General features: G+C 43.4%; 2 protein-coding genes across 11 annotated transcripts; one reads left to right on the top strand and one right to left on the bottom strand.

The window, feature by feature from the left end:
- Positions 1-26,128: 26,128 nt before the first annotated feature.
- On the bottom strand, positions 26,129-69,492 carry TTI1 (TELO2 interacting protein 1). 9 transcript variants are annotated; one of them, XM_060078639.1, is made up of 10 exons: positions 69,450-69,492; positions 61,131-61,189; positions 57,684-57,797; positions 52,909-55,251; positions 48,314-48,523; positions 45,259-45,407; positions 42,181-42,321; positions 39,546-39,750; positions 39,166-39,253; positions 26,129-27,521 (listed from the first exon to the last, which is right to left on the bottom strand). In XM_060078639.1, exons 4-10 carry the CDS (start codon positions 55,208-55,210, stop codon positions 27,338-27,340), a joined length of 3,279 nt encoding a protein of 1,092 aa, XP_059934622.1. In that variant the 5' UTR covers positions 55,211-55,251; positions 57,684-57,797; positions 61,131-61,189; positions 69,450-69,492; the 3' UTR covers positions 26,129-27,337. The 9 variants fall into 9 exon arrangements, with proteins under 9 accessions (XP_059934622.1, XP_059934621.1, XP_059934623.1 ...); XM_060078638.1 differs by having other exon boundaries at positions 69,298-69,483; XM_060078640.1 differs by lacking the exon at positions 57,684-57,797.
- A 79-nt stretch (positions 69,493-69,571) lies between these two features.
- Positions 69,572-124,293, top strand: RPRD1B (regulation of nuclear pre-mRNA domain containing 1B). 2 transcript variants are annotated; one of them, XM_060078922.1, is made up of 7 exons: positions 69,572-70,138; positions 76,153-76,282; positions 83,531-83,664; positions 92,909-93,021; positions 94,583-94,709; positions 101,332-101,507; positions 123,445-124,293. In XM_060078922.1, the coding sequence occupies exons 1-7, from the start codon at positions 69,988-69,990 to the stop codon at positions 123,592-123,594; spliced, it is 981 nt and encodes a 326-aa protein (XP_059934905.1). In that variant the 5' UTR covers positions 69,572-69,987; the 3' UTR covers positions 123,595-124,293. The 2 variants fall into 2 exon arrangements, with proteins under 2 accessions (XP_059934905.1, XP_059934906.1); XM_060078923.1 differs by lacking the exons at positions 76,153-76,282; positions 83,531-83,664.
- The last annotated feature ends 19,886 nt before the right edge of the window (positions 124,294-144,179 follow it).

The raw sequence follows: 144,179 nt of genomic DNA, 5'->3' as shown, positions 1-144,179 counted from the left end.
CCCTGCTCTGCCAAGCTGAGCCCCTGCTCCCACTATGCCCTGGGCTCTGGACTCCCCCTGGCTCATCCCAGCCTAGAGTCCCACCTGCCATGGTCCTGCTGAGAATCTGCCTGAGGGCATGTCAGTCAAGACTTGGTAGCCACTACGGCTAGCTGGCACCTCCTTTGTGCGTCTACAGAAATCACGAGCATCACCCACACTGAGCCTGGGGCATCTACCTGTCCCTGAGCTCCCCTGCCAGCCAGACTGAGCGAGCCTCCTTCAAGGGCAGGGACTGGGAACTGTTGAAATGATGACTGACATTGGCTGAGCACTAAGTGTGTCCCAGGCACTGTGCTGACCGCCATAGCAGCCCCAAAGGGAGGCATGTATCCTCAGTTTTGAGATGAAGAAACTGAAGTTCAGAGAAGAGTGGGTTGGAGGCTGGCTGGATGGCTGGATGAGGACATGGATAAACCAGGCTATGAAGCAGGCAGGGCTCTGGACCAGTTGCAGAATCCTTGGGCTGGATGGTCTATGACCTGTGGTCCTTTCAGGCCAGCAGCCAGTCTTTATTCCATGAACATGATCCCTTCTAGAAATGCTCAAGTGCAAGGCAGACCCTGAAAAACCCAGGTCCCTCTGGGAAGGTCTGGAGGGTACAGGCTCATGCTAGAGTGATAATAATACTTACAGGTCTTGAGCACCTCCTATGAACTAGTGAAAGACTTTCCACAGGAAATCCGGAGGCTCCACAGGATCTCATTTCACCCTCCCAAGGTCTTGTGTCTCATCTCCGATCCCCTCCCCCTTTAGAGGGGTCCCCACCTCCTTGGAGGGATTTTTCTTGCTCTATTGGGAATGCAGCTCAGGGGAAAGAACAGTGTCTGGGTTAGAATCCTGCCTCTGCCCACCCTTGTTTCAGGACCCCGGGCAAAGCTCTTCATCTCTCTGAGCCTCAGTTTCCTTTTCTGTAAAATGGGAATGCTCCCAGGGAAATGCAAATCAAAATCATAAAGAAATACTACTTTGCACACACTGAGATGGCAAGAATCAAAAAGACAGAGAATAACAAGTGTTGGCAAAGATGTGGAGAAATTGGAACCCTCATACACTGCTGGTAGGATTATAAAATGATGCAGCCTCTTGGGAAAACAGTCTGGCAGTTTCTCAGAATGTTAAACAAGAGTTACCATATGACCTAGCAATTCTGCTCCTAGGTATATACCCAAGAGAACTGAAAACATATGTCCACACAAAAACTTGGACATGAATACTCACTCATAGCAGTGTTATTCATAAATAACAGCCCCAAAGTGGAACCAACCCAAATATCCATCAACTGATGAATGGATGAATAAAATGTGGTGTGTCCAGACAATGGAATATTATTTGGCAATAAAAAAGAATGAGGTACTGATAACATGCTATACCGTGGATTATTCTAAGTGATAATCAAAACATTATTCTACGTGAAAGAAGCCAGATGCAAAAGATTATGTATTGTAGGATTCTATTTATATGAAATGTCTAGAAGAGAAAAAAATCTATAGAAACAGAAAGCACGGGATTTCCCTGGTGGCACAGTGGTTAAGAATCTACCTGTCAAGGCAGGGGACATGGGTTCGAGCCCTGGTCCAGGAAGATCCCACGTGCCACGGAGCAACTAAGCCTGTGTGCCACAACTACTGAGCCCGCGTGCCGCAACTACTGAAGCCCGCATGCCTAGAGCCTGTGCTCCGCAACAAGGGAAGCCACCGCAATGAGAAGACTGCACACCACAACGAAGAGTAGCAGCCAAAAATAAATAAAAATTTTTAAAAAGACCCCTCCCCCTTTAAAAAAAAAAAAAAGAAAGAAAGCAGACTGGTGGTTGCCAGGGCTAGGGGAAAGGAAAATGGGGAGTGACTACTAGCGGGTATGGGGTTCTTTTTGGGGTGATGGAAATGTTCTAAAGTTGATCGGGGGTATTCTAAAATTGATTTACACAGCCTGTAAATAAACAAAAACCAATGAAATGTTAATACAGTACATTTTACATGGGTGAATTTAATGGGATGTGAATTATATCTCAGTAAAGCTGTTGAGGGAAATGGGCCCCTCTTAACGACAGCCCAGTGCCCACGTGCCCACAGCAGGCACATGGGAGGCACTTGGAAAATTCTGGCCGCTATTAATATTGCTGTGATTTTTATGTGGAAGCCAAAGCCAAGGTGTGCTGACCTCAGAGCAGAGCTGGAGGTGGCAGCCTGGGGGGTGGGACCAGGGGGCAGCAGAGGAACAGGAGACCTGGGAGAGGGAAGTTCGTAAAAGGGGTCCCCAGGCCCTGCCCTGAAAGCTCAGAAAACCCCCCTCATGCCCCCAGGTTAGTCGTCCCCCAGTATAAGAATAACCCAGGGGAGGTGTTTGTTCTAAATTCAGATGTCCAGGCCTCCTCTTGGCTTTCATACCCACACGGAACCACATCTACAGCTAGTGCCCCTGGCAGTTCTCATGCTTCTGAGTGACTCCAGCCCCCCAGCTCCCTTGGTCTCCAAGGCCTTGAATTCTGGCCCAAACCCTACCCACGCTGCCTGCCCAGCTGCCCTCAGGTGTGGACCCTCACAGGGCTCCCCTTTCAACTTTACCCCAGAACCTCCCTTTCTAACCCCTGCTGGGTGAGAATGGGGGAAACTGACAGCAAGGATCAGGCCTCTGGCCCCTCATTCTCTTTTTAATTAAAATTTATTTATTTATTTATTTATTTAATTGGCTGCACCGGGTCTCACGCGGGATCTTCGTTGTGACATGTGGGATATTTAGTTGCGGCATGTGGAATCTAGTTCCCTGACCAGGGATTGAACCCAGGCCCCCTGCACTGGCAGCATGGAGTTTTAACCACTGGACCACCAGGGAAGTCCCATCTACCCCACCCCCTATTCTTGATCCTTCATCCTAGGATTCAGAATGTGAGGCAGGGACGCCCCATTTCAGAAGGTGAGAGAGGGTCCAGTAAGTTTCAACCCAGGGACTGGACCCTCCTAGCACAGGGCAGGACTGACTGTGCTCCGAGTCGCTAGTAAGCGCTAGCTGTACGATTAGTTAACTAGAAGGGCAGGGACCGTGCAGAATCATCCCAGCAGTTCAGTAAGAAGCCAGCTTGGGGCAGGGGATAACGGAGGCCTGGTCCAGGGAGAGGGGGAAGGAACTCAGGAGCCCCATCAGGATCCCTGGAAATAGGTGAGGCCCGCTGCCCTCTTGGGGCCCACACATCACCTAATCCTGGGGCCATCTGAGTCATGGCAGCTTGTGAGCAACCCAGGTTTGGGGCTCTATCCCCAGAGATTCTGACCCAGTAATTCTAAAGTGGAGCCCAGGAATCTATATGTCCAACTGGATTCTGATGGAGGTGGCCAGTGCAGTATAGTTGGAGAAATACTGTACTATATGATTCTTTAAAGAAAAAGACACAGATAACTTAAAAAAAAATAATACTTTTTATAAAAGTGGGTGTTTGTTTCACTTAACCACGTGCCACATATAGACCTATCTCATTTTTGCTGCTAACTGGAGAGCATTTCAGCAGAGGATGCACCACAATTACCCTCCCCATTTGCCTCCTGATGGACATCTAAGTTATTTCTAATGATTTGCTATTACAGGTAATGATTATCTGAGTATGGCTCTATGAACAGCGTGGCACTCTTGGGGTATTTCAGAGTGTGTGGGAAATCCTTAAACATGGAATTGCTAGCACCAGATATTCTATCAAACTGCTCTCCTCAGGCAACCTTGACTATCTTAAAAAAAATTTTTTTTCGAATAAGTTAATGTTAAAAGTTCAAAAGGGTATTTATAGAGAATTACATTCTGTTCCCACCCATCCACCATTTCCCAGTTCTTCCAGGAGGCAATTACCATTAGGAAGTTCTTAACTCTCCTTCCCGTTATAGTGTGTGTGTGTGTGTGTGTTTGTATGTGTTTAAATACCCAGATGACAGTGTGATATACACAGTTCTGCATCTTGCTTTTTCCACCTAACAATCTACCTTGGCGATGGTTCCAATTTTTATTGGCTGTAGAATAGCCCGTTATATGGATGAACCATGATTTATGTAGCCAGTCCCCTAGTGATGAACACTGAGGCTGTTTTCAATCTTCGCTATCATAAACAATGTTTATTGTGAATTTCCTAGAGTATAAATCTGCACGTACATGTGCAAATATGTCTGTAGGATAAATATTTAGAAGTTAGAATTGCTGAGTCAAAGAGTTTGTGCATTTTTAATTTTGGTAAATATTGCGAAATTGATCTCCACAGAAGTTGGACCAACTTACACTCCTGCAAGCTGTGTTTGTGAGAGAGCGACCTGTTTCCTGATTCCCCCACTCTCATGTTTTGATCCTGGTCAAACTGTTGGCTAAAATGGGATCTCATGGTGGTTTCAATTTGCACTTTTCTTATGAGTGAAACTGAGCATCGTTTTTGCTTATTTAAGAACTATTTGGGGGGGCTTCCCTGGTGGCACAGTGGTTGAGCATCCACCTGCCGATGCAGGGGACACGGGTTCGTTCCCTGGTCTGGGAAGATCCTACATGCCGTGGAGCAGCTGGGCCCGTGAGCCATGGCCGCTGAGCCTGCGCGTTCGGAGCCTATGCTCCGCAACTGGAGAGGCCACAACAGTGAGAGGCCCGCTTACCGCAAAAAAAAAAAAAAAAAAACTATTTGGGGACTTCCCTGGTGGCACAGTGGTCGAGCATCCGCCTGCCAATGCAGGGGACACGGGTTCGAACCCTGATCTGGGAAGATCCCACATGCCACGGAGCAACTAAGCCCGTGTGCCACAACTACTGAGCCTGTGCTCTAGAGCCTGCGAGCCACAACTACTGAAGCCTGCGCACCACAACTACTGAAGCCCGTGTGCCTAGAGCCCAAGCTCCACAACAAGAGAAGCCACCACAGTGAGAAGCCCGTGCACTGCAAGATGAAGAGTAGCCCCCGCTCACTGCAAATAGAGAAAGCCCACATGCAGCAACAAAGGCCCAATGCAGCCTAAATAAATAAACAAACAAAACAAAACAAGAAAAAGAACTATCTGTACTCCCTTTTCTGTGAACTGACAGCTCATAACCTTTGCCCATTTTTCTACTGGTTTGTTGGTTGTCATCTTATTGATTTGTAGGAGCTCTTTGTGAGATGAATTGAAATATTTTTCTCAGTCTTTTGTTTGTCATTTGACTTTGTTTTTGGTGTGTTTTTTTTCTCCCAAGTAAATTTAAAAAAACTGTTAAGTACTTTATATCTATTAATCTTTTATTTTATCATTTCCATATTATGTTTCATTTCTATAAATGTAAATTTTACTCTTCAGGGATTTAAATTGCTTCAAAGTATGAGATAAGGTTCCCATTTTATTTTTTTCTAGATGGCTATTGCTTATCTCAACATTATTTTTCCTCCACTGATTTGAAATGTCATCATTATCATATTGCAAACTCCCACATATATATGGACCTCTTCTCAACTTTCTTTTCTACCCCCCCCATTCATGGGTCAGTACTATACTGTTTCAATTGTTATGGCTTTATAACATATTTTAGCATATTCTAAGGCTGTTTTCTACTTCCCTTTCTGTTTAATTTTTGTTTCTAGAACTTGCCTGGATTCTTCTTTGCTTTTCCATGTGAACTTTAGAGTCAACTTCTCTAGTTAAAAAGAATTTGATTGTTATTGTAGTTGGGATCAGTAAAACTCATAAATTAACATAGCCAGAACTTACATTTTATGACAATGCCTTCCTATTGTATCTCAACACTCCCCTCCCCGGTAATGCCCTCTCATTTTGTCTGAGACTTATTTTGTGTGCTTCTAAAAAGAGTACTTAAAAAATAACGGATTGTTGAATGAATAGAAGGATTATATATGGACTGATATGTGTAATACATGTGAAATACAAAAGATGTTAATTGGAGAATCTAGGTGGTGGGTATATGGGTGTTCTCCGTATAATTATTTAAACTTTTATGTATGTTTTAAAATTTTTATAATAAGATGTTGAGGGAGAAGAGAGCATTTAGATGTTTCCTTCCTATAGACTTTGCATTTAAAAAAATTAATTCCAAAGCACTTGTGTTGCTGCTATTGTGATGTAATCTTTTCTTCTGTATGTCTTCTAACTAGATGCAGCTTGCATAAACATGAGTACTAATAGTTTCTGTATTTTAACTTTTGTATCCAGCCACCTTATTGAATTTTTATTGCTTATAATAGTTTTTCATCTGATTAATTATCTCCCCAAGTAAGATTATCTTTCTCATTTCTTTCCAATCTATATAAGCTTTATTTTTTTTTCTCTTGTCTAACAGCATTGGCCAGTTCCTCCAAGATAATGTTAAATTACGGAACACATAGAGGACATCTTTACCTTGCTTTTTAGCTTTAATGTGAATGCTTCTCATGTTTCCAATGCTGCCTTTTGAATATACATCTGGAGTCTCCTGTGAATGATTTAGGAGACTCAAGTCTTATTGATGAGACACCCAAACACTTCAATGTGAATGCCCATTTCAAGTTGGCACCATCCAAGCCAGGTTCCAGGAATATGCCCACCCCACTTCATAAAAAAAAAAAGGGAAAAAATGACTGGACCATCAGGTACAGCTCTGCAAACCAACAAGTATGGCATTTAGAGCATGGACTTGGGGGTCTGATAGACATGGGTTTAAATCTCAGCTCTGCCACTTCTGAGTTATGTGGTGTGAGGGCCACCTCCCCTCCCTGAACCTCAAGTGTCTTTGGGGAATTGAAGGGGACACTGTGAACTCAGCATCTAGCACACTGAGGCTGTTCTCATTCACCAGCATGGGGGAGGGCAGGGCCTGGGACTCTGCATTGCCAACACAAGAAAGTTTGTAAGCTGGTGGGATATCACATGGGCATAGCAAGTAGTCTGAAAAGACATCCATTAAGCTGAGAGCTGTGGTCACTTCTAAGGAGTGGGATAGAAGGGATATATTCCAGTAGGCTGAATATTTGTAAAAGGCAAGTTTTATATCTGTACCTTGAAATGCATACAAAGGTTTAAAGAAAACCAACCAAGAAACAGAAGTAAATAAAACGGGGATGAGGGCGGTATGTAAGATGCCAAGGTTGGCAGGAATCCTAGTATGTCTGAGTCCCCTTGACAAGGTCTCTTCCTCCAGTGATGAGAAGTGTTCTCCCTCTGAAGGAAGCCCTTGCTGACCCTACACAGAGCAGACCCTGGAGGCAAGTTCACCCCACTCCTCCTCCACCATACTCTCCCACCCTCTTCACACTCTTACTTCATTTTTGCTTGAGTTAGTCCTGATTTAGTTTAGATATCCACACTCCTTTGAAGCCACTTGTCTCAGTAAAGACCTGCCCACTCCCAGACTCAGTATGTGAATCTCAGTTAATCTAAGCTAGGGGCTTTTAATGAAGTCCACAGACCACCCCTACCAAGGGTCTGTGGATGGAATGCATGGGATTCACAATCTTGCATTGGGAAAAAAGAAAAAAAAAAAAACTATGTCTTTCTTTTCATTAAACTCCAACTGAAATTTATCATTTCCTTCTATTATGAATGTAAGCAACAAACCACAGTATCATTAGCAGTAACTTGTGACTTTGTCACCAATGGAAATCACAAATATTTTCATATCACAAAACAGTTATTACAGGTATCTCAGAACATTGTTTACCTTTATCACTACTTAAAAATTATGGTTGTTATTAGATCTGCTGCTAGATTTTGCTATTTAGTGCACTAATAAAGAAGCGAGTTTATTCCTATATCGCTTAAAAAATATATTTTTTGATATAGTTGGTTTCTTTTGTAATCCGGTCATTTTATTCTATGCAATTAAATAGAGTACTTACTCTGGGAAGGGGTCCCTAGGTTTCACCAGACTGCCAAAGGGGCCCATGGCACAGAAAAGGTGAATAAACTCTGGTCTAAGCCAATGCTGGCAATTCCATTATCCGAGCTGGAGACTACTTAGGAAGTGTCATGTGACCTAGAGTGTCACATTCACAATGAGATTCAATGGGACATCTGTTGGAGGGAGAGTGGAGTCCCTCTTGGGAAAAGTGTCTTAAGAGGAGATACAAGGAAGTCATACTTTCTTCCTCTGCTTCTTAGTGTCTGAGCATGTGAGCTGGGAATTTCTTCCACCATTGGGCAGCCATGTGAAGAGCAGCTGATCCACTTGAGATGCAGAAAAGATTGATGGGAGATGCCTGGGTTTTTGAGGATGTGGTTGAACTGGTGAATTAGCCAGATAGGAACCTCCCTACTTCTAGACTCCTGTTATCAATCAATAAATTCCTTAAGATTTAGGCCATTAGGTCAGTTTTCTTCTACTTGCAGACAAGAGCACTTTCTCTAATCCACCATGCTATTTTTGTTCCCCCATGTTTTCCACACTTGGTCCTAACAAATCAGTGGGGTGACGTGGAAAAGAAGTCAGCTCCTTGTTCCATCTGAGTCTTATGATTGGTCAGATCTTCTTTCCTTGAGGTTGAACATCTTCAGGTCCTTTAACTGGACTCATGTGAGATGGTTTTGAGAAATTTTTCTACCACTAACACATATATCTATACAGATCACTGGTTCTCAAACTTTAGCATGCATCTTTATAAATTTATTTATTTTATTTTTTAATTTATTTTTGGCTGCGTTGGGTCTTTGTTGCTGCATGTGGTCTTCCTCTAGTTGTGGCGAGTGGGGCTACTCTTCGTTGCAGTGTATGGGTTTCTCATTGCGGTGGCTTCTCTTGTTGCGGAGCACGGGCTCTAGGCACGCAAGCTTCAGTAGTTGTGGCAGGTGGGCTCAGTAGTTGTGGCTCGCGGGCTCTAGAGCGCAGGCTCAGTAGTTTTGGCGCATGGGCTTAGTTGCTCCGTGGCATGTGGGATCTTCCCAGACCAGGGCTTGAACCCGTGTCCCCTGCATTGGCAGGCGGATTCTTAACCACTGCGCCACCAGGGAAGTCCCAGCATTAGGCTGTTAAAACACAGATTTCTAGGTCCCACTCCTGGAGTTTCAGATTCAGTGGGGCTGGAGTGGAGCCCAATAATTTGCATTTTCTAACAAATTCCCAGATGATGCTGATGCTGCTGCACTTGGACACCACAGTTTGAGAACCACTGGTCTAGGTCCGTATAAAAACATGGCTTTCGGGGCTTCCCTGGTGGCGCAGTGGTTGAGAGTCCGCCTGCCGATGCAGGGGGCATGGGTTCGTGCCCCGGTCTGGGAAGATCCCACATGCTGCAGAGCGGCTGGGCCCGTAAGCCATGGCCGCTGAGCCTGCGCATCCGGAGCCTGTGCTCCTCAATGGGAGAGGCCACAACAGTGAGAGGCCCGCGTACCGCAAAAAAAACCCACAAAAAAACCCCCATGGCTTTCAAAAATGAAATCACTACTCAAGGGGGGAGGGTCTGGCTAGTGCTAAGCAGAGCAGAACTATTACCTCCCTCAATACCAATAGCATGCTCTTATTATTGCAGCCCAAATTACAAACTGCTTTTTCATACTGTTGAACTCTATGTCACCAAGACTCTGAAACCTGTATCACACATCTGGCTCCCAAACTCTCTCCCTGTTCTTTGTTGAGGGCCTATTGTGTGCCAAGTGCTTTAAGGAATTATCACATTTAATTCTCATGACAACCCTTGAAATGCGCAGCTATTTCTTTGGGGGAGGCTAATGCCCAGAGAAATAAAGAAAAACAATTCCCAGGTAAATAAGTGAGGGACCCAGGATTTGAGCCTGGGTTATAGAACTCTACAATTAAGAACTCTCCTCCATCTTAACAGCATCAATTAATCAGCTGCCCTTTGGGGCCCAAGACAAATTTACCTAATTGTGCCTCATCTAGCTCATTTCTCTCTCTTGTCTACAAGGTCATCTAATGTGATTTTTGTCAAATGCCCCAGGTTTCTTGAGTATCTCCTTCACCCACAACTCAACCCTTTCACTGCCCTCACTGCTGCCCTAAAGAGAAGGAGGTTAAGTTTGCTGAGTTGCATTTAGAGCCATATGAGTTTAGTCTCTGAAAGTGTTAACTGTGGGCACATTTTAATAAAGGCCATTTTCTATGGCTACAGCTACATAAATGTCCCAATTTAATATGCAAATGTACCACAAGTTATTTAGGATGTGCTGGGCCTTTATTGTTCTAGTTGCCATTATGTTGATTTAGCCCAGAGCTTTATAGTTAATAATTTAGTAGGCAACCTTATTATTATTTTTTTTTAATTTTATTTATTTATTTATTTTACGTTTGGCTGTGTTGGGTCTTCGTTTCTGTGCGAGGGTTTTCTCTAGTGGTGGGGAGCGGGGGCCACTCTTCATCGCGGTGCGCGGGCCTCTCACTATCGCGGCCTCTCTTGTTGCAGAGCACAGGCTCCAGACGCGCAGACTCAGTAGTGTGGCTCACGGGTCTAGTTGCTCTGCGGCATGTGGGATCTTCCCAGACCAGGGCTCGAACCCGTGTGGCCTGCATTAGGCAGGCAGATTCTCAACCACTGCGCCACCAGGGAAGCCCGACAACCTTATTTTTAAATCTCCCTTTGTCCTCATGCCTCACCTTTTTTTACATTAAGGGACTTAGGCCTGTATGAAGATTCAGTTTAATGAACGATCAATCCTTGAATAAGTGTAGTGGCAAAAGGACTCCCTTGAAATCTAGGAAAAGCTTTAGGTTCATGAGTTTTCACCTTCTTGATGGGATTCTTGGTCTCATCATAAATATCATGACTCAGTTTATCCCTAGTAGTTCTTTTTGTATTATATTCTGCTTTGCCCAATATTAACATCATTAGTTGAGTTTTCTTTGGTTAGTATTTGCCTGGTATATCTTTTTCTATTTTCATCATTTCTGTGTCATTGTCTTAGGTATATCTCTTATACACAGCTTATACTGAATTTTGATTTTTTTAAAATCTTATAGTCTCTGTCTTTTTTTTTTTTTTTAAAGCATGGATCATTCTTTTTTTTTTTAATTTTATTTGTTTATTTATTTATGGCTGTGTTGGGTCTTCGTTTCTGTGAGAGGGCTTTCTCTAGCTGCGGCAAGTGGGGGCCACTCTTCATCACGGTGCGCGGGCCTCTCACTATCGTGGCCTCTCTTGTTGCGGAGCACAGGCTCCAGACGCGCAGGCTCAGTAATTGTGGCTCACAGGCCCAGTTGCTCCGCGGCATGTGGGATCGTCCCAAACCAGGGCTCGAACCCGTGTCCCCTGCATTGGCAGGCAGATTCTCAACCACTGCGCCACCAGAGAAGTCCTAGTCTCTGTCTTTAAAAGGTACGTTTAATCCACTTACATTTCTGTGATCACTGATTTATTTGGACTTATTTTCTACCATCTTATTTTGAGTGTATGTTTGTGTGTGTTTTCTATTATCATGAGATTTTTTGGCGGGGGGAGCACATATGGTTACTTTAATTTTTTCCTTCTTTTTTTGACTTTTGATGGATAGCATTCTTTAGCACCCCATCCTTTTTCCTCCCCACTGATTTAAAAGCTGTGTATCACATTTCTTTTAGTGTTTTCATTTTAATTTTTAACATACTTACTTAAGTATATATTTTCCTAACAGCATAAAGTTTTTCAGTATCTATTTTCCTCTTAACAAGACAATCCCTCTAACACCATGTAACTACCAACTGAATTGCCCCCCTCCCCATTATTCTTGTTATTGTCTAGAATCTTAGTTCCACTGTTTATCACAGAAATTAATGTTTATATTATCAGAAATTATTTAGATTCACCAATATATTTGACTAATTTCTGTACTTAATGTCTTCCTTCTTTCACTTTCCCTTTTGCTCAAGTACTTGCTTTAGTAATCCTTTCAGTGAGGGTATCGCTGGTAAACTCTCTTAATCTATGAAAGTCTGAAAATACGTGTAATTTGATTTCCTTTTTCAGGGTCCATCTAGCTGTGTATTGAGGTAGGCTGATCATATTTTACCCTCTGCATGATCAAGATATTATTTCTCTGTCTCTGTCATCCATTGCTGTTGATGAGACATCTGCTGTCAGCTCAACTGAATTTCCTTCCCTTTGTAGGCAATTTGTCTTTATTCTCTGTAAATCTTAAGATTTTTCTCTTTATCTTTGATATTCTACTCTACCATTACAATGTTTCTGGTTGAGAGTTTATTTATTTATTTTAAATTTTATATTTTTGGCCACAATGCGTGGCTTGCAGGATCTTAGTTTCCCAACCAGGGATCGAACCCAGGCCCCAGGAGTGAAAGCATCAAGCCCTAACCCACTGGACCACCAGGGAATTCCTGAGATTTATTTTTAACCATTCTATCAATATTTCGCACACGGTATGTGTTTTTCATCTGAGGACTTTCATTTTGATTCTGAAATATTCTCAGTCACCATCTCTTAAATATTGTATCTCCATTACATCCTTTATTCTATCCTTCTGGAATTCCTATTACACATATGTTGGACTCTTTCCATATGTTCACTATGTCTTAACTGCTCTTTCATATTTTCCATTTCTTTATCTCTCTGTGCTGGATGGACGACCTAAATAGACATTTCACCAAGGAAGACATACAGATAGCCAAGAGGCACATGAAAAGATGGTCAACATCACTAATTATTAGAGAAATGCAAATCAAAACTACAATGAGGTATCACCACACACCAGTTAGAATGGGCATCATCAGAAAATCTACAAACAACAAATGCTGGAGAGGATATGGAGAAAAGGGAACACTCTTGCACTGTTGGTGGGAATGTAAGTTGATACAACCACTATGGAAAACAGTATGGAGGTTCCTTAAAAAACTAAAAATAGAACTACCATATGACCCAGCAATCCCACTACTGGGCATATACCCTGAGAAAACCATAATTCAAAAAGAGACATGTACCACAATGTTCATTGCAGCACTATTTACAATAGTCAGGACATGGAAGCAACCTAAGGGTCCATCAACAGAGGAATGGATAAAGAAGATGTGGCACATATATACAATGGACTATTACTCAGCCATAAAAAGAAATGAAATTGAGTTATTTGTAGTGAGGTGGATGGACCTAGAATCTGTCATACAGAGTGAAGTAAGTCAGAAGAGAAAAACAAATACCGTACGCTAACACATATATATGGAATCTAAAAAAAAAAAAAAATGGTACTGATGAACTTCGTTGTAGGGCAGAAATAAAGAGATAGACATAAATTTTAAAAAACACTTGAAAAATTATTGAATAAAAATATTTCAAGCTAAAAAATAAAAAGAGATAGACAGAAAATGGACTTGAGGACCTGGGGTGGGAGGGCGAAGCTGGGGCGAAGGGAGAGTAGCATCGACATACATACACTACCGAATGTAAGATAGTTGGCTGGTGGGAAGCAGCAGCGTAGCAGGGAGACTGGCTCGGTGCTTTGTGATGACCTAGAGGGTGGGATAGGGAGGGTGGGAGGGAGGCTCAAGAGGGAGGGGATATGGGGACATGTGTATGCATATGGCTGATTTGCTTTCTTGTCCAACAGAAACTAACACAGTATTGTGAAGTAATTATACTCCAATAAAGATGTATTAAAAAATTTTTTTGATGAAAAAAATAATTTATCTATTGTTGCAGTGTATAAACGGAGGTTATTTTTCCTCACTAATTCATGGATGGTGTGGCTAAATATTCTTACCTCATTTTTATTGAGGTATATATGATTAATACACAATAAAAGCATCCATTTAAAGTGTATAACTTGATATAGTCATACAATCACCATTATGTGATAAACATATACAGTCATATAATCACATTACAATCAAGAAAAGAACACTTTCATCAACCCCCAAACTTCCTCTGTACCCCTTTGCTATTAATCCCCTTCCCCAAACCCCAGCCCCAGGTAACCAGTGATCTACTTTTATAGATTAGTTTTGCCTTTCCTAGAATTTCATATAAATTGAATCAGACAGTATATACTCTTTTGTGGTTGGCTTCTCTCACCAAGAGAGTGATTTTGAGATTTATCCATGTTGTGTATACCAGTACTTCATTCATTTGTACTGTTGAGTAGTATTCTGTTGTATGAATATACACAATTTGTTTATCCATCCTTCTATTGATGGACATTGGGGTTGTTTCTAGTTGGGGCTATTATGTATCACTCTGCCATGAACATTCATACACAAATCTTTGTGTGGACATGTTTTCATTTCTCTTGGGTAAATATCTAAGAGTGGGATTTCTGGACAGTATGGTAAATGATGTTTAACTTCGTAAGAAACTTCCAAACTGTTTTTCAAAGTGGCTACACCATTTTGCATTCCCATCTGCAATGTATGAGATTCTGGTTGAGAAGCAGGTTATTTTTAAAGTAGGAGCTCAATGCCATATTCACTGAGGGTGACTGTAAAAACACTTAGAAGGTACACTGAGCTATACAATGTCAGGAATGGTAATGAAGGCTCTGCGAGGGCACAGACTTTTAGTGTCCTGTGTACTGCTGAGTCCCCAGTGCCTCGCACAGGTCTTGGCTCGTGGCATGCACTCAATAAATGAATCAATGAATAAAGATTTGTCCCTGACAGACATTAACAGCTTTTAAAATTTGGACCTACTGCATCCTATTTGAGCAAAGGAAGTTTTGGGGAGTCCTGTTTTCTCCTTCCCTAAATTTCACAAGACCCTTGTTTTGAACTAGTTGGCATTTCTACCCCATTTCTATGAGATCTACCATCCCTTTAGCCAGGCTTCTCTTCAAAGCCCAAGATGACCACTCTACCCCCAGCGCTGCGTCTGCATCGCAGCCAGGAGGAAGGAGAAGGGAGAGGAGGGCACACACCCTCTCTTTAAGGATACTTGCTTGAAGTTGAAGATCATTTCTGCTTATCTATCATGGGCCAGAACTTAAGCCACATGGCCACATGGCAAGGGAGATTGGAAAGCGTGACCTTTATTCTGACCAGCTGTGTGCCTAGATAAATAGCGGTTCTCTTACTTAGGAGAAGAGGAGGTTATGTACTGATGACTTCTAGCAGGGCCTACCCTGCGCCTGCCTTTGTCCTGAATGCTAGGCACTAGTTCAATACACTGTATTAGTCAAAAAATATGTTTATTCCTCAACTCCAAGGAGAACTTTTTTTTTTTTTTTTGCGGTATGCGGGCCTCTCACTGTTGTGGCCTCTCCCGTTGCGGAGCACAGGCTCCGGACGCGCAGGCTCAGCGGCCATGGCTCACGGGCCCAGCCGCTCCGCGGCATGTGGGATCTTCCCGGACCCGGGCACGAACCCGTGTCCCCTGCATCGGCAGGCGGACTCTCAACCACTGCGCCCCCAGGGAAGCCCCAGGGAGAACTTTTTGATTCACTACACAAAAGGATGCCACGCTGGTAGGTAAGGAGGTGTCTCAGTCAGCACTTCCAGGCCTCATCCCCTGCCACCAGACCAGCCACCGTGGCTTCTCCCTCAAGGTTTTCTGATCCAGCTACAGGGGGTAAGGAGCAGTTGATGGATGGTGCATTCAGAGAAGGGGGAGTTAATAATGGAATCTGTCGACAGGCCCACATTGTTGACCACCCTGGGACCCAAGTGTCTGCCTTCTGGTGACCTACCTGAGGAAGCTTTGATGGGCCCAGTGGCTGAGCTGGGTGCAGAGAGCTGGGTCCACTCAGCTGCCCTTCCCACGGTCCATCAGGCTTGGTGTCCAGGAAACTTAGCAGCCTACAGAGGGTAGGGTATATCCCAGAGCTGTGTGTCCAATACAGCAGCCATTAGCCCCATGTATTTATCTCAATCTAAACTAATAAAATAAATATTCAGTTTCCTAGTTGTACCAGCCACATTTCAATTGCTTAGTAGACACCTGTGGCTAGTGGCCACCATAATGGATAGCGCAGACATAAAACACTTCCATCCCTGAAGAAAGTTCTATTGGACAGTGCTGCCCCAGAGGAGAGACATCTCAGCTTGAATTATAGAGGCAGAGTACTAAGAAAGAGGCAGGTGATGGGTCTGACCTACACTGTGCCAGGCGGACCCAAGCTGGGCCACCAGGGTCCATGGGCCCCACACTCTGTGAGGGAAGCAAATGAGAGAGAGGAAGGTGTCCAGGCAAGGGTGCAGAGGGGGCTGGAAACGTATCTGTGTCTTGTTTAAAGGATGTTTTAGTATGGGTTCCTCCAGAAGCAGATGCTGGGACAAAGGTTTAATGGCAAGTAGTTTTCTGGGGAGATGATTCCAGAAAGTACCAGAAGGGGAGTGAGGAAATGAGACAGGGAAAGTGTGAGTGGTCTGGCAAGCATCCACTGTGAGCAAGTGGGGCTCCATCCTACCAGGGAGCTCTGGGAGCCAGTGTACAGCACGTACCTCAAAGTCATCCCAAGGGCTTGGGGAGCTGTGGTTTTTATGCATTAACTTCTACTAGTCATTGGCTGAAGGCTGCTCCCAGGGTGTTAATTTGCTAAGACTTCTGGTCTGCTAAGCATGGAGACAGAAGGCCTTCCTTACCTGTGGAAAGTCCTCAGGCAAAGAGATGCAAACATGGGGCAGCTGGAAGTTGGCTGGAGCAGACTGAGGGGTAAGACCTGAAGGATATGGGCTGGACACCTGGAGAAGACCAACATCCTTAACCCCCAGCTTCATCTCTCTCTCTCTCTCTCTCTCTCTCTCTCTCTCACACACACACACACACACACACACACTCCTTGCATATCTCTCATCATGCTGGCCTCTTCCTTTTCCTCAGACTCTCCCTGCTCCCTCCCACCACAGGACCTTTGCATATGCTGTTCTGGGAATGTCTGAAGCACTCTTCTACTCTTTCCCATCCCTTTTCATCTAGTCAGGTCCTACTTATTCTTCAGATCTTGGCTCAAATGTCCCTTTCTCTAGGTAGCCTTCTCTGAGGGACACCCCACCCCCACCCCAGGACAAGAACAAGTCCTACTGCACACCATCCCAGCTCCCTGTCCTATAAATGCATCATTATATATTCACGAGGTTAGTTGATTACCACTGTCTTCCAGTCAGACTGTAACAAAGGGATCTTGCTTGTCTTATTCACAGTGACACATAGTAGGTCCTCAAGAAATATATGCGGGGTGAATGAACGAATGATTGAATTCCAGTCCGAATGACTAGGACTCCCAGTATCCAGAGAGAATTTACTAGCTTAAGACCTCAGGAAGAGGAAGAGGCTAATTAGCAATTCATTAGGATCTGTTCTCACTTCTGTAGTCAATGCTAATCACTTGTTTGTTTAAAACAGGAAGTTCTGCACTCATTAAATCCATTAGTAAATGAAAACGTTTCTCAGGGAAGTCTGGCCTCCCACACTGGAGTGTAAATTCTAGGGCCGCACCCCCCACCACCACCCCGACTTTGTATAGGCTTCACAGAAGTCAGGAAAGCGGGTGCTCGCAAGCTGTCATTACCCTGGGAGAGGACTTGAGTCTTCCTTCACAGTGGGACCTTAGGAACCTGCTTCTTCAGCCCTCTGAGCTCAGCTTCTGCCCCTGTACAACGGGCACGTTGTATCTCATGGCTAATTGTGAAGATTAGAGGGAGCTGTGGTGCCTGGAGTATCAGCTCACACCTTGGTGTTATCCTCCCTGATGGCCGGTAGAGGGTCTATTTTGAGAACATAGCTACCCGGCTGTCCTGAACTCTCCGGCTAGTTAACAGCCAGGCGCCTCTCTCCTCCTAAGCAGCCCAGCTTAGAGGCTCACAGGCCATGGTGTGCTCACCCTGGCCTTGCATTAGCTCATTTAGTTTGCACAGCAAATCCATTATTAGCTGCATTGGCAGATGTGAAAACTGAGGCTTGCAGAGCAGAGGCACGGGCACATGGACTTGTCTCCTCCCCACGCTTGGCTGTCTCCTCCTTGGCTGTCCAGGAAGACGCCTCTGCCTCGAGGCAGACTGGGCTCTCCCCAGTCTGTTCTTCATCAGGTGTGTCTGCTGGTCCTGGGTCTTACTCATCCTCCTGCTCCCAAGGACCTGATGCTCTGCAGAAATGGAACATCTACCTGGGTCCGGGCATTAACTACATACTAGCCTCAGTGCTGCTTTTCCTGCATTAGATCACTGAGTCCTCACCAAAATTCTACAGGCTGAGCTACTGTTATTACCCCCATCTTCCAGATGAGGAAACTGACGTGTCAGAGGTCACAGGGCTGGAAAGTGCATAAATGGCCAAGGCAGGCTGCCTTCAGAGCCCGTGCACTTCACCCCACAGGGGACTGTTCTGCCCTCACAACAGGCCTCAGGAACGGTGGAGAGGAGGGCTGGGGGGTAGCCTGGCAAGGGCGAGCTCAGCCCTCCATCCAGTCAGAGCCCTGCAGAAAAGCCACAGAGAACAACTTCCCTGGTGCAATGCTACCAACCCATTCCTTAGGCGCCTACTGAGTACCCACTGGTAGTAGAGTTGTGTCTGCCTTTGGGTATCGATCAGCCTCCCTTCCCGAAGTTTCATCCTTTTGTTCAGCCTTATTGTTTACTGTTCCCACCTCCCATTCGCATGAGCCAAACACCATACATGCTGTTCCCTCTTCCCAGAGGGGATCCTTCCCTTTGCATCTGAGGGGCAAATACTACAAAGCCAGTTGGGACAGCCTCTCTTCCATGAAGCCTCCCAGTTTCCTTTCAGTTCTACCTCTGGGCTGCCACTCATACCTCTAAGGTATCATCATCATCATGACGACCAGCTCCTACTGAGCACTGCCCAGGGGCTAGGCCCTGAGTTTAGCACTTTATTCTCACCATGCTCTCAGGGAGGTATTATTTTTATTCCCATTTTGTCAAAGCTCGGAGCAATGAAGAGACTTGCCCAAGGCAGCAGGGTCAGAAGTCAAACCCAGGCCGTCTGTGTCCAGAGGCCATGCTCTTAACCGCTGCTCCCAACCTCCTCCCAATCCAAACTTTATTGCTGCCTTCTCATGATGATTGTTTTGTTTAGCTCTCCTCTGAGCCTGGCTCCTAGGAGACAGAATTTATGTCTTTTTGTCTCTGGGCCTGGCACATAAAAGGCCTCGGAAAATGCTTGTTGAACTGAAGTTTCCAACCTGAAGATTTTGAATTCTGTTGCATAAACCTGATGTAACGGATCATGTAACTCATCATTTGATGTTGGCAGCCTCAGGTTTGAATCCTATCTTTGTCCTTTATTTGGTGCCTTTGGGCCCGTCACTGGGCAGCTGTCATCCTAACAAGGAGAGGAAGACACAAGCCACAGCCCTGTCCAAGGTGCTGAAGATGCAGTCATGAATGCAACCCCTCCACGAGGGAAAAGGCTGCAAGCTGGACAGAGCCTCACTGGGGTTTGGGGCAGAGGGCACTGTGCAATGCCCTGAGAGCACTGAGTGTGAGTCCTAAATTCTGTCTGGGCAGTCAGGAGAGCCTCTGAGGCTCGACCTGCTTCTCTTGGGGTTCTGAGGGCTCAGATGAGCTGGGGCATGGATGGGAGATGGTTTTTCTGCATGCACACAGGGGCTGTGGGGTACAGCTGTCTGTACAGCACACAACCCATCCCCTGAAGGGATCCTCTCTAAGATCCCTTTTCTTATTTGGCTTAAGCAATACCTCCTCTCCCCCAAGCCTGGTGCCCCTTGAGAAATGCACAGCACAGGAGAGGGACCCCAGATGATGTTAGACTCCTATCACCAAAATGTGAGTTTACCATAGAATTATAGACTCACAAATGTCTTATATTTTAATAATAACTTTTTTGTGAGTGAATAAGTTACACATGTATATGATTTAAAAATGTGAAGAGTAAAGGGAATTCCCTGGTAGTCCAGTGGTTGGGACTCAGCGCTTTCACTGCTGAGGGCCTGGGTTTGATCCCTGGTTGGGGAGCTAAGATCCCACAAGCCATGTGGCATGGCCAAAAAAAAATAAAATAAAATAAAAAAATGTGAAGAGTATAAAGGGTACAATGTGAAAAGATCTCTCATCACTAATCCTGTTACCCTTCCTAGAGGCTGCCACTTGAGTGTTCTTTAAGAAAATTCCACACATAAAGTACCCCTGTCCCTCATAAATAGTATCATTGTTCTGCTTGCCTTCTTCTTTAATAATGTATCTTGGAGATATACACAGAGAACCAGCTGTTTCTTTTTAAAGGCTACTTGGCACATTACACGTTAGTAAGACACTTATTTAGCCAAGACTCTCTGGATGGACTTCTAGGTTGTTTCCAAACTTTGATTAATGCGAACACTGCTTCAATGAACTCTTTGTTCCTTATCTTTGCATGTGGACAAGGAAATTCCTAAAAGCGGGACTGCCGAGTCAAAGAGTACGTGCATTTAAAATTCTGATAGCCATTGTTGGTTTATTCATTTTATTATATGGATGGACCATAGTTCATTTAACCAGTCCATCCCTCCCTCCCTCCCTCCCTCCCTCCCCAACCTGTTCTCCTGCTTTCTAATTCCATATTTACTTTTAGGAAATAGTTAACATTTCATGACTTTTGATGTATCATTTGTTCAGTATTGTTCACTACAATTTCTCTTTTGGGGGAGAGCAAGGGGGTGTTTCAGTTTCTTCTGGATGGATGTTTAAGTCCTATGATTAGGTTACTTCCTATCTTTTGCTTCCAGTCTCTTGAGATATTCATGTAAAGCATTAAGCATAATGCCTGATACATTGGGCATTTAGTATTTGTGAGTTCCTGTAAATCAGGAACAACCTCGCAGTGACTTGCCTGTGCATGTACTCCTTTGTGCACGTGTGAGTTTTAAATTCTTAGAGGCAGAATTGCTGGTCAAAAGGTGTATACATTTAAATTTAGGAGATATGGCCAAACTGACCTCCAGGGAGCTTGTACCAACTTACATACCCGTTTCCCCCAATACTTGCCAACACTTTATTATCCAATCACAGTTTAGGAGGTGGGGCAATTTTGGAGACCGACAGTTTCAAATCCTAACAGACAGGGAAACTGAGACCCTGGGGAGGAGGAGGGACTGCCCAAGGTCACCTGTGAACTGTGGCACAGTTAGATTCCCATTTCTGGAGGACGGAGCAGTGTCTAGGGTGGAATGTGTGAGAGCACCAGGTGGGGTCCATGAGGTAAGAAAGGATGTGAAAATGGGGTGGAGGGGAGGTGGGGTGCACCAAGGTCTGGGTCCACTGCACACCTCTGCCTTGGGGAATGTAACATGTTTTATTTCTTGTTATTTTACTATTATTATTTTTTGGCTGCGCCATGAGGCATGCGGGATCTTAGTTCCCTGACCCCGGATCGAACCCGTGCCCCCTGTGGTGGAAGCACGGAGTCTTAACCACCAGACCACCAGGGAAGTCCCATGTTTTATCTCTTGAAGAAACTTCTGACTCTTCTCCGTTACTTCTCCCTATCTCCACCCCCACCCTACCCCCCAGCATCTTTCCCCTTGGAAACAGCCTCAGAGATTCTGAAAGGAGTTTTCCTTACTTCAGAGCCTGCCTGTGTGGGAGGAAGCTGAGGACGTGAGGGTACTGACTGAGAGAGCCGGTTGAGACCCAGGAGCCATTGTGCGAAAAGAATGGAAAATTATATGAGGGAAAACGGAAGGGGGTGGTGGAGGCAGCCATTCATCAGTGCTTTTTAACCTTTTCCTGCTGCAAAAGCGGGCAGCCCCAGATGCTGGGAGATGGCTGCAACGAGAGACGTTTTCATAAATGGCTTGTGCCTAAGGCTTTGAAGGGTGGTGGGCACCACTCCCTCCTTGCCTTTTGCAGGCGGGCTTTGTACTCTGGGTAGAAGTGTCAGAAAAGGTAGAACAGCTCCTAATCTAGGAGATGATTCCTCTGGGAAATCAGGCTGCTTTTCAAGTGTAATTTGAAAAGTCGCTGCCTCCAAACTTCATTGGCGGGGGGCGGGGGGTAAGGCAGGGGGGCAGAGGGAAGAATGCCATTTATAAAGCAATCAATGCTTCCACAGAGGCAGCCATCACTCAGAATTATTTTCTGAAATTTGGCCTCTCTTCCTTACTCTGGAGGAAAGGCAACGTGGGCACTTTGCTTCCAGTCAAGCCCGACACAGAGGCTGGGGTAAGTCACACAAAGGGAGAGGAACCCTGCCCTGTTCATCGCAGCTGGAGCTGCGGAAAATCATTTCTAGGGCTTCTCAACTCTTCCGAATGAGCTGGAGGAAGCCTCATCAGAGGTTCCATTCATCTCACTTCTTACTTTTAAACTTTAAAGCACATATTTACGTGCCTTAAGTTGCCCACGAACCATGGCGTGTCAAACAGTTTGGGGTTGATGGAAGAGGTACATTTTCTCGTCCTGGGACTTTCAGAAACACAATTTCATCACCAGGCTCTCTCCCTTCCAATTTCTGCTGTATGCTGCCACGAGATGCATATTCTGAAAACGCTTTCAGTGCTTTACTCACCCGTTCAAGAACCGTCCAAGACCTCCCCTCTTGATCTCTTAAGTCTGGGAACCCCAGGTCGACAGTCAAGGCCCTTCATACATGTGGCCTCAGTGACCACAACCTTCTCACACCCACCATCCCTAGACCACCAAGCCACCCTTGTCACCTGCCACAAATATGGGGTGGTGAATGCCTGTCATTTTGGCCCTTCTGCACCCTGCAACTCTTCTCCTGGTAACCGAATGCAGGGCTTCCTTTTGGGGGAAAGCACCGCACCCCCATTCCCTCTACATATGGTTTGGGTAAGCTGACCTGACACCTGCCTCCAGGCCTGCTCATGAGAATGTAGATCCGGGCTTGGCAAACTAAGGTCCCAGGGCCAAAAAAAAAAAAAAAAAAGACCCCCAGCCTCTTTTGAAAGACTCCTGAGCTAATAATTTTTACATCTGTAAAAGGCTGTAAAAAAAAATCAAAGAAGATGCCATAGAGAACCTATGCCCACAAAACCTAAAATATTTGCCATCTGGCCCTTTACAGAGGAAGTTTGCCGACACCTGCCTGAATGCACAATGCTTGGTTTGGGGCGGGGCGATGGAGGGGCTGAGCTCAGGAGAGCAAGTCCTAGGACTTGAGCTGGAGCCGTCAGAGGGACGTGCACACTCTCCTAACTTTGTTCAGCAGAAAGAACATAAGTCTGGAACTACTGGTGGCCATCTTTGACACTTTACAGAAAGAGGTTGCTGGAGAAGAAAGGCAACACTGGGGGAAGCAGAATCAAAAGACAGACTGGCTGTGGGACCTGGAGCCAGCTGGGCCGGTTGGTCGTGCGAGCCCAGACATTTCTTTCAACTCAAGCCAGTTTGAGTTGGGTCTCCTGTCAGCTGCAAGGGAAGGAGTTATGATGAGCACAGATACTGGCAGGTATGGCCGATGCATTGGGCGTGTTATTACCTTGTCTGGAATTGCCCTTTATCCTCTCTGCCTGCCAAAGAGCCTGCTTGTCTTGCCAGGATCTTTTCTTTTTTTTTTTAGTTTATTTATTTTATTTTATTTTTGGCTGCGTTGAGTCTTCATTGCTGCGTGCAGGCTTTTCTCTGGTTGCAGTGAGTGCAGGCTACTCTTCGTTGCGGTGCACGGGCTTCTCATTGCGGTGGGTTCTCTTGTTGTGGAGCACGGACTCTAGGCACGCGGGTTTCAGTCGCTGTGGCACGTGGCCTCAGTAGTTGTGGCTCACAGGTTCTAGAGCGCAGGCTCAGTAGCTGTGGCACACGGGCTTAGTTGCTCCGGGGCATGTGGGATCTTCCCGGACCAGGGCTTGAACCCGTGTCCCCTGCATTAGCAGGCGGATTCTTCACCACTGCGCCACCAGGGAAGCCCTTTTGCCAGGATTTTATCCCCCGCTCGGCCCTCCCCTCCCCTCCTGCGCCCCCCCCACCCCGCCGCCACACACCGGCTGTGGTCCTCTGTAGTTCCTGGGTAGTTCGTTCTGAGACATAACCATCTACTTCCTCAGCTATAATTGTCTTGGAAGAGTAGGTATTGCATCCCTAACAAAGCCATGAGCAATGGGGTGGGGATAGGGGGAAGGAAAGCATGTCGTCGAGCCCCGGGCATTAGCTAAACACCATAAACACTACAGCACTTATTCCCCCTGAAGCAGCCGTCAAAAGAGGGGGGGCAGCAGCTCCATTTTAGAGATGGGAAAATGAAGTCGAGTGACTCACCGAGCTCACGCAGTCACTAAGAGGCAGAGTCAGGAATCAGCCCCAGCTCTGATGAACTCTACACCCATGTTCTCTTCACAGTATGGTGCCCCCTGAGGGCCACATCCAGCTCTGCTCGGGATCCCCTGGATCCAGCTCTACACTTCCCTGAATCCTCCAGGAGCCTCCACTGCCTGCAAATCAGACCTCAAACATCTCAACCCGAAATGCAAGGCCTTTCAGTATCTGCCGGTTAATCCCTCCCCCACCCGTCTCCAGCCACACTGATATCAGAGTACTCAGGGTGCACCCCGAATGAGAGAAGAAACCCTCACGGCACCAGCAAGTTTTAACAGGGGAAACGATCACTTTGCAAAGCCTGCATTAACAAAGACTAGATTGAGTCAGCTGGACAGCTTCAAAATTAAAGTTGCCTGAATATAATAATAACCGGAGAGGCATTCTAATTAGTTGTTTTTTTTTTTAATCAAGTGCAACAATCTTCCTGCAGGAATCTGAGAGCGACTCAGGATGTCTTAACTCTTTGAGGAAGAGGTGGGTTTTTGGAACATCACGGCAAGTCCTCCCATGCAGATGATCTCCTGGAGGGCTTCCCCAGAGCGAGAGTTTTGTTACAGCACAGGGTGGGTGTGCATGTTCCCCCCCAACTTCTCAGCACACCATCATGGCCTGCCACACCCAGGAACCTGGGGGAGGAAGGCAGGCTGCTTTAATCTCCCTGGGAGCTAGGTCATGCTCGACAAGTCACGCCACCTCTTTGACCCGTTCTTTCATTCGTCAGGACCTAGAGGTTGAATTAGTCTATCACTTTGTGTCCCCAGTGGAATTAGGAACAATTCTGTGACTGCTTCTACAATCCCCTCAATTAGAGGGCATTTCCTCCCTTTCCCAAAGGAAATCATCCCAGAATTTTAAAGCTGGAAGAGAGTTAAGTGATTCTCTCTCTCAGGACTTCTTAACCTGGAGTTCCTCTGGGGTCATAGGTGAAGTCTCTGAAATTATACCCAGAATTTTGGGAGGTCGGCTAAGCAGACCCAGCGGGAGGTGGAGATGGTGCATGACTGTAGGCTGTAGGAGGATGCAGCGCCCTCCTGGGAGTGACTGGAGGAGGAATGTTTCGGGGGAGTGGGTCCTCAGATCTCATCTGGTTCCTGGAAGAGCGCAGAATCCTCAAAGCTTAAGAACTCTCTCTTTGGCCCATTCCCTCCACTTTACAGGTGGGAGAACTGAAGGCCAAAGGTGGGTGGTGATGACTCACTGACAGAGCCAGACCAGAAGCCAGCTGGACATCTCATTGCCCTTGCAGGGAAGGTCCTAAAAGGAAAGGAGTGGGGCCCCTCTGGAACTGGCTGGGACCCTTGCTCCAGTAAGTCCCCATGCCAACCATCTTGTTTTGTTTTGTTTTTTTAGAGCTTAGGGATTATCTATGTCACTGGAGGAGTTATGTAGATGGTGCCTCACCATGCATCTGGGGAGGAAGCATTCATCACTCTCGAATGTGCATCTTTCAGCATGGGTGAGTGTGTGCATGTGGCTGAGTACCTGAATTTACATCATCTGTGGGTTTTCAATCTCCCAGCTAGAAGAATCAAGTGTTTATCCTGCCTTTTCTACACAAACTCCCTCAAGGTTACCACATGGTTGATGAAGGGACCAAGGCTCTAACTACAAGCAAGCCGGCATGGCGGGGCTGGAACAGCACTGCTCTGTAATCCCTAATGAACCGGAGGGTCCAGGTGAGGCTCACCAATGGCTGCCAACTTCACAAGAAGAGATCAGACGTCATGTACCTCCTGATGGAAGTAAATAATACCACCCATGGAGGCGTGCAGCCAAAAAGCAAAACCAAAAAAATCAAACCCGATCAAGCCTCTTGTTCTGCCTCCTCATTTATAGGAAACACAAGTGACAGGAGCAGCCCGTGAAATGACCCCCCACGGGGATGCAATCAGTAAAGCCAGACTGTGGGAAACGCTGCAGAATAAATGACCTTGTTTCCTCAACAAAAAACTTCCCGGGAAAAGAAAAGAGAGGTGGAGGGAGAATCTATAAATTAAAAGAGATTTATTAAGGGACATATAGATAATGGCAATGTACATACCTTATTTGCATCCTGATTGAAACACACAGGACCACTGTTAAATTTTTTAGGTGTGATAATGCTATTCTGGCTGTACATTTATTTTTTTAAAAAAAGAAGTCTGGATATGACATCTGGAGTTTGCTTAAAAATAATCCAGGGGCCGGGTGTGGTGTGCAGGTAACTGGGAAGGGACGGGATGAAGCAGGGCTGGCCACGTGCTGGTGACTGGGTGCAGCTGGGTTATGGGCACGTGGGGCTTCAGAGGACCGTTATCCCCGATGGAAAGTTAAAAAGTACTTAAAAGGTATCCAGAAAAACTGTCATGAGTGTTTGCCTTTGGAGAGGGAAACTAGATGTCTGGGGAACGAGGATGGGGAGACTGACTTTTCATTATTTTGTACTGCTTGGATTTTATACCTTGACTTTGTATTACCCATTCATGAACATAAACTCAGTTTTTTTTCTTTTTTTTTTTTTCTGGCCTTCCCTCGCGGCACGCGGGATCTTAGTTCCCTGACCAGGGATCAGACCCAGGCTCTCAGCAGTGACAGCGCAGAGTCTTCACCACTGGACCACCAGGGAATTCCCCATAAACTCATTTTAAAAAAATCACCCAATTTAAATAACAAGCTTCAAAGTGAGTTCTTGATCGTACCTTTCATTCAAGAAGTGCCTTTATTTCATTTTCTTCCAAAGAACAGGTTAGGTTCTTATCTCCTTCCTTGAGGAGGAGGAGGTGTGTGAGTCCATGCTGCAGGCCGGTGATCTGAAAACTCTCCAACGTGTAATACTTCCACGTGGTCCTCAGGCGGCCGAGGTCACACACGATGGGTAGTACAGGCCTCCGCCCGACGTGTCCTCAAGCTCTTGGATGTGGGTGGGTGCGTGGGGCGGCCTGAGAGGCAGCTAGGGCCGCAGAGATGGTAAGCTAAGGAGTTAAGCCCTTAGAGCTGCCAGACAATGTCACTTGAAAATACCAGGTATGAAAGAGAAGTAACAGTCAGCTACTTTCCTTCAATCCAATTTCTAAGCAGTGTGATCGATCAATTTATAAATCGATTGGCTGTCTAATCCACCTTGGCAGTCTTCTCTGAGGCCAACGCCACCGCCCTCGGCCAGGGTGGGGTGGGCCCCACGTCCTCGGCAAGCTCCGCAGGGGACCTCCTCTGGCGCCTGCCGGACTCGGGGGCGGGCGGGGCGGGGTCACTGCAGCTCCTGGAGCAGGCGGAGAACGTTGGCTGCGTACGGGTTCTGCTGCCCAGTGGCCCCCCGCAGCTGCACCGGGTGCAGGCTGGGGTGGGGAGGTGTGAACTCCTGCGGGCAGTAAAGTTCGTTCAGGAGGAGCCAGGTGGAGTCCGGGTCTACCTTCATCAGGTAGAGGAAAAGGCTGTGGAGAGATGGAGAAGAGAGTGAGGGCACGAGGGAGGGCTGCTGCCGCCCCACCCCAGAGGCTGCTTAGCCGGCTCTTGGAGAAAAAGATGATAACCGCGTCACTCTGCGCAGCAGAACAAAGCCCACTTTTGTGCCTAATACAGGGCCATTAGGACGGTCCCGAAGCCTAACAGAAAGAGAGGTAAAGAGCTTCATATCCATTGACATAGAGAAAAGGAAAGTAGTTAGTCTGAGCAGAACAATCTTGACATCAAACAAGCTCTGGGCAAAGAAACTGGTTAAATTCTGGGCTATAAAACAGTTCTCAGAAGGAAGAAAATGGATAGGGCCCACCCCTTATTACAGAGTCCACTTCGCTCACAGGACCAGCCCCAGTGCAGGGACTCCCGCTCCTGCTTGGGGAGCCTGGGCAAACCCTCAACCTCTGAGTCTCAGGTCCTTATCTCTGACCCTCCAGCACGCTGCTGAACTCAGTAGTTGGCCCATTTCTGGCCCCTGAGAGCCATGGATTCTTGGTGGCCTGGATCCCATAGAGGGATCAGATGCAGTTAATCTCCCATGGCAGGATCGGCTGAGCCTGGCTCTGGGACCTTTAGCAGAGGCAGAACACTGGTGCCCTATACACGACATGAACACAGCTGAAGGGCCGGGGCCACGCAGCACCAGACACCCACCACGGGTGAGGTTCTTTATCTTGGTCTGAGCCGTGGGGTCACAACCCTTTGCCTCGTATCTGCTCACATCCCATTTTTGAACGATGCCCAGGCCACTGTGCCGGGTAATCCAAGTGTAGACTTCCTATGCCTGGCTGACTCAGCGATTCGGAGTCTGGCTTTTCAATCTCGGGAAGGATGAGGCCCTCCCCTAGCCGGGCGGCTCTCTCTCAGCCACCCTGCCCATCTCAGCTCACGTATCACCCGTGCAGAGAGGGTGGCCTTCTTGACCACGTCGCCTAGGTGGTTGCCCCTTATTTTTCTCTCTCAGGACACCCTCCCCAGCATTTATCAATTGCCTGTTTATTGACCATCTCCCATCTCCCTTCCTCACAGCACAAGCCCCTGAGGGCAGGGACCATGTCTGTTTGGTTCACTGTTGTATCTCAGGCACATCGTTAGCACTCAACCAATACTTGATCGAGCAGGTTTCATGTTTAATAAGGGACTTACTATGCTGCACACTAATGTCTTCAGATGGCATCCTTCTTTGAAATAGTTATATTCTGTAAAATGATCTAAAGGAGAGGTCAACTGCTCACTACCAAGGAAGGAGCATGGATGTTACTAACAGGAGTCACGTTACCGCAGATGTCACTAGCTGTATGGTTTGCCTCCGTCTCAGTTTCCTCATTTCTAAAACTGGGGATGTACTTCACCCAGGGTTCTGCTGGGGTTGAAATGAGAAAACACAGACCCAGCCCTACACAGGGCCTCCCACATGCGATCCCTGTCTACCAACTAACAGCGGATAGAATCTATTTCATGGATCACATTTCATTTTTGATGACCATTCCTAGGAGCCTCTCCGGTACTGCTGGGCATCAGATAGGAATGTAAATCCTTGCTAAACAGAGCTAAGTTCTGGTTTTTAATTTCGTTATCTAAAAATCTAAACCTAAAAAGCCTGTGCCGTCAGGGGATTTGGGTTTTACTTCGGTGAAGCCACTTTTGCTTTCTTCCTTGGGTTTCACAGACATATGCGAAGGAGGCAAGGGAGACAGGTGGAGGGGGCACTTTGACACATTTTCTGGCCCGTTTTGTGCCCGAACAATTTAAGTTTTCTTTACTTAGGATCATCTTGAGTTTATAAGCTCAGCGGTGGTTGCTGGAGAAGTGATTAGAACATTCTAATTCATCGCTTCCACTTCACCGCAGAAAGGAGATGGGGCCTGCGTGGGAGACAATTTTTGTTTAAAAACAAAAATATCTTTGATAATTAGAGTGGCAAGGGAAATTATGAAAAAAAGGCACCAAGAATGGGAAGCAGATTTCTATTGACACGTGATACAGCTGACAGGTTGCCCTGGTGCCAAAGACTGTTAGAACGCAAATGGTTCCATTTGATTGTTTTCTCCCCCTTCAAGAACTGGAACAAGCTACAGCATGGGCGCACTCTCAGCTTCAAGGAGTATTTTGATCTGGGCGACACCCAGCAAAGTGGTGCCGTGGCCCAGTTCAGTCACAGCTCTGCTCTGACCTACACGGCATGGCAACGTTGCAGTGTTCATTTTTGGTCTCCTTTTTAACTTACTAAATGCGGGTGTTGTACTCGTTGGCAGGAAAGGAAAAGGAAGGAAGCCACTCTCTTTGCCCTTCGAGATCCTTAAATAAAATGCCAACAGGGAGGCAAAGGAAAAATCGTGTGCGAAGCTCATCTTCTTTTAGTTAGCTAGAGCCATACTCTTGGAAGAATTATTTGGGGTCTCACTTCTGAGCTCTTAAAGAGGTAGAATCCCCAGAATGGCAGGTGGCAATGCAGGTTTCTTCCCCACCTCTGTGGCTGGGAGCAAATTATCTTGCCTTTGTGAACCTGCTTCCTCCTTCTCCAAAGGAAAATAATCACATCTGCCCCACCGTCCTCACAGGTTTGTTCTGAGGCTCTAAGGAGATGAGGTGCAGGAAAACACTCTGAAGTGTATAATGAAAACACTGTTCCTTCCAGAAAGAGAGCGTGTGTGTCTAAGGGATAATTATCACTACCCACCCTGGCAGCACTGCCATACCATGGAAAATTCTCAGACGCTCTGAAAAGGGCAGAACGTTTGTCTTTTGTTTCAGTCATAATTTCCTTCATACTGACTCGGTAGGGGTCCCAATTCTCAGCCACTGGGGTTGTAGTTTTGTCCACTACTTTCAGGAAGAAACGAATGTAATATTCTTTGCCCTCCGCATGCCTGAGGTCGGAAGCAGATGCCGTGCCATGCAACCAGGTGGCTGGCAGGCATAGCCACGCGCTTGCTTGGCAAAAGGCATGCAACCCGCTGAACTCTAAACGCTGACAAATTCTGAACCTGGACCCCTGTTCACTTTTGAGGCCCTGGGAGCTGAGCCTGAGACCCAGGAGGTCTTGTCTGAGTACTCAGCAGCCCAGCTTTTCCCCAAACTCCAGTATTGCTTCGTCCTGGGACAAGTTCCTGCCCTTCCTGAGCTGGGGAGAGGGGCTCCCAGACAATGAAGGGAAGAAGGCTGAAGACCTCGAAAGCATCCTTTTGCATAATCAAAAGACAAAGAGGAGACCTCTGCTTTGGAGTGATAGGAGTACCTGCCTGGAAAATGTTCCTAACACGTCTTGAGACATGGCCGAGATGGCTGTTGAACATGCCAAGTGGCCTGTAGACTCCATCTATTTTCAAACCCAAAGGGAAACACTTAAAAAAAATATATGTACACCATTTAACTCCTGAACAAAAATTTCTTTCTCTTTCCCACAGGCCCGAATCAGTGGCTCCAGGGAGCACAGTTATCAAGAGATTATCTGGTCCCCAGAGTTTCGGGAGGCACTCAGCTGTGCCTCCTGCCTCGAGTGTCCTGAGGCGAGTGATTATCTCTCAATAACCTGTAGGGCCGTGTAGCTTAAATGATAACTTGACTTTAAAAAATTTAGAACTCACCGTTAGGCAGTTTCTAAGCAACCTCTGTTTCCATGGCAAAGAAGCCTGGTGTTTATACTGATTTTTCACTTTAAATGCGGTTTTATTGAATTTCACTTCATGCAGGCAGCCATTTCTCTGCACTTCAGCCCTATCTACAATTGACGGGTAGCAGTAAGTACCTAATAAACTCCAGACACCAAACCAATAGAAGCGACTCATTCCTTTATGATCAATATCAGGTGCTCCGAGTGACAAAGCTGGGGGTGAGGTCGCCTGGGGAGCTGGGAAATGTGCTGCTAGAATCTGGCTGGCCAGGTCTGGTTCCCTCTCTGCGTGGTTCACCAAAGGTTTACTAGCACCTGGTCCAGCCCAGGCACTGCGTCAGGGGCGTGGGACACAAAGACGGATGGACAAAGGCTCTGGCCTCAGGGCTCCCTGTCTGGTGGGGAGGACAGACTGACCACAGAAGCCCATGATGCAATGTGAAGAGGGTGGGCCGGAGCCGGGGAAGGATTCCTGAGGTGGGGACATGGCAAGTCACTTCTCTGTACATCAATCAGATCGGTTCTAACCCCCTTCCAGCTCCAACACTCCCAGCAGTTCTCAAGCATAGGGGCTGGATCATGGGCCCTTTCACCCCAAATGCAGCAAAAAGACACCCCTCTGTTGAAGATGCAAATATTACAGAGTATGTCCTCACCATCTTGGGTTAGACAACACCTGCTCAAGGGGAGCTCTAGAAAACCGCTAGCCAATCGAGGCCCAGCAAAGCTAAATAAACTTAACTGAAATTCGGAGCTCCCAGCTCTCCTGGGTGACAGGCTATTCTTTCTCTGTCAATTACTTGCTTGAGGGATCTGCTGTTCCTTGTCTCTTTCTGGGTTTATAAAATGCTCTCATGAGCTGTCTGCGTAAATGCCGGTGGTAAAGGACTTGCGGCTTTGTGATGTTTATTTATTTATTTATTGGGGGGGCATCTAAAGAAGTTATTCAGGGTGTCTCCTTAGGGATACGATACAAGCTATCTCTACGTGGGCACGACTAAATGCAGTCAGAGGGTAAAGTCACTTGTTGGAAAGCAGGCACACCTGCAAAGTTATTTTGGCTTCCCTGTTATTCCCTTTCTGGCAGAACAGCCTCCACACTCTTTTTTTCTGTGGCCATCTCTTCTCCCGTGACTCCGTACATGATGATGCTACAAATGAGGCTGTGTGTTTCCTTTTAAATAAACGGATGCTCAAGGTGTCGACGTGTCCGAGCCAGCAAGCAATGGGGCGATGCTTCCATACTCAGTAATTTACTCTAATGGGTCTCGGTTCATCGGTTAACCAGTATTTCAAGCCTGTCCTTTCTTGCTCTTCAATTTAGCTATCTTCCCCTGCACGCGGGCCGTTTTTTGTTTCTAAATGTTGGAAATGGAGGATTATGACTTGAAGCAACAATTTACTCTCCAAATAAATACTAGCAATGACCTCTGCAGCTATACATACTCATTCGACTTAACTCTATTTACCTGTTCAGAGTCATTCGTCTATTGACCGTCAACCCACACACTCACACAGAGGCCGATATTAAAAATATTGAAATGCAACGGGGACAGGATTTAAAACCATAAACACCAGTGGAAGCTTATGATGATCATCGAGTCCCTAAAGTACCACAAGACAAAGTACCATAGATGCTGTGGAATGACTCCACTGCTTTGTGCATATTTAAAAAGATATGGCACTGAGAGGCCCAATCTGTTACTGACAATTCAAAAATAAGCCAGAACCAAGAAGGGTTTAAATCCCACTGGGGCAGAATCTAAAAGCAGCCCTTTCCATCTGGCCAGCTCTCCCCGCTCCAGGCCCCACCGTCGGCCTAGATCCCATGATGACAACGCTGCTGGGCGCAGATTTAAAAGTGGCCCCGGCCGTCTGCACTCTCAGGCTGCATGCAGTGTTTCCTGGTCCTCCCTGGAAGATTCACACCCTTGCAGATAAAGACATCTTCATGGCAGCCTACCTGTTTTGTACCCCCCTGCCCGCCACCCCCGAACTGTTTTCCTGTAACCCACGCTCTGGCACTAAGCCAGCAGCCTCCACTGATGGAGCCATCAGAAACAGCTCTAGGAAATGTACTTCTGTATTTACTGCAAGGACATTAGAAATAATCAGTCACAATGGTACCTAGTGTTCTTCTAAGATGACCCACGGGGAAATTTTCTCAGGGTTCAGCACCAAGGGAATTCCAGAGCTGTGCATCCTTCTAAAGGCTTTCTTTTCTTATTTCAGTAATGACTGGAATTTGCGCAGCAGATGCGTTTACCTCTTTGCCTTGTCTGTTAGGAGGCCCAGAGCCACGTTGCAGGCTCATCTCTAGCGGAGGTGAAGAGTTCAAAGCCTGCGTTTTATATATTAACTTCAACCCTGGCTTCACCTTGTTCTCCCTCTTATTATTTTTCCCTTAAAAAATGTCTTCACTTCTTATTTACCTTGCTGCATACACTTAAGTTTATAAGATGCTTTAGGTCTTTTTTGGAATAAGGAGGAAGTTTAAATACTGATAACAAGTATTATTGATTGACTTTTTAACTCTGGGCTGACATTTTGTGCTAAAGACTAATATACATGACTTTACTGAATCTTTGTCATAATTTTATTAGGTGGAAAAAATAGATATGCTTATTCTAGTCTTGTAGATGAGGAAACTGAGACTTCGAGAAGGAAATTAATTTGCCCAAGGGTATACCACTACTGAACAGCGATGTGGGGCCAACTCTACCTTGGTCTTCACCTTAGAACTCTCAACACAGTATGTGGCTAATAAGAGACTCTAAAGCATCTTTTAAATAAATACACATATAATAAGACAATTGAGGCCATGTCCTTGGCTACTTTAGTTGGTACTGAGATCATCAACATTCACTCCTGCCTCCCCTGCAAAGGGATGAAATGACCACCCTGTGGTCGGCCAAGACTTCTGATATTTGAAATCTACTTTGTGCATGCGGTCCACCTACCAGGCTCGATCTCCCGTCAAGAGCATCGTGGTTCCTGACCCAGTATGGCATATACAAGTGCATGTACGCCCCACACTGGGCTTTCCAACGGGGTGGTGAAATGGATGACCCTGGCAGATTATCAATCACATGACAACACCAAGGAAGCAGGGGAAGGACTGGCTGCATTTGATTTAAGGAGCACAGAGGTCCCTGCCTTCAGATCTGAAACCCAGCAACCCACTTTGTTTGTAATCTGCATGGCAGATGTCTCTTATCTTTGACACCAGGAAATCATGCCTATATATGCACAGTGAACAGCTTCAGATCTGAGTGTATTTTTAGAACAGTGAGCCTTGAAAAGAAAAGCAGCAATGCCTGTCAAAAGATGGATAATGGGAAAGCTAACTACTTGGGTCTGGATTTGTCAACTATTAATCGAATGTCAAAAGGGAAAACATTAGGAGTGCCCTCATTTCCATAGGAAACAGCTTTGCAGCCCAAGCTCGAACAAACTGCCCACACCATTTAAGGGGATGAGCTACTAATTTCAAGCTCAGCTGAACTACTGGATCACCTCTGTGGCTCCTGATCCATTCAAATATAATAGGTCCATGTGTGAGAGGAGTTGGGGCTCTGACGGGGATGAAATGAAAGAGCCTCTGCCAGTCTGAGTTCCTCCAGGGTTTGAAGGCAGCGGCTGCATTTTTGATGGGCTGGGATCCTACTGCTAGAAAGAAAGCGGGGAAGTCAGTCAGTAAATGAACCTTCAAACTCTTGGTCCTGGCTTCTCATGCAAAAGGCGGTAGGGGGAGGTAGAACAATTAACATGAAAAAGACCCTTCTGAGATGAAAACCCCAGTTTAGATTTCAGTCAGGATGAAGCAGGCTTCCAACAAGAAATACCATGCCCAAGTGTATATGTGTACATGTAACATATACACAACACATTATATATTTGGCAAATTTATATATCTCCCATAAGGGTGTGTATACACGCATAAATAAAACTCCAGAACGTAAGCACCATGAGGGCAGAGGCCTCCTCTCTCCTGCTCCCCTCTATTTTCAGTGCCTAGAACAGTGCCGGGCACACAGCAGCTCCTCAGTCAATCAGCAGAATGGATGAACGCCGAGCGTACTCTCTTACATATTAATGCTATTCATCCGCATGATGGTTCTGGAGGAAGGTGTTATAACCAAACCCAGTTTACAGAGGAAGGAAATGAGGTGCAAGGAAATGAAGTCATTTGCTCAAGGTCACAGAGCCAGTAAGATGTGAACCTAGGTTTGTCCACCTCTAAGACTGGTGCCCTTTGCCCGTACATACAATGGCTAAGCGAGGAAGATGGGAGGGCCCTCTCCCTTCCCCACCACACACATCAAGAACCACAGCATCAAGCACCTGTACAACCAGGAGGTGCAGCAGGCTACTTGCTGGCACCCTACGTCCCCACCTGGGTTCTGGGGTTGACAGGTGGAGGTAGGACTTGGGGGTGGAAACCACGTGGCCTAAGAGCATTGTTGGGCATGGACTTCAACTTTTAAAAAATAGATATTGCCTAGTTTTGTTCCATTTAGCCCCAGGGTGGAAGACTGACTGATTTATGCACAAGAGAGGGAGCCTCAGAGGCTGCTCAGAAAGAGGCCCAAGGAGTGTGGTTTTAATGGAGTTGAGTTGAACCAGGCTGAGACCATGTACTGGTTGGAAGGAAAAACACAGAAATTTGGGGAACGTGCTCTCATCTCAAATTCCTTTCATATGCAGGAAGGAAGAGCTCCGTGGCCAGGAAGGCACAGAACTGTGGAGGCCCACTGCATGCTGGGAGGTATCTCAGAGGCTTCTAGGGCCACTGGAGAATTTATATCGGTTAAGTCGGCCAAGGCTGAGATGCGGGCGTGGCTGATATAACCTGTTATTTTGTAATCCAGTGCTTATTCTCAGGGACTCGGCCTTATTTACAGCTCATGATATGCTGACCCCTCTTCCCATACCCCAAATATGGTTTTATCATTTGTTATCCACTGAAGTCATTTAACTAGGTGGACTTTGGGGGAGTCGGTATTTTTTCTTGCATGGCCAGTTCACAGTGACACCTGGTGGTAACAAATGGCAAGGTTATACCCTGCTCTTACCCCCGCCCCCACCCCCCACCAACCAAGCTGCAAGATTTATGTCCCTCCTTACAAGGCACATTTGCTAGATAAAAGCATTAAACTGGAATGGCATCTCCGTTCTTAGCATTTACAGCCTTGGTTATATCAACCACCCCCTGATCAATTTCCATTTCTAGAGTTTACAGCCTGGATGTAAAAGCCTGCCACAAAGGCTCTATTTAATACGACAAATTAAAAAAGCAAACACAGGCTTGGTCATTCTTTGGAGCCAGGAGAAGCAAACAGGAGTGAGGAAAAATCCAACTGTAATGCACACAAAGAGGAACTTTCACGGCGCTGCCGAGTTCACCTCCATTCCAACGTGAGGGACGCTGCCCTGCAGAGGTCCCCACCGCCACCTGCCAGACCTACAGACACAGCTGCTCATCCACCTCTCTGAGAATGCAGGAGGCCTCAGAGCAGCCACCTGCCCTCACAGGTTTCCTCACCAGCCCCGCCCGATCCAAAGCCAGCTGGTCAGCTGCCCAGTGTCGGAAAGTCACTACTTCTGAGGGAGCTGGGGCGTCTCTGGCTTTCACTAGTTCTTTTGGATACGGAGCTGAAGCTTGAGTTTTTGTAACCCTCTGGCTACAGATCTCCCCCTTGGGCCCTGGTAAAGAACACACAGCCTTCTCTTCTCCCCTGAGTTGGTGGAGGTGTCACTGACAGCTGTGTGGGGAACACTGAAGGGCACGTGCGGAAGCCGGGGGCTGGAGTGGAGGCTCCTGCAGGGGATCAGGTAAGAGATGAGGGTGACCTGGCCTGCCCTGGCAGCTTGGAGGTGAAGAGAAGCAGTTTGAAGAGAGATTTCGCAAGTTAGGTAGACAGCCTTCACTTCTGGAATGGATGTGGGGTGTGGTGGAAAGAGAAGAATTCAGGACAAACAACCAGATGGATGTGCGGCCATTTGTGGAGCTGGGAACTCTGTCTCAGTCAGGGGACCTCGTTCATTTGTTCCCGGAGATCTGACTGTTTTCATACTAATCGGCCCACCCATCTCCCTCTCTTGGCTCTGTAATGAGACTTGCAAAGAGACCAGATTTCCTTATTGTCTCAGACGGCTTCTCCCATTTAGAGAGCTTGTTAATTTCTGAATCAAGATGCCGAGTCAGCTCCTGATCAAATACACAGATATTTTTTCCCCTGACTTCAAAATAAGTTTGCAGATGACGTGTACGTAAAGCAGGCAACCTTGCACTTCCTCCCCGCCCGGCCCGTCAGAGGGAGGTCATCTGACTCAACCTCAAGTGGAACAAAGAGGCGCCGCATTCAGGCCTCTGGCTGCAATCTCCTCCCAGCAAGGCCCCTGGAATTCCAACTCAAGAGTCAGTAAGGTCCAATTCGGGTTTAACTGCTTTCAGTAGCAAATAAAGAAAATTAGAAATGAAAAGATAATGAATTGTGAATATTAGCTTGTTTGATGGGTCTAAACTTGAAGGATGGGTATGGGGCGGGTGTAGGAAGAGTAGAATGGGACAGGAAATGAGAAAACCAGATCTTTGGGACTCTTGGCTGTAACAGGCACCCAGAAGAATTTGCTTCAAGACGGATTCATCATGTTTGTGAGTTGTGCTTTAAATCACAGCACAATTCGCTTCAGGAACACTGCCTGGAGGAGGACTATTTTCATCCTAAGTTGGTTCTTATTAAGGAATAAGAAGGTCCGGTGACAAGAGGCTCTTTGGGATGCACCTCTGTGCTTGAGAAACCATGATGGATTCTGGGCCTAGGGAATGTGACAGGAAAGGGGCAGAAAGAACAAACGGAACTAGGGAAATCAAGAGCAGAAAACTGCAAAGGATAATAAGTCAATTCAAAAAGATATTTCCATCGCTCCAAGAGAGTGCAAGGTTTATAAGGGAGCAAGTTGGCTTTCCTCATTTCACAGACAGAGCAGCCTTTCAGCCCTTCAGGGAGTAAGATGACGCCTACCCCACCAAGGAAGATCAGGGACACGTTCCCAGAAGCTGATGAAGTGGGAAGGACTGTTTCTTTGCCCGGGGAGGTGGAGCTGCAGTGCCCAGAGTGGCAGGCAGTGCCAGGCCAGACAGACCGGCTTTCGCCCCAGCTGCAGATGTCCAGGGTTAGCAGTTCCAGGGCACAGGCTGATCCTGGCTAGAAGGAGAGCTGGGGAAAGGGGGTCAGGGTACATTTTGGGTCTCAAGTCTGGGGAATGCTCCTGTGCTCAGAGTTTTAGCTTTTGATAAATAGCCTTTAGGACTCTAGGAACCAGACATGGCTTCTCCTGTTAGAGGTGGTACAGCTACTCTCTAATAAGCAAAACTCTTAGAAATTAGAATCACATAATTTCAGAGTTGAAAAGGCCCTTTAAATCATTAGTCCAGTGGTTTTGAACGTTTCTTGGTTCACAGACTCCTATTATAATCGGATGAATGATGTGGAATCTGTCTAGAAACAGATACATACATGTCTGCTTGCACACACACAATTCTGCATACAATTTGTGAGGGTTCACGGCACCTGACACCCATTAAGACGCTCTGTGGAGCCAACGTTTGCTAGATCAATAATCCAATGCTTTCGCCTTGTGGATGAGGAAGCTGAGAGAGAGGTGCCAGGGTCACCTGGTCACCAGAAGAGTAGGGCCTAGAAGCCAATCACCCTCTGACCAGGAGAGTGCTTTGTCCCCTCTAAGACATCACCTTTCTGCTTTTTGCCCCTTTGGAATTGTTGCTGATGCTGCAGCAGCGGAAAAGGTTACTTTCAAAGAGAAACGTGTCTAGTAAAAATACCATCTCTAGATGTTGGCACAGTTAAAGAAATCATCTTAACCTGGCAAGAAGAGAGAGAAGAGAAAAGAACAGAGATGCCTCAACTCTGTTCCCCATTAGCAAATCATCTATAATTTAGGAGAAACGTAAAGAGATGCGGGTGATCAAGCAGACGTACCTCCTGGCAGCCTCTTGTAATTTCACGGGCTGTTTGGCACTGAGGTAAATCAAGCAGGCATCAGCTACTTTATTCAGGTCACCCTCACCTGCAGAGAGGAAAAACAAAACAAGCGTTGGCCCTCAGGCTTCAGTGGGGATGAGCAGGCACCAACCGCTGTCTGATGAAACGGGAACAGCTAGGCAAGATGCTGTGGGCTCTGTACTGCACCCTTAAGTCAAAAAACACAGCGAGGTAAATGGATAAATGAGGCCAAAGTGAGATGGAAGGATGTGCACAGGACAGGAGATGACAGGAGCATGGCTAAGTGAGGAGGGCAAGGGTGGGGGTGAGACAGAGTGTACAGTGTGTGTGCCCAGGTGAGACTGGCTGGTACCTACCTAGGTCCAGTCTCTCACAGAGGGGGCCCAGGCCCTGCAAGATGGCCAGCTGTAACTTGAAGGCCAGCGAGTGGAAGTAAACTGGTCCAGCCCTGGCACTGATGGGAGCCTGGCTGACTAAAGAGCCAGCCAGCTTTGGCAGGACGTCTTTGCAGAACCGGTTCCTTAGAAAATCGCCACACTTGCCTCCCAGGGTACGCAAAACCTGTGGAAACAGACCCCAACCCGGTGACTGAACGTTGCCAAGGCAGCGAGAGCGCTAAAAGAATGTTTGCTAATTCAATTTCATCTAGGTCTCTGCTTGAAAAAGAAAAATAGAATTATTGCTGTTAATTCCTTGCCCACGGTTTGTGATTCTGACAATTATGAATTTGGAGGTCTCTGCTCCCGAGGCATGGCTGCTTCTATCCATAAATACAGATTACATGGAGAATAATTCAAAGGAATCTTGGGTTGGATGAATAGTATGGTTAATACCTGGATTTCCCTCCCTTTTTTGTTTTTTTTTTTTAAAAAAAAGAGCTTAAAGCAGTTCACATAGATCATCTCTTGAATCTTCCTAACATCCCTTGAGGAAAGACTTGTGCTTTTAACTCTAGCTAGCTGAACAAACATAAACAGGCCCAGTAGCTGAGGCCCAGCTCAGCTGCTGCCATGTGCAGGCATCGAAAAGGGCAGTGGCTGGCTGAGGTCCCTGGCTGGGTGAGGGCAGGGTCCCCAGTGGGCAGAGCTGAGTCAGAGTTCCTTCTGTTCCGTGGCACAATCTCTTATGTACATCACCCTCATTCCATCTTTCACGACAGGCAGTCTCTTTGCATGTCTTGTTTTAAACCTTCTCAAGCAGAACATATTGAAACGTTTTGCCCTGCTGCACAAGACTGAGTATACAGGATAATAAGAATTTCTTTAAAAATTGGTAAGCAAGGGACTTCCCTGGTGGCGCGGTGGTTAAGAATCCGCCTGCCAATGCAGGGGACACGGGTTCGATCTCTGGTCCGGGAAGATCCCACATGCCACGGAGTGACTAAGCCTGTGTGCCACAACTACCGAGCCTGCGCTCTAGAGCCTGTGAGCCACAACTACTGAGCCCGTGTGCAACTACTGAAGCCCACGTGCCTAGAGTCTGTGCTCCTCAACGAGAGGCCACAGCAATGAGTTGCTCCCGCTCGCTACAACTAAAGAAAGCCCGTGCACAGCAATGAAGACCCAACACAGCCAAAAATAAATAAGTTAAATAAATAAATTAACAAAAAAAATTGGTAAGCAAGGCATATCCAGGACAGAGAACATTTACCGACTTTGTAGAGAACAAGGCACTTATTTTAGGGCCCTCAGCAGGACTGCACAAGGCCTTACGGACCTCAAGGGTCACTAATGGGTCTGGGAGTAGAAAAGCAGCCTCAGTTACATCTTTATATTTTTTCATTTTTCTATACTTGCTGTCATTTCAGATAAACTATTAATTTTCATAAAGGAAAACGGCACATCTGAGTGACTCAGCAAGACCTCCTTCCTCCTCCCCTCCCCAACCTCCCTCCTCCTCCCCTCCCCAACCTCCCTCCTCCTCCTCTCCCCAACCTCCCTCATCTTCCTCTCCCCAACCTCCCTCATCCTCCTCTCCCCAACCTCCCTCCTTCTCCTGTCCCCCCACCACCCACATGTGCGTGCGTGTGTGTGTGTGTGTGTGTGTCATTTTGTGTATTTTGCTTTGGAAAAAAATATTAACGATTTTTTAATATGTTTTAAATGTGAGCTTGCATTTTGGTCCAGTATATGCTGAAGAATCTTACAAAATACTTTAGCCAAGTATATTAGTTGCATTCCTGGCTTCATTCTATATCCTACGCATCTTTTTTCTTTGCCTCATCTTGCTCACCCACTTCTAATTTATGTTAGCTTGCTATGGTAAATGTATCTCTGTAACTTGCCTTAAGTGCTTTTTAGAACAAGGAAGGATATAAATAAATAAGCCAAAATGTGTGTGCTAATATAAGCCAAACTAAGTCAGGGAGAATAATACCTTACATACACAGAGGGCTTTTAACTTTTCAAAGCATTTCACCAAATAGTCCCACTTTATCCTTGACGACAACAACTATGAGAAAGGTGGGATAGGTGGTCATGGGCTTGTCCAGAGTCGCTCAGCTGGACAGAGGACGCCCATTGCTAGAACCTAGTCAGTCTTCATCTTGACTCTTGTGCCGTGCACAGAACATGGGCATGAACTCAGATTCACGTACTATCACTTCCTAGCTGTGTGATCTTGAGAAAGTTCCTTAACGTTCTGGGCTTGTTTCCTCCTCTGTCAAAAATGGGGATACCAGGATTCTTCCTTATAAGGTTGTTGTACGGAGATGAGCTCATGTGTGAAGTGCCAAGCATGTTGCCCGGCACAGAGGAGGTGCTCAGTGAATACTGGTGGCCCTTTTCATCTACTAGTTCTCTCTGCTTCAAATTCAAAAGGAAACTGACTTTATTTTCTTCTTTGTGCTTTTCTTATTTGCCTATACTTTCTTCAAGGTATAGTAGGTCACAATCGGATAAAAAGAGAACTACCCCCAAAAGACACCACTGAGCTCTGTGCTCACTTCCCGCCATCCCCATGACTGATGGCGGTGGGGCATCGGTGCAGTACCTTGAAGGCTCTGAGCACTGCCAGGGGGTCATCATTTGTGAGTCGGTGCACGAGCGAGGGCCACGCCCGATGAGCCAAGGGAAGGAGCTGGTTCTTGTGGGACTGCAGAACAACCACACACAGATCCAGCACATCCAAAACCTGCAAGAAAAGAGGACAGTATTTTGGCAGATAGTAAAGGCTTGAAACCAAATACCTGGGATCGAGTCACCATTTTAAAAGAGTAAAACTTAGAAACTCATGAGTCAAGGAAATATTTACGAGTCCTGACTACATGCCAAGCACTGGCTAGGTACTGGGTGGGGGGCACACAGGGACAAAATACTTATGTTTCCTTTCCTTGGCTTATGGTCAACTGGGGAAAGACTTCAGATAACACCGAAATAACAGGATGAATGATTACTAATTGTGACAAGTACAAGGAAGGAAAGTAAAGGGGAAAATGCAAGATAAAGGGAGGGATCTACACCATACCAACTGTCGGGAGGGCTTCTCTGAGGAAGTACCTTCTATAAGGAGGCACACTGGAAACAGTAACGAGGAAGACCCAGAGGAGGGAGAGCTTGCAGTGCTTAGAAAACTAAAGCAGGGCAGCGTGAAGTGTGACAGAGGAGGGGTAAGATGGGGCTGGACCTCGAAGATGTCACATTAAGACTTTTAAATTTTGTTCTAAATGTGGTGGGGGAGCCGTGGAAATGTTCAGGCACGTGCTATGATACAATTCATGTTTTTAAAAGGTCACTCTGGCTGCTGAGTGGAGAAGGGACTTGAAGTGGGAGTGAGAAGAAGTGAGGAGGCCCTTGAGGGAGCCACGGCGCATGTCCACATGGGAGGCGGGGAGTTATGCGGCTACATGGTCGTGGCCGAGGCAGAGAAGTGAAGGGTTTGAGACCTGTTTTGGAGATGCAATGGCTTAATTTGCTGAAGGACTCACTCTTGGGGAGATGAAGAGAGGTATCAAAAAGAGCTGCTTGGGTTCAGGCTTAGCCACTGAATAGATGCAGGTGCAGCTTAATGAGATAGAAACAAAGGAGGAGGAGGAAACCGGGAGGGTGGGTGAGATCAAGTTCTGTTACCTCTAAATGGAGAGGTCAGGTAGGCAGCTGGGACACAGGTCAATCTCAGAAGAAAGGTCTGGGGTAGACTAGATGTAAATTGGGGTTTTTACCTTCCCTGAGAATATGTTTCCTGATCTCTCATGTCTCAAAGCTCACTGAAGACAGACGACCTGCTCAGTGTCACAGGCAGTGGTCACCACGATGACCAAGTGCAGGCTTCCCTCCAGCACAGACGGGCCAGCCTTCCCAGAGCAGGGGAGGGTACACGTCTGAGTCAGGAAGACAGAGTGAGGTCTGCAGTAAACCCTTATTGGATGACTACTGTGTGCTGGTCACACGGAGACTGGAACAGAAACAAAAACAAAACAGGCCCTGCCCTTGAGGGCTGAATAGTTAGGAATAAGAGAAACCTCAGGAGAGCAGAGTAGTACAGTGGCAATGGCTTTGGTATCACTGACTGCCTTTGGATTTGAGTTCTGTCACTAACTGGGTAAGTTACATCATACTTGAGTGAATCATTCCCCTTCTGCTTGGAATGTTCTTCCCCCTCCGTTGCCCCCTGCAGGGCTGGCTCCTTCTCAGCCTTTAAGTCTCGACTTAAACGTTATCACCCGACAACTGGTCTAAATCAGAACGTAGCTCCCTCTTATTCAACAGGGTTTGGTAGAGTAGGTTCCCAAAATGTGTTTACTACATGGGTGCATTTTCTATCATAGAACCTTCTTATTACCTTCATAGCATTTCCTCCACGTATATGTGTTTGTGTATTACCCCTTTCCCCTCGAGAGCTAGGAAGTTCCATGAAGACAGGGATCACGTCTGCTTCGTTTCCTTCTATATACCCTCTGCCTGACCTGTAGCAGTCCTCAATAAGCATTTAGTGAATAAGCGAATAAGTGAATGAGTGTATATGCCACGTCTGATGCTAACTGTTTTATATTTATAGTCAATGACCCAGTGAGGTAGGTACCATCATTTTCATTTTACAGATAAAGAAGGTGATGCTCACAAAGGTGAACTGACCTACTGCAGGTGGCATGGCTAGTGAAGGGCAGAGCCAGGATGGGAACTCGGGTGTGCAGACCTGACTCCAGGGCTGATGCTCTCAATAGCTACAGTGTGTATACGCTGCTACAAAGCCTCCAGAAGAGGGAAGACACTTTACTAATGTTATCAACCAGACACCACCAACAAAAGGCTCCTGAAGAATGCCTCCGGAGTGGAAAACCCATCAATGCTAAGAAGTATCTCTGGGAAGACTAAGCAAATTCCGCAAAACCCAGATGCTGAGTGAGGTAATCTGTGGGTCAGGGTTTCCCAGCCCCCCACCCATGACCAGGGCAAAGTGCTCTCATCACTATCAGTAATGCACGGAGGCGGCTGTTTCTCACTCCTGTTTGGGGGTAGGGAGGACTGGGTCAGGCTGTGCTTTCCTTTGGGTGTAAGATCTGCCCCCCAGGTGATTCTGAAAGCTGTGTCCCCCATGCCCACCCTGCCCCACTGTCCTGTTATCGGAGTCACTACTGTATAGTTTAAGTCTTTGCTGATGGGGAGGCTGCTTGGGAAACTGCTAGCAAACAAGGATGTAAGATTAAGAAAAGTGTGGGTGCCAGGCCTAGGATGAAAATGGAAACAGAAACAGAGACAAGGGCTAGCGTCAGGCTTGGACGAATGACCACTTCAAAATATTAAAACCTGTGTCCCACACTAAGTCAGCTCAGAAAGTGATATCCTTTCCAAATCATATGACTTTTTACCCCTTGGAGATGCAATAACGCTCCAAAACTTTGTGGTTTTTAATTCTACCAAGGGGACTCAGATCCCTTTTGGCCTCTGGACTGACACAGAAAGACGTAAGACAGGCATCCCACAGATAAATTCCTCCTGATGCCTTCTCTTGGCCACTGCACACGCACTGGGAGATAAGGGGGGCCTCCTTGCTCATCCATGTAGTCATTGCCAATAGACCAAACCTCAGTCCCGCAGCTCTGTAAATGCAGGGAAAGGGCCGCACACTGACCTTCAAGCGGATTTTCAGATTTTTGTCTGACATCAAGTGGATGCAGCGCTCCATCACGTCCGTGGCTATTTGGATCTGCACTGGCAGTGGTGGCTGCACACTGGGATCAGTGTCCTTCTCATCCACTTCAGGAGGGTCTGACTGCTCCTCTGGAAAAAGAGCATAACTGGGGGCAGTGTTTTACGAGAGATGCCCCACCCCAACTTGATCTCCCAACTTCAGATCAGGAGTAAGACTTACAAGGGAAAATGTCTAGGAACTGATCCCAAGGAAACCATGTAAAATTTGGGTCAAGCTACGAGTCAAGATATTCACCGAAGCATTACCTGTAACAGCTAAAAACTGGGGGAAAACCTTCCACGTCCACTCAAGGGGGTACGGTTATATAAACCATGGTATATCCATACAATGAATGGCACATTATGAGGGCCTGAAAATTTGCGTTTACCAAGGGCTTTAATGACAAGGGAAAATGCTTATGAAATAACATTGTGTTAAAAAGAGAAAAGCAGGATACAAAACAGTGTGAGCACTATTATATAAAGTTTTATATAAAGACCAGAGGAAGTTCAAAATATTAACAGAGACGGGGTCATGAGTTAATGGATGATTTTTATTTTTTCCCTATATCCTTGGTCTTTTCTAAGTTGCCATTAATAAATATTTAAAATAAAAACATAAGAGGGCAAGATTCTAATTTGGAGCCCCGAGGCTGGCAGCTCCCTGGCTGGCCTCTGGGCCTTTACTCTCTTTCCTTTCCTTTTGGTTCATCTTTTGACTAAAGGGGGTACATGTCTGTCTTCTCTACCAGCCTGTAAGATCTTCTGAGGGCCAAGATGAAGCCTTACACATCTTGGTATGAGGGACAACACCAGGGCAGCCTGGTGCAATATACAGGGATGGGGTTTGGTCAGAGGACTAAAGTCTTGCCTCCACATCCTATTAGCAACTCCTCTCATCCCACGTCACCTCATTTGAAAAAAAGGGATAAAGCATGTATACCTCATCTGCTTGCTGAGAGAGTTAAATGAGATGAATGTCACCAGCTATTATCATTTTTTTCATTGCCTGGAGTGCTGCATTGCATGAGATAGGTGTAAGTTTGTAAATTAAAACAACAAAAAGACTTGAGAGTTGCATGAAACCCTGGCCAAAATTCCTCCCCTGAAGGTTTTCCTCTAGCTGCTTATAACCTCCAGTCTCCCCACACCCTCAATACCAGCTGTGCTCATTTACACTGAGCTAAGCATTGCTCCCCTAACTTTCTGCTATTTCAGTTTCCTCTGCTGGAAAAACAGAACCTTACAGTAGAGTCCACACCTGTCTCTAACAGACGCTGAAAAGATAAATGAAAATGCGTTTGTAGAATGCTTGGATTTCTTGGAGGAAGGGACCTCAGATATACAAGGTGCTCTTACTGTGGTTAAAACAAAAAACCCATGTCAAACCAACATCAATCCAAACATTCTTTATAATGCCAAGTGTGTGGTGTGTACTTGATGAAGGATAATTATAAGAATGATAAGGCTGTGCTTTTCTTTCTAGAGGAGGATTTGTTGTTTGAAATTCACCTACTGTGAAATGTTATCTGAGGGATGTGGATTTTGCTATCGGAAGAAAGATTTGATTCATTCGGTCTGCTCCTAGCCAACATCAACTAGAACCAGAAGATCCTAATCATGAAAGAATGGATTCAGTGACAATGCTAGAATGTCAAACAAGAATGGCAAATCTGGATTACGAGGGATCAAGATGCCTCTTCTTCATGGTTTCTAGGCTTGAGCAAGGGGTGCAGTTTACAAGAAGGATTGGGTTGGCTCAAGAAACAAAACTGAGAAGAAAAAGCCTGATAGATTTCTGATTAGAAAATTCTGTTCTTGGGGAGAATAACAACTCAACTCTGCATAAATCATTATTTGGGCCTTGTGATGCTTCCCTGCTATTTAGAAGGAACTTGTTGTAGTTAGTTGCATTGAACTACTATTTCCTGTTATCCTGGAGGTACTGGCTTCAGTTCACCAGAGTAGAGTGCCAAAAAAAAAAAAAAAAAAAAGAAAAAGAAAAAGAAATCTGCTCTCTTCCGACCTAACAAACTAATTTGGGACTCAGTTTGATTTAGGATAGTTCTGAGACCACCAAGCTCATTATGACTTGGCATTTTATATTTGCAGAGGAGATTCTAATAATTTATTAATCCTTTCGTGACCTGAAACTCCAGATTGAGCTTGTGAATAAAACAATAGGCCAGAGCTTCAACTAGCCTGAACTCCCTTCTCCTTTATCATATAAATTGGTAAGAAAAACACTGGAATCTACTCCTACCAATAAATAAAATAAATGGACAAAGCATATGAAAAGATAATGGGCATAAGAAAAAATTGTTAGGAAAGATGCATACAGAAAGATGCTCAACCTTTCTAGCAATCAAAGAAATGCAAAGTAAAATAACGAGAACCATTTTAATTTAGCAAGAAGTAAAACTGGTTAATAGTCAATGTTGGCAAGCTTGTGGTGAAACCAGTATTAATCCTGAACTGCAGAAGAGAAGGTGTACATTGCCACAACCTTTCTGAAAGACAATTTGGCAAGCATAACATGATGTTCATATCCCTGACCTAGAAATCTCACTTCTGAGATTTATACAGAAATATGCAAAAAGAAGAAAAAGGTCACGTGCATAGAATCATGCACTGCAGCACTGTTTATTAGAGTGAAAAGCTAGAAACTTCCCACAGGGGAATGTATACTTAGTGGCAGCTATTAAAACATTAGTTATGAAAACTCCATAGCAACATGAAGAGTTCCTTATTATATAATGAAATGCAAAAAGGGTATAATGCATTTAAACTGTGGCTGCAACCAAACAAAAACAGGTTTGCAATAGAAAAGGATGGAAAAAGACGACACACAAAGTGAGAATGCTTACGTCTGCATGGCGGGGGTTATTTGTGACCTTTCTTATTTCCAGACTTTCTATCATGATGTTTCATTGTTTTTATAATAATCTGCTCCCAAAAAGTAAAAAACAGCTGAGGCCAAAATAAATAATAGTTACCTTTTTCATTATCAAAATCCGAGACATTTCCATCTGCTACATCCTTTTCCTTGAGGTAGTTCAGCACAAACCGTTCAATGTCTTCGGCTGTTGTGGTATTCTCACGTCCTTTCTCAAGACTTGCTGGTCTTTGGCTCAAATGACTTCCCTCTTTCCCTACACTTTGCTCTTGGAGTTGCCCGAGATGACCTGTGTCTGGGAACCACTGGGCTATAAATAAAGTGTTATAATGATCACCTTGGTCATTGACAACAGGCATTAGTACTTTCTAAGTAGAATAAGCTCTCTGCCATGGCCTGCATGGTGCCCACAGGATCCAGTCCCTACCTGTCTCTCCAACCTCTTCTAACCACTCCTGGCTGCCCAATGTGCCAGGTATCCTCCTGCCTTAGAACCTCTGCACATGCTGTTCTTACTATCTGGAATACTTTAACCTCCTATGTAACATCTGGTTAATTCCAACTCACTTTTCATGTTTCAATACAAATATACGTTGCCTAGTAAAGCCATCCCTTGACGCACCCCCCCCCACCCCGCCAATCTAACTTAGGTCTTTTATACGCTTATACAGCACCATGTTCTTTTCTTTCAACTCATCACAATTTGTAATTACTGTATTTACTTCGTATGTATTGTTTAGTGTCTGAAATCTCCCATTAGACACTGTGTTCCATTGATCACCACTGGAAAGCTAACATGCCCAGCATGGAGTGGGTGCTCAAAATATATGCTGAATGAATAAATACGCTAGACTGGAGGAAAGCTACCAGTGACAAAATTCTGAGTGCAGGATACACTGCTCATTAGCGGAAGAGAGGCTCTGCAGAGCCTTGAGAGCGGACACAGTCTCACATAGGTATTTGATATAAAATGCTTCAGAAGGCTGGCATTTTCTCTCCAAACCTTTTCCTTTTTTAGTGATGCTCCAATACTTCTGATGTGTCACCGCAGAATAAGCCTTAAACATTACAGAACCAGTGGTTTTCAAACTTTGTCTTGAGGAGCCCTAGGGCTCTGCAGAAATGTCTCAGGGTCACAACAGGGAGGGCACCCAGAGACAGCAGGTTAAAGGATGGGAACAGGGTTTCTATGCCTTCTTTCACCAGCCCTGCTCCAATTTGAACTCTTTTTGTATACTGGGGTCCCCTAGGGCTTCATTTCAAATAAGGGTCTTAATACTTAAAGAATGAATCAACAAGAAACCCCTATGGCCTGAATTTTCGCCCTCCTTTTGCAGAGAGCAGGGGAGAAGTCTCTGATGACCTTTAGCACCTGCTAATCTCTTTTCTATCAAGGAGCATCTGCACAGACCACAGCAACAGCAGATGGGCTACGCCAGGGCCAGGCCACTGGGAGCAGCAGAGAGCAAATGCTAGATGGGAGAGCATTCGGTCCAGTACCTGGAGGTTCCTACATGGAGGAACCTCGATTATGCCATTTCTTCAGTGCCCAGACATAAATCTGTCCTTAATGTACTCTGAGGGACTGCATCCCCAATGGGTTAAAGCCAGGGCCCAGCATTTACACTGCTAAAAGTAGACATGCTGCAAAGATTATTTTCTAGATTTAAGGCAAAGCAGCTCGACCTCACTCTTAATGCAAATTAAACTATAATAAGGTGCACTTTTTCTCCTACTGGATTAGCAAAGATCACAAAGCTAGGTAATATACAGTGTGGGTGACGGGGTGGCAAAATTGGCGCTCTCTTACATTGCTGATGGGAGTTTAAATTGGTGCAACCTTTTCACGGAGCAATTTGAAACTCTTTACCTATCACAGATTTAAATGTAATACCCTCTAAGCCAGCAACTGTCTTAGGAATATACTCTACTGGTATACTCAGACATGTCCAAAATGACCTACAGAGAGTACACTGCAGCATTTTGGGGGTGGAGAGGGCGAAAGACTGGAAACCACCAAAATGTCCACCAAGAAAGGGCTGCTTAAATTATGGTGCAGCCACACAATAGAACATTGTGTCCAGAAAAACACGGCCTTGCATGTGTGGATGTGGCACAATCTCTGAGTGCTGAGGTATGTGGTATGGATGCTTTCTCATTTTCAAATCTACCCAATTTTTTTGTTGTTATGAATAATCATTGAATCAGTAGTTGGTGCTAAGCAGTAATTTAACTGATGCTTCTTGCCTTCACTGTGGAACCTAATGCTTTTTTAGTCAATGCCTGTGAAACACTGTGTATGTGGTAACTCAATTTCCTAAAAGAAATACTGGGTTCTTTTAAAACCTTTTGGAAGTTCTCTGAGACCACACTTTCACTCCCATCTTAAAAGAGTGACCATCAGTTAGACAATGCGAATGACAAGAGGACACGCCAGCAGACAGTGCTATTTTGATTTGGGTGAGACTGATCCACTCCCCAGTACTGCTTACCATTCAAAATGCAAGTGTAGTCGGGGTTATCTCAAAACTTTCAGAAAAGCTATCCCCACTTTCGCTGCTTTTCCTAGGATGCTCTCAAGTCAAGCTTAACCATCCTCATTTTCCTCTCTGCAATTTAGAGAAAAGGTGCTACACAGGATTCCTCTTTAGAGATGACCAAAGACACTGGCAATCTAAGGCAATTCAATTTTCATGGCCCAAATGGAGATATCTCCTGAGAGGATATATTTAATAGGCCTTTTGTTAATATATTTTTTAAAACTCAAACTGACATGTAGTAGTTACTCAAAACGCTAAGCGTGGAAGCCTGGGGTATATTTGGGCCATGGAAGCCACTCAGAGTCTAAAATCTATAAGCAGTAAGCCAGTCTTAGGAGTGTTTCCATGTTCTTCTTGGTCACCAGTGCCATCCCAGTGACTAGTCCAGCACACAGGCTTCTGAGTGGTTGCAAAATACAACCCCCACTCCTTCCCTTGGCCTACAAGGCCCCGTGGGATTCATCCTCACCCAGCCTTCCAATTTCATCTTGTGTCACTGTCTCCACAATGATCTCTTCTCCATTCTCCAAAGACTCCAAGCCCTTTCTTCCCTCCAGGCCTTTGCACCTGCTGTTCCCTTTGCCTGAATGTTCTTAAAAACCAGAAGAAGGATGTGACAGCTCCATATGTACTGATGGGCCCTTCTCAGCCTCCAGGTCTCAGCTCTAATGCTGTTTCCTCAGAAAGGAAGTGCCATGATCAAGTCCCCTGACCACTCTGCTACTGTCCTGTTACTCTCTTGCAGTAGCAGGAAAGCTCCTTGAGTTTAGTCATCTTGTTCACTGCTGAATCCTGACGACTTAGCACAGTGTCTAACATACTGCAGGGAATCTTTACTGAATGAATAAGAGAATACGTACACTGCATGTGAACGCTCATGAATGAATGAATGAACACTGGGAGTGGTATCAGCTACAGGGCAGAGGACTGTCCCTGTTCAGTCACCTTCCTTGAGAAACTTTCTTACATGGTCTTAGCTTTTTCAGCTGACAAAATGAGGTCAGTGACCTTTCCACCTACTTTGGCGGCTATTAGAAGTACTGAAATAAATACTGGAGGTATGCTCTTTGGATAAAAGGAACTCATGTATATAGCTCATATATATATATATATATATATATATATATATATTTTTTTTTTTTTTTTTTTTTCATTCGAAGATTGACTATCCAGTGAAGGGATTCTCTTTCTTATAGTCCAAAACTTTGCTTTTTTTTTTTTTTTGCAGTACGCGGGCCTCTCACTGTTGTGGCCTCTCCCGTTGTGGAGCACAGGCTCCGGACGTGCAGGCTCAGCGGCCATGGCTCACGGGCCCAGCCGCTAAACGGCATGTGGGATCTTCCCGGACCGGGGCACGAATCTGTGTCCCCTGCATCGGCAGGCGGACTCTCAACCACTGCGCCACCAAGGAAGCCCAAAACTTTGCCATTTTAATGGTGGGTAACACCTCCAACAGACACCCAACAGGGTGAAAGGGAAGTAGAGAAATTCAAACCACCTCATACAATTAAAAGGTTAAAAGAAAGTTTCTAGACCTGCTCTGTCCAACATGGCAGTCACTAGCTAGCTACATGTGGCTATTTAAGTAAAAGTTAAAAATTCAGTTCCTCAGCTGCACTAGCCACATGTAGTTATTGTATTGGACAGAATAGATATCGAACAGTTCCATCATCACAGAAAGGTCTATTGGACAGTACTGTTCTAGATTACCTGTGGACTGAATAATTTACATTAGTCCTGTTCGCCATTAGCATAGATACTGCTAACTCTAAATATTGTCAGAAGCAGTCTGGTATATTGAAAAGAACAAAGTTGTCATAAATCCTGACATGCCTCCTTATTAATTGTGTGACCTTGGCTAAGTAGGAGCTCACTGAGCCTTAGTCTTCCTTACCTGCAAAATAAAAATAATGTTTACATTTAGTCTGCAGGGTTTATGTCCCTGGGACAGAGCAGGGGTTCAATAGATGGTAGAGATTATTAAAAGTATAAAAACATAAGCAATGGAACTCTACCGTAACATGTGGGACCAGACAGACACCTATTCAAATAACATCCTCCATAGCATAACCCCAAACAAAGAAAAAAACAGTTAGGCGAACAAGGATACTATTCCTTCCCTCCAATCAGCATTAAAAAAGGGCTCTCAATGTACCTAATGCTGCCAGCAGGGCATGCAGTACACTGACAAAGGAAGTTGTTCTCTTATCATAAAATTGGTCCAGGGTAGCCAAGACATCTTGAACCACATCTGCCACCAACGGGAGCAGGCTAGCATCTGAGTTCTGTAGCATGACTTCCAAGACCTTCGGGGTATGCGGGTGGAGAGATAGATGACGCAGATTTAAAGAGATCCCATTTACCAAATAGTCTGAATTCTCATTGATCAGCTGCTGCAGGGAGTCGTAGCCACAAGCCTGGCAAATGTCCATCATGGTACTGATGGCCGCCTGACTGATAAGCAGGGTTTGGTCTCCAGCTTTCTCCAGGACTGGATAGAGGGCTGACATCAAGAGCAAACGGAAGTCTTTCCCTAGTGCGTGTGCAAAGTGGCCAATCCCTTCCAACTGGATGCATATTTGCCAGATGTTACTGTTCATGGAGCAGATCGTGGGACTTGGCTTTGAGAAGGTGGGAGAAGAGGTAGCCTGGTAGGTGTGTGCACCAGATGTGAGGGCCTGAATGCCTGACTGCATCATCATCAGCTCCTCTCCCACTTCTTCAGCTTCCAGGCAAGTGACCAAATACCAGTTTTCTTGGCTTGTGTATTCTTCAAGTATTGATGTCACGATCTCCCTCAGTTCCTCTGGGTTTGTTTTAATGTGTTTTTCATGAAGATTCTCTACCCCTAACCCAGAAGCCCCTACAACCAGTTCATTAAGGATCATGGCGGCCTGCTTCCGGTAAACCACAGACTCGTGGTACAGTTCCATAAAGGAATCCACGAGCAAGTAGAGGTTCCCATAGAAACCAAGAAGCTGACAAACCTGCCTCAAGAGCAGGAAAACCCTCTCGTCAGTGAAGAAGCGGAAATATCTCCTCTGCATTTGAGCCCATGGCCGCGAGGCTGAAGTCTCTGGAGAAGTGCTCAGATGCTCAGAGTTCCAATGCCGCTCTTCAACGATTTTGATGTCGGTCACGTCTAATTCCAGAACTTGGATAAGCGCTTTGGAAAGGCGCTGGAGATGGGCCACAGAGTTGAGGACAAAGTTCACTTTGGGGCCCAAGAGTTTCAGGTACCCGAGTAACAAGGAGAGAGTAGAGAATCTGCCCTGATCATCTTGGGAGTTCATCAGGCGGGGAAGGGACGTGGCAAGGGAGTGCAGGTTTTCTGACAAGATGTCAGCAAAGGCTCTGCTGCCCACCACGACTTTCTCATCTGCAAAACATCTCAGAATTTTATTGCACTGGGCTTGGACGTCAGGACTCTCATCATTTACCAGACTCACCAGAGCCTTCAGAAGGGGACCAGCTGATTCGACCAGTGACTGACTGCACTTCAAGAGAAGGGCCTCGACAAAGTCTATCAGTTCCAGCCTCACCTTCCAGTGTGGGTGAACTGAAACGCACTCAATTATCTTTTTAATAAGGACAGTCAACCTGTCGCCGGTATTTTTTACCCAACTGGCTTCCCTGTGAACCAACAGCTCCGCTACTCTGTGCTCCACAGCAGGCTTTGCTCGGACCTCTGAGACCCTTCTGAGCTGTTCATCAGCCATAATGAAGCTCACTGTCTTGTAAAAGACCTTTAGGGAAGACATGACAATGCTGTGCCCTTGTTTAAAGTCTCCTGTGATGACCCTGGTCAGTGTAGTTGAGAGGCCAGGTAAAAAAGAAGCAAACAAATCCCCCAGCTGCTTTTGCTCAAGTTCATCCAAGGACCTTGGATGGTCTTGACACTCACATTGAAAGAGTAGAACCTGTAAACATTTTAAGGCAGCCATTTTAATTTGTTTTGATTTCTCCTGTTCTGCTAGGCCTAACAATAAAGATACAGCAAATCCTAAGCGAGGCAGAATGGAGGGCTCATAAATAGTCAGAATGATGTCCCCATAAGCCGAGTGCATTAATGCACTGAGGCCCTGGATCACAGCCAATTTCAACTCCTCTGACACAGCTGCAGGTTTCTGGGAGTTGGGTGAATACAGGCAAGCAGAGAGTTCTGAAAAGAGTTCCTGGAGAAGTTCTTGTTCCTTCACACACGTTGAAGAGAGGACAAGGGTGATGCATTCCACCACACTCTGGATCAAGCGCTCTCTTTTGGGGCCCAGGGTCTTCAGGGTAAATCGCAAAGGGAAGAGGATGTACTGCTGAAGTTCCTGAAGGGCAGAGTCACTCACGACTTGTAACTGTGCCTGCAGACGCTCCACATTCTCCACTGTCTGGGTCTTTGTGAGCTGAACACAGATGGGACGCAAGACGCCAAAGGCCTCCTCTGGAGTATCAAAAACCGCCATTGTGCAACAGGCTTCCTCTCACTGAGGAAACACCCTGCAGGCTGGAGGGAGAAGACTTTTCAGTAAAGAAGGCCAAGCTCAAAGCAAATACAAAGTGAACTTGCACTCATTCATTCAACAGACATTCAGTGGGGGCTTATGTACCAGTCACTCCACACGGTGCTAGGCGAGCAGTGGAACGGAAAAGAGCCGGTTCCTAGTCTTAGGGAGCTCCCAGTCCAGGGAGGGAAGCAGATGTACAGTTACAACACAGTCTCTTAAGAATTAGGCTAGGCCTGTGCTTATGGTCCTACATGAGTGTAGAAGACGTATGCGTCATAACACTCAGAAAGCCAGGGTGGGTTTCACAGGAGGAAGATGCTTGAGCCAAGACTCAAGGGAGGAGTGAATTGGAACCTGTGGGCTATTCTAAGGAGTATGGATTTTAACCTGTGGTAGTGATGGAAAGCCACTGAAGGTTTTGTCTTTTTTAACTTGAGGTATAATATACATAGAGCGAAAGGCACTAGTCTTAACATAACAGCTCAGTGAATTTTAATGTACGCAGAGACTCATAGAACCACTACCCAAAATAAGATATATAGTATTTCCAGCACCCTGGAAGGCTCCCTCATGCCCCTTTGCAATCAACTCCTATTTCTCCTGCCCAGAGGTAACCATTACTCTGACTTTTATCAGCCTGGACTAATTTTACCTGTTCTTGTCATGGAGAGGTTTCAAGCAGAGGGTGATAGGAACAATTTTATGCACTGAAAAGACCCCCCTGGCAGCCAGTAATACAGGAGAAGACTCAGAGCTGGGTGAGACTGAAAGCAAAACAAAATGAAAGGGAGTGGCCAGAGAAATGGGAAAACCAGGAGCGCACACTATCACAGAGACCACGGGAGAAGAGAGATTTGAGCAGGATGGAGAGGTGGATGGCACGCAGGCAGTGAAAGGAGACAGGTTTATAGGTAAGTGAAGGAGCTGTGCGACTTTACACATGGGCTATCAGCCCATGACTTTGCATTTCCCCTCACAGAGAACAGGCTCTTTTCTCTGTGAGGGGAAATGCAAAGTCATGGACTGATAGCGAATAAGAAGGCGGGTAAACAGAGGGCTTGAGGAGAGAAATAAAATTCTCAAATATTCCCTTTGGGGAAGCAGAGCATGCTGGGAAGACACAAAAGTGTGGCCCAAGGGTACTGAGGACTGAGTTGAAGCTGGAGACCATTAAACATGCACAACTGTAAAACGCTGATACTGGATGGAGGCTTAGAGATCACCTAGTCTGGTGGTGTCTCCCTCTCTCTCTCTCTTTCTCTCTCTCTGTCTCAGATCTATTTGCCGGGGGCTTCTGAACAGATGATGACAAGAAAGTGTCCGCTGCTTCTCGCTGTCCCCAGTAGTGCTGGCAGGCAAGTGGTGCCTGGTGGGTGTGGGCAAGACCTGCTCAGCCCAGAGAGAGAGCTGGTGCTGGATCTCCTCCATGGGTCGGGAGAGGGCTCCAGGGCAACAATCAGGCTCTCATACCCTGGACAGAGTCTGGTCCACAGAACTCCATGAGAGGAAAGGCAATGCTGGTCTGTGAGGTTCCTTGGGGGGATATCTCCTGGTCTGTGACCCTCAAGAAGCCAGGGAAGGGAAGAAGCTCAAATCTTCCCTATTCCAGACTAGCAAAATGCCAGGTGTGGAGGCCAGAAAGCTGGGCCAGGGACTACTGACACCCTATCAGCACCAGCTCACACACTGATGACCCTGAGGCTACTGTGCCACGCCTTACCCAAGGTACTAGTAGTTAGAACAACAGAAGCAAAGGAAGTAACCACTTAATGGGACCCAACAGTCAGGAGCAGGAAATGCAAATAGAGCACCCTTGAGGTAGTGAACCTTAGTTTAACAGAAATGCTAAAGGAGACAGACAAGACTATGAAAAATAATTAAGACCAACAAGGAAATTCAATTACAAGACAAAAGATATTTCTTAGAATTTAAAAACATGTCTTTCCACACTAAAAAAGCTCAATTGATTAAAAAAAAAAAGGCGGTTAATTGCTGAGATCCAATTAGTGGCTGGGAAGATCAAGCAGAGCTATCTTAAAACTGAGCAAAAATACAAAGAGATGGAAAATGTGAGACTTGGAGCACAGATCTGGGAGAACCCACATATAAATAGCTGAGAATTCTGGAAGGAAAAAAAGGAACAGATGGAGGTGCTAAAACAAATAAATAACTGAAACATTTCTCTGAGCTGCAAAAGGATTTATCTGGAGATTGAAAAGACTGAAGGATACACATCTAGTCAAATTGTGGTAAAATTCCTGTACACTAAAAGATAAACGGAAAAAAAAAATCACATATGCCTTCAGGAAGAAACAACAAATAACTTATAAAGGAAAAAGACCGTCTTTGGACTTCTCATTTGCAATAGAAGACAGTGGAAGAGCATCTACTGACTGCAAATAAAGGATTGTGGCCCCCAAACCCTACTTACAGCGAAGATATTCAGCTGTCAGGGTGAAAGAGCCGTATGCAAGGATTCAGAGAGGGTAGCACCACGTGCCCTACCAGAGGACTCCATTCAAACAAGAAGTGACTCGAAACAGACCTAAAATGGGAAGATGAATGAAGAAGGAAACGTTGCTGGGTAACTTTTTTTTCTTTTAGTATGGAAAACTTTCTTCCAATAAAACGTTTAAGTGGAAGCCCAGCACGTAAAACAGATAAAATCAGAGGGTCTGGTTAAAGCTGGGGTGAAGGCGATGGCCGGGGGCTCTGCATCTCTCTTATTTATCTCAGGAGTTTCAAGACAGTAACCTGGGGTCCCCTGAACTATGTTCTCAGATTATATGACAAAAACTGTAATAGAGCAAGTGAAGTGAGAACACAACCTGTCCCAAACTGAACTTATCCGTTTTCTTCTGTATTCCCTTTGTGACTTATGGTCCTCACCGGGGCTAGACGCCTTAGCCTCTCTGCTTTCGTTCACCTCCCTCTTAATTCCACTGTTCCCTTAAATTTCATCAGTTCTACCCCTTCAACATCTTTCAAAGTTGTTGATGATGATAATCATCTATTTGATATTGGACTGACCGTAATGGTTTCTTCTCTGGCCACCCTTGCCTTGTGTGCTTGCCCTTCTTGAATCCGTATTTCACACTGACATGTAAGTAATTTTTTTAAAACAAAAATCTGGATCACTCTTTTCCATGTTTAAAATCCTTCACCTGCTCTTTGTAGCCTGCCTAAAGCACAGACACCTTTTTTACCATGGCATACAGGGCCCTGCACCATCAGGCCCCTGCCTGTCTCATCAACCTCATTTCGCACTGCTTCACCCCTTGAACTTGAAACTGCAACCATGTGAAATTATAAAACTTGCAATTTCCTAAACAGGTAGTGCTATTTCATATTTTCCTCCTTTCTCCTACCACTGTACGTACTGCTATTACAGTATTTAGCATGCTGAATTATTTTGTATATGCCTGTTTTACCTACTTTAGACTGGGCAATCCTACACCTAGAACCTACAAGGGCATCTGGCATATGATAAGCACTCAGAAACATCTGTACAGATTCTCCTTTCAAGTAGGATATAGTAAGGTATGGCAGGCCAATACTCCTGGTGACAACTAGAGAAACCAGATAAATTATAAAAATCGTTTCTTAAAGCATCAAATAATTGCAGAAGCAACAAAGACCAGATGAACTAATACTCTAGTGAAGGATGAAAGTTCACAGTAAGTCAACAATCAATAGTTGGGTTTTTTTGTTTGTTTGTTTGTTTTCCATTTGCTGATCCTGGACATGGCTCAGGATTACGAAGAGGCCCAGGCTGAGGGCTGTCACTGAGGAAAAAGAAACCATGATGCTTTTAATGTGGTCATATAGGAATGGAGTCCTATATGCAAAACCGTAGTCTTCAGGGATCTCAAAATACATGACTTCTGAGAGAAGGCTGCTGCTGGGGGACAAATGGCTGAGAAACGTCCAAACAAATGAAAGAGATCAACCCACAGATTCAAGAAGCTCAGCAAAGCCCAAGTTGACAATACAAAGAGAAACACACACAGACACATCATAGTCAAACTGCTGAAAAACCAAAAGTATGGAGAAAAATCTTAAAAGTAATGCAGCAACAGAAGTGACAGGCAACTTCTCTAAAGAAATGATGAAATCCAGAAAAAAACAGAATGACATCTTTAAAGTGTGAGAAGAAAGTAACTACCAACCTTGAATTTTACACCCTCTAAAACTATTTTTCACAACTGAAGGTAAAATGCAAGACAATAATGCACAAAAGGTGCATGGATAGTATAAAAGGAGTTACGTGTATTAAGAGTCTAGCAGTATCAGGAAGTGATTAAAAAAATCTGTATTAGACTGTCAAGCATGCATGCCAAGAATGCATGTTGAAATCTATAGGGTAAACTCCAAAAGAGCTATAAAAGTTCAGACAGTAGTAAAAATGGGATAATAAGTACTTTTGATTGATCCAAAAGGTGAAAAATGAGAAAAAGGAAAGCAAAACTGGTGGGTCAAACAGAAAACAAATACTTAATAAGATGGTGGACAGAAGCCCAACTGAAACACTGATTACAGGAATTCAGAGCTTCTCAACAGTGGTACTACTGACATTTTGACTGGATAATTTGTTGGTGGAGAGCTCTTCTGTGCACTGTCAGATATTTAGCAGCATCTTTGGCCTCCGTCCCCAACATGCCAGTAGCACTCCCCCAAGAGTACCAACCAAAAATGTCTCCGGATACTGCCAAATGTCCTGTGTAGCACAAAAATCGCCCTGGATAAGAACCGCTGGTATAGAATCAACTTCATCCCAATCAAAACCCCAGCAGCATTTTTATAGAAAGTTATAAGACGACTCTAAAATTGATATGGGAATGCAAACAACCTAGAATAGCAAAGACAATCTTGAAGAAGAGGAATTAAATTGGTAAATTTTGGTGGTATCATTTTTAAGACACCACTGATTTTAAGATTTACTGTAAAGATACAATAATTAAAGGGCAAAAAGAAAGACAAACAGATTAGTGGAACTGAATAGAGTCCAGAAATAGCCCCCACATATACAACAGAGAGTCCATATGTAGACTCACATACCTGACAAAGTTGACACTGAAATCAACTGGGAAAGAATGGTCTTTTCAATTAAAGGTACTGTGCCACCTGGCTATCCACATGAAAAAATATATAGGTCTTGATTACATCTCATACTAGACTTAAACATGAAATGTCAAATAACAAAGCTGTCTGAAGAAAACAAAGAACGTCTTTGTAATCTTGGAGTAGCCAAAGATTTCTTAAACAGGACACAGAAAAGAGCTAACCATACAAAAAAATGATAAATTGGACTACACTGAAGTTAATATAAAAGATTTTCTATAAATCATTAAGAAAGACAATCCAACAGAAACATGGAAAAGAACTTGAACAAGCATACCACAATAGGGGATATCCAAATGGCCAATAAACATATGAAAAGATATTAACATCACTGCTCCAGAAAATGCAATATAAAACCACAACAAAATACCGTTACACACCCACCAGAAGGGCTAAGCTGAAAAAAAGGGGAAAAAAAGAAAAAGGAAAAGAAAATCCTAGGCGTTGGCAAGGATATAAAACAACCAAAACTCTCATTCAATGCTGGTAAGAGTGTAATTGATACAACTACTTTGGAAAATCCTTAGGCAATATCTATTATTCTAAAGGTAAACATACATATGCTCTATGATCTAGTAATCACATTCTTTGATATATACCTAACAGAAATACATACATAAATTTACCAATAGATGTGTTCTGGAATACACTAGCCACAACTGTCCCCACAAAGAAACTACCCAAATGCACATCTATAGTAGAATGGATAAACTGTGGTATATTCTCCCAATGGGATACTATACAGATGAAGACTTACCACAATTGGAGATCTTCAAAAGAATGGGTTACGGGCTCAGAAATACATAAAACAGCTTTCTGTAAGGAAGAGAGTATAACAAATTGCTAGTATAGCATGACTATAAAAGGCAATCATATACCTTTATGGGATGGTCATGAAATCACACCTGTGTGACAATATGTCAATTACAGAAGGAACTGCTCAGAGATTTAGAAGCTTAGGAGTCCTAGATTCTAGTCCGATAAAATGCAACACTGATTAAAGTGGCACTGCAAAGTTTGATGTTTATATAACTGACAGCAACTGGGGTATTCTGGCCCAGAAAGTGATACTGGGGTGAGGCATTCAGAACAAGCTGATTCTCAGGGTGAGCCGAGAAAACAACCCAGAGTTCAACTGTGGCAGACAGTGACTATATAAACCAGTTCTTGACTCTAACCCTTTCTGAGTTCAGTGTACCCCTTCCGTGGTCATAGAAAGCAGTCACTGGGGAGGTGGGGGAAGAGATCTGCAATCGGAGTGCTTGAGTGAACCCATTCCCCTGGCAGCTTCTTCCCCTCCTTCCCATCTCTTTCTGCCTTTTCACAGGAATGGGCTGTGTAAGATCCCTGGGCCATGGCATCCAGGTGGTGCAAACGGGACAATCTGTAGGTGCTATACTTTACAGACACTTAAAAGATAAGATACTAGACCACAAGGTATTTATTGTATTATATAGTTAAAAAGTGAAAAAGGGAGGAAAAAACCCCAGGGAAGTACAAAAGGAACTCAGAAGAAGAATGAACACCAAAAGGGAAGGGTTCATGGAGGGAGGAGGATTTATGTTGGGGTGGGGGGACTACACACTTGGGGCTGCATGGGAAGGCTGTTCAAGGAACAATACCTCACAAGCAAAGGCCAGAAAGCAGAAAAGTTGTAGCCCCTAATAAAGGCAGAGACGAGAGGGAGACACCATCATGGCAAGTGAGCCATGCCTCACACAGGGGTGATGTTCTGATGAAACCGCCTGCTCGGGGCCTTTGTAACTTGCTGTTCCACGATATATCCTCACGGCTTGCTCTCTCACCTTTCAGGGCTTTACTCAAATGTGAATTCTGAGGGAGGCCTTCTCTGATCACCCCAACTTAAAACTGCAACCCACCCTCACTCCTCCCCTGCCTTGCACTCCCAATCTCCTTCCCCTGCCTTTGAAATTTTCCTCCATAGCATTTAGTACCATCTGTCAAACCAAGTTATCCACCTATTTATTTGTTTATTGTCTCTCTCTTCCCGCTAAAATATAAGCTCTATGAGGGCAGTAATAGTTGACAGTTTTGTTTATTGCTTCCGGCAAAGAGGAGGCATTCAATAAATGCTTGTTGAATCCATCACCATAGACCAAGGTCTGGCTCTCTCTTTGGTGGATCTTTGATATCAGATATGTGTGAACTGGAGTCTGGGAAAAACCCACCATCCTCTTCTTCTCCTGGGGTGAGTTATTCCTACAGGTAGTTGATCTCATCCATTACAGGAGGATCGTACTAGATTGACTCTCAGGTGGCATTCATAGTTCTAGATTTTGACTGTATGCCAGCCCATTTTTTAGGGTGTTTCCAGACAGAATGAGTATGAGAACAGGAATCTGACAATCTGGGTGATAGTCCTGGCTCTGACAGTACCTGAAGTGTGGTTTCCATGAATTTTAGTTTCTTCAACATAAAATAAACTCGGTGGATAAGATGATCTCTAAAACTTCTAACTTTGAATTAACTAGCACATGGTAGAAAGACTGGGTTTAGATCCCAGAAATAGGAGTTTAAATAAAAGAATTGCCAACACAAGTTCTTGACTACAAAGAAGAGAATTAATATTTGTTGAAAAAACCCACCATATGCTAGGCAATGTACACAAATAAATTCCTCGTCTATAAGCTGAGTAACGCAAGGTTCAGAGAGATTAAGTGATGCCCAAGGTTACACAGCAAGCAGTGGGATTCACCTCAAGCCTGTGTGACTCCAAAGGCTGTATGCATTCTTTTCACTACACCAGAGGTTTCCAACCCAACTGTTTATCAGAACCAAGGGGAAACAATGTAAGTACAGATTCCTGGGCCTCACACCAGATCTACTGAATCAGAATCTATGTTGGGGGTGGGGTGGAGCAGGTATGTTTTGGGAATCTATTATAAAAGTTTGCAAGGTCAGTCTGATGATCCATGAAGTTGCTAAGACAGTAGAGTAGATCTCAAATGTTCTTACCACACACACAAAAGGGTAATTGTGTGAGGTGATGGAGGTGTTAACTAACCTTATTGTGGTAACCATTCTCAATATATATACACTGATACGTGTATCAAATCATTACATGGTACATCTTAAACTTTTACAATGTTGTATGTCAATTCCATCTCAATAAAGATGGGGGGAAAAAGAAAAAGAAGGCTAAGTAGGAGTGGGGAGACAGGACTCCCACTTCTACCTAACAGTAATTAGGAGCCCTCCCTCATGGGTGTCAAAGGAGGCTGAGTGAGGAATCTGGACTTCTACCTACACTTGGAAGTAACAAGGTTGGTCCCCCCACCCCTGCCTTATCCTGCCAGAGTGGTTTCAGAGGAAGCCAACTAAAAAGAAGACTTCTATAAGGTCCAGAGTCTTAGAACATAATACAAAAATGTCCAGTCAAAAATCATTCACCATACCCAAGAACCAGGAAGATCTCCAAATGAATAAAAAAAGAAAAATCAATCAACATACGTTAACACTAAGATGACAGAGACATTAGAATTATCTGACAAAGTTATTAAAGCAGCTGTGATGAAAATGCTTCAATAACCGATTATGAACTTGTTTAAAACAAAAGAACAGAAAACCTCAGGAAAGAAATAGAAGATACAAAGAAGAAATAAACAGAAATTTTAGAACTGAAAAATTCAATAACAAATAAAAAGCTCAGCAGATGGGCTCAACAGGAGAATGGAGGGGACAAAGGAAAGAATCTGTAACATGGAAGACAGAAAAAGAGAAACTACTCAATCTGAACAACAAAGAGAAAACAGACTGAAAAGAGGCTCAAGGACCTATGGGACTATAACAAATGATTTAAACATCCCAGAATGAGAGAAGAAAAAGGGCAGGGTTGAAAAAGGACTCAAAGCACTGAAAGCTCCCCCAATTTGGCAAGAGACATAAATCTATATACTCAAGAAGCTGAGTGAACCCTAAACAGGATTACCCCAAAGAAATGTGCACCAATTATAATTAAAATTAAAATTTATGAAAACAAATGACAAAAAATCTTGAAAGCAGCCAGAGAAAAATGATACCTTGCCTATACGGGAAAAACTATCTGAATGACACTGGATTTTTCCTCAGAAGCCATGCAGGCCAGAAGGAAGCAACACAATAATTTTCAGGTGCTGAAAAAAAAAAAAAAAAAAAAAAAAGAACTGTCAATACAGAATCCTATACCCAGCAAAAATGTCCATCAGGAAAAAAAAAAAAAAAGAGGAATGAACTGGAAAGATATCCCCAGATGAAGGAAAACTAAGAGAATTTGTCACCAGCAGGCCTACTCTACAAGAATGGCTAAAGGAAATTCTCTAAACAGAAAGGAAATGTTAAAAAAAAAAAAAAAAAAAAGAATCTTGGAACATCAAAGAGGAAGAAAGAACATGGTAAATAAAAATATGTACAAATACAATAGGTTTTTCTTATTCTTTTAAATTTTCTAAATTGTGTTTGATAGTTAAAGCAAAAAATGTAACACTGACTGATGTAGTTCTAAATGTATCTAGAGGTAATATTTCAGATAAATATAAACAGGAAAGGGTAAAGAGACATAAAGGAAGTAAGGTACATATACTTCACCAGACCTGTCAAAAATAAGTTACATACACATAATATGATACCTAGAAGAACCACTAAAATGGTTATACAAAGAGATATACTCAGAAACACTATAGATAAATTGAATGGAATTCTAAAAAATGTTCAAGTAAAGGAAGTCTGGAGAAAAACAGAAAATGGAGAAACAAAAAAAACAGAACAAACAGAAAACAAAAGAATTAAATTTCAGACTTAACCTCTAACATATCAATAATTATATTAAATGTAAAATGTCTAAATACACCAATAAAAAATGACTGTCAGAGTTGGTTAAAAAATATGACTTAACTACATGCTGTTTACAAGAAACTCACTTCAAACATAATGATATAGTCAGGGTGAAAGTAAAAAGATGGAAAAAGATATTATCATGTAAACATTAATCAAAGGAAAGCAAGACTAGCTATATTAATATCAGATAAAGTAGACTTCAGAGCAAAAAAAATTACCAGAGACAATAAAGGACATTATATGATGATTAAAGGGTAAATCTATGAAGAAGACATAGTAATCTTAAGTGTGTATGCACAAAACAGAGATGCAAAATGTGTGAAGCAAAAATGGATAAAACTGAAAGGAATAGTACAGGTGGTCACAAGTATAGGTGGTGACTTCAACATTCCTCTCTCAACAACTGATAGAACAATAGCAATTATAACACAAGAGCTCAACTGCACCAACCAACATTTACATAATTGACATTTACAGAATATTATGACAGTAGGATATACATTCTTTTCAAGTGTCCACAGAACACACACCAAGATAGACCATATCCTGGACCACAAAATAAACCTCAACAAATTTAAAAGAACTAAAATCATACAGTGTGTTCCCCAACCACGATGGAATCAAACTAGAAATTACTAATAGAGAGAGAACAGGAAAATCTTCACACACCTGGAAATTAAGCAACACATTTCTAAATAATTCATGGATCAAGGAGGAAATGTCATGGGAAATTTTTACAAAATACATAGAAATGAGTGAAAATAAAAGTTCAACATATCAAAATTTGTAAGACATAAGTACAGCCATGCTGAAAGGGAAATTTATAGTACTAAATGTATATATTAGAAAAGAGAAGAGCTCTTAAATGAATATCAATAATCTAAACTCCCACAGCAAGAACCTAGAAAAAGACAAATAAAATAAAATAAAATAAATCAAAATAAATCCAAAGCAAGCAGAAGGAAGAAATAATAAAAATCAGAGCAGGAATTGAAGTTTAAAACAAAAAACAATAGAGAAAATCAATGAACCAAAGAAATGGTTCTTTAGAGAGATCAATAAAATTGACTTCTGACTGATGGGGGTAGGGGGAGGGAGAGGGAGAGAGAGAGGGAGAGAGGGAAGGAGGGAGGGAGGGAGGGAGAGAAGGAGAGAGGGAAGGAGGGAGGGAGGGAAGGAGGGAGAGAGAGAGGAATTACCAATACCAGTACTACAGACTGCAGGTATCAAAGGATAATACAGGAATACCACAAATAATTTTATACACATAAATTTGACAGATGAAATGGCAAATTTCTCAAAAAACACAAACTACCACAGTTCATACAATCTGAAATAGATTACTGAACAGCCTTATAAGGAAACTGAATTTATTGTTTAAAAACTCCCAAAATCAAAGAAAAAAGAAACAAGAAATCTTCAGGCTCAGATGGTTTCACTGCAGGCTTCTACCAAGCACTTAAGGAAAATTAACACCAGTTCTACACAATCTTCTAGAAATGGAAGAAGAAACACTTTCCAATCCATTTTATGAAGCTAGTATTACCCTGATACCAAAACTCAATAAAGATAATATAAAAAATTTTTTAAACTGCAGACCAATTTCCCTCATGAATATAGATGCCAAAATCCCAAACAAAATATGAGGAAATATAATTTAGCAGTATGTAAAAACAATTACACACCATGACAAAGTAGGACTAAATTCCAGGCATGTAAGGCTGGCTCAATATTTGAAAATCAGTCACTGTTATTAATATTAACAGGCTAAAGAAGATAAGTCACATGATTATATCATCCTCATCTTTCTGACCTCTAAATGTTGAAGTGTCCTAGGACTTAGTCACTGGGCCCCTTTTCTTTCTATATCTATTCCTCCTTATGACTCCCACATTTATATCTCTACCCGAGATCTCTCCCTTGAACTCCAGACCCATAAACCCAATTGCCTATGAGATACCTCTACTTGGACAGGCATTTCCAATTAGACACATACAAATCTAAACTCCTGCTCTTACCACCCAAACCAGCTCTTCCCACAATTCAGTACATACATGCAAACTCCATTCTTATGGGTGCTTAGGCTAAAACCTTAGGGCCATATAAGCTCTTGCTTCTTTTATACCTCATACCTATGCTGTCAGTAAATCCTGTGATCTCTTCCTCTAAAATATCCCCAGAATCTGACCCTTTCTCACTACCTCCACCCTGGTCTGAGTCTTCCTTTCACCTGGGTTATCACAACAGCAGCTGAACTCGTCCTCCTGCTCCTACCCTTGCACCCTTACTGTCTATTTTCTACTTAATAGCCACATGCTCCTCTTTTGCTCAAAATGGTCCAATGGACTCTTGTTTCATTCTGAGTAATATCCAAAGTCCTTACTATTGCCTATAGTCCCCCACATGATATGGTCCCTGGCAACTTCTCTAAGCTCATTTCTAGCCTTCTGGTTCACATCACTTGAGCTCTCCTCCTTGCTGGTCCTTGAAAATGCCAACAATGGTCTGACCTCAGGACTCTGCACTTGGTTTTCCCTCTGCCTGGAACATTCACCACATAGCATAGGGCTAGTTCTCTCATTTGTTTGAAGGCTGTGATCAAATGTCACCATATCAGTGAGGCCTTCTCTGACCAGTATATATAATACACGCCTATCTGCCCATACGGGCAGTCCTCATACCTCTTACCCTCCTTTATTTTTATTCGAGGCATTTATAACTTTCGGGCTCATTTTACACACGTTTATCTTCCCCTGCAGAAGGTAAGCTTCCCAGGACATGGATTCTGTCTGTTTGCCTAGAATAGTGCTTCAGACATAGGTTCTCAAAAATTATTGGCTGAATGAATAAATAAAAACCACTGGCTCAGGAGTGAAGAATTTGGGATAAGATAACCTTGATTTGATTCATGGTTCTGTCATTTCTTGTGTCCAAGTGACACTGATTACTCAACCATATTTAATGTTTTCTCATCTGTCAAATAGTGATAATAACCCATACCCCACAGGACTGTTGTAAGGATTAAATAAAAGAATATTCGTAATTTGCTTAATACATAGTGACTTGGTATAAAAGTGCTCAGTATATGACACTGTTACTTAATACAGAAAGATGGCCTAGATTTGGACTCAAAGGCCCTAGGTTATAATTGTGACTAGATATTGACTGTGATTTTAAGCTATTCACCTATTTTATATTAATTCACTCAGTCAGCTACGAATAAGGTGCTGGGGTAAAAAAGATAGATAAAGTAGAGTCCCTTCCCTCTAACCTTAGTTATGTGATCTTGGGTAGGTCACCCAAGCTCCCTCAGCCCCATTTGCCAAATGGGAATAACATAATACCTATTGCATAGCTTTGTTTATTAAATGAGTCACTATGTGAAAACACAGTGTCTAGCCCATAGCAGCAGCTCGTTATGTTGGCTATGATTATGATGACTCCATTCTGAAGGAGGAGTAAAAGCACCTAAGCAAAGAACAGCGCAGTATGAGCAAAAGCAGGCATCAACTAGTACAGTGCCTCCTAACTGGAATCTGCCCACAACTGGTCAGTCCCACTATGATCAGGACATTTAAAAATTCTACTACGTCTACAATAACCTAACTCCCTACCACCACCCCACAGCAGTTACAAGAACAAATTTCTCTGCTGATGTGATATTGGAATTTAAAACTTTTTAAAAATAGTTAAAGGATAAAGTCTCAAATAGTGTTTCTTAAAGGTCAACGAACCCACTGACTTCCTTACCCTACTCCCCCACAAAGTTAACATGTATTACTTAAATTTGAGCAATAGTCAAATGAACCCCCAGAAGGTAGCCTGTAATTCCCTGAATACAACAACCAACTAAGAGCCGGGAGCACAAGGGTGTGTTTGACGGCGGTCCTGTCACAGACTAAACATCGGAACTGGCCACTAAAGGTGGTCCCGGAGGCCTAGTGGGAGCCCACCGCGTGAGAAGGGGGGCGTCACCTTTGGAAAAAGAACAGCAAGAGCCAAGGCGTGGAGGCGTGAAAAGTGCACGTGGGTGGCTTGGCAGAACCAAAAAAAGCTTTTTGTGGGGGGCGGCCAGAGAGCAGGACACGTACGGAGGAAGAGTGCTGCTGGGGCCTGCCAGGTGACGGAGAAAGGTCCCGTTCCAATCCCAGGTCATGGTCTCTCAGCCTCAGCATCCCCTCCGGATCCCCCTCTAAGGGCTCGCGGTTGCTGTCTCCCTCTCGTTCGCGCCACTCTCCCTTACCTCGTCTTCCAGCCTTTCCCTCACTCTCGCACCTCCTCCGCCGCGCCGGAAGTGACGCGTAACGCGCGCGCCGCACCGCGCCAGAAAGGTTCTGCGGGAGCGGGAGAAAGGGTTCCGGTGACACTCACTGCGCCGGCGTGCGGGCGCGAGCGGTCAAAGCGCCTTCCGGAGGCCGCCGAAGTGCGCCCTTTTCCCTGCCTGTCGCTTTCGGAGTGCTCCGAGCGAGATTCAAAGAGGTCTTCGCCACCGGAGGGGTGTTTTTCTACACTCTGACTCCCCTCGGTGCCCCGCTTCTCCGGCTCTTGCCCTTTGACCCTGCTCTCGCGGCGGGGTGAGAGGTCGGTGGCCATCTTGTGGCGGCGGCGCGGGCGGCTGTTACTGCGGAGACCCATCCCCTCCCCCTCCTGGCTGCCCCGGCCGTCTGTCAGTCATAAAGAGTCCCGCAGGCCGCCAGGTGAGGTCCCGGCGTCGTGCCGTCGCTCTCCCCGCCGCACTGGGCGGCCCAGGCCGATCCCTGCCGGGCCTCGCCGCCGCCACCATGTCCTCCTTCTCCGAGTCGGCGCTGGAGAAGAAGCTCTCAGAGCTGAGCAACTCTCAGCAGAGCGTGCAGACCCTCTCCCTGTGGCTCATCCACCACCGCAAGCACGCGGGACCCATCGTCTCGGTGTGGCACCGCGAGCTCCGCAAAGGTAAACACTCCCTCTACCCCCATGGGTCCTCCTCCCGGGTAGCCCTCTCCCGCACCCCCTCCCGAGGCCCCTCTAGCTTCTTAGCTGAGCCTGGCTTTCCAGGCCTGGGCCTCTGATTGATTGCGCTTCTGAGGTTGGAGACAGTGTTATCCCCATTTCTCGGAGAAGGAAACCGAGGCCTGGGAAGGTTTAAGGTACTTGTCTGAGGTTTCACCGACCGGGGCTCAGGACTCCCAGTTAACCCAGCCGCTTTCCTCTCCGGCTTCTCCTGACACTTGTGACCATTATTCTCTCGGCAGCGTTGAGCGCCTGGTGGAGGGTACAGGCCTTAGCCTGTTGTGTGCCAGGCGGTTGCTGGGCATTCGGAGTAAGATTACCTAGATCGAGCCCTGGCTCAGCCACTTACTAGCTGAGTGATACCGGGCAAGTTTTTTCTCTCTAAGCCTGTTTTCTCATCTGTCAAAAGAGGACAAGGGTAACTGCCACTTCCAGAGCCTTTATTCTGTGCCAGTCACTGTGCTAGGACCTTATGTATGGCCTCGCACTTAGTCCTCAGCACTGCCCTGGGAAGTGGGTGCAGTCACTGCCATTGCAGAGAAGTCAAGGGGCCACACCACCTAGACCTTGCCTCTCAGGTTCCTCTTCTCATGCAGCTCTCCTTGGTTCTAGACCCTGCTCAGCATCTGGCAGCCATTGATTGAGCTCAGCCTGTTGCGTGCCAGGCACTGGGTTGGGAGCTTGATAGCATGTTGGCTCCAGAGGCCAAGTGCCTCTGGAGCCTGACTTTGCCATTTACTGAGCCCCCGCCGCTTCCCCTCTCTTTCCTTCAGTTTCCTGATCTGTAAAATAGAGATAATGATAACTGATATTTACTGTGCCTTTGTTCTGTGCCAAGTACAGTACTGATATTACATACATTGTCATTTTTTACAGTCTCAGAGTTCTGTGAAGTAGGAACTCAGCAGATGAGAAAAAAACGGAGGCTCAAACAACTTGGGGTGAAGAGTAAACAGGATAATCCACGTGAACATCTAGCATGGTGTCAGGCAGAGTGTAGGCATTGGATAAATAATGGTGAGGTGGAATACTGATGACTCAGTGTGGGGCATGTTCTTTGCCTCAGATTGCTTACAGTCTGCTGGGGAAAGAATGGGCACCTACACAGCTATCTGATACCCCAGTGAGCTTCATAGCAGAAAGCTGAGCAAATGAAGCTTAGCGCTGTTTTGGACAGCCTGTATGTGGTAGGCCCTTTATAGCATAGGAAGTAACTCTTCATGTGTTCTCTGCTATCTGTGAGGTCAGGATGTCACTCTGTTTTACAGATGAGGAAACTGAAGTGGCTAAGTGGTATTTTCAAGGCCTTAGAACCAGTGAGGCTCAGACTACATCAGACTGTCAGACACCAAAATCCAGGATTCTTTCAGAAGACCCAGTTCTAGTCCTCTGGCAGAGATCCCCCACCCCCCAAATATCATGTGCTGTACTGAGATGGGGGTCCCCTCAGCCCTCAGGGTAGTTGGGGGATAGAGCCTGGGCCTCCCAGAGCGCCATTCATGTACCCCACTGTGCCATTCAGATATTATTTCTGTCATCTGAGATGTGGCGGAAAAATTCGAATTGCTTTCTACAGGATCCTATCTGGTAGGATCTCAGAGGCACGTCAGAATCCACCTCAGATGTCACTTTTGTGAAGCCATCTTGATTCCCCACCTCACCCTATTTGAGATACAGAAAATAAAGAGTACTTTCGTTTATGAAGCTCCTTTAACCCTAATCTCATATGATGAAACCTTAAGTTGTAAGTAGGTCAGCATTATTATCCCCATTTTATAGATGAGAAGATACAGATATGAAGAGATGAAGTGCTTTGTTAATGAGTGTACAGCTGGGACATTAGTCCAGAGCTCCAAGACGCCGAAACTTGTTTTCAGGTACCTAGTGCATCAGTGCACTTAATAAGTGAAGGTGATCATCTTACTCCAGCCAAACCCCTAGTGCTTTTATTTATTAGAATTAATCTGCATTTATTTCATTCTTACTAGTTATGTCTCTTTCACTGGATTATGTTTTGAGGGAGAAACTAGCTCTTCCAGTTGTCAGTAATGTACACCACGTTTAGCATGGTGCCTGTTAACACAGTTAAAAAATAGTTTAGGATTAGTTTAGTTTAGTTTAAATTGTGGTCTCTTGACATCATTTTCATGGCTGAGTAAAGGATCAAGCGGCACTGTCTAATAGAGCTTTCTGTGATGACAGAAATGTTTTATATCTGCTGTGCAACAAGGTAGCCTCTTGCCATGAGCACTTGAAGTGTGTGACTAGGGAAGTAAACTTTCAAATAAATACAATTGAAAATTCAGTTCCTGAGTTTTGTTAGCTACAAATTAAGTGTTCAGTAGCCACATGTGGCTAGTGGCTATCATACTGGACAGTGCAGAACTAGAGGATGCTCTTCCAAGCATCAGTGTACAGTTTCCTAATACCTAGCCTTCCTTCATGAATTGAAAATGCCCCCGCACTGAAGTGGAAAAATATTGTGTGCCCTAATGTTAGAATTGACTAGCCCTTTAGTTTCTAGCCCACCCTGAATCTTTAAAAATGGACATTTCTATCTATAGTCAAGTCATTTCCTTAAGACATTCACAAACCATCTCTGTTTTGGCTCCAAATATTTATGAGACTTTAAAAGTTTTCTTTTTCCTGCTTAAGTACTACTTCTCTTCATGATGTGTTATTTTCTTTCCATTCCCTAGGAATAATTCTTAATTTATCCCTTTGGGCTCTGTTCTAGGTAGAACTTCTCTCTTTCTTTTTGGAGCAGTTTGGTGTAAAATACCCTAAGATGAACATTTTTTAGTAGTGCTTTTGTACCTTACATTTGTACTACTACTACCTTTAGTAGTGCAGGTAAATAGGCCTTTTTTTTTTTAATTACTTTCTCTAGATGTCAAAACCAGCCAAACAAGTGAAAAATTTTGGTCAGCCAGTTATTTAAACTTTGCTCAATAACTATTTCAACCAATTTGGAATGGGCCTCAGTGGGGAGTGAAAGAATCCATACTGACATATTGGAAAGACATTTGAACAAGTGAGTTATCACCCAGGGCTGGAGTAGAGGGTGTGTGTGTCGTGTGTATTATGACCGTGTGTGTTCAAGTGCTCTAGAGCTTTGTGGGTTTTTGTTGTTGTTTGTTTGTTTTGGCCGCACTGCCCGACTTGTGGGATCTTAGTTCCCTGACCAGGGATCGAACCTCGGCCCCTCGGAAGTGAGAGCAAGGAGTCCTAACCACTGGACCTCCAGGGAATTCCCTTTAGGGCTTTGTTATATTACCTTTACACACATGGTGCTCAAGTTGATTATTCAGGATGCTGGATGTGGAGGGATAAAGTTTTATCCTAAATTCCCATTGCTAAGTTTGAGGGTGATGAGAATTAATTGGCATTGTAGATAGTGAAAACCCTGGCTATCTTAGCTATCATATTTGTAATACTGCAAAATGTATCAGGTCTTGAATGGCCAAATTGCCATTTTACAATATGGATTCTGGGTTTTTTGTCTTGTTTTGTTTTTTGTGGTATGCAGGCCTCTCACTGTTGTAGCCTCTCCGCTGCGGAGCACGGGCTCCGGACGCGCAGGCCCAGCAGCCATGGCTCACGGGCCCAGCTGGTCCGCGGCATGCGGGATCCTGCCGGACTGGGGCACGAACCTGTGTGCCCTGCATCGGCGGGCGGACTCTCAACCACTGCGCCACCAGGGAAGCCCTGGATTCTGGGTTTTTTAACATGAAGTATATTAGTCCAATTTGCTCTCTAGAAGTTCTGTTTTACTTACTTTCTTACTTACTTACATATTTGCTTATTTATTTATCTTTGGCTGCGTTAGGTCTTTGTTGCTGCGTGCGGGCTTTTCTCTAGTTGTGGTGAGTGGGGACTACTCTCCATTGCGGTGCACGTGCTTCTTACTGTGGTGGCTTCCCTTGTTGCGGAGCACAGGCTCTAGGTGCATGGGCTTCAGTAGTTGTGGCTCGCAGGCTCAGTAGTTGTGGCTCGCGGGCTCTAGAGCGCATGCTCAGTAGTCCTGGTGCACGGGCTTAGTTGCTCTGCGGCATGTGGGATCTTCCTGGACCAGGCTTCCAACCCGTGTCCCCTGCATTGGCAGGCGGATTCTTAACCACTGCGTCACCAGGGAAGCCCTGTTTTACTTTTAAATCTAACTTTCATGGCGTTATAAACTTGGTAGTTTAACTTGCTGCAACATCCTAGAACAAGGTTTGCTTTAAAAAAGAAAAAGAAAAAGCTTTTTGCTGTAATCATACCTTTGTAGCAACAGTGGGATATTGAAACTATTCACACTTTTGTTCTGTTTTTGAATAATAATTAGAACAGTTAAAGACAGTTCCAGGTTTTCAATATTCTCATCAGTTGGCCATCTAAACTAGGTTATTATCAGAAGGTTAGTACATTTCAGGATATCCATATTTAATTTTATGAGCACTTTAAGTCATCAGTTTCAACTATAACATGCTTTAAAAATCTTGTTTTTAACTTGAGTTATTCTCCTGTAGCTACATTTTAAAATGTCAGATCTTGAGCCTGCTGTGTCAGAATTTATACATGCTGTGTGCATTTCAAAAGAAACAAATGGGGCCTCCCTGGTGGCGCAGTGGTTGAGAGTCCGCCTGCCGATGCAGGGGATACGGGTTCGTGCCCCTGTCTGGGAGGATCCCATATGCCGCGGAGCGGCTGGGCCCATGAGCCATGGCCGCTGAGCCTGCGCGTCCGGAGCCTGTGCTCCGCAACGGGAGAGGCCACAACAGTGAGAGGCCCGCATACCGCAAAAAGAAAAAAAAAAAAAAAAAAAGAAACAAATGGTTTCTGAGAGCAGTGGAGTAAGGACTAGTAATTCAGGTGTAAAGGTTGACATAGGGCTTGCTTGAGTCTTTTGGGCACTTTGGCATTGGAGAAAACTTAATGTTTTGAACTATCTGATTGTGTTATTATTTATTTCTTTTAAAAGAAAACTGGGACCAAAAATGGTAGTGATGTAACTTTACGGTTGAAGAGTTATGTGCACAGAAGCCAGGAAATTCAGTAATGTTCCCCCAAGCAACTGTAACTCAGACATATTGTGTGAGGTTTTTATGGTTTAATGCATGCTACCATATAGAGTAATAGGAAATACTACATTTAGTAGGTATAAGAGAGAAGAATTATATTTTTTGTGGGAGCCATAATTTTGCATATCCAGATTTCAGACCTGTGTAAATTTTCAGTGATCACGTAACAATAATGTATATTTGTATTTTGAGATAAATATCCATTGGTGCATCTAGAGATTCCTCTGGATTGTAGAGTTGATATCATTGACTGATTATGGTTATTGGGATGTTCAAAGAGAAATTCTTGGTCTAGGAGCATAAATTACAAGTATCTTTTAAAACTGAAACGTAACTCAGTCTTTCATTCTGTGGTATTTGATAATTAACAGTGAGTAAGAAATGCTCGTTTTTGCAGTATAATAAATGAAAACCTTGGTTTTAACATGTCTTCTGGAGATGTATTGACAGCTTATCCTTTAGGAATTTTCTTTGGATTATCTTAATTTTTACTGCTAATTAATTACCCTGACTAAAATAACACAGAAATTAAGATGGCGTATTCTTTTTTTTTTTTGAAAAACAATTTTATTGAACTATAATTCACATTTCACACAAGCCACTCTTTTAGAATATACAATTCAATGGTTTTTAGTATGTTTGCAGTTATGCAACTATCACCACAATCAGTTAAGATGGCGTATTCTTGTTTTTTTTTTTTTTAAATTGTATTCTCAATCCTGTTTTACTAGACACCTCCAGGAGTCCCTTAAATTGTTTTTTCAAACATAGCAGTCTTGACCTCAAGTGATAATGCTTGTCTTAGTGTTCTTTAGGAGTAGCTTAGGGCAGAAGAATTGTGGATTGAGAATTTCCTTGGTGTAAGCTAAATTATCTTCTTTTCTTTTTTTCCAGCCAAATCAAATAGAAAGCTTACTTTTCTGTACTTAGCCAATGATGTCATTCAAAACAGTAAAAGGAAAGGACCTGAATTCACTAGAGAATTTGAATCTGTCCTTGTGGATGCTTTTTCTCACGTTGCCAGGTATGTTTTCTGGTTTTTTGTTCTGTTTTGTTTTTGAATGCATTACCTTTTCCTTTTTGTTCTTTCTTTTTTTGTGTGTGATAGCCTTTGTAACTTGACAACTTCATACTTTTTAAAAAGAGGTACTTTATAGGGAGTTGCAGAGGGCAAATTGTGGTTTTATATTTTGCCTGAACCCTTGAGAACTATCTCAGACAAGTAAATATTTTGATGCATTGAAGGGACTCAGTCTAGCACTTGAAGCACATCTTTTCTCCTAGATGTATTCACTATTGAATTCACTTCTTGAATATGGTACTTTCCTTGGTTTGGCTGAGTTGTCTCATTAGCTTATGGTCAAAAAACAAAGCTAAATAGTACAAGGGAACTTTGCAGTAACAAAACCTTAATAGCAAGAAATTAGCTGCTGTGCCTTTGTTTTTACTTACTTCTGGATGTCTACATGTCTAACTTACTAAAAATAGTAGTCATTACTGTACCTGCAAAGATAGTAATTATTAGTGTGGAAAGTAAGATATTTGCTCTGGCTCTGTCATATTAAGTGTCTGCCACTATTGTGTTCTGTGACAGAGGACGGGGGTGGGTAGAGCATACTTATAGCTGATATCACGGAAACTATACATTTAATTAACAGTTTTACAAATCACTTTTATTTATTTAAAAACGAACTGTTTTTTGTAGATATAAGTTAGTTGCCTAGGAGGAGCAAAGAAAAACTATTTTTCACTAGAATATTAATAAGTAAGCAAATCAAACAAAACATCTTTGCCAAAGGAAACTGGGAAGGGTGAGAAAGAGACTAGTGGGTTAAACGAAAATTGTTCTAAGGTCTAGAGTGTAAGTGAAAGACCTGAAGTGTGAAAGTAAGTCTGGCATTCCGTGAAAGATTTGGAAAGTTTGAAGGAGTGAAATGAGAACTCCAAAAGATTTTTAAGAAATGACATCTAGCTTTGTAGAGATAGATAAAAGATTTTTGTTAGTCAACTGGCTTTTTTTTTGTTTTGAACGTGGATACTGAAAAAGCAGAATGTTTGGGAACTTGAAAAAATATTGAGTCGTCATAACAGAATAAGCTTAGAACAGACTACTAGAGTAGCCCTCTGAAATTGGAGACAGGCATTTTCCTGTTTTGAGGAGATTCAGTTCAGTTTCCTAGACGTTGGCTGTAGCTCTGCCTCCAGCACTGAGTGGCCTTGGATGTGTTATGTAGCTTTCTGAGCCCACGTTTCCAGGTTAGTTAAAAGGGAATGTCACCACCTGTCTCATTAGAGTTGTGAGGCTAAAGTAAAACAACAATGCTCAATCCACAGTCTTTGCCCATTCATGGGCATATACTATATTATAAACTATGTGAAGAGAAAGACTGTTTCTTTTTTGTTCTTTCCTGTATTCCAGACACCTAATAGAGTATCTGGCACAGAACTACTGGGTTTTGTACCTTCGGGAACACCATTTAGATAGTCTTGATGTGAATGGTGTCCCAGGAGCTGAGCAACATTGTGGTCTGCCCTGGCACAGAGTAGGGATTCAGTAAGTAGTTGTTGAATAAGTTAATAAATTTAGGGTATAAGAAATTGACTAAAGTAATTCCCTATAGGGATAGTAAACATAACATTTTTCCTTAAAAATTTAACAGCAATCATACGTAGTTCCCAAATCAGAAAAGTGTAAGTAGAAAAGCGGTGGGAGAGGAGGGATGAGCAATACCAGGATTAAAAATTTTTCTACTTGGTTATCGTCTTAAAACCTATCTAGGAGGCACTGTAAAAATGTCTTGGCAAATTCTGTGGCATTATGGGGAAAATAGACCTGATCCTTTTAAATAAAAAAAGATAGCTCTATTACCTTTCATTTTTGCATTCTTCTGGTTCTTTTAAGGTCCCCATGTCTCTAAGCTCCCTCCCCACCCCCACCCCCACCCCCATAATTAGAATAGAAAGTCCAGCCACACCACTTCAGTCCTGATGCACCTTATCAACAGTAGAAAGTGCTCTCTGTACAGTTTTTCTGTGGCCAATTGATGAACAAAGATAGTGGACCCATTAATATTGACTAAAATAGATTAGGAATCTTTTAATGATAATTACCTATCTCCTCCCTCAAACCCCCTACCCCCTAGGAAGGAAACAACAAACCTCTCAAGTCAGAGAAAGCTACCAAGCTCATAGGGTAGATTTAATTTGAATAGCAGTTTAAGTAACCAGAGTTTAAACTTATTTTCCATACAAATGCCTTCTTGTTTTCTTCTTAGTTTGGAGATAGTTCACTTAATCTTTCCTTCAAGATGTATTTAAGTGCCTTCTTTGTGCAAAGTACTGATGCAGACACTAGGGGGGCAAGCGGTGAACAAGGCAGGCAAGGACAAAATGAATAAGATACTTTCAGAGAGTGATAATATGTGATAATAAGGGAGAGGCAGGAACATGAGGTCCAGGGTGTTGCTCTAGTGTAGGCTAGAGATGACATTGGCTAGGACTCAGGAGCATTGAGGAGATAATAGCTTCCACTTGTTGAATGTTTGCTTTGTTTACTTCACGGGTAGATTTGTGCCCCCGCCCGCACCCCCCTCCCCCATGTAAAACTGATAGGATTAGTGGGAGCTTGGTAGTGAGGGAAAAGAGAAATCAAAGATTATTTCTAGGTTTTTGGCATGAGTATGTGGATGGCTGATGATGCTGTTTACCGAGGTGGAGATTGAGGTAAAGATATGGTAGAGGAAATCAAGAGTTCTGTTTTGGCCATGTTAAGTTTGAGATGGCTAATAGATATTATATTCCAAAGGGTGGTGCCATATAGGCGGATGGATGAAACAGTCTTGAAGCTCAGTAGGAAATTGATTTCTGGAGACATAAATTTGGAATTATCACCATATACATATTTATTTCCTGTTATAACAGTCATGGGTCCCCAAGACCACTTCCAGGTCTGGTGACTTGCTAGGAGGACTCACAGGACTTGTGTATAGTTGTGTTCCTGGCTATGATTTATTACAGTGAAAGGATATAAAGCAAAATTAGCAAAGGGAAAAGGTGCAAGGGATGAAGTCCAGAGGAGACGAGGCGTAAGCTTCCAAGAGTCCTTTCATAGTGGAGTCACACAAGACATACTTAATTCTTCCCCCTTTGAACTGTGGCAACACATGTGAAGTGTTCTACCTGAGAAGCCCATTAGAGATGTAGTACCTAGGGATTTTGTTAGGGTTGGTCGCAGGCACTCTGCCAAAATTCTAGGCTCCCAGAAGGAAAGCAGGTGTTCAGCATAAACCATACTGTTTGTATAAACAGTTTAAGCACAGTAAACCACCCTTATCAGTTAGGAAATGATGGGAACACTTCTGAAATCCAGGTTCCGAGATGCCAGTCAAGGGCCAACCTCATGAGCAGGCCTGTTAAGGGCAGCAGTCTCAGGCCTGCTATGTTAACTCTTTTCTACACAATTGCAAAGGACTGTTTCTGCTCTACCTTTACATGAGGTGCTGTTGGAAGTGCTGAGGATACTTAGAAAGAATTTATGCCCTGGGTAGGCCTGCCATAGGCCTACTGTGCATGGGATAAGAGACAAGTACACAAATTATAGTGGGTGTACCAAGGCAGTGCCATTAGAGCTGCAGAGGAAGAAAAGGCCCCCACGCTGGCTTGGCAAGCCCTCTGGTATCCAGCTGACACTTCAAGCAGTAGTCCTATGTGTGTATAACACATACTTTTCACTTTTTAGATCAAATTTTCAGTGGTTGAATTTATAAATATTTAGAATTAAGATACTAAGTTGTGTTCTGCAAAGTAAGTTACATATGTACTTATTTATCATCTTTCAGTTTATTCATTGATAAGTGGCAAAGATTTTTTGTGTTTTTTCACTTAATGATTTCTCAAGTTAGAATGGAGTTAGTACAACTTGAAAAGATAGCTCCTTGTGTCATAAAATGACTTTTTTGCTTTGGTTGTATCCAATTTCAGGTGCTAAAGTGACTTCCACTTCATTGGAGCTACTTAGGGCAAAACCGCATCAGTAAAAAGACTTCTTGACTGTTGTGTCTATATCTTTAGACCTTAGCCGGCAAAAATTTGATTGACTGTAGTGCTCAAAGAATTAACCTGTCGTGGTTAATTATGTTCACTAATTAAAGTAGAGCTCCCTTTTGGCTGTAGCCTTTAGTGGTGAAAGCCTTTTGAAAATCTTGTGGTTACAACAGGTTTGAGCATCAGTATCCACTATACAGTAGTGTACTGTGCAGCTGTACTCACTATCAGTCTTTTTTTTTTTTTTTTTTTGCTGTATGAGGGCGTCTCACTGTTGTGGCCTCTCCCGTTTTGGAGCACAGGCTCCGGACGCGCAGGCTCAGCGGCCATGGCTTACGGGCCCAGCCGCTCCGCGGCATGTGGGATCTTCCCGGACCGGGGCACGAACCCGTGTCCCCTGCATCGGCAGGCGGACTCTCAACCACTGCGCCACCAGGGAAGCCCACTATCAGTCTTAAGCCCCAAATAGCCCCAGGAATGGAGGATGATGGTTGGATGGGTGTTGTGCCCCTCCCAACCCTTTTAACTAAATCCTTGATAAGAATTTGTTTCCATGATTGGTTTCTCTTTTAAGAGAATTTGCAGAGAACAGATTTTATGTTAAAAGTACCAACCAGTTAAGTTCTGATTAGTTGTGATTTTGTTACCGTAGTTATAATGACTTTATTTTTCTAAAGCCTGCATTTGATCACATTATGGACTTCCCATTGCCTTCAGGATAAAGGCCACATGTTTAGTATGGCATTTAGGGTCCTCTATAATCTAATTCCACTGTATCCCTCCAGATTCTTCTGCTGTTTCCACCCCCCCCCAATATAGTACTTCAGCCCCCGGAATTACTCAGAACCTTTTGCTCTTCACCTTGTTCTGTTTTGGGGATTCCATTCAAGCGAGAGGAGAAAGCATGAGCATAGGCACACGTACCAGTGTCAGCAAGTGCTGAGTAGAAAATACTTACCATTGAGTGTTGCCAGAACATGAAGCCTCAGGTAGGGTGTGGAGAGGTGAGGGGCTGCTGGGTCAAGAACCTAGAGGTCAGGACTTAGGCCTTGTCCTTTGTATTCCAAGCACAGTATTTCAGAAACCTTAATGCGCAGATGAATGCTTAATTGATGTCTGACATGAATGACCTTGATGTGGTAAAATGGTCGTTGAAAGTTAACTAATTGTATGGCCTACTGAAACCTTTCTAACATTTTTCAAAAAAAAAACATTGCAATTAAATATTTATTGTGCTTGTTCTAGGGCATATAGCAGTGGGGGAAAAAGACAAATCCCTGCCCTTGTGGAAATCACATTCAGATGGAGAGTATAAACAACAGGGAAACTGAATATATAGCACATCAGAAGATAAATTGTGTGGAGAAAAATTAAGTAGGAGTAGGGAGTGTAATTTTAAGTAGGGAGATGAGGAGAGGATTCACTGAAAAGGTGCTGTGTGAATATACGCACCTGAAGGAGGAGAGCAAAGGAGCCTTGCCTGGCCGGAGCCTTGGTTCCAAGCTAAGTGCAAAGGTCCTACACTTTATGGCAGGAGGGCCAGGGAGCTGTTGAGGAGGGAGGGGAGAGTGAGGATAGGTGAGGTCAGAGAAATAATGGGCTGGGCTGAGAAGGGCTTTGTAGGCTCCATTAGGACTTTCACTTTTATTCTGAGGGAGACCAGGAAGAACCATTGGAAGTTTTGAGCAAAGGAGCAACATGATCTACCTTAACACAACAGTTAGGATTGGACTTTTAAAACTTGAGAATAGATGGTTGGAGGACAGGGTGGAAGCAGGGAGACTAGTAATGGGGCTGTTGCAGGAATCAGACAAGAGATGATAGTGGCTTGGGTCAGGCTGAGAGCAGAGAAAGAGGTGAGAAGTAATTTGTTTCTAGGTGTATTTTGAAGATGGAGTAGAGATGTTTTTCTTATAAATATCAAGGTCATATCTTTAAGTTTTATAAATATCAGTGGAAATTTTCCCCCTCACCCTGACCTCTGACTTTAAAAAAAAAGCTTTACCAATAGAATAATTAATTTGTATGTATCCTGATTTAGTTAGTACTTTAACCCCCAATTTAGTGAAATTTGCTGCTAATAATTCATAAGTAATACAATCTGACCAGATTAGGCTGAAAACTCAGCTCATCTTGAGTGTTAACGTAAGTTTTAGAAAAGTGCTGTTAGGGCTGGGGGTGGGTGAAATTCCCATCTGAGTTGAATTTTATATGGTTTCTTCTTGAGGTTCCTATTAAAGATACTGACTTAGATACTAAGATGTCAGGGTAACCCTTCTTGTTTATAGTTCCTCAGTGTAAGGTCATTGACATCTAGACAGCCTCACAGAACAGAACAATTCATAGTAACACAGTACATGGTGAGGGAATTTGTTTTCCTTTCAGAAAGTCTCCCCCCATGCTTCCACTTGCCCTCTGACACTTTATGGTAAACAACTGCTTCACCCTGAGTGCGAGTTATGGTCATCTCATTGAAAAATAAGAGAGTGATATGTTTTAAGAGAGTAATATATCAGGAAAAAAACTAGCTTCTTTCATTCAGATATAAATTACAAAGGACTGTATTATGCTCGGTGTGTTCTAAGATGATTTGCTAGACACCTTTGTGTGAATCTGGAATACAGACCTAGCCTGGAATTAAAATAATTATGAAGTAGTGAGTTTAAAGTTGAGATCCGTCTTGACATATATGTATTTACGATTGTATTTATACGTATTAGAGGTGTTGGTGTGTTAGCATTGATGAGTTATTATGAATTTCTTCCCCACTTTAAACATTTGGTTTTAATCATTTTTTTCCTGTCCTTAAAAATTTTGGCCTGCTTTAATTTCTAGCAGTATATCTGGCACTAGATTTCAGTTAATGCCTTGTAAAAAGCAATCTGTCACAATTGATATGATTGATTTTTGATAATTCTCTGTCAGTAAAAATCAGCCTTTGGCTTTTTGCCCTATTTGCCCCATCTTTCAAAGAGGATAAAAGACACAGATTAATTCTGTAACATAATCCCTCTCTCTTCTCTACACACCACAGGAAGAATGTAGTTTCTGGTCAAGTTTTGAATATCCGTTAAGTACAGTATGTACCTTACTCTTCCTTCTGTTTTTAAATATGTAAATTATTTAGTCAGTTGTTGGTTTTTTTTTTTTTTTTTTTTAAAGTAAATCTGTCCTAATTAAAAGCAAAAAATCTTAAGCTTATATATATCTTTTCATCTTTTCTGGGCAGAGAGGCAGATGAAGGCTGTAAAAAACCTTTAGAAAGATTGCTGAACATCTGGCAAGAAAGAAGTGTGTATGGCGGCGAGTTCATACAGCAGCTGAAGCTGTCTATGGAGGACTCCAAGAGCCCTCCCCCCAAAGGTAGAAACATCACCACATGTTTACAGCTCTTGGTCTTTGCCTACTTTCGAATCACATATGAAAAGCTGCAGTGGGGGTTGCTGTGAACCACCAGCGATTATATGATTCTTCAGAGAGAGATGATCATAAACGATGGTGAGAATTTATGTAGTGCTTGCAGTGTGTAAGCCTGGTTCTAGTATTCATGCTATTCATCATCTCATATCCTACCTTTTGATCTGTATTCTCCTTGGCACGCTTATGCATTTCAGAGACTTTCCTTGCACAAGGGAAAGGAACAACAAAATTGTTCAGAGTTACGGCGAACTAGGAAGTACCCTGGGCTAAGATTTTGTCCGAGCCTCGCCACTAACTGTTACAGGATCTTGGATAAGTCCTTCAGCCCTTTTGGAACTTATTTTCATTGCATATTGACGTGGTTTGGGGACATACTTTTGATGGTTGTCAGCTGCTGTCTAAAATTGGTTTTGGTCCTTATTGAACCCAGAATATTCTGAGATAGTGTGTTCCTGTTTGTGTGTGAATTTTACCAAGTCCTTCTTAAAAGCTATGTTATTTTTTCTTTTAAAGAGGAGTAAAATCAAACGTTATTTGTTTCTTTGGCTTCCAGTTAGTTGTGGCTTAATTCTAAACGTGACATGTTTCTAAGCTACAGATCTGATCTGACTGTACACATGCTCATTGCCTGGAAGGTCAAGTCCAAATACTAACATAGTATTGAGGACCCTTAATAATGTGAACTACTCTACTGTTCCAGATTCTTCTCCCATCTTCTCACATATACCATATTCTTTGGCCATACCTAGCGATTTCCCCTCTGGATGCTCTGTTGGCACCCCTTCCTTTGCATCTGCTGTTACCTCTGCCTACAATGTCCTTCTGCCCCTTTTGTGTGGTGAACTTATTCCTTAAGAATGCTACTCACATTCTGACATCTTTGCTAGCTTGTCTGGGCCCATGTAACCAATTCCCTCCATCTTCCTCTGGGACTTTGTACATGTCTCTGCAATAGAACTTAACCACAATTAGTATATGTGATAATATCATTCATTCAGCAACTCTTTTTATTGTGTACCTTTCACGATCTCTTCCAGGTCTGAGTTTATATGCGTTTTAAGGTGGAGTAACTTTCCTGTGAAACTAGAGGTTAGAGGCTTTCTAAGAATGACATACGTGCTTTCAGTCTGCAGGTCATTGTTGTCTTACTTGGAATTGATAGAAAACAATTTTGGGATTGGATTGGATTCTGGCAGTGTTTGTGTTGTGTCCTTTGGAAGTATTCTACACAGTGTTGGGGAATTATCCAACATTCTTTTCTCTCCTCTGACTTGAAGTCCATTGGTAAACAGTGCTGATTTTTTTAAAAACACCTTTGGGCAAGTAGGAGAGCTCTGAGAGATGATGTTTGAAGCTTTGGGCAAGTAGGAGAGCTCTGAAAGATGATGTTTGAAGCTAAGTGTTGAGTTTCAATTAAACAAGCATTTGCCAAACATATGCTTTGAGTAAACAGCTATGCTAGACAGTATAGGAAAGAGCAAGAGAGGAGTGAGAAATAGTTTTGCACTCAGGGAGCAGTCAGACAAATGGGAATTTGTGGCAGTGCTAGATTTGAAAATAGCTCCATTGGGTTTCCTTTTTTTTTTTTTTTTTTTTTTGAGTGTCTAGACATTAACAGCAATAGAGGCAGTATTCCTCTAATGTAGAGGATAATGCTGATCTAAAGATAATTTCTCTTTCTCTAGTTTGTAAAGATGAAAACACATATCAAAAGGTTCTTGGGCTTCCCTGGTGGCGCAGTGGTTGAGCGTCCGCCTGCCGATGCAGGGGACACGGGTTCGTGCCCCGATCCCGGAAGATCCCACATGCCGCGGAGCGGCTGGGCCCGCGAGCCATGGCCGCGGAGCCTGTGTGTCCGGAGCCTGTGCTCCGCAACGGGAGAGGCCACAGCAGTGAGAGGCCCGCGTACAGAAAAAAAAAAAAAAAAGGTTCCAATGTGTTTGTCTCAACTAACTCACTCTGTCTTCTCACTGTCTTCTTTGGACCTGAGTTATCAGAATATTTTACACAATCCTTTCAAAATATTGATGAGTTTTCCAGAAGCTTATTTCCAAATTTAAATAGTCCTTTTATATTTCAACCTTAATTCAAGGCTAATTCTTTGTCTTCAGACAACTTTACAGAGTTTACTTTTGGAATAAAAATTTTCCTGTGGAGCTGACATTTCTAATTTCTAATGTTGGAGAATGTGTGAGCTTAGGAATTTTGTTTTAGAACTGGAGTTTTCTTGAGTTTGTGTACCTGTAATTTAAAATCTGTGGGGGTTTTTTCTTTCTTTTTTCAATCCCAGGTATAAGACCCAGTGATTCTAAAGTTGTCTCTGTATTCTTGGGAATACTCATGCTGTTGCTTGACTGAGTGGAACTTATTATTTACTTCAGTCCCATATAAATCACACGGTATCCTATAGTTGTAGGCTTTAGAAAGGAAAGGTAGATACAAAGGAAATAGCATTTATTGAGCACCTATTCAGCACCAGCCCCTCTGCTGGCTGCTTTTCATGTTAATATATTTTAGATCCTTACAACTACTCTATGTACTAGGTATTATTTTCTTATTTCAGATGAAGATATTAAGCCTCACAAGGGTACAGTAATTTTGTCCAAGTAGATATAATTGATAAGTAGAGAATTCAAACCCAGATCTATATAACTTAAAAGCCTGTGTTCTTCACACCATAATTTTTCCTTGAAAGCACATGGATTCAGTAGACTTGAATGAGGGTATGAACTCATGAGTAGGTCACACAAGTTTCCTGGACCTTAGTATAGTTAGTTTAGCTATTCAGAGCAAGGGTTTGAAATCAGACTTCCAGAGTATGAATCCCAGCTCTGTCACTTCCAAGCTCTGTGACCTTGGGCATGGCACTTGACCTCTCTGAGCCTCAGGTTCTCGCTGTACAGTATGGCTATTATTATGGCTAGTAATAATACTTCATAGGGTTGAGTGAGGATTACTTGAGATAATGAAGGTAAGATGTTACTAATGTGATCATATGACTTCTATTTGGTACCCCCTCCCAGTTTTCATATCTAATATTCTGAGTTTCTAAATACAAACCAATGGCAAAAGTAGGAGGAGTCACGTTAGTATGTTCAGTCCCCCAGATTTTGTGCAAGGCTGGAGAGCATGGTGGTTAAGAGCACAAGCTATAGGCCCAGCTTCCCAGGTTCAGGTGTGGACCTGGCCGTTCAGTTCAGTGAGATGATGCAGGTAGAGTGCTTCCAGAACTGTGCCTCAAGTGTCAGCCCTTTGTTGCACATCTTTTCTCTCTACAAGTAAAGGTACATGTGCTTTTTAAAAAAAACTCCCTTAGTTTGCAGGGAGGGGACAGAGGATGAGGGAGCTGTTGGAAACAGTATTTCCTGATTCTTTTTTCATTATAAAAGTAATATAGAAATGGAAATAAAAACAAAAGTAAACAAATGGGACCTAATGAAACTTCAAAGCTTTTGCACAGCAAAGGAAAGCATAAACAAGACGAAAAGACAACCCTCAGAACGGGAGAAAATATTTACAAATGAAGCAACTGATAAAGGATTAATCTCCAAAATTTACAAGCAGCTCATGCAGCTCAATATCAAAAAAACAAACAACAAACAACCCAATCCAAAAATGGGCAGAAGACCTAAACAGACATTTCTCCAAAGATATACAGATTGCCAACAAACACATGAAAAGATGCTCAACATCACTAATCATTAGAGAAATGCAGATCAAAACTACAATGAGGTATCACCTCACACCAGTCAGAATGGCCATCATCAGAAAATCTACAAACAATAAATGCTGGAGAGGGTGTGGAGAAAAGGGAACCCTCTTGCACTGTTGGTGGGAATGTAAATTGACAGCCACTATGGAGAACAGTATGGAGATTCCTTAAAAAACTAAAAATAGAACTACCATACGATCCAGCAATCCCACTACTGTGCATATACCCTGAGAAAACCATAATTCAAAAAGAGTCATGTACCACAATGTTCCTTGCAGCTCTGTTGCCAATAGCCAGGACATGCAAGCACCTAAGTGTCCACCAACAGATGAATGGATAAAGAAGATGTGGCACATATATACAACGGAATATTACTCAGCCATAAAAAGAAACGAAACTGAGTTGTTTTGTTTTTGTTTTTTAAAGATTCTCTTGTTTTTCTTAATTTATTTTTGACTGTGTTGTATCTTCGTTTCTGTGCGAAGGCGTTCTCTAGTTGCGGCAAGCGGGGGCCACTCTTCATCACGGTGTGCGGGCCTCTCACTATCTTGGCCTCTCTTGTTGTGGAGCACAGGCTCCAGACGCACAGGCTCAGTAATTGTGGCTCACGGGCCTAGTTGCTCTGCGGCATGTGGGATCTTCCCAGACCAGGGCTCGAACCCGTGTCCCCTGCATTGGCAGGCGGACTCTCAACCACTGCGCCACCAGGGAGGCCCGAAACTGAGTTATTTGTAGTGAGGTGGATGGACCTAGAGACTTATACAGAGTGAAATAAGTCAGGAGAAAAGCAAATACCATACGCTAACACATATATATGGAATCTTAAATAAAAAATGGTTCTGAAGAACCTAGGGGCAAGACAGGAATAAAGACACAGACACAGAGAATGGACTTGAGGACACAGGGAAGGGGGAGGGTAAGCTGGGACGAAGTGAGAGAGTGGCATGGACATATATACACTACCAAATGTAAAATAGCTAGCTAGTGGGAAACAGCCGCATAGCACAGGGAGATCAGCTCAGTGTTTTGTGTCCACCTAGAGGGGTGGGATAGGGAGGGTGGGAGGGAGACGCAAGAGGGAAGAGATATGGGGATATATGTATATGTATAACTGATTCACTTTGTTATAAAGCAGAAACTAACACCATGTAAAGCAATTATACTCCAATAAAGATGTTATAAAAAAAAGTAATATAAAATCTGTTGGGGGGGTTTCTTTTTTTCTTTTTTCAATCCTAGAAATTTCAAGTGGATTATTTAGAAGATCCAGCTTTACTGGTAGATGACTGCATTTTGTAATGTGATTTGGGATCCTTCAGGCTAACTTTTTGCCTTAAAATTAGTTTCACAGTCTGCCATAGTGTCTGAAATTCTATCACAGGTCTCTAAGAGGCATACCATAAACCCTTAGGTAACCAGATTCCTTGAAGGTTAGCTAGTACAGGCCCCGTGAAGACACAGGGATGTGTTGAAGGATAGAACAGAAGGTGTGCAACAAGGACAGAAGGATTTCGGCCCCTGTGGTGTTTGCCCTGCCTATAAACAGAGTGGTTGAGGAAGTGAAAAAAGGAGTGAGTGTAACACCTGTGGTCAGAGCCGAATTGATAGCGGAAGGTGCCTGATCTGAAGTTCAGACACAGGAAGAGGACTGGCAGATTTCCCGGGTCATTTTAATGGTTGTCCAACTCGATTGAGAATTCTGGGTCTTCTCGCTGCTAATTCTATACACATGATCAGGGGAGAGTCTGGTTTGTGTAAAGGGAAGCAGGGATAGTTATTTCTGGCACAGCACTAGGGCTTTGCAGTCGCTATGCTTCCTCTGCCTTCAAGAAGTTTCAGACTCAGGTGTATTGACACTTTCCTGGGTATTATAGCGATGTAAAGGAATAAGACACTTGCTGTTGCGATCGGAGAGGTAAGGCCTGTGCCTGCCAGTTGCCACGCAAAGTGGCAAGGGCCCAGCGCTTTCAAAGAGAGGCCCCGATGCTGTGGGGGCTGGAGGGAGAGGATGACAGTCGGAAGGGAGTGCTCAAGGTGGTTCTGCCGTTACCATCACCAAGGAGACTTTGAACTTAGGTAGCCTTTTCAGGGTTTTGAGTAGAGGCATGATGGGGTGAGAGCCCAGCTCTAGGAAGATGGTGTAGTCTAAGTTGCAAGAGTGACTAGAAGAGGCAGAGAGCCCAGCTGGGACAGCGGTCTGGACAAGGCATGCGTAAGGACAGGTGGCTTATAAGAGGCTTTGGGAAGGAGCAGAAAGAGGATGTAAGGAAGAATTCCTCACAATTGTGGAATCTGCTAGAAGTTGGGACTTTGGGAAAGATTCCACTGTCCTCCAAGGCATTGTACCTGGAAGATGGGGCCAGTGGCAGTGTTCATAATGGTAATAGGTAGCTCAGGAAAGGAGGAGCCCTGTGGGGGTAATGATGAATAATTTATTTCCAGTAGGTCCTCTAGTGGAGGTACAAGAGAGCTGGAAAGTAGGATGATAACAGTTACCTCCTGTTACACCCTCTTCCATCAGGATGGCGGAGGACAGAAATGGCCCTCAAATTGTCATCGGTTTGATTTCGGTTTTGCATTGCTAGAAGTGAGTGCCAGCAGGAAGTGGTAAAAAGAACTCCAGATTAGGAGACAGAAGACTTTCGCTGTAGGACCCAGATTTAGACTAATAAGGTCTCTGGCTTTGGACACACCACAGCCGGTGGGCCTTGACGTTCTCATGAAAAATGAGGTGGGGAGCAGTGGGGAAAGCAAATACATAGGTCTGCCTGAGGCCTTCCAGTGCCAAAATTCAGTGATTCTGAGTGTCCTGAGATGTTCAGTGATGTGTGGTTTTTATGTATAATAATTTCTGTATGAGAGTTGGAAAACTGAAGGATTCAAGTTTTATATTTTTTTTCCTACCTTCTTTAGTGTTTAACAGTTATTTATTGATTATTGAGCATTCTTCTAGGTGTTTGGAAGTGAACAGAACAATACTGTAAATTTTTTTTTTTGCTCTTATGCTTACATTCTCTAGTGGCTACTCATCAAACATGGCCACTTTGTTGCTGTAATGGCTAAATGTTTACACAGGTCATACCGCACACTACACATTAATTAGGCAGGCACTGTGTGCAGAGTACTGTTAGATATTTCATATGCAGATTATATCCTCATAGATTTTCTGTTTGAAAAATAACAGCCGTCCTTGCTTTGCATAGGAGAGCAGGACTGTAAAAATGACCATTCAAGCTGAAACCGTACAGAGTGATCTTAATAATCAATGGGAAAAATTACAATTATTCTGTGACTTAAAATTTTTTATCAAAGAATTAAAAACTCACTGTTGATTACAATTGTATAGGAAAACAAAAAAAATAGTAAAATTAAGACTTAGTTAGCATGCTGTAACATAAATTAGAAACATTGTGAGTTAAAGTGTTTATTTCTCTGTAACAAACTTCACGAGCGGTTTGAACAAAGCTTGTTGCATCTTTTCCATCTTTGTCATACTCCTTCCTAAATTTGGATCAGCTTCCAACATTTTATCCTTTGTGCTTTCAGTGCTGTGAAGTATCTCAGAGTTCCTTTAAAGTGAAGTTTTTGTCAGCATCACTTCCTCTGGGACATTGTCATCCTTTTCATCACAGCCACATTCTTCATTTCTGTTGATGAGTTGGCCTTCACTAAGTTCCTCTGGCTGCGAATCCATCTTCTCTAGAAGAGCATGGCAGTGCCCGCATCCCCACAGCCAGCTGTTTCTTCCACAGCTCCATTTGTTTTCCATGCGAACTTCATTTCCAGCGTTAACTTTCGTCTTAGTTTCTTTGCTGCTCTTTCATCTTTGTCAGTCAGTTCCCTGTTTTGATTATTTATTTTTATAAAATGTCACGTGGATTTTGTCACTAGGAGACTAACAGCACAACTAAACACTTTGTTGTCTGTGTGTGAACTGAATAACGGAGGTGCAGTAACCAATTACTGACCTTGGGAGAAGTGATGCAGTCACTAATCATGATGCATTTCTATTATTTATGTAGTGATTTGTGGACTAAAGTTAGCAGCGAGGGTTTGTTGTTTATGCAATTACACAGAGTAAATATGCCATGGTAACTGAAATTTGAACTCTGTTGTTGGGGGAATAGTGTCATTTAACCAAACTGTGATAATAAATCTGTGCATAATAGAATAGTGCAAAGACAAGACTGCTGGTAATGCAAATGATGCTGTTTCTCTTTAGTAGAACAAACAAAAACATTAAGAAAAAATAAAATCCACGATATTGACTTGGCTTTCACATCAAACATAGCCTGGTCAGTTAATATGTAAGGTAGAGAACAGGAACTACATCCTGGGTTCCAGAAGAAAGTGTTGAATCAAGCAAGAAGTGTACATGATTCTGTTTATATCTCACAGAGTTCTGAGGCAGGTGCATGGTGACCCTCATTTGACAGATGAGATGGAAATTGTGTGATGCTAAGTAAGTTGAATTCAGTGGAAAGAGCACAGATTTTGAAATCATACCATTACATGAGTTATTTAGCCTCTCTGGGTCTTCATTTTCTCACCTCTAAAGTGGAGATACCATTGTACATCTTAGAATTGTTGGAAGGATCAAATGTAAAGAAGCTATTGCAGTGCCTGGCACATGTTAGGCATCCAATAGTTTCTTTACTTTCCAAACCTGAATTTCTCATTTAGATTTATGTCCTTCAGTTGTTTGGCATTTATTTTGTATTGTCCAATTTAATGCAAAAGGAATGATTTTGGAATTAACACATCTGTCGTAACAATTTAAAAGCACGTGGTACGGATAATAAAAAAATGTAACCTGTTAGCCTCAGAAGTGGTTAATTTTAAAATGGTGACTTATGTAATTTCTCTCAGTAATATGTCATAATGCTCAGTAATGGTTATTGTAAATTTTAAGGTAAAACTAGGTTTGTTTTGTTCTTAAAGGGATAGTTTAAAGGACGTTTGTTTTTAGAGCTTTTGACACAATTTTATTGGTGGGTCTCTCTCTACTACTTATTTTCTGAAGTGACCCTGGAAAGCATAAAGTATCTCATTTTGTACATGGTATATTCCCTACAAACCCTTGCACACAACAGCTTGCTTCATTACACATTACATTTTCTGATGAGGTTTCTTACCTTTTTACTTCTCCTGTTAACTTTTTTTTTTTTTTAAGATAACGACGTTTTTAATGAAATGTGTTAGTTTGGTAAATTTCACTTTTAGATGCTTTTTTTCGGTAGTATTTTTCCAGTGAGTCAATCTGAGTTGACGGACTGAGACCATTTTGACTCTTCTCAGTAACGTAGGGAATGACCACCAATTGAAAATAAGTGGCTTAAAGGTTAATGTTAAGCCATCTCTGGAAGTGTACACCCCTTCTACCCTTTCTTACTTGCGACCCATTGAGCATAGCATTTGACTCTTACCTGTACAGGCTGTGGTGATGCAAATTTGTCACTTTTTTCTTTCCTCTAGCAACAGAGGAGAAGAAATCTCTAAAGCGAACTTTTCAGCAAATACAAGAGGAGGAGGATGACGACTACCCTGGAAGCTACTCTCCCCAAGATCCTTCTGCAGGACCCCTCTTGGTATGTCTTGACCCCCAGAGAGTAGGGCAGAGTGGCTTGAAGTGACCTCTAGTTGAAGATTCTGGCCACAGGGTGGCGCCAGTGACCAATAGTATGGAATTACCAGAGGGCCGTTCTTGGCACTGGGTGCAAGATCCACCTAATGAAGCTTGCCGGACAGCAGGCTTGATTTTGTCTTCGCATGCCCTGAGTCTGGGATGGATTTGTAAGAGTACTTGGATTTGGGTTTTTTCACTCCTAGAAGTTGAAACTATTCTTTAAAAAAATAGACTTTTTGTAAAGGGGTAGATAATGTTACAAAGGCATTCAAAAGTCCTCTACCATAGCTTGTCTCCAATAGCATGGTTGTTTCTTATAAGTAAACAACATATTAGTTTCTAAGGACAGTCTGCGTAGCAGTAGCAAATTTACTACACTATAACCTATTTAAATATTAAAACAGGGAGGTGGCATTTATTGAGTTTTTAGCTGTGTATCTGCATTGTTTGACCCTTTGTGTAAGTTAGTTCATGAACTCTGTGTGGTTGGTTTTAGCTGTTTGTTTATGTAGTTATTCGTTTGCAGTCAAAGAAAGTGAGGCTCAAGGAGACAGATTAAGTAACTTGCCCAGTGTTTTAATTGAATCTGGGTCTGACTGACTTCAGAGCCCACGCTCTTTTCACTGAGTTGCACTGCCTCTCGTTTTGCCTAAAACAGCTTTATTTCATTACACATGGGTGTGTTTAAGGCTTGTGTAAATAGGAAGCATGTCTGATTTGTGTTATGTTAAAATGTTGAATTAGTCCGGGGGTCAAATGAAAGCAGTGTTAGGCCATATATCTTTGCATTTAAAAACTTTCAAGAGAACAGCCTGAATTACCAACTCTCAGGATAACCTGACTACCGTCTACATGGTAGCCTTAGGGTTATTATGGACTAGCTAACCTGTCAGCGTTGTGTGTTTCCTGACAATTAAAAAAAAACCTTTCTGGTATACCCGGAAGATGCATTCTTGGTTTGCTCTTCTTGGTTTTCTTCCCTCTTTGTTTGTAACTAATGAGCTTGACACATTTAATTTTGGGAGTGACTGCCAAAGTCAAAAATGTCGTCTTTGTGATATTCATTTTGTAGAGCAAATTCAAGAAAGAATTGAAGTAGGTAGTGTCATTTCATTTAATCAGTCAACACACAAATTGCTAAGCATTTGACATGTATACTTTTATTCTAAACTGGAGGCCATTCTGTACTAGCGCTCATGCATCCTTTGAAACCAAACAGTATGAACCAGACTCCATTTTCTTAAGTTGCCAAAAACATGTTCTTTAAAAAAAATTCTTTTTCATAGTTATGTAGAATTTCATTTGTGTTCTACCATGGACTTAGAAAAATTATGTACATTCTCTTAGAATTTGTATCATTGACTTCAGTATACACTCTGGGATAAGAACAATGATTTTTTAAATGTCAGGGATGATCATATTTAGAATTTGCCTCCACCTCGTTTAACTCCAGCTAAGTTTCTTTAAACCCCATATCCCCATATGTCTTAATGGTTAGTGTTGTTTGTGTTTTCATTGTACAGACTGAGGAACTAATCAAAGCTTTGCAGGACCTGGAAAATGCTGCATCAGGGGATGCTACTGTCCGACAGAAAATTGCTTCTTTACCCCAGGAAGTGCAAGATGTTTCTCTTTTGGAAAAAATAACAGGTGAGAAGGTAGTTTGGGTGAAAGATGAGGGGAGGGAGACATATCTCCAACGCATCAAACCCCAGGACATGCTTATGTCTGCAAATACATACCTTCCACATGGTGTTGGGTTCTCTGTCATCTTGGGATTTGCAAATATAACTCACATGCTGCACAAAGAAGCTGCTGGAATAGTCCGAGCTTGAATAGTGACTCTAGGAATTATTGCAGAAATGCTAGCATGCCACAGCCTGTGGTACTCAGTACAAGTAAGGTCTTTTGAAACCACAGTGCAAATTATGTGTGTGGGGGGCAGGCGGGGGGAAGGCATTAAACTCATGACCCTTTCCAAAAAAAAAAAAAAATTGTGATTCAGTGCTGTGACTTCTACATTGTACACTGACATACCCCATAGGTGATAGTGCCTTCAGTGCCAAGAACTCCAGGTTTGTATTGTTAGTCATGTCATTTTGCCCTCTTGATGATCACCCCCAATTAAACAGGGAGGGGCAGTTGGCATCCTTCCTGCTTTATGCGTGGGCAGTTGAGAGGAAGGAGTGAAGTGTGAACTCATGTAGAGTATGCTCTGCGCCAGGTGCTTCTACCAGCCTAGGCTGCAGAGCCTGCATTCTGCCCGTTACAAAAGCTCGGACCTTTTGTTCCACTCTCGTCCGAGGGCCACCATTTTCTCCTTCCAGTCCCTTACCTTGGCTGCTTCACTCACTTCCTCCATATCCATTTAAAGGAAATCAAAGTTACTCATGAAATACTTCCTTCACTCAACAGACATTTAAGGCGCCCCATGTGGCATCTGCTCTAGGGGCCGCACCCACATCCCGGCACAGGTTAAGTGCCCCAAAGGAAAGGAAAGCAGAGGTGTGGGGGTGGAGGCGCTGTTCGAAAAGTGCCCAGGGAGGTCTTCCTGATGAGATGGGCTTTGATCAGAGGCCCCCCCCCCCCCCCGATGAAGAAGCAAGCTGTGAGGAGACCTAAGGGAAGGCAGTGCCCCCCAGGTGGAGGGAGCGGTACCTGGGAAGACCTTCAGGCAGGAGTGTGCTTAGCTGGAGAACACAACACGGAGGCCTCTTGGGCTCGCTCTCTCTGCTGCCACCATCCCTCACCCCAACAATTAAACCCACTGGATTTAACAGCCTGTTGATCCCACGGTCTGTCGATCCTTCCACCTTTTCCCAGCCTTTACTCCCCTTATGGCCTTGTTTTCTTCATTACTCAGCTTGGAGTTGTTACACTTAGAGTCTTTATAATCACTCTGTCACACACACTCTCAGTCCCTTTTGCTCCTTTTTCCCTTCACTCTAGTCTCGTGGCAAAAACCCAACTTTTCTCCTGGTTAAATCCAACTTTGTTGTTGTTATAAGGACCACCTCATTTATTCTTACTGTCAGAATCGCAATCTGCAAAATTGGAAGCAAATTAATATAAAAGTAGCAGTGTATATAATTTCATTTGTTTTCACTGACTTAAAGGATTTATATGGCTTTTTAAAATTATTTATTTATTTTGATTTTTAATTATGGTGAGATACACCTAACAAAATTTCACCGTCTTAACCATTCTTTTTTTGTGTGTGTGTGGTACGCGGGCCTCTCACTGTTGTGGCCTCTCCCCTTGCGGAGCACAGGCTCCGGACATGCAGGCTCAGCGGCCATGGCTCACGGGCCCAGCCGATCCACGGCATGTGGAATCTTCCCAGACTGGGGCACAAACCTGCGTCCCCTGCATCGGCAGGCGGACTCTCAACCACTGCGCCACCAGGGAAGCCCTTAACCATTCTTAAGTGTGCCACTCAGAAGTGTTAAGTACATTCACGTTGTGCAACCAATTTCAAGAACTCTCTTCATCTTGCAGAACTGAAGCTCTATACCATTAAATAACAACTCATTTCCTCCACCCCCAGCTCCTGGCGGTCACCATTCACAACTGAATGTGGCTGGGCAAAACAAATAAACACTGGCTGACTTCTCTTCCTATTTCTGTGGATGAGCATGCTGTTTTCTAAAGCAGCCCCTCTGCCTGTTAGACCTGTTCCTTCTCACCTACTCAAGAACACTGCTCCAACAATTCTCCCCTTTTCTCCTGCATCTCCATTTTTTTTCCCCCTTTACTGGATCATTCTCCATAGCATAAAAACATGTATTTTTTTCCCATTTGGGAAAAATTTTTTTCTTGACCCATATCTTCCTCCAGCTACCATCTCATTTCTCTGTTCTTTATAGCAAAACATTCTAATATAGGTCGCCAATGCTCATCTGTCTCCATCCATGCCCCGCCCCCCGCCTGCCTGCCCCGTTCTCTTTTGGTTCCACTTCACTGACTCTGCTCTTATGAGTGTTGCTGATGGCTTCCATATTGCTAAAATTCAGTGGTGAATTTTTTGCCCAATCTTAACTTGATCTCAGTAACATTTGGCCCAGTTTCTTCTTCCTGAAAATACTTTCTCACTTGGCGTGGTAGACAGAATGATGATCTGCCAAAATGTCCATGTCCTAATCCTCAGAACCTGTGAATATATTATCTTATATAGGAAAAGGGACTTTGTGGATGTGATTGAGTTAAGGATCTTGAGGTGGGGAGATTATCCTGGCTTAGTCAAGTGGGCCCAGTTCTTATAAGAGGGAGGTAGGAGGGCAAGAGTCAGAGGAGCTGTGACTGTGGAAGCAGAAGTTGGAGAGCTGCATTTCGAAGATGGAGGAAGGGGCCATGATAATGAATATTAAGACAATCCATTTATGTTGTTTTAAGCCACCAGGTTTGTGGTGATATGTTAGAGCAGCAGGAGGAAGCTAGGACCGCATATTCTCCTAGCATTCCTCCTCTCTCTCTGATTGTGTCTTTTCAGTCTCCTTTGCTGGTTTCTTCCCTTCTCCTTCACCTCTTAATTTTGAGTAATTAGCCCTCTTTCCTAGTTAGTTTCACTGACAGTTCCTCTCATTCTGTGTAATGACTTTAAATAACAATTTTTATGCTAACGATCCCCTAATTTATATCTCTAGTGTTGACCTCTCCCTTGAACTTGAGACCCATATATCCAACCTTCTGCTCAGTGTTACTATTTGGATAGCTCGAAAGACATTTCAGATTTGGCCTGTCCAAAACCAAACTTCTCATCTTCCCTCCAGAATTTCTCTCATGGTCTTTTCCATCTCAGTAGATGACCCCCTCATAATTCCTGTTGATCGGGGCTACAACTTGTATCCGACACCTTGTTACCACCTCGGCTGCTGCCACGTGGTGCAAGTCACCACCTTCACTTGAATTATCACAGTGGCCCCCATCTGCTCTCCCTGCTGCCTGCTTGTTCCCCAGTCATCTTTCTGTCGTCAACATAGTAACCAGAGTGATCTGCTAAAATGGAAGTTGGATCGTGTCCCCCTTCTGCTCAGAACACTCTAGTCATATGGGTTCCTTGCTAGGCACTTTCCCCTCCAAAGGCCTTTGTACTTGGCTGTTTCCTCTGCCTGGAATGATCTTCCCCAGGTAGTCACGTGGCTTGTTCTCTCACTACCTCCAGCCCTTGGTTTCTGTATCACCTCAGTGAAGCCTACCCTGGCTACCTTTTTTTTTTTTTTCCTTTGGCTGCATTGGGTCTTTGTTGCTGTGCACAGGCTTTCTCTAGTTGCAGCGAGTGGGAGCTACTCTTCGTTGTGGTGTGCGGGCTTCCGTTGCGGTGGCTTCTCTTGTTGCGGAGCTCAGGCTCTAGGCACGCGGGCTTCAGTAGTTGCAGCATGCGGGCTCAGTAGTTGTGGCACGCGGGCCCTAGAGCGCGCGGGCTTCGGTAGTGGCAGTGGGTGGGCTCAGTAGTTGCGGTGCACGGGCTTCGGTAGTTGTGGCGTGCAGGCTCTAGAGCTCAGGCTCAGTAGTTGCCGTGCCCGGGCTTAGTTGCTCCGTGGCATGTGGGATCGTCCCGGACCAGGGATCGAACCTGTGTTCCCTGCATTGGCAGGCGGATTCTTAGCCACTGCGCCACCAGGGAAGTTCCTGGCTACCTTATTTAAAATTGCCTTCCTCCCTCTGAATGCCCCATTTTTCCTCCATTGCCTTATTTTTCTGTAGAGTTCTTATCTTCAGCTGGTAAATAACTAAAATATAGTGTATTATTTATTTCTCTTCCTACCTGAGATTGTAAACTTGCGGGCAGAAAGTTTTTGTCCTTTGTGTTACCTGTTGGCTCAGAGCCTAGAACAGTGTTAGACACACAATAGGAGCCCACATATTCGTCAGGCTAATTGGAAGATTTGGAGGATAAAATTTGATTGGAGTGAGCTTAGTGACAGCAGTAGGGGAGGAGGTGGGTACCAGGAGGATAGACAGCGCTCTTGAGAAGTTCTGCTTTAAGAGGATCAGGGATGTGGAGCAATAGCTAGAGAGTGACGCACAGTCGTAAGACAGAGCAGTGTGTGTGTGTGCTGGTGGGGTGCTTCCGGAGGGAGAGAAGTTGATGAGGCATGGGGAAACGCAGGGGACAGACCCAGAAACTTGAGTCTTGGAGTAAGCAGGAGGGGCTGGGATGCCCATGCGCAAGTGAAGGGCTGGCCAAAAGAGGCACACAGCCCTCGTCTGTGTGGCTGGGAGGGCAGGCAGAGCATGTGAGGACAGCCGCAGGTTAAGTTCTTCGAAGTGAGCATCTCGCCACTACGTTTTGGCTGCATATTCTTCTCTAGCTCATAAAACTATTACAGGTTCTTTTTCTGGTTTGTAATTATTTGTGTGAATGAATTATTTCCTTTGTACACTTCTTGGAGTGTAAAAGAATTGGTTTCGTTTATTTATTTATTTTAATCTCAAAAATTAGTGTTTTCCTTGCCATTTTCTGCCACAGGCACTTACACATTTTAATGAATTAACCATTACAAAAAACAGCTAAGCAGTGACAAAGCTAAAGCAGCCTAACCGCCCCAGCAGCTTACTCCCAGACTGCACCACCAATCTAGAAGAGTGTCACTGCTTCACCCTCAGCGGCTGAGAATGTCGCTTTCCTTTGTGTTCTCTTTGGCTCAGTCCTCCTCCACCAGGAACATCCTGTTGTTTCCCTGTCCCCGAGGAGCATAGAAGTACCTGATCTTTGACATCAGGCCTAATTTGGAACCCCTCAACAGTCCATCTTCCAGTATTCACGTAGAGAAGGCATCTAAAAGTCAGGCAGACTGTTTGCCAAAGAAACTGTGTTGGAATTCTTAAATCCCGGTTAACGTATGACAGTGCTGAGGTCTCTCACCTTGACGACCTGTATTCATAGGAAGCACCGGATCTGTATCACTGTGTAACTCACTTTGAGCTTGTCCCATGGAACTACTGGAGTCTCTAGTGCTTTGTTTCAAAGCACCGATCTCTCTCGATCCTTTAAGGCCTTTTTATTTTTATTTTATTTGTTTTATTTTATTTATTTTTTGTGTGTGTGATACGCGGGCCTCTCACTGTTGTGGCCTCTCCTGTTGTGGAGCACAGGCTCCGGACGCGCAGGCTCAGCGGCCATGGCTCACGGGCCCAGCCGCTCCGCGGCATGTGGGATCTTCCCGGACCGGGGCATGAACCCGTGTCCCCTGCATCGGCAGGCGGACTCTCAACCACTGCGCCACCAGGGAAGCCCTAAGGGCTTTTTAAAATGAGGTATACCTACTTAAAAATTTTAATCTCACCATACCTACACGTGATTAATTACATCACTTCTTTGAAATACAAATAGTCCTTTGTCTTATTTCCTAATGTTGAGCCTTGTTCACCCCTTCTTTCCAAGGATACCCTTTCTTATACTTTGATTCTTCCGCACAGTTTTTTCCCCAAACAATGAGTTGCAACCCATTAATTGGGCCTGAAATCAGTCTGGTAGATAATGACCAACATTTTTTTTTTTTTTTATGGGTTAGAAGATAGAACACCCTGCACATACTAAGGAAAGTATTGTTTTATGAAACTTGTGTTTCTTTTATTTTTGTGTATTTATATAAAGTGTATTTCTTAGCGTGGGTCACATTCAAAAGCATTTGAAAGCTTCTTATCAGACCTATATTTTGTTGAATAGAAGAAGAGGTTTGAGGCTTACATAGTTTAAGAAGTAGAATCCTGTAGGTCCATTTTATAGATGTGGTTTTGAGTCCCAGCTCCTCAGCAAAGAACCTGCTACTGAACCTGTCACTTTTATTAAGTCTTAGTTTCCACACCCAAGAAATGAGTGCTTGCTTTTATATTTCAGAGGGATATGCAAAGAATATTCAATGAAATAATATGAATGAAAGCACCTTTGTAATTCTCAGAGGCAGGGAAATATTATTTCACAAATGACCTTAAGTATCTCTCTCTGTTTATTTGTAGAGCTTTTGTCGCTATATTTATTTCTTTATTTGTTTCTATTTATTCATTTTTTGGTAGCGGCATTTAGAAATCATTTACCAGATTCCCCTCTTTGTACAATTGCCTCACTTCAGGTAATTCAGAAATGTCCCATCTTGTTGACAGGAGTGAGTACCTTTGGATTTCTCTGTCAGCCAGTCCATTGTTTGTCTACAGGTTCTGGCCTGTTCTTGGACTTGAATGTTAGGGGAGAAACTAACCTTCCCCAGAAATGTTTGCAATTATGCCTGTGTCATTGTATATTGTCTCTTTTTTTGGTCTCATTTGTACTTAGACAAAGAGGCAGCTGAACGTCTTTCAAAAACAGTAGATGAAGCATGTCTGTTACTAGCCGAATATAACGGGCGCCTGGCGGCAGAACTGGAAGACCGACGCCAGCTGGCTCGGATGTTGGTGGAGTACACCCAGAACCAGAAAGATGTTTTGTCAGAAAAGGAGAAAAAACTAGAAGTGAGTACATTGCAAGGCAGACCCAAACTTCCCAAGTTTCCCTTCCTGCAGCCCACATTAGGAGGTTTTTATTATGCCTTAAATAACACGTTTTTTTTTCCTTTTAAAAAAATTCATGAGATGAGAACATCCATCAGATTTTTTAAAAATTAATTAATTTATTTATATTTGGCTGCGTTGCATCTTCGTTGCTGCACGCGGGCTTTCTCTAGTTGCGGCGAGTGGGGGCTACTCTTCATTGTAGTGCGCGAACTTCTCATTGTGGTGGCTTCTCGTTGCGGAGCACAGGCTTTAGGCACGCGGGCTTCAATAGTTGTGGCTCACGGGCTCTAGAGCGCAGGCTCAGTAGTTGTGGCTCACGGGCTTAGCTGCTCCGCGGCATGTGGGATCTTCCTGGACCAGGGCTCGAACCCATGTCCCCTGCATTGGCAGGCGGATTCTTAACCACTGCGCCACCAGGGAAATCCCTATCAGATATTGTAATTATCTGAACCTAGTTAAAAATCAAAGTCATATTTTTATATGTCCAGGAAAGAACAAATGGGAATGCAGAAAACAAACAATGAAGCCTTAAATAACAGCATTTAGGGTACTACTGTTGCTTTAGTTTGAACTCATATTAAAAAAACACAATTGTAGGGCTTCCCCGGTGGCGCAGTGGTTAAGAATCCTCCTGCCAGTGCAGGGGACACGGGTTCAAGCCCTGGTCCTGAAAGATCCCACATGCCGCAGAGCAACTAAGCCCGTGCTCCAAAGCTACTGAGCCTGTGCTCTAGAGCCCGCGAGCCAGAACTACTGAAGCCCGCGCGCCTAAGGGCCAGTGCTCCGCAACAAGGGAAGCCACTACAATGAGAAGCCCACGCACCGCAACGAACAGTAGCCCCCACTCGCCGCAACTAGAGAAAGCCCGCACTCAGCAACAAAGATCCAACGCAGCCAAAAAAAAAAAAAAATGAAATGTATATTGAGGTACAGGAAGAATAGGCATTCAGCAAAACCAAAGAATGTTTGTTTGGTAATATTTGGGAAATGCTTGAAATTTTCTTTCTTTTGGGTTATACTGAGATTTATTTCCAACTTGTATCCTTGCTAAGGCCAATAAGTAGTGTGCCTCTAAGCTCTGTCTGCAGTCTGTTCTAAAATTCCACATTAACATAATAATGTTTATGGAGCCCAGTTCTCATACTGTTGAGAAGGAACTAATTTCTACCCGGAGCTGACATTGTCTGAGTGCCCTTGGAGAGGGCCTTCAGAACTAGTTTCTCTAGTTTGCGTTTGTCTGGCTTCTTAATTAAATACATGATGGCTTATCCTCAGTCCTTTGAGATAACTGAACCGGCAGTGTGGACATTTGGGAACTTTTGCTTGCTTCCAGCTGCTGGCTTCCTTTTCAGGAGTGTCTGCCCTTCTTTTTCTCAAAGAGACGTGGAGAAGAGTTGCAGCCAGTGGTTTGGGAAGGGAAGACAGTTTTGAGTTGGAGAATCAGTCACTTACTACAAGAAACAGAGTGGATTGGGGAGGGAGGGGATAGTCCCCCTCCCCCAGCCCTGTACTCAAGAAACACATTCTCTGGCACAGAGGGAGGGAAAAGTGAGCTAGCCCTGTGGCTGACATGATAGTGTTTGCCTTTCAATACAGTCACCTGACTTGTGCGGGGAAACGAAGGATGGGCGCTCTTCACCCATGTTGTTACCTGCAATGACTCCAGGAGCTGTGATGGGTAGTAGTGGTGGAAATTTCATATTCCTAGCCATCTTGAAAGTGGAAGATGGGAAACGGCTATAAAAATAGTATGGCTTAGATTTAGAAATCAACACTGACCAGAAATCCTAAAGGGAGTTTCACAGGCAGTGCCAGACGGTCATTTATCTGAAATGCTCATCTTTCACTGAGGAAGCATTTTCAGCACTGTGCCCTGGGACTAATAAGAGAGTGTAATTAATGATTCTTGTTGTAAGTCACCATGCCATCTGTTGAACTGCCCCTTGGCAACACATTAAGGGCTTTCTCTGATCTGTCAGACATTGATTATCATGAGCAGCTGCTGCTGGGTGGAACGTGGCACGCTACCCTAGAGGACAGAGTCTTTGAGAAGGAGATTGGGTTGGTAGCGTGAATTAACTCTTTGTACGTCTCCCTTCCTCATAGTTGCACTTTCCTCCCTATATTTCTTGGGGGATCATTCTGGTTTCTCTAGAACCAGTGGTTTGCTAGATGCCACAAGCGGTCATTAAGGCAGAGAGATGGATCAGAGATTTGAGTGTGTTTTGTTGCTTTCCAGCCCAAATTTCTACTCATCTGGGCCTTGGAATTCCATTGCTTTAAGAATCAGAACAGCTATGTCCCACCAGTGGAAAGTGCAGATTCTGAACTGCCAGTTCTTATTCCAAACCATGTCTGTCAGCCACATGAGCAGAACTATTCATCGTAAAAGTGGAGCTAAATTTGCTGCATTTAAAAAAACAAACTACTAGATATAACATAAGATGTTGAAAGATGGTTTTACTTCTTTCTTTATCCATGTTTGCTAAAAATATGAACGGTTTGCTCCCTAGAATCAGATTTTTCTCTCATATCCCATAATAGACTGGTCTTAATTCCATTATATCCTCATGGTGATGATAAAACTTGCTCAGTATGTGCCACTTGAAAGATGCATTATTACTATGAATTCTTATGAATCTTCCAGAAGTCTCTTATTGATGAGGACAATAAATAAAGTTACCTACCTTTTTAACATTTATTTTTCTTAATACTGCCAATACTTGTTTTAAAACTGCCACATCATGAAGTCTGCTTTTATTTTTTAATCTTTTCATTGCTGTCGGTGTAGAATATGTAATTCTTAGAACTCTGGGAATGTAATTATTTGCTTGAGAGTCTCTTTTCTTCCCAAAGTTCTAATTTGTTAACACGTAAGGTTTTTTTCTTCAAGTTTATATCTTCCTTACGTAATAATCATACCTTTTTATTCTTTCACTTGAGAATTTTATGTTAGATTTCTCAGTGGCTTCTAAAGTTTGGGATAGGGAATATAACGATTCAGAGCCTAGGATGATTCAGACCTTGGGATATAGAAGACAGAGTTATGGCTCACAGAGAGATTGTGTTTCTGCCCTCAAGGAAATCATATTCTTGCGTAAACAGCATGGGTGAACATAAAACCAAACTGAGGGATTGTACATAATATAGATCAAGGAGACAATTGGCAATTGTGATTGTGGTTTAAGGTTAAGTCCAAACTTCCTCGCAGGCACTAAAGCCTTTTCTTAAAAGGAAGTAGCAGTTGAAGAAGGGAAATATATTTATAAATGGAGAACAGCCAGACCTGAGCAGACAGATTTATGAAAGGAGACAAAGACAGAAGGTATGGGAGCGGGGTGCCAGAGCCCTCCTGTGGGGATTAGGCTCCATACTCTTTCAAGGGCTGCTTATTCAGGCATGAAGTCAACAAAGCCCATGCCAGGCAGGAGATAATCAGAGAGGAGCATGATGTATGCTCTCCCGTCAATGAGCTTCCACTCTAGTGTGGGAAAAACAGCGAAAAAGGAGTTAAAGTAGAATGTGAGACATGTTCTAAGTAAGGGGACTATCCTAACTCACTGTGTCTAAGTTAAAATAGACCAAGGAAAAATGAATATGTTAATTGTTTAACATTAATTTGATCCGAAGTTTATTTAAAATATAAGAGAATTAGGGCTTCCCTGGTGGCGCAGTGGTTGAGAGTCCGCCTGCCGATGCAGGGGACGCGTGTTCGTGCCGCAGTCCGGGAGGATCCCACATGCCGCGGAGCGGCTGGGCCCGTGAGCCATGGCCGCTGAGCCTGCGCGTCCGGAGCCTGTGCTCCGCAACGGGAGAGGCCACAACAGTGAGAGGCCCACGTACCACAAAAAAAAATAATAATAAAATAAAATAAAATATAAGAGAATTATAAAATGCACGGGCAGTTTTTGAACAACATACTGCCTTCAGCAGGTCTTCCAAAGTTCATTAGAATATGTGCTCTTTGGCTGCTCTTACAGTGTCAGGAACATAATTGTTCCTCAGTAAATATTTGTTCTGTGAGTGAAGTTCATCACCTGATGAAACCTTATTTCATAAAGAAGAGGATTTTCTAGGTTGCATTAAAAAATTAATTCTTGGTTGTAAAGAACATATCAGTAAAGAAAGGTGAGTATTTGATGGAAACTGTGGGTTTCCTCCTTTGTGTTGCTTTCTTTTTTTTCCTTGAAGTAGAATCATGATTCATTTTGAGATGATTTTTTTTTTTTACCTTTTCTTTTTTTTCTGCTTTTCCTTTTGGGTGTTATGGTAGACATTGGCCTTAAACTCCAGGCAGGGTTAGAAGGAGAGCTGCTTAATATTTGTCATGAACATGAGGAAACACAGAAATGGGAAAGAAGGCATGTAGAAGGAAGCACAAACAACAGCCCCGAAGTGAGGATAAGGAATATGGAGGATACGGAAGAAGGTGAATTCAAAAAGGAAAAGGCCAAAGGTACCAGAAAAGCCTCTAAACTTCAGTTCTTGGAGCAAAAGGAAGGTTTGTTGTTTCTGGGTGACAGAGGTGACCATTACCCCAAGTGACTGCTAGAAGCTTACAAGCCATAGAGTAGGACAGACAAAGTTCCTGTCTTGTCAGTTTGGAGAAAGTATGATGTGGTATGTTCTGTCTGACTGATCAGGGCATGTGAAAAGCAGAGAGAGAGAGAAGGAAATCTATTTGTACAAGCATTGAAGGAAAAAAATCAAAAGGGGGAAGGTACCCCAAATTTTACCACCTTAACACATCAGTTGGTTTCTTTTACATCATAGTGTTAGACTAGCAGTGCTCTAGAACTGAAAGGAGACAGTTCTGTGATATACATGTCACTTTGTACACACACAGACTATATGCCACACAGGGAAGAGCTCTGGGGAGATGTGTTCCTATCTGCAGATGTTTTTTAATTGAGGTGAAATGTATAGAACATAAAAGTAATAACCATTTTAAAGTGTATGCATTTCAGTGGTGTTCAGTACATTCATAGTATTATGCAACCACCACCTATATCAAGTTCCAAAACATTTCACATTCCGTCATACCAAAAGAAAACCCTGTACCCATTAACGAGTCATTCCCTATGCGCCCCCTCCCCCGCTCCTCCCAGCCCCTGGCAACCGCCAGCCTGCTTTCTATCCCCATGGATTTGCCAGTGCTGGATATTTCATATAATTGTGTCTGGCTTCTTTCATTTAGCATGTTTTTTAGGTTCATCCACGTTGTAGCATGTATCAGTACTTCATTTCTTTTTATGGCTGAATTGTCCATTGTATAGATATGAAAAAATGTCTACCCATTAATTTATTGATGGACAGTTGGATTGTTCCTGCATTTTGGCCATTATGAATAACGGTGCTGTAAACAGTTGTGTACAAGTTTTTGTGGGGACATATGTTTTATTTCTCTTGGGTATATGTATAACTAGGAATCGAATTGCTGGGTCATAAGGTGAATTCTGTGTTTAACTTTTTTTTTTTTGCAGTACATGGGCCTCTCACTGTTGTGGCCTCTCCCGTTGCGGAGCACAGGCTCCGGACGCGCAGGCTCAGCAGCCATGGCTCACGGGCCCAGCTGCTCCGCGGCGTGCGGGATCTTCCCGGACCGGGGCACGAACCCGTGTCCCCTGCATTGGCAGGCGGACTCTCAACCACTGCGCCACCAGGGAAGCCCTATGTTTAACTTTTTGAGGAACCACCAAAACTGTTTCCCATAGCAGCTGTACCATTTACATTCCCATTAGCAGTGTATGAGGGTTGCAGTTTCTCCACATCCTCGTCAGCACTTGATAACTGTCTGTCCTTTTTAAATTCTAGCCATCCTAGTGGATGTGAAGCGACATCTTGTGGTTTTGATTTGCATTTCCCTGACGACTAACGGGGATGAGCATCTTAGCATGTGCTTTTGGCCATTTGAGTATCTTTTTTTGAGCAGTGTTTATTCAAGTCCTGTGCCCATTTTTGAATTGGGATGTTTGTTTGTTCTTGAATTGTAAGAGTTCTTTGTATGTTCTGGATATTAAACTCTTACCAGATAAACGCTTTGCAGATATTTTCTCCCATTTTATAAGTTGTCTTTTTCACTTTCTTCATAATGCCCTTTGAAGTAGTAAGTTTTAAATTTTGGTGAGTTCTACTGTGTTTTTTCTTGTGTTGCTTGTGTTTTGGTGTCACATTTAAGAATCCATTGGCAAATCCCGGATCATGAAGATTTACTCCTGTGTTTTCTTCTAGGAGTTTTGTAGTTTTAGCTTTTACATTTGGGTCATTGAGTTAATTTTGCTATATGACGTGAGGTGGAGCAGGGGGACGTGCGTTCAACTTCATTGTCTGCATATAGATATCTAGTTGCCCCAGCACCATTTGTTGTCCCCCACTGAATACTTGGCACTTCTGTAAAAAATCGGTTGGCGGTAGATGTATGGGTTTATTTCTGGACTGTCTGTTCTATTCCACTGATCTGTGTGTCTGTCCTATGCCGGTATCACAACTATTTTGATCACTGTAGCTTCATAGTAAGTTTTAAGGTCAGAAAATGTGAGTCCTCAACTTTGTTGTTGTTTTTCAATATTGTTTGGCTATTTGGGGCCTGTTGCAATTCTGTGTGAATTTGAGGATCAGCTTTTCCATTTCTGCAAGAAAGGCTGTTGGAGTTTTAATAGGAATTGTATTGAATCTGGAGATTGCTTTGGGCACTATTGCCATTTTAACAATCTTAAGCCTTCTAATCCATGAACATGAGATGTCTTCCCAATTATTTAGGTGTGCTTTAATTTCTGCTGCAGGATTTTAAAAGAGATGCTAGAGTATCACTTACTGATGCATTTGATATTACAAAGGCCCTGTTTAGGTGCCCTTGGTATCAGGGACCACAGTAGAAGACAGCATGCGCCTCTTTTCAGTAGGCAGTGTCTTACCCACCTCTAGAAGGCATGCGTATGTATGCATGTGCGCTCAACAAAGTCACCAGGGCATGGTCAATGACAGCCAGCTTCACTCTGCAAAGTAAAGGCCTTGATGTCTAGGTAAGGTCATTAACAGGATTACCGAGCTGGACAGAACCTCAGAGATTGTATAGTCCAGCTTCTGAATTGGTAAAGGAACTCGGACCCAGTTAGCCCAGACCAAGAATACAATTCAAAGCAGACATCTTGTGATTTTTATTGGGTTTGTGTTTTCGTTTGTTTATTGTGTTTTTTTAAATTAATTTATTTATTTCATAAGGTCAGGTCACAGCAGAAAGACACTCTACACAGAAGAGTAGCCAGAGTTGATCATTTCAGCAATCCCAAGAATCTTGTTTCAGAGACATGACATCTTATGTAGGGGGATTAAAATGGTTGCATGAAAGCATTCTAAAGTGGCCCTCGAGAAAACCTTTCTGAATTTGAGAGAGCCCATTTTGCCACAAACGTTCTGAGTACCCTCCTGCTATAACTGTGCATGCTCTTGCTCTGAGAGGAAGGGAGAAATTGGTTCGTGGAACTTGGGCCTGCTGCTCTTTCCCCAGCGTGGCTCCTCCCCCTCAGCTGTAATGAATGCTCAGGCAGCACAGCTTTCTACTTCAGGCAACACAGCTGGGGAGGGGGAGACGGCCCGGAATCCAGCACTGTCTTGTGACTCTTCATGTATCTGTTTGTAATTTGGTTATAACAGACTTGAGAAAGTCTTTGACTGTAGCTGAGGGGCGCTAAACCGAACTGCTGGCCGTCTGTTGTTTTTGGCAGCATCCCCCATCTCCCTGCAGGGAGCAGGTGGTTAGAAGTGTTCATTCCTGTAATGGGATAGGCAGTAGGTGGAGATAGAGAGCTCCTTTTTTGTCAGCTTTGGAGTAAATTCTCCCCTTTCCCCGTGGTGATGAAAGCCAGTATCTCATCGTCCATTATAGTGAGGGCAGATGGGAGCAGGTGATCTAATCCTCATTTTATAATCGGAGGGGGTTTTTGTTTGTTTTTTCGGTTTTAAAAAAATTTTTGGCCACACTGCGTGGCATGCAGAATCTTAGTTCCCTGACCCAGGGATTGAACCCGTGCCCCCTGCAGTGGAAGCTTGCAGTCCTAACTACTGGACCACCAGGGAATTCCCTAATCCTCACTTTAGATGAGAAGACAAAGCTCAGCATTTATATGATCAGTTCAAGGTCACAGAGGAAGTCAGTGAGGACCAGAACCCCAGTCTCCCGAAACCTGACTCCAGTGATCATCTACTGTGTTCCCCTGGGAACTGAGAGGCCCTGCCTGGTCCCCCACTAAGCAGTCCTCTACACTCGCTGCCCTTCCTCAGCATGTCATTCTTTCCTCCCTAGACTAGCAGTGCTGTCAGCACCAAGGGCTGTAGAATAGTTGAGGCAGGTCAGTCTGCTCACATGGGGCAAGTGATCAGGGGGGCTGTACTTGTATCTTTCCCCACACAGCAGGCCTTGGCTTGCTTACTGCTTTTTCACCCCTTTGATGTGGGATCCTTTTTTTTTTTTTTTTTTTTTTAATAGGTTTCCCTCCAGTAGGTGGGGACTTCTCTTGAGTTGTGTGGTTCTGTGAGTAATTTGGAGTTTGGAGGCAGTGTTTAGTCCTTGGATTCCTTCCATTCATTTTAGGTGCTAATTATATATATAGCTCAGGCCAGATTTGCAGCTGGAACTTTTATCTGTCGGTGTGTGTGCTTAGGTGTGTGTGTGTGTTCTTTCTATATTAATCTCTTGTCACTCCACGGGGGAAAATGCCCCATATAATGTAGTTCACTTACTTGGTGACCTAAGGGCATGGTTCACTGACATTTGAGACTTTACACTGAAAAAAGCGATGTGATTTCAAAGCTCTCCCAGCTGGAATTCCATACTTTTTTTTTTTTTTTAGATTTTTTTTTTTGGTGTGGACCAATTTTAAAGTCTTTATTGAATTTGTTACAATATTGCTGCTGTTTTATGTTTTGGGGTTTTTTTTTGCCACGAGGCATGTGGGATCTTAGCTCCCTGACCGGGGATCAAACCCACACCCCCTGCATTGGAAGGCGAAGTTTTAACCACTGGGCCACCAGGGAAGTCCCTGGAATTCCATACTTTTAGCCACAGTGTTGTTTTTGTATTTATAGTTCAACTTTTGATGAATCCTCCGCCTTCCTGAAACAGCTCCACTGAGTTTTAGCTGGTATATGTAGCACTAATTTTTCATATTTATAAAGTGCATATACATATTGAGTCAAAACAGCATCCGGGCCCCATGTCACTGCTTGTCTGTGAAAACATTCATTCTTATTCAACTAATATTCAGTTCTTTCTCTTTTCTTTTTTTCTGATTATAAAGGAAGCACATCATAGGAAACGTAGAAAAATTAAGTATAAAAAAAATCGTAATCTCACGACCCAGAGATAGCTACTTTTAGTTTTGGTATATTTCTTTTATTTTTTCCTCCTGTTTTAAAATTAAAATAATCATAATGTCATGCTTTTTAAAACTTTTATGTGATCATTTTCCCTTCTTGACAAAAACTTTATAAACATTTTAAATGGCTGCTTGAATATCTGTGGTTGGATATTCAATGATTATTTTTATTGTACTGTTTCTCCCCCCCCCCCCCCCCACTTTGGGCTAACTTTTAGTCTAGATTATTTCCTTCCTATAAATTTCTAAAAATTGATTCTGTATGTGTGCAGATGTCTGCTTGTCTCTAAGTACCCTGCAGGTCATATGCATTTCAAGGTCTTTGCCACCAGTAGGCATTTCTGTCTTAAGTGTTCTTGATATTTTTCAAAGCATCTTAGGCAGTCTAGAACTTTATTGAGCTTTTATAGACAGACAGATAGAAGATATATATGTATAATATGTGTATATATATCCACAAGTTAAGGATTAATCTTTGTTTTATGAAGGAATGAACATTGAATAGTTTAATTAGACAAATAGGGCTCTCTTCTAGGTTTTATCTGTTTACATGTGAAACGGCTGTGGGAAAATAGCAATTACTTCTCATTATAGTATTGACTTGAGTGAGCATAACTTTGAAAGCAGAGTTCAGATTACAGAAACTTGAGCTCTTGTGTCTAGGTGTCTGTTTGACCCAATGGGTACATGTTATTTTGAGCAAAGATGTATTTTAGTCTTTATGAATGTTCCTACTCCTGTTAAGGTGGGCCTTCTACTCCCACTTCAAGTTGTGATTTTTGAAGAAAGTAAAATGGGATTGTGGCATACTCTGCAATCTTCTAAGTTATATCTCTGACTTTGTTTTTCCTTATAAAATGTAGGGCTTGCAGTAAGGTCAGAAAGAGTCTTTTTCCGTGATTAGGGCAAAACTGTGCATGCTTATAATGAGTCAACCTGAAAGCTTTACAAAGTCCCTGAGGTACATACAGCATGCTTCATGTAAAGAAGTGATGGTACCAGCCAGATGTCATTATGACTCTGCCAGCCTCCTTATTTGTTCTCTTCCTTACTCAGGTTCTTTCAGCATCTTTAGGAAAAAGTGTGGACCACTCTCTTGCTTCTTCCAGTCATTAGGTACTTTGAGAATTTTAAGCAGAGTAACTTGGCAAATTTCAACTCAGCAAAAATTTGCCAGCAGCCTTCTAAGCATTCTTGGGGTTTGGCTAGTGATTATATATAGACACACCCCACTTTTTCTTCATGATGTCTGGTATGATGTATTTGGTGCTTTTCCGAGTCCTTTTATTTTGCCCATAGTGTTTCTGCTCCGTGGGACATAAACTCACTAGGAGTTATTCCCAGAAAGATACCGTTTGCCCCAGTTAGGATTTAGTGATGAGGACCTAAAGTGCCCATTCCAGGCTCTTTCTGTTCTGACTTTCTCTACTGAGGCCAGTGGTCTTTGCAGCCTCTTGTCTTTGGCATGGCTTTTCATTTATAAAATACCAATTTTACCCTCACCTGGGGCAAACAGTTTCCAATACTTGTCTAACCTAAGTTGTTAGTGTTTGCCTTTCTTTATCCCACAGGATCTTTAGGGCCAAGTTATTTTCCTTTCTGTGGAAGAAGTCTCCAGTAGGCTGGCTGAAGGGGTCCTTCTCAGCACGTGTAGCATGCTTTGCCTCTCTAATATTTTGTTTAAATCACATTCACACAATCACACCCCTGCACCACTACCACTATCCCGTTGTAAGTTCGTGTCTCTCCTTGCTGCCTCTGCTTACCCCATTGCAGCTTAGCAGGCGTATCTCCACTACTGTCCTTAGAATCTTCCACCAGTGGTGTAATCTCAAAAGCCAAAAGATACTTTTCAGTCTCTGTCTCTCATCTCCTTTTCTGTTTTTGGCCCTCTCTATAGCATTTTATACTGTTTAATAATTTTTATGTGTTTTCCTTTTCTGGTTTCTGTATCCCACCTTCTGCTGGTTCTAGGACTTTTGTCCTTTAATCAGCTTTTCTCCATCCTTGCCCTGTAGATATGGGTTTTCCTTTAGCTTTTTTCTTTTTTTTTTTTGTGGTATGCGGGCCTCTCACTGTTGTGGCCTCTCCCATTGCGGAGCACAGGCTCCGGACGCGCAGGCTCAGCGGCCATGGCTCACGGGCCCAGCCGCTCTGCGGCATATGGGATCCTCCCGGACCGGGGCACGAACCCGTATCCCCTGCATCGGCAGGCGGACTCTCAACCACTTGCGCCACCAGGGAGGCCCTAGCTTTTTTCTTATTCCAGACCTTTTCCTTGAGTGACATAAAGTGGCTTCAGCTACCACCTTTGTGCTGATGGCTTAAATCTCAATCTTTACCTAGACCCTTCCTTGTACTTAAGGCCCATTTATCTTATTTCCACAGACACTTCTTACTTAATATGGTCAAAACATACCATCTCTTCCCTTCCAACCTTTCCTTTCCTCCTCTTCCCCTCTCTTGGAGAAGAGCATTGCCATTCATCAAAACCAGACACTGGACCTCATGCAGTGTTTCTCTCCCTGTTTTTCCTGCCTCCCACGCCAGTCATTTCACCCTCCTCATGTCCCAGTCTCTCCCTCAGCTCCTGTGCTGCACCTCTGCCAGACAACCTCCTGTCGCCTGTCTTCCACATAGGAGTAGTCACCAAGCCATTGTGATCTTTGTCTCCTCAGGTTTTCTTGAATTTGTCCCCCTTCTCTTCATCTCTTTTTCCACCTCCACCACCTTAGTTCAGGCTGTCACCATATCTCACCTGGTCTCTTGCAGCAGCCTGGTTACTGATCCATCTGCATTTGTTCTTATGCCCTGTGATCCATTCTTTTGCATGGCACCCTGTGATGTTTTCAGCATGCAGCTCTGGGCATGTCATTCTCTGCTCAAACATTTAAATGGCTTCCCATTGCTCCTAGAATATAGGCCCAAATCCTCGCATGTGGCCGTCCCCCTACCCCACCCCAGGACTTGGCCCCTGCTGATCTCATCAGCCATATCTCTTGCCGTGTTCCATTGCATTTTGTCTGTGCTGGCCTTCTTTTGTCTCTGGCTTCATATGTGCTATTCCCTCAGCCTAGAACACTCTCTCCCTCCTTTACTTCCCACTGGTTACCCTTACCTGGTTGATCCCCATTCATCGTTTATATCCCAAGTCAAACAGTATTTCCCGGAAACCCCATCTCCACCCCATAAAGCCAGGTCTCTCCCCGCTGCCACCCCCCATATATACTGTCGTAGCTCCCTATCATTTTCCTTTAGAGCACCACATAGTTTGTCATTCTGTTTAGGGATTATTTGGTGATTCTCTGACCAGATCATAAAATCCTGGCTGTATTGTCATTCTTTCATCCCCAACCCTATCCTGCTGCTTGGCTCAGCGTCTGACCTCAGGTGGCACAGACGGTTGCAGTTCGGTTTATCTCCAGGTGCGGTCAGAGGATATCTTCAACGGGGACTCCTTCTGGCTGAGGACATTCCTACGAGATCTAGGCTTTACTCCTGAGACAAATTCTTTTTCTCGCTCAGCTTTTAGATTGATAGGGTTGGACTGTGGTGCCACCTAATTAAACATTCTGTGACTGTTTTCCCCTCGTCTTGGAGGTCATGGGCCTTTTCATTTTCTCAAGCCAGCTTCTAGTAAATGTGCTAAAATTTCAGGTCATACTCAAATGGTTTGTGGGAGGAAGGATTTTGTATCCCATTAATAATTCTCTTTTTCTTCAATTCTGTACAACTTTAACATATAAATCAGGAAGATTAAATATTACTTATAAAATAATAAACATGGGAAGAGTGATTGTTCTTTTCCCCTCTCAGATCTGCTCATTGACATGGAACAGTTTAACAAGTGCTTGGTCTCATTCAGAACTCAGCATCACCCCAGAATATAGGCATTATTTCCATTCCCATCTTAGGAGGATGCTAAGCCCAGCAAGGTAAAGTCACATGTCATACCACAGACAAGAGGTAGGGTAGGATCTGAACCTTGGATTTTCTGACTCTGAGTTTTTTCTGTTCTACCACAGAGACCTCCCTCCAGTGGGAGTGTGATATACCCTCAGTCTTTTGGAGGAGCTAGGAAATGCATTTTCTTCCTTTTTTTGCTAATGGGAAGGAATTGATGTTTTTTTATTGCTTAGAGAGAGAGCTGTATCCAGATACTGTGCAATAACCTACAGGCTAGCCTGCTTCAGGCAGACCGTATAGCACTTAAAATTATAATAAGCATTGCTTAAAATTATTTTGTGTGAAAAATGTCCTTTTCCTTTCTGCCCTTTGCTTCTCATCTGCCTTCTAGGAATGCTTGACTCCAACAGTATTAGGCTCAAAAGGAGAAACAGGTGAAAAGTTGGCACCTTTGATGCTTGCACAGCATCAATAACCTGGTTCTTTATTAAAATAGTCATTAAGGAAGTCAGTTTGTGGGGGCTTTATTTGCATAAAACTTGCATATTTGAAGGTTAACTTTTTAAAAAAGAATTAATTATAAATAATTCTTCCTGTACAGTAGTATTTTGGTTTTATCTGGTTTTGTATGAGGGGTCCATTGCATAAGTGGTGTAAGCATTTTTGAAGGACCCAGGTCATTTTTAAGTAAGTCTCTTTTTAAAGCACTTTTATGGACATCTGTTAAATTGTAAATTTTAGCTTTATGATTACATTAAGGTTTGAAAATTTGCCCAGTCCTAAAATTGATTTTATTTTTGTTAGTTTCATTTTTTATTAGTTTAGTTATGTGTATACAGTGACTTTTCATTCTTCTTCCCTTGCTTTTGCAATTCCCTATCAGAAGGGGGGTTTTGTTGTGATAGTAGAAGCTCCCTTAAACCTTTTGTGTAGAGGGTCCTCTGGGGAGAAGGAAATACCCTGAAAACACTTTGTGGTATGATTTCAGGTTTAAGAAGCCTGTTCCCACTTGGTTCCTCCAGTGGCTGGTTGGATTGCTCTGAGAATACCCCTAATTGTGGTCATTTTGTCATTTTCCCTTCTGGGAAGTACTTCGTGTGTTCTGTTGGAAGGGGGTGGGGGTGAGGGATTTCCTCCTCTGCCTCTCTTGAGCTTTTGTGGCTGGACTAAGAATAAAATGGACAGAAGGCAGATTAAGAGGAGAAAAAGAAACAAATTTTAATCATGTGCATGGAAATCTCATAAAAATGGGACCTAAGAAGTAGCCAGAGAAGGCAGCTTTTATACTTTTTAGACAAACAATAAATTTGTGAGGAATTGACAGCACCAAGAAGCTTAGGCTTTGGGTGCCTAATTAGAAAAGACTCTAAACAGAGTTTAAGCTTGGGGTAGTAAATTAAAGAAGTAAAGTAACAAGGTTTGTTTATAGAGGCTTCTTCTCAGCGCTGAATTCCTTGTCTCTGACAGTAAGTGTTTCCTTCTACCTCTAGATGCAGAGAGCGAACCTTTCACGTGAGGGATTTATTTCCTGCTTTTCAGGGAGACAGAGGAGGGTCAGAGTCTTTTTTTTTTTCCCCCCTTATATTAGTGGCTTCTTAAGCAGCGTCAGTTCGAAATAATCGATATGCCATGGTGGCATATTTTGGGGCAGCCCATTCTGAGCCCCAACAATACCTTTATTACTGATTTTAGTAATGGAGCTGCAAGGCCCTGAATACTGGGATCGGAGCCACGGCTTCCTCTTTTCCCTGTATCTTGCATCTTATTCAGCAGCTCCAGCCCTGCTGTGACATCCCAGAATGTATCATTTTGAGATGTCTCCGCTGCCACTAAGTCATATGGAGCATGGAGCTGGGTGAGAGAGAGGTGCAAGTCAGTGATGGGTTTTCAACGTTCCCGTGTAGATCCTTGAAGAAAAATTTAAAACAGCATTCTTATTTTCAGTCCAAAGATCTCTAGGTTGTATTTTCCCTTAAAAAAAATGAATGAAAGAAAGAGAAATTAATTAACTAATTGGGGTTTAAGTAGAAGCTGTGACTTCTACGTGTAGATCCTGTGAGCCTTAGTGGCAAGAGGTGAGCCTCCTGGCAGGACGAGGGGGCTGAGTGGGCACGTTAAGTAATCTTAGGGTGAGGATCAGCTTCCCCTTTCTGCCTGGCTCTCTTTACCCTTCATGCGATGAAGCCGTTCTTTGACTTTGAAGCCGTTCTCTGAACAGGGCCCTTCATAAACTTCTTCATGCATAATAACCCTTTATGATTCTTAATTGGGAGTAGCCAAGCAGTGGGTGATTTTTATATACCGTATGTCCTATAGCACAACAGGGCAAGATAAAGGAACACATGAGTCTTGTTACTGGAAATCTTATCAAATCAAGCCCCTGCCTGTGGTGTTATTTCTAACATAATATTTCTTATGTAAATACTTCTTAGCAAGAAAAAAGTAGGTTTGACAGTGTTTACATTTGATCGGTATTTCTTACATGAGTTGCTAGAGGAGATGCTTCTAATTTTGTTTTGAAAGTGAAATTCCTGTCGAAAGGTGACTGTGATGTCGGGCCCTGTCATTTCTAACCATCTTATCCCCAAGCTCATCTGCAGCGTGTCAGATTTGGCTGACCGCTCTAACCAAAAAAGGCAAAGAATGTGTCAGCCTTGCTTCCTTCAGCCAGTTGTCTTGGTACTTCATGCTGGACTGTGTTCCCACAGAGTCAGCTGGATCCATAGGAGGCAGGGGGATGTTGGACACATTTTCTCCCTCTGGTTTGAAGTCTGTGAGGCAAGATTCCAGAGCTTTGTCAGGACCATAAATCCTCGGCATTATCTTAGAAATACGCGTTGGGCCTTTACCTTCTATGTTTTAAACATTTCTTGGCAGTCAGATAAACCCAGGCAATTCCTCACAGGTGCCTGCTTTCCCCTCCACCTCCTCTCCTCAAGGATCCTGAAACAGGGCAGCCGTAGCAGCAAATCTGGTGGAACTCTTGCCTGTTTCATGGCTCCCCATGGCCTCTCTAGGGTGGCGTGGGGTTTGCTGCAGTAGGTGCCTGTAGCAGAATGGAGGATTCAGCTCAACCCATCACCTCTGCCACCACCCCAGTATAAATTATGCATGAGCAGGGAAGAAAAAGCAACAGCTGCCTGGGTTTGCCTCGTCTTTTCTTGCTTAAGGTAGGTAGTGGAGGAAGAGGCAAGTGTCTGAAGACAAGAGTATGAAAAAGAGCCGTGTGAAGTGTGGGTGAGGTGAATTAGCTGGTAGGGAGAGAAGACTGATGAGCAGGAGTGGTGCAGCGGTGTCATGTGCCAGTGTAAATGGTGCAGGGCTTGATCTCTCGAATTCCTGTACCAGGCAGGGGAGCATGAGCCGTAGATTAAAGACCAAGTCCTCTGTTACAAGTGTAAGGTATTTTAAACAAGGAGCACGTGACCACCTTGCCACATCATTTGTCTGAATGGTACTTGGTGTGCTAAAGAGAGACCGTGGGATGCAGCACACTTAATGAGTCAAAAGAACTTGAATAGGTCTCATCACTTTGAAGTTGGTTTTCATGGTATCATGAAACGAAGCCTGGATTTCTGCTGAGCACAGGAGTTGCCGAGGGCATGGTTTGGAACCTTGTAGCAGCAGAGCTTGTGGACCACAGTTGTCAGAAGGCAGGCTAGCAGTTTGAGAAAAAAGATTCTTGGATTCTCCTGAGGTCTGTTTCCTTTGCCCGTCCAGAACCTAAGAGAATAACTGGAAAGGCAGCTATCAAGGGAGTGCCGTGACCTGACTGGCAGATTCTTCACAGGGGCCACCGGGGAAGTCCCTGTTTTAACAGTTTTAAAAGAAGTCTTTACCTGTATTTAGATATTTAGAGTATATATATCTAGTCACTCTTGCTGATACATTTTGACCTCTTGTCCCATTGGTCATTTTTTTTGAAGGCTGTTTTTTAGAACAGTTTTAGTTTCACAGCAAAATTAAGACGAAGGTACAAAGATTTTCCACATACTCCCTATCCCCAGATATGTATAGTCTCCCAACTATCAACATTCTCCAGGTGTGGTACATTTGTTACTGTTGATGAACCTACACTGACACACTAATAATCACCTAAAGTCAGTAGTTTACATTAGGGTTCACATGGTGTTGTACATTCTGTGGGTTTGGACAAATGTATAATTTATCATTACGGTATTTTCACTACCCTAAAAATCATCTCTGCTCCACCTGTTCATCCCTCCCTACTTCCCTCCAACCTTTGTCTCCATGATTTTGCCTTTTCCAGAATGTCATATAGTTGGATTCATACAGTAGTTAGCCTTTTCAGATTGGCTTCTTGCACTAAATGATATGCATTTAAGGTTTCTCCATGTCTTTTCATGGCTTGATAGCTCGTTTCTTTTTAGTGCTGAATAATATGCTGTTGTTTGGATGTACCAAAGTTTATTTATCCATTCACCTACTTAAGGACATCTTGGTTGATTCCAACTTTCGGAAGTTAGGAATAAGGCTCTTATGAACATTCGCATGCAGGTATTTGTGTGGGCATAGATACTCATCTCCTTTGGGTAAATACCGACAAGCATGATTGCTGGATCATATGGTAAGAGTATGTTTAGTTTTGTAAGAAGCCACCAAATTGTCTTCCAAAGTGGCTGTACCATTTTGCATTCCCAGCCAGCAATGTATTTGAGAGTTCCTCTTGCTCCACATCCTAACCAACATGTGGTGTTGTCGGTGTTCTGTGCTTTGGCTATTCTAATAGGTGTGGGGTGGTGTCTCAACAGTGTTTTAATTTGCATGTCCCTGATGACATGTGACGTCTTTCACAAACATTTTCTCCCAGTCTCTGGCTTGTCTTTTCGTTTTCTTGACCGTCTTTGGCAGAGTTGAAAATTTTCATTTCAATGAAGTCCAGCTTGTCAGTTCTTCCATGGATCATGCCATTGGTGTCGTACATAAAAAGTCATCACCAAACCAAAGACCATTTAGCTTTTCTTCTGTGTTATCTTCTAGGAGTTTTATAGTCTTGTGTTTTATCTCTAGGTCTCTGATTCATTTTGAGTTAATTTTTGTAAAGGATGTAAGATTTGTGTCTAGATCTGGTTTTTTGCATGTGGATGTCCAGTTGTTGAAAATACTATCTTTACTCCACTGTATTGCCTTTGCTCCTTTGTCAAAGATCAGTTGATTATATGGGTCTATTTCTGGGCTCTCTCTTCTGTTGCATTGATCTGTTTGTTTATTCTTATGCCAGTATTGCGTTGTGTGGATTACCGCAGCTTAAAGTCAGTCTTAGAGTCAGGTAGTTTCTAACTTTTTTCTTCTTTTTTAACATTGTGTTGGCTATTCACAATCTTTTGCCTCACCATATAAACTTCAGAATTAGTTTGTCTGTATCTACAAAATAACTTGCTGTGGTTTTGTTGGGATTTCCTTGGATCTGTAGATCAAGTTGGGAAGAACAGACATCCTAATAGTATTGAATATTCCTATCCATGAACGTGGAATATCTCTCCATTTATTTACTTCTGTGTTCAGTCATCAGAATTTTGTAATTTTCCTCCTATAAATCTTATACATATTTTGTTAGATTTATACTTAGGTATTTCATTGTTTTGGGGCTAATGTAAAGGTATTGGGTTTTAATTTCAAATTCCACTAGTTCATCGCTGGTATATATAGGAAAGCAATTGACTTTTATATATTAACCGTGTATCTTGCAACTCTATGTTTTTTAATCCTTTTCAGTGAATCCCACTTTCATCCTTTCTCTAGTGATGCCCTCCTCCTAGGCTCATGCAACTGCTCTTAAAATAGAAATCCCTATGGGAAGAGAACGAGAAGAAATGCCCATGGCACAAGGAGGTATGGGCATGATCCATCCACTTTCAGAGTGGCCTGAAGAGAGGACTTTAATACGGAACATACTTCCTTTTAATAAAATGAAGTTTCTGTGGTGATATCTAGAATATAATAGCAGCCTAAGCATGATGAGATACCTCTCCACTCACCTAAACAGGAATAAATGGGATTTTTTTTTTAAGATTGCCTTTGAAGAGAGTTATTTGAACTTAAGGTAGTGTGGGGGTGTTATCAGATCAATCACCTTTCCTTTTTTAAAAAATATTTATTTATTATTTATTTATTTAGGCTGCACCAGGTCTTAGTTGCAGCACGTGGACTTCTTAGTTGCAGCATGCGTGCGGGATCTAGTTCCCCAACCAGGGATCAAACCCAGGCCCCCTGCATTGGGAGCGCAAGAGTCTTCCCACTGGACCGCCAGGGAAGTCCCAGCCACCTTTCCTTTTGCCTTCAGGCGGACTTGCTCAATTAGTCTAAGGATTACGCAAGAGTGAGGACCCTTGGATTCTGATCTCAGGTCAGCTCACTAGAGACTCAGTGATTTTCAAACTGTTCTTGAGGAATTCCTTCACCTGAAGTGCTCTGTAGCTACCAAGACTGGATGGCTCTGAGTTGAGGTGGCTTCCATTTGTCAGCTTTGGTCAGAGGATTTGGGCAGGGAGCAAGGGGTAACTATTCAGTAACTCTTTCACCTTTTCTGTACCTAGAATTCAGGAGAAGTTAAATAAATGAATCCACGCCCAGTAATAGAGAATTGGTCTTCTCTATTAATTTCCTGTGAAGTCTGTGAAACCAAAGAAGAAAACTATTTGTGGAGGGAAGGACAGAGAACCTTCACGTTTTAGGTCCTCAGATTTGAAAGTAGTTTTCAGTTTCAAGAATGAAAGGTGATTACTTTATGTGGTGTGCTTGTGCATGATATTATCTCTTATATATTGTAAATTCATTGGGCAGCTATGTAGACACCTACTGTTGAGAGGGCACTGCTCGGCGTGGTGGACGCTGGGTGAAGCATATAGGTCTGGTCCTAGCCTCCCGACGCTTACTAGTTTGATGGAGGAGTCACTAACAATAATTAACGTAAGTCATTATTTTAGTTGTATTAAGTCTACGAAGGTAAAAAAGGGGGTGCCAGGAGAGCTTACTTTCTTAACCTGTCCCTTGTCTGTTCGTTTGATGGCTTGTGTGAGCAGCTCTCATTTCAGGTGGAAGGCTGACCACCACCAGTCATGTAGGGGTGGAGCCTCCCTGCCCATTTCCCCATTCCCCTCTTCCACTCCTTGCTTGGGATTTGTCTTTACAACTCAAAGTAAGTGTTCTTCATTTAACCCTTTTCCTGTCTTATCACTCTTCCTAGGAGTGCTTAAGCTTATGCCCTCAAACCCTTTGCCTCTCTAAGTGTGCATAGGTGTCTGGCATGAAGGAATCTGGAACTTGAAGAAAAACCTTATGGGTGGTCCAGTTCCTTCAGTTTTCAGATAAAGAAGGATGAAGGAAAGGAGGGAACACGTCCACAGTCACACAGAAACTAAAAGAGCCAGAACTAAACCCAGGGCTTTGCGTCTCAGCCCAGTGCTTTCTGTTACCTTCCTGCAGGAGACGCTTTAGTCACCAAGGGCCCAGCCTCAGGAACCTCCTTATCTTTGCAGAAACACCAAGGAGGGTGACACAGTTAGAGGGAAAAAGTCAAGCCCCAAAGGGGTTGTAAACCACAGATCTCACATGGCCCAGAGTTGTTACTCCATACAGATTTACCAAGAAGACCTTTTAGCTGGGAGCTGAGGAAAGAAAATAGTATATTCAGTTCCTGTCATCAGGGGAGTCATATTTTAGGGGAACATAGAAGTCTTGTATGTATGGAGAGAGTACCTAAGAGCAGTCTGTTAGGGGCGCAGTGCACAGGAAGGCCAGTGGAGATGGGGACCAATGTCTTGGATAAGGAGGAAAGATTTTTCTAGAGGAGTGGGACTCAGCAAGTAGGCGAAGGAGTGGAGTCAGGACTTTGCCAGGACCAGGAGAAGAAAGAGATCCCTTCGGGCTTGAGGGGAATCCTGAACAAACGGCCTGTGCAAGCTCTGGCATGTGCATGGGGGGTTGGGAAGTTGTAAGAAGACCTTGCTGCTGGGAGCAGTCATGGAGATAGTGCCGTGCCATGCTTCCCTGTCTCAGAGGAGTGACTTGAAAGCTGGGCTTCTGGAAGATAAGTCTGTTCAGGGGAGTCTACTAGAAGGCGTCAGCTGGGCCTTGCTGCACTTCTCAGGTGTGGAACAAGGAAGTCCTGGACACAGGCAGTGGCAGTGGGAATTTTAGGCTTCTGTAGTCCTTGTCTACGAAGATAATAACTCTGGGTTAATCTAAGTTTAACACACAAAATATAGCTTTATAGTGGTTTTCCTAGCCATGTCTAGGTGGAGTTTTCAAAATGATTGTAAAGCTTAGGCTTTATTTTATTTTTTAAAGTATTCTGAAATAGATAAGAACCAAAGACACCGCAAATACAAAACATCACTTTTTACTTCCAAATCGCAAGTGCTTAGTTGAATACCATTTCATTCACTGTTGCCAGTATTGAACTCTTGAGCTTTCCTTTTTTTATTTAAAGTTTTGCCTTTTGAGAGTTTGAATGAATGTTTAGCTGAATGGGGGAGGGGCTGTCTGGTGAGGAGCACACAGAGCAAGAAGGTGAGAGTATCTGTATCTGCTCTTTAAACCTGACCATCAGCACACACAGACTTAACTGCATTGTGTTCTCTTTGTCTCCTTAGGAATATAAACAGAAGCTTGCTCGGGTAACCCAGGTCCGCAAGGAACTCAAGTCCCATATTCAGAGCTTGCCAGACCTCTCGTTGCTGCCCAACGTCACAGGGGGCTTGGCCCCCCTGCCCTCTGCTGGTGACCTGTTTTCAACTGACTAAGGCAGGTGTCATGCCCCAGACTCCCATCTGTACCAGCAGAAAGAAGAGGGCAAGTCATGGTTGGAAATAACCTAGTAGCCCCTGGTTCTATCCCTCTTTCTGCTCGCCCCCCCCCCCCCCAGCCTCAAGAAAGAACCGCAGGGTCTGATTCTCCTCTCCAGCCTCTCCTGTTGAGCACAACTGAGGACAGTGGCGAATGGAATCCAGTTTAGATTTATATTTGGAAAGCATACAAACTCACTTCACGTTTCCATGCCCCTGTTGGTTTTCCATTCTTAGCTCTCTCTTTACACCCAAGAAGTTATGAAAATCATGTGTAGAAGAATCTTGTCTCTCACGACAGCATTGTGTCATGAAAGCAGCTTCTCCTTTCTGAGTTGGGCTTGTTCAAGTTCACTTGAACTTCCACTGAGGGACTCAGTTCTGGAGTAGTTGGCTTTCCTGACTGCCATCCACCCCAGAGACTGGAGGCACAACTGTTGAGCAGCTTTGCCATAAAGAGTTTGCCAAATCTCGGATCCTCCCTTAGTGTGACTTCTAGCAATGCGTAGTCAATGGTTAGGTGCATTTGTGAGCAGACTAGAGGATCTAGCAATAACATTCAAAGCTGATCTGGGCCATCAAGTCATAGTTCAGAGAACGACTAACAGGGATCACAAGCATGAATTAAAAATAAGTTATTTGCTTTAGGGTTCCTATCCAACGACCTTCCCAGGCTGCACTTATCAAGGGTGCCACCCACTGTCAGCGCGTTCCTAGAAACATGATCTTTGCCCCAGTTGGTTGTGAAGGCGGTTGTTAGAAATGGCACTGTGGGCCCCCAAAGCTATAAAGGCATTCTGGGAGTCTGGGCTCTGCGTGGGTGCTGCTTTGACCCTTTCTTTTGGGGAGTCGGGCACACACTAACATTTAATTCACTGCGTGGGCACATGTCCACAGCATGGTGACTAAACTTGAAAATCTCCCCTGCAAATATGACACTCTGTGCATGCTTGTCTGTCCTTCGGTTCACACCACTGCACGTGTCCTTGTGCCCCTAGGAGGAGGAGTACTTTGTGTCCGATGTTACTGAATAGCTCATCTCGGGAAGGGGGAAAGTGAGGGATATTAATTGGGGGTCTTAATTCCATTATCATGCCAGCTGACATTATGACTATATAATGTAGTTAGGATTATTACCTTGCGTTTAGTAAAGGTTAGGCCTGCTGACTGTAAGTCATGCTAATTTGGCAGGCTTATTTTTGACATTGGAAAGGGCAGAAAACAATTTGCCCAAATAGTGTAATAGGAATTATAGCCCAGAGGCTGAAATCCAAAAGCTATAAAAAGGAATTCAGTGGAGGGGGCTTCAGAATTTTCAGGACTACCAAAAAGCCAATTTACATGTAATATTACGTGTTCAGCGTGTTAGAACATAACGTCTGTTTTTAAAAGTGTAACAGGCTTCCCTTCGAGAAGCTTTCCTGCCTGCCATGAAGTGAAAATGATAAAAAGTCATAGCAGGTGTGCAGTTTAACTCTGTGTAGGACCTAGTAGCATTTAAGCTATTTTTCAGATTGAATACGGTCTGTGTGTTGTTTGCATATTGACACTGCCTGTTGTCCTGTCATTATTAAATTAATGAGTCTATATATAAAGTTTTTCTCCCAGAGGCCATAGGGCAGTAAATGACTTTTACTAAAATTGCAAAATAGATACCAGTCTTTGCTGTTTCTGCATATAAGCCCCCTCCCCACGTGGTGTGCTGCTTTAGTCCCGCAGATGAGCTTGCTTCTGAACAGACCCATCTTGCACAAACTCTGTGCTTTCTTTCACCAAGGAAGCAAAGTCTTACCAGCCACAAACCAGCCAAAAAGGTATAGTAGATATCTGCTCTCATCAGCTAGATGAAAACGTTATAACATAATGGATTTTGCCCACTGCTCTGTTTTATCTGATTGAGTCTTTGACTAGAGATTGTCGCATAATTCTTACAGCAAGAGCAAGAAATGAAACTTTAGCAATTATGTAAATGAATGTGTTGGCCTCTTAACACCTGTTACTAGTGGACTTCCTGTAAGGAAGTTAGTTCTGTTTTTTAACTCTTAATTCTCCCACATCCTCCCCAGGAGTGCTTTTTACTTCATTTGTTTAATTTAAATGAACCTTTCTCCTTGTACATGTGAGGTGATCTGGCAGGGCAGGGTGGGTGAATTTTGTTCTGTGTTCTCCTATACTTAGGGCATCCATCGGCCTCCAGGACCTTTCCTTCAGGTCTTCTTCCTCAGAAAGTCTTCAATCTTCCCTTGTTTTTTGTTCTGTTTTTTTTCTTAAAGAGTATTTTTAAAGCTTAAATTTGTATATTAATTTAGGACTTTATTTAGAAGTATAGGCTGCCATTGGCGGTAGCAGTATATTCTGAAATGTCTCATAGATATATATTTTTGAATAAAGATGGTGTTGTTGAATGACATTGTGTAATGTTTCTTTTCCCTCCCCTGTTAGGGAACACCCAAAGCTTTGTTTGTAATCAGTGGGTAATTAGTAATCATCAATAGAGATTGTGCTGTCTCTGCAGAGTCTTGTCACTTAGGAGTTCTTTTGACTGTTTAGTAGCCCATAAATACTTAGCACTTAGATAGTATTTTTTGGTTCTTTCCAGGGGGTTAATTAGCTTTAATTAGCCAATTCACACAGTACACAGGAGAGATACCTTCATAGTTTTATCTTCATTGTACGGAAGTGGGATTGATGGAGAGAGGTTAAATGACTCTTTGCCTAGTATCCTTAGTATCACACGGTCTCCGACAGATTAAAACTCGGAAGTTCTTTGATTTCAGCACTTCTGTTTGTACCACTAGGCCTCCTAAGAGAGATTTGATTTTGGCAGTACAGTGAAGTGAAAACCACTCTGGACAGTAAAATAAACATGTGAGATAATTGCAAACCCAAGGGGTATGTCTTTTAAAAACATTTTTTGTGGGTTTCTTTTCACTTTTAAATTCAGTGAGAGCATATTGACTATTATTGGTTAAAACTCAAAATAACAAAAAATGGTTTGAAATACTTTCCTTTGAAGCAATTGATATGTTTAGAAGGATGATTTTAACCTTTCTTACTGGGTGAGGGCAGCATTTACCAAAAGAAGTACAGTTACCAGTTTATCCCGCTTGTCTCATGACGCAAAAAAACTGCTGTAGCCCTGGTCCTTCAAGGCTAAAGGCAACCCAAGTTGAAGATCAGATTTGGAAAGTTGAGACTATGCATTAACCAAGTTCTGTCTTAAAATATAAAGGTTGAATGTAATATGTAAATCTCAGGAGACAAGATCTCCTTCTGTGTCCCCAGGTTTCATGGTCTAGTTAATGTCTTCACTCCTGCCTATAAATAGTAAGTCCATAATTCCTCTGGTTTAATTAGCACTTCAGGCTACAAAATGTGACTCTGAGGTCCTCAGAGCTGAGGATGGAACTAACTACCCAAGAAGAGTTCATGAATCTGTCAAAATGCTTAACTTCCGTGATTAGAGCCATTAACAGTGTGACCTTCCTAGGCAAGGTGCTTTCCTCTCTGGGCCTCAGTTTTCTTATCTTTGAAGTGTATTGGACTAAATTGTTTCTGGACACCCGCCAGCCCTAAAGCATATGGTTGTTGTCTTGCAGGAGAAGAATGCAGGACTGAAGTCTGAGAATGCTGGATGGCATTTGCTGGGTTCTCAATAGTATTTGATAGATAGACTAATAATATCATCATCTTGCTGTATGCGCTTATTTTTTTAAAAGTTTACATGAAATCCTGGAGGCTGTGAGGATCAGAACACGAGACAGTGCCAAGACTAGGAAGATGAGAGTAAGCACAGTAGCTCACTGTCTGGGGACAAACAGTCTGCATTTGGTTTATTTGAGATCTTTAAGAAAAAGCCACCCTCCAACCTGGTTTGCTGTCTTGCTTTCTCTTAAGATCATTCATCTAGCTAAACTCATTTCTCATCGCCACCTCTGTGGGATTTTCCGCTTAAAAATCATTTTTCCACTCTGAGGCACAGATTCAATTAAGAATCCTTTATTCTCCTGTACAGTATATTAGGATTTGCACAGCTTTACCTAGTGTTGCAAGCCCAGTTTGTTCAATTTTTTTAAGACTCTGAGACAGTTATTTTACATTAAGAATTCACTTCTACCCCTGGTTTGATGAATCTTAAAATTAGCAGTATGCATTAGAATTTACCTAATACTTTTTACCAATAAAAGGCAGCTGTAGCAAATGATAACCCCCATCTTCTGCTCTCCTCTCACTGTGATGACCTTGGGCAAGTCGCTCAGCCTTTCAGGACCTCAGCTGCTGCTTAAAGGAAGTGAGTGAGGTTGACTAACCTATGAAGTCCTTTCCAGATCTAAAGTTCTGTGACTAGGCTTTCAGAATATTTCTTCCTATTGAGAATCTTATTAATAATACCTCTGTAGATTTTTAAATGCCAGTTATCTGTATGAACTCATGAAATCGATAAGGTAGTTACAAGCATACCTATTAATAACTTTAAATGAGATGTTTGTAAAAAGGACCTAGTACCATGTCTGGGACAAAGTAGGGGCTCAATAGTAGCTGTTACTATATTCAAATGATTGTAGTTATTTAAATGCACATGTAACAAGAGGTTAAAATAGATGTTTTTTGCAAGGCAGCAATAGATACCACATAAGTATACCATATGCTGTATTTATAATGGAGATGGTCGAAAACCTGTAGCCATCGTAAACTCCCTCACCCACATCAAGGATATAAAAGAAGAGTTAAGAGTTGAAGAAGGAGAATTTTTGGCGGGGATTTCTTTGAAGAGAGCTACTTGTGTGTTTGGAGTCTCCTCAGCAAGAGTAATGGGTGCCAGTTGCCCCTCACCTCAAGGCTAGGGAAAAGGGCCTCACTGGAGCTTTATATGTGCATCCCCTGTAGGGCGAAAATCTGATAGACTCTACAGACCCCGGCCTGGAAAAATCTAAAGGATGAGATACCAGTGGCTGGCTGGGTGCTTTGATGATGGAGCAAAGGAGAGGTGGCAGAGGTGGGTACAGCCTCCACTCCCAGAGCTTGTTGGGCCAGGGATGTGTCTCTGCCTCCCAAGGACCAGATGTGGGCTGCATGCAAGAGAACTGGCATGCCCTCATCTCAGAGCCTGAGCAAGAGGTGAGGGTTTCCTCCAGGAGATGAACTTCCAACTCGCGGTGCTGATGAAGGATCAAAAAGCAGAGTCATGGGGGAAATCGTCACCCCTGAGGGCTCCCTGGGGCATGAAGATGGCATGACAGGGAGAGAGGAGAGGACGGATGAGCCACCCTGAGGAGCGTTGGAGGAGCCCACATGAGAAAGACAGTTAAGCTCTTGCCAAGTCAGTGCCCAGTCACCACAAAGCCTCAACTAAGGATGTTTTCTTGCTTTGCCTTCATTTCCTCACTCCCACAGCCCTACCCCAGGAGGGTCAGAAACCTTAATACACAAATAAGGCCTCACTTCCCTGATGCTGGCTTCTGGTCTGCAGCAGGCCCAGAGAAGGCCTCAACTTCAAATGATAAGCCATTTTGATTATAATGGAATTGGACGTTTAAATTTCTGAACTGAGACTGTTTTGCAGCTTAAGTGTGACTACAGGATGATATGATGATGATGATGATGTAAGATTGACTAGTGAAGCTGTAGAGGCCTGATTTTCTTCTAGAACTAAGGGATACACTAGTCCCACAAGTTGGATTTCAGGAGACGGTAGGAGACAAAAACTTGCTTTGTGATTGTAATTCCACAAGCCTACGTGTTTATCGCAATGGTTACACATATTTATTTTATGGCCTTTAATTCTTTTTTTTTTTTTTGCCGTTGGAGGGCTTCTCACTGTTGTGGCCCCTCCCGTTGCAGAGCGCAGGCTCAGCGGCCATGGCTCACAGGCCCAGCCACTCCGCGGCATGTGGGATCTTCCCAGACCGGGGCACGAACCCGTATCCCCTGCATCGGCAGGCGGACTCTCAACCACTTGCGCCACCAGGGAGGCCCTTTAATTTTTAAATTTTATTTTATTTTTGGCTGCTTTGGGTCTTCGTTGCTGCGCACGGGCTTTCTCTAGTTGTGGCAAGCGGGCGCTACTCTTCGTTGCGGTGCTCAGGCTTCTCATTGCGATGGCTTCTCTTTTTGTGGTGCACGGGCTCTAGGCGCGCAGGCTTCAGTAGTTGTGGCACGCAGGCTTAGTTGCTCTGCGGCATGTGGGTTCTTCCCAGACCAGGGCTCGAACCCATATCCCCTGCATTGGCAGGCGGATTCCTAACCACTGCGCCACCAGGAAAGCCCGACCTTTAACTCTTGATTCATTGTTTTTTTTTTTTGTTAACTTAAAAAGTTCCATTTCCACGTCTTCAATTTGTTTCTTAATTAGTAAGTTCAAGAATTATCCTTCTCTGTGTATTTGAACACTTTTTTAAATTGTAGTAAAATGCACAATATAAATTAACTATTTTAAAAGTGTATGATTCATTGGTATTTAATACATTGACGATGTTGTGCAACCATCACAACCTAGTTTTAGAATATCTTCATTCCCTCAAAAGGAAACCCCATAGTCATTAAGCAGTCACTCCTACTCCCAACCCCCTGGCAACCACTAATTTGCTTTTTGTCTTTATGAAATTGCCTATTCTGGATATTTAATATAAGTGGAATTTTACAACATGTGATCTTTGCATCTGGCTTTGTCCATTATCACCATAGTGTTTTCAACATTCATTCATGTTATAGCATTTATCAGAATTTCATTTTTTTAATGGTTGAACAATATTCCATTGTATGGATATCCATCAATATATATCATTCAGTTGATGGACATTTGAGTTGTTTTTATCTTCTATTGTCAATAGTGTTGCTATGAATATTCTTGTACAAATTTTTGTTTGAACACCTGTTTTCAATTCTTTTAGATATATACCTTGGAGTGGGAATCCTGGGTCATATGATAACTCTGTGTTTAACTAATTGAGGATCCACCAAATGATTTTCCACAGTGGCTGCACCATTTCCATTTCCATCAGCAATGGATGAGGGTTCCAATTTCTCCACATCCTTGCTGTGTTAGGGTTTTCCCGAGAAATAGAATCAATAGGATATTGATATACGTAGGTAGGTAGGTAGGTAGTAGATAGATAGATAGATAGGGATTTATTTTAAGGAATTTGCTCACACAGTTGTGGAGGCTTAGTAAGTCCAAAATCTGCAGGGTAGGCCAGCACCTGGAGACCCAAGAAAAGAGGTGCAGTTTGAGTCCAAAGACAGTCTGCTGGCATAATTCCTTCTTGCTCAAGGGGAGATGTCAGTCTTTGTTTTATTAAGACCTTTGATGGGTTACTCACATTGTGGAAGGTAATCTGATTTTCTCAAAAGTCCATCCATTTAAATGTTAATCTCACCCTAAAAACACCACAGGAACATCCAAAATAATGTTCAACCAAATATAGGGGCACCATGGCCCAGCCACATAAAATTAACCGTCACATTTTCCAACACTTGTTATTTTCCATTTCTAAAATTATAGCTGTGTTGGTGTCCTAGGGCTCCATAAGAAAGTACCACAAACTGGGAAGCTTAAAACAGCAAATTCATTGTCTCACAGTTCTGGAGGCTAGAAATCCAAAATCAAGGTGTTCACAGGGCCATGCTCCCTCCAAGTCACTAGGGGAGGATCCTTCCTTGCCTCCTCCAGTTTCTGGTAGCCCCAGGCATTCCTTGGCTTGTGGTAGCATGACTCTAATCTCTGACTCCATCTTCACATGGCCATCTTCCCTCTGTGCCTTTGTCCGAATTTCCCCCTTTTATAAGTAAACCAGTCATATTAGATTGAGGCCCCCCTTAATCACCTCATCTTAACTTGATTACATCTATAAAGTCCTTATTTCCCAATAAGGTCAAAGTCTCAGATACCAGGGGTTAGTACTTCAACATATTTTGCAGGGGAGGGGGGACCCAATTCAACCCATAACAATAGCTATCCTAGTGGGTATGAGTGCTCTCTCATTGTGGGCTTGATTTGCATTTTCCTAATGACTAATGACATTGTGCTTCTTTTCATGTGCTTAATGTTCTTTGTATATCTTTGGAGAAATGTCTATTCAGGTCCTTTGCCCATTTTTGAATTGGGTTGTCTCTTGTTGAGTTTTAAGAGTTCTTTATATATTTTGGATACTAGACTGTTATCAGATACATGGTTTGCAGATATTTTCTCCTATCTTGTAGGTGTCTGTTCACTCTCTTGATAGTGTCCTTTGATGTATATACGTTTTAAATTTTGATGAAGTCTATGATCTATTTTTTCTTGTGCTGTTTGTGCTTTTGGTGTTATATCTAAGTAAACACTGCAGATCCAAGGTCATGAAAGTTTACTCCTATGTTTTCTTCTAGGATTTTACACTTTTAGCTCTTATATTTAGGTCATTGGTGCATTTTTTAGTTAGGTTTTTTTTTTTTTTTTTTTTTTTTTTTTTGCGGTATGCGGGCCTCTCACTGTTGTGGCCTCCCCCGTTGCGGAGCACAGGCTCCGGACGCGTAGGCTCCGGACGCGCAGGCTCAGCGGCCATGGCTCACGGGCCCAGCCGCTCCGCGGCATATGGGATCCTCCCAGACCGGGGCACGAACCCGTATCCCCTGCATCGGCAGGCGGACTCTCAACCACTTGCGCCACCAGGGAGGCCCTTTAGTTAGTTTTTGTGTACGGTGTGAGGTAAGAGTTCAACTTCATTCTTGCTTATGGATATTCAGTTATCTCACCCAGTACCATTTGTTGAAGAGATTATTTTTTCCCCTTGAGTGGTCTTGGCACCCTTGTCAAAATCTTGAACACTTTAAAAAGTGAATTTAAAGGTTAAGTAATGGGTTGTGTCTTGATCAATTCGAGTTAACCTTGAAGATCTTTTCCTAGTTCAACTTTTCATAAAATCTTGACAGCCTAACTTCCTGGTAGAATTGTGAAACTCAAAAATATTCATGAGCTAACTCCCAACACAATTTTCTTAAACTGTCTCTAACGACTTTTAATGAAGTCACCATCTATTAGTTAAATGATATTTTAAAGTATAAGCCAATGGTGAAAACAACTAGGATAGAAATTTTCAGTTCCACCCATGAAGGATTAAGTGCTGTGGGAGTTGCCTTCCGCCATAAACAACTAGAAAAGCAAACAAAATATATGAGACAAACGTTTTCAGACATTGGACATAGGAAGCATTGGGACATCTCAGGGCTGTTACTCCCTGAGAGAAGGAAAACACACAGGAAGAGGTGGATTGCCCCTCTTACTCATTTAGGATTTTTCCAGTCTTCACAGAGATGGGGAACCAGACGCCCACTGTATCACTGAACTGGGAGGCAGGGGTCAGAGTTCAGGAAAGCTGAGGCAGCTAAAATTTACATGGAGAAATAACAGAGAGAAGGTAGCTTCATAGAGGCAGAGCTCAGAAGATCCACAGAGGGCTCCCTTGACCCTTAGGTAAGTTCTGATCAGGACATATGTGGGATGAAACTCCATGCCACCAGAGAAAGAAAAAACAGAAAGCAGTAATTCCCAGGGCTCGCATAGATCTGGGAATAGTTGAAGTTGCTGCTAGCCAGAGAAGAGACATTGTAATACACAGTGTTGGATAGAATCCTGAAAAGGTCATGCCTTTGTGGTGGGGCTAAAGTAGTCCTAGAGTAAAGGTTGCTTTTAGCTTGCCATAAAACAAGCTCAGTATTAATCCTCAGACTGATCTGCAAGTAACTGCTTGGCAGAACAAAGTCCAGCACTGTTTAAAGAAATACAACAAAACCCAACACTCAACAATGTAAAGTTTATTATGTTTGGTACAAAAAAAATCACCAAAGTAGCAGAAAAATATGATCAGAACCAGGAGAAAAATAATTCAACAGATCCAAAATGACACAGGTGATAGAATTAGCTGACAAGGATTTTAAACAGATATTATTAACATTATAAATACTCAAGGATATGTAAAGGAAAACATGAACATAATGAGGAAAGACATAGAATGTATTTTTTAAAAATCCAAATTTTTGGAGATGATACATAGACTATCTGAAATTAAAATAAACAGAATGGGATTACCAGCAGAAGAAATTAGACCCTGCAGAAGAAAAGATCAGTGAAATTAAAGGCACAGAAATAGATATTATTCAAAATGAAGCACAAAGAGAAAATACTGGAAAAAGAATGAAAAGAGTAGCCTGTGAAACAATACCAACTCTCAGAAATACATACCAGAAGGAGAGGAAAGAGAAAGAGACAGAAAACATATTTGAAGAAATAATGGCCATTCCTCAAATATGATAAAAATGATAAAAGGGGCATAGGTCCAAGAAACTCAGTAGTCCTCAAGAAGAACAAACATGAAAAAAACTTACATCCTAAGACACATCATAGTGAAATTGCTAAACCACTGGTAATGAATAAGAAGAAACATATACCAAGGAACAAAGATCAGGGTAGCAGCAGACTTCTCATCATAAAACTATGTAAACCAGAAAGGAATGGCATGACACCTTTAAAGTGTTGAAAGGGGGGAAAAATGTAGAATTCTGTATTTAGCAAAAATGTCCTTGAAAAATGGGTGGGGGTGTGGTCGAGATGGCAGAGTAGGAAGACCCTGAACTCACCTCCTCCCACAGGCATGCCAAAATTATAACTGTTTAGAGAGCAACTATCTATGAGAACAACTTGGAGGCTAGCAGAAAAGATTTTCCACAACTAACGACATAAAGAACTACAACAAGATGGGTAGGAGAGGTGAAGATACAGTAAAGCCAGGATCCACACACCCAGGTAGGTGACCCACAGTTGAGAGCATAATCACAATTGCAGAGGTTCTTCCCAAGGAGCAAGAGATCTGAGCCCTACATCAGGCTACCCAGCCTAGGGGTCCTGCACCGAGAAGATACGCCCTAGAACATTGACTTTGAAGGCCAGCAGGCTTGCATACAGGAGAGCTGGAGAGCTGTGGGAAATAGTTTGCTCTTAAATGACACTCAAAAAATCTGACATGTTCCAGGGCCCCATGCAGAGGCAGTAATTTGGAAGAAGCCTGGATCAGACCCTCATGCTGACCTTAGAGCCTCCTGGAAAGGCAGGAGGCAATTGGGATTCTCCTTGGGGACACAGACACTGGAGGCAGCCATCTGGGGGAGCTTGTTCTACCATGAGGAGATTGGTGGTGGCAAGCATCACTTTGCAGTCTTCTCTAACCCATTAGTGCCAGGGTTTTATCCACCCGCCAGCAGACCAGCACCAGTCCCAGGACCCCCCAGACCAAGCAGTCAGCTGCCCCAGGACCCAACCCTACCCACCAGTGGACCAGCAGCCACTGCACAAGGCAAGGCCTGGCAGCCAACCAGACCAGGGTCCAGCACCCCCCTACTAGCACACCCATAGTAGTAGGCCCTGTGACAACAAAAGGGCCCATGCAGCCCACATAGGGGACACCCCTAGAGCATACAGCTCTCGTGACCAGAGGGGAGTGTGATGCTGGGCCCCATAGGACATCTCCTACATAAGGCCACTTCAAGATAAGGAAACATAACCAACCTATCTAATATACAGAAATAAACACAGTTAGGCAAAATGAGAAGACATAGGAATATGTTCCAGACGAAGGAGCAAGACAAAACTCCAGAAGAACTAAGTGAAGTGGAGATAATCAGTCTACGCCCTAAAGAGTTCAAAGTAATGATCATAACGACACTCAACAAACTCAGGAGAAGAATGAATGAATGAACGTGTGAGAAGATTAATGAAGAGTGGGAAAATATAAAGAACTAAATAGGGCTGAGGAATACAATAACTGAAATTTTTTAAAATACACTGGAAGGAAGCAACAGTAGATTAGATGATACAGAGAACAGAGCAGCGAACTGGAAGACACAGTGAAATTACCCAAGCTGAACAGAACAAAGAAAAAAATAATTTAAAACAATGAAGATAGTTTAAGAGACCTCTGGGTCAACATCAAGCATATTAACATTTTGTTACAGGGGACCCAGACAGAGAAGGAGGGTTGCTATTTGAAGAGATAATAGTTGAAAAATTTTTTAACTTAGGAAAGGTAACAGACATCTAGGTCCAGGAAGCACAGAAAGTCCCAACTAGATGAACCCAAAAAGGTCCACACCAAGACACATTATAATTAAACTGGCAAAAAAAAAAAAAAAAAAAAAATCTTAAAAGCAGCAAGAGAAAAGCAACCAGTTACATAGAAGGGAACTCCCATTAGACTATCAGCTGACTTTTCAGCAGAAACTTTGCAGGTCAAAAGGGAATAGCATGATATATTTAAAGTGATGAAAGGAAAAAACCTACAACCAAGAATACTCTACCCAGCAAGACTATTTAGATTTGAAAGAGAGATCAGGAGTTTCACAGGGACTTTCCTGGTGGTCCAGTGGTAAAGAATATGCCTTCCAATGCAGGGGATGTGGGTTCAATCCCTGGTCGGGGAACTAAGATCCCACATGCCACAGGGCAACTAAGCCCGCGCACCACAGCTGTTGAGCTCACGCACCTCAATGAGAGAGCCCACGTGCCACAAACTACAGAGCCCACACGCTCTGGAGCCCATGTGCTACAACTACAGAGCCCAGGTGCCCTGGAGCCTGCACGCCACAACTAGAGAGAGAAAACCACACGCCACAACTAGAGAGAAGCCCACGCGCCACAATTAGAAGCCTGAGCACTGCAACGAAGAGACTGCATGCCAAAATGAAAGATCCCGCATGCCTCAACGAAGATCCTGCATGCTGCAATAATGCAGCCAAAAAAATAAAATAAATAAATATTTTTTAAAAGTTTCACAGTTAAGCAAAAGCTAAAATAGTTCAGCACTAGCTTTACAAGAAATGTTAAAGGGACTTCTCTAAGCAGAAAAGACTACAACTAGATATATGAAAATTATAAAAGGAAAAATCTTAGTGGTAAAGGCAAACCTATAGTAAAGGTAGTAGATCAATCACTTATAAAGCTAGCAGGAAGGTTAAAAGTCAAAAGTAGTAAAATCATCTATATCCACAATAAGTAAGGGATAAACAAAACATAAAGATGTAAAATGTGATGTCAAAAACATTAAATATGGATAGGAGGAATAAAAATGCTTGGTTGTTAGAATGTGTTAAGAGATCATCAACTTAAAATAATCATATTTACATAGTTATATATGAATCTCATGGTAACCACAAACCAAAAATCTAATACACACACCAAAAAAAGAGGAATTCAAACACAACACTAAAGATAGTCATCAAATCACAAGGGAAGAAAACAAAAGAAGAAAAAAGGAACTACAAAAACAACCATAAAACAATAAACAAAATGGCAATAAGTACATACCTATCAATAATTACTTTAAATGTAAATGGACTAAATGCTCCATGAAAGACAGAGTGGCTGAATGGATAAAAAAAGAAGACCCATGTATATGCTGCCTATAAAGACTCACTTTAGATCTAAAGACACACACAGACTGAAAGTGAGGGGATGGTAAAATGAATTCCATTCAAATGGAAACTAAAAGAAAGCTGGGGTAGCAATGATTAGATAAAATAGACTTCAAAACGAAGACTGTAACAAGAGACAAGGAAAGGACATTACATAATGATAAAGGGATCAATCCAACAAAATGATATAACAATTTAAAATGTATATTCACCCAACAGAGGAGTACCTAAATACATATGGCAAATAATGACTATAAAGAGAGAAATTTATAGTAACACAATAATAGTAGGGGACTTATAACACCCCACTTACATCAATGGACAGATCACCCAGATAGAAAATCAGTAAGAAAACACTGGCCTTGACCAACACATTAGACCAGATTAACTTAGTAGATATAGAGCATTTTATCCAAAAGCAGCAAAGTACACATTCTTTTCAAGTGCACATAGAACATTCTTCAGGATAGATCACATGCTGGACCACAAAACAAGTCTCAATAAATTTAAGAAGATTGAAATCATATCAAGCATCTTTGTTGACCATGATGGTATGAGATGAGAAATAAAATACAAGGGAAAAAAAAACTACATAAAACACAAACACATGGAGGCTAAACAATATGCTACTAAACAAGCAATGGATTGTTAAAGAAATCAAAGAGGAAATTTTTCAAAAACCTGAGTGGGAGAAGGTGTGTGTGAACAATTTGGTGAAAAAAGGTTAATACCCAAAATATATAACTCATATCAAAAAAAAAACCCTATTTTTTTTAAATGGGCAGAGGGGAAAAAAAGGACAGAGAACCTGAACAGACCTTTTTTTCCAAAGAAGACACACAAATGGCCAACAGACACATGAAAAGATGCTCAACATCACTAATCAGGAATATGCAAATCAAACCACGATGAGATACTACCTCATACCTGTCAGAATGGCTATCAGCAAAAATACAAGAAATAACAAGTACTGGTGAGGATGTGGAGAAAAAGGGAACCCTCGTGCACTGTTGGTGAGAATGTAAATTGGTACAGCTACTATGGAAAACAGTATGGAGAGTCTTCAAAAAATTAAAAATAGAACTGCCATATGATTCAGCAGTTCCACTTCTGGGTATTTTTCTGAAGAAAACAAAAACACTAATTCTAAAAGAAACATGTGCCCCTATGTTCATTGCAGCATTATTTACAATAGCCAAGATATGGAAGCAACCTAAGTGCCCATCAACAGATGAATGGATAAAGAAGATGTGTATATACACAATGGAATATTACTCAGCTATAAAAAAGAATGAAATCTTGCCATTTGTGACAACATGGGTGGACCTAGAGGGTATTATGCTAAGTGAAATAAGTCAGAGAAAGACAAATACCATATGATTTCACTATACATGGAATCTAAAAAACAAAACAAACAGACTCATAGATACAGAGGTCAAACTGGTGGTTGCCAGAGGGGATAGTGTGGAATGAAATAGGTGAGGGAGATTAAGAGGTATAAACTTCCAATTATAAAATAAGTCATGGGATGTAATGTTTAGCATAGGGAATATAGTCAATAATATTGGAATAACTTTGTATGGTGACAGATGTTAACTAGACTTCTCGTGATCACTTTGTAATGTATAAAAATATTGAATCACTATATTGTACCCCTGAAACGAATTTAATATTGTTTTGATCCCTACAACTAATTTAATATTGTAAGTCAATTTTACTTTAATTTTTAAAAAGAGAGAAAAAAATGAAGATGAAAGAAAAATGTTTTCAAAGCAACAAAAGCTGAAATAATTCATCACCAGTAGACCTGAACAATAAGAAATGGTATCTGAAGAAGAATGATACCAAGATAGAAATCTGGATCTACACAAAGGAATGGAGAGCACTGAAAATAACTCCATGGGGAAGTATATAATTTTTTTCTTATAATTTAAATGTCTTTAAAAGATAATTGAGGGAAAAAAAAAGATAATTGAGGGACTTCCCTGGTGGTCCAGTGGTTAAGACTTCGCCATCCAATGCATGGGTGTGGGTTCAATCCCTGGTCAGGGAGCTAAGATCCCACATGCCTTGCGGCCAAAAAACCAAAACATAAAACAGAAGCAATATTGTAACAATTTCAATAAAGTCTTTAAAAATGGTCCACATCAAAAAGAAAATCTTAAAAAAAGATAATTGTTTAAAAAAAGTAATAATGTACTTAAGAGTTTTATAACATACAAGAAAGCAAAATATATGACAACAAAAGCATAAAGTCAGAAGGGGGAGAAATGGAAGTATTATTATAAGGATCTTATAGTATTCGTGATGTGTTATAATGTCACTTGAGAGTGGAATGTGATAAGGTAAAAATATACACTAAAAAGTCTAAAACAACCATGAAAATAACAAACAGCTGTAGCTAATAAGTGAACAGAGGCGATGCAATGAAATCATAAAAATTATTTTCAATTATTCCAGAAGCAGGCAGAAAAAGGAAAAAATGGAGCAAAGAATAGATGAGACGTAGAAAACAAATAACAAGGTGATACGCCAAAATCTGATCATATCAGTGATCACATTATATGTCTAAATACCTCAATTAAAAGGCAGAGATAGGGCTTCCCTGGTGGCGCAGTGGTTGAGAGTCCGCCTGCTGATGCAGGGGACATGGGTTCGTGCCCCAGTCTGGGAAGATACCACATGCCGCGGAGCGGCTGGGCCCTTGAGCCATGGCCGCTGAGCCTGCGCGTCTGGAACCTGTGCTCCGCAACGGGAGAGACCACAACAGTGAGAGGCCCGCATACCGCAAAATAAATAAGTAAGTAAGTAAGTAAGGCAGAGATAGTAAGAAATTTTTTTTTTAATTTAATTTTTTTTTAATTTATTTTATTTATTTTTGCTGTGTTGGGTCTTCATTTCTGTGCGAGGGCTTTCTCTAGTTGTGGCAAGTGGGGGCCACTCTTCATCGCGGTGCGTGGGCCTCTCACTATTGGGGACTCTCTTGTTGCAGAGCACAGGCTCCAGACGTGCAGGCTCAGCAGTTGTGGCTCACAGGCCTAGTTGCTCCGTGGCATGTGGGATCCTCCCAGACCAGGGCTCGAACCCGTGTCCCCTGCATTAGCAGGCAGATTCTCAACCACTGCGCCACCAGGGAAGCCCCGATAGTAAGAAATTTAAGGTGCATGGTTTCAGGTGTCGGAGTCACCAAGTAAGACACAGCTCACATAGGCACTAGATGGAATGATGCTTTACTCACAGAAGAAAGCAAGACCTGCTTTAATAGTGAGCACTGGTTCCCCATGGTCAGCGGGTCCTGTCCTGCAGCTGACACAGGAAGATGGTCTGCATGCGCCCCTCATTGTGCTGCAGGAGGAGGACCCTGTTCCCTCTCCCCAGGAACAGATACAAGCAGTGGGGTTGGCCAGATGCCACTTAAGCAGAACAAAGACATATACATCCAACCTGTTAGCAGGGGAAATATATTTGCAAACAAGGTGATATGCCCAGCACTAGCTGTGAGGGCTCCTTACCTTCCTGTTAGGAAACGTTTCAGGCCCCAGGAACACGTTCATGCAACTGTGCAAGAGTCAACAGGCTGTGTATGATCGCCTTTCCCAACATATTTACGATCTGACCCTTTACAAAAGTCTGCCCATCTCTGGATTAATGTAATATGTACCTCAGCCCAACAAGAGACCATGATGACTGCTGAATTATTGGGGTATGAATTAATGAGGTCTCCATGTATTTCCTAACATGTGCACTTTCAAAATATCAGATGCTTAGGTTACTTAGTTTTTGTCTCCCTGGACCAGGAACCCACTGGGTAATTGTGGACTGTTAGATATGTATGTGGGCTCAAAGCCAGGTTAGAATGCATTTCACTTCCCTGGGTAGGATCTTTGTGATGTTGCTCCCCTGGAGGATTCCCTGTCAATTAAATCTGATGAGTCCACTCGACATGCTCTAGGCTAGAGCAAAGAATCCTGAACTTGGAACCCAGGTGAAGTCCCAAGTCCATCACTGCAGAATGGAGTGACTTAAGGCAAGTCACTTCACATCTCAGGTTGAGGCTGACTTATCAGGGAGACATAGTATTTCCAGATCTCCCTAGAGATCTTCATCCCCGTGCTTAACATGAACAACTGCACAGAGAGGCAGCACACGGAGGGGACGGGCACCAGCTCCAGTCTCCAATGATCTGAGTTTGAGTCCCCGTCTCCCCACTTTTTAAATTTTATTTTATTTTATTTTATTTATTTATGGCTGCGTTGGGTCTTCATTGCTGCGCGAGGGCTTTCTCTAGTTGCAGCGAGTGGGGGCTGCTCTTCGTTGCAGTGCACGGGCTTCTCATTGCGGTGGCTTCTCTTGTTGTGGAGCACGGGCTCGAGGCGTGCGGGCTCAGTAGTTGTGGCGTGCACCAGCTTAGTTGTTCCTTGGCATGTGGGATCTTCCTGGAGCAGGGCTCGAACCCGTGTCCCCTGCATTGGCAGGTGGATTCTTAACCACCGCGCCACCAGGGAAGCCCCCCAGCCTCCCCATTTAACTGGTACTTTGCTTCCCTGTGTCTTGGTTTCATCATCTGTACACCAGGGATGACAATAATAGACTCGTAACTCTGAGGGTTATGGGAATTTAATGAATATTGCTGAAGTAAGCTGAGCTACATGAGTATTTGTTAACTAAATAAAAGCTCTTTACTGATGTGGAACAAACTGGGCATGTGAGCCTGGGATGTGGTACAGCTGGACTCAGCCGTTCTTCTCTGGAGGTCATAGAGCAAGAACTGTGTCCTCTTAAAGTCACAGCTGTTGTGAAAAGATGCTGGAAAGGGGCACTGGCCAATTGCAGGACAGTAGCTAGGCCTCAAAATCAAGGCCTCCCAGGAAGGATGACTTGGAACAGTTTAGCCTGCAGATGAGAGGGCAAATCTGGTGGTGCTCAATGTACATAGACAAAGGCAGGCATAAAAATGGTTCTTATTTTGAGGATAAAAGTGGGGACAGGAGTTGGACGTTTCAGTGGGGACAGCTTCTGACCCATTATCAGGAAAACATTGCCCCACCAAGGCTGGCTGACCCTTCTTGTCCAGGGTGCTCTAGAGAACTTCTCAATTAAGGTGGAGAGTTAGACGAGATGAAACATACAAGGGCTCTCCCATATCGAATAGCCCTGGACTCTAATATTTCTGTTGGCTTTGAGATTTGACTGCTGATACGTGTGGTAGGAACGAAGCCATTGCTCTTAAAGTTCCAAAATTTGAAGCTTGCCAAGAACTGTCTAAGAGTGTCTGCCCAGATTCCCTGGGCCACCTCCTGATGGAGTGCTCAGCAGCCTGACTTTACTCTAAACCTCCCCACCTCCATGGATTATGAAACACGGGTTGGTGGTGACAGCTCCTGGCAAGGTCATAGAAAGGCAATTTATCTGAGTGCTGTCATTGCTCAAGAACCTGAAGACAGGCCTCCAGACCCTCTTTTGATATCGGCACTGGTTGCCTTCAGAACTTCCAAAGGGCCATCCAGATTTGACCCCTATTTTGCCCAGAATGCAATGGCATCTGGACTTCATTTCGATGGCTTGACAGTCTATGAAGTCATTTCCAAGAGGGGCCTTCTTATCTGCCTCAGCCAAAACAAGCATGTTGGGTCCTGGTTCTGAGGTAATTAAAGTTCATTAGGCTTTGGAAGTACATTGCAGCATGACCTGTTATGCATGAATTCAGATCGGCCATGGTTCAAATCAAGCTCTCCTTCACCACCACCATCTAAGTGGCCAACCACGGAACAGATTGGAAGCAAACTCCTTAGAGGCAACAAACAGTGCCTATGTGACCCCTTATCTGGGGAATAGTTACAGAAGGGATTCACAAATCTCAATAGAACAGGGACTGCAAACTCAAATGCCTTCAGGACCTGGGCAGGCAATAGGAAGGAGGCAATTTGGCCAGCTGTGGACAGGCGAACGTGTGACAACCACTGTGTAGTTCAGCCAAGTGTCGCACGCTGGAAGGGAAGATCAGTCTTACCAGATTGTCTGATTTTTCTAAGAGAATGTGGAATCTGGATTTGCATGTAAAAATACTTTAGTTTTTTAATGTTGGCAACTAATTTGAATACCAGTTTGGAATTTTGTTTTTTTGGAATATCAGTTTGTTCTTGGAATGCCAATTTGTTTTGGAATGCCATATTGTCATTTTTGCATGTAGAATGTTACTCTGTGCTGCGGACCAGTGACAGGAATTTGCACAGCTGACCACAGTCTGAAGAAGACCACACCCCTGTTCGAAGAAGAATCTGTTAGCCTCAGATCAGAGCCTGCAAGTACCTTCAAGTTAATCCAGTCCGACTACTTACAGCCTGCTGTAGAGACAGGAGCACTGGCCAGAGCGTGGAGAGCCTGGGTTCTGGTCCCAGCCCTGTCATTGATTCCCTGTGTGACTTGGGAAAGTCTCTGTCCTTCTCTGGCCTCAGTTTCCCCTTCTGTAATTGGCCCAGAATATCTCAGGTCCCTGCCAACTCAGATGGTCTAGAGCTCCGCTTGAGAGGAACCCCAAATTGAGAATCCTCAAAAACAGGGCTTATTCTTAATTTGGGGTGAAATGGCTATTTTCAGGACCGGTTGTGCACCTTTCGAACCAGTAGTTCCAGAGCTAGAAAAGAATTTACCGGAAAGGAGGCTTTGCCAGCAGCTTCTGAAGTTTTTGTGCCAAGACCTTAGGGCTGATGGAAGTGATCTGTTAGCATTCGTCAGGTACCAATGGTGAAGGTAAGTGGGGCTTATGACAGATGGGAAATGGCAGATGAGGGGGTCACACAGAGGCCTGGCTTCTTGTCCTGTTCTCACTCACTCTGCATCCCGGGAAGTCCTTCTCTGTCTCTGGGTTTCAGTTTCCTCTGAGGAAATTGTCTGGCTGGTTTCTGAGCCCTGGAGTTCTGTGATTCTAACAAATTATGTTTCAGAGTTATAGTTTTATCATCTTCCCAAGGACTTTAATTTTTTTTTAATTCAACAGGTGTTTCTTAAGCATCCCCTGGTGATAGGCACTATGGATGCAGCTAGCAAAACCAGATACAATCCCTGTCCTCATGGCACTTAGAGTCTTGGGGGGAGACAGACAGCGA

Source organism: Mesoplodon densirostris, chromosome 16, assembly GCF_025265405.1.
Source record: "Mesoplodon densirostris isolate mMesDen1 chromosome 16, mMesDen1 primary haplotype, whole genome shotgun sequence".
NCBI classification, from domain to species: domain Eukaryota; kingdom Metazoa; phylum Chordata; class Mammalia; order Artiodactyla; family Ziphiidae; genus Mesoplodon; species Mesoplodon densirostris.
The sequence above is the reverse complement of the archived record's forward strand: the minus strand, read 5'-3'. Positions and strand labels throughout refer to the sequence as shown.

Excerpts from the sequence above, each read along its gene's own strand:
- TTI1 (XM_060078639.1), bottom strand. The coding sequence starts at position 55,210 with ATGGCGGTTTTTGATACTCCAGAGGAGGCCTTTGGCGTCTTGCGTCCC. Across the intron at positions 39,751-42,180 it reads CAGTGCTCAGAGCCTTCAAG|GTTTTGCGTACCCTGGGAGG; the intron begins GTACTGCACCGA and ends CTGTTTCCACAG. Across the intron at positions 27,522-39,165 it reads TTACAAGAGGCTGCCAGGAG|CCTTTTCCTCTACCTGATGA; the intron begins GTACGTCTGCTT and ends ATCTCTCCACAG.
- RPRD1B (XM_060078922.1), top strand. The coding sequence starts at position 69,988 with ATGTCCTCCTTCTCCGAGTCGGCGCTGGAGAAGAAGCTCTCAGAGCTG. Across the intron at positions 83,665-92,908 it reads CAAGAGCCCTCCCCCCAAAG|CAACAGAGGAGAAGAAATCT; the intron begins GTAGAAACATCA and ends TCTTTCCTCTAG. Across the intron at positions 101,508-123,444 it reads AAAAGGAGAAAAAACTAGAA|GAATATAAACAGAAGCTTGC; the intron begins GTGAGTACATTG and ends TTGTCTCCTTAG.